Source organism: Bubalus bubalis, chromosome 8 (genome assembly GCF_019923935.1).
Source record: "Bubalus bubalis isolate 160015118507 breed Murrah chromosome 8, NDDB_SH_1, whole genome shotgun sequence".
Lineage (NCBI taxonomy): Eukaryota > Metazoa > Chordata > Mammalia > Artiodactyla > Bovidae > Bubalus > Bubalus bubalis.
In genome coordinates this window covers 112,485,646-112,609,645 of record NC_059164.1, presented here as the reverse complement: position 1 = coordinate 112,609,645, position 124,000 = coordinate 112,485,646, and the positions used below count along the sequence as shown (strand labels likewise).

General features: G+C 42.1%; 2 protein-coding genes and 2 pseudogenes across 13 annotated transcripts; 3 read left to right on the top strand and 1 right to left on the bottom strand.

Moving 5' to 3' along the window:
• Nucleotides 1-12,493: 12,493 nt before the first annotated feature.
• Nucleotides 12,494-45,054, bottom strand: LOC102397283 (GTPase IMAP family member 6). 7 transcript variants are annotated; one of them, XM_025291769.3, is made up of 3 exons: nt 40,136-41,284; nt 27,429-27,478; nt 27,201-27,317 (listed from the first exon to the last, which is right to left on the bottom strand). In XM_025291769.3, the coding sequence occupies exons 1-2, from the start codon at nt 40,699-40,701 to the stop codon at nt 27,463-27,465; spliced, it is 582 nt and encodes a 193-aa protein (XP_025147554.3). In that variant the 5' UTR covers nt 40,702-41,284; the 3' UTR covers nt 27,201-27,317; nt 27,429-27,462. The 7 variants fall into 7 exon arrangements, with proteins under 7 accessions (XP_044802978.2, XP_025147553.3, XP_025147554.3 ...); XM_045166480.1 differs by lacking the exons at nt 27,201-27,317; nt 27,429-27,478 and adding exons at nt 43,239-43,323; nt 44,778-45,054 and having other exon boundaries at nt 35,553-40,392; XM_045166481.1 differs by lacking the exons at nt 27,201-27,317; nt 27,429-27,478 and adding exons at nt 43,239-43,323; nt 44,778-45,054 and having other exon boundaries at nt 35,553-40,374.
• Nucleotides 45,055-47,178: 2,124 nt separating this feature from the next.
• LOC112586414 lies at nt 47,179-47,411 on the top strand (annotated as a pseudogene).
• A 74-nt stretch (nt 47,412-47,485) lies between these two features.
• Nucleotides 47,486-49,424, top strand: LOC102389489 (annotated as a pseudogene).
• A 20,788-nt stretch (nt 49,425-70,212) lies between these two features.
• Nucleotides 70,213-111,628, top strand: LOC102416269 (GTPase IMAP family member 7). 6 transcript variants are annotated; one of them, XM_025291762.3, is made up of 3 exons: nt 70,289-70,310; nt 80,611-80,689; nt 109,305-111,536. In XM_025291762.3, the coding sequence occupies exon 3, from the start codon at nt 109,342-109,344 to the stop codon at nt 110,233-110,235; it is 894 nt and encodes a 297-aa protein (XP_025147547.1). In that variant the 5' UTR covers nt 70,289-70,310; nt 80,611-80,689; nt 109,305-109,341; the 3' UTR covers nt 110,236-111,536. The 6 variants fall into 6 exon arrangements, with proteins under 6 accessions (XP_025147546.1, XP_025147547.1, XP_025147545.1 ...); XM_025291761.3 differs by lacking the exon at nt 80,611-80,689 and having other exon boundaries at nt 70,213-70,310; XM_025291760.3 differs by lacking the exons at nt 70,289-70,310; nt 80,611-80,689 and adding an exon at nt 100,476-100,589.
• The last annotated feature ends 12,372 nt before the right edge of the window (nt 111,629-124,000 follow it).

Genomic DNA, 124,000 nt, shown 5'->3' with positions numbered 1-124,000 from the left:
TTTCTTCATTGGTGTTTCAGTCAAAATTCTTAGGTGTGAATTTAACATGCTATTGTATTACAACTTTCCACAAGCAAATATTCAACCAAAGAACAACACATACCCCTCAAAGAAAATTAAATTCAGGTTTAAGATAAAAAAAAAAAAAGCTAGCTGCAGTGGTAATTTTCAGTATAAATACATTCAATTATTCTTATTCTTGCATCCTAGGTTAATGCTGTAGATGAGACAAAGAAAATTGTTCTGCTATTTATTTCCCATCTCATTCCTTTAAATCATTTCATCAAAATAATCTGAACATGGGTATATGGATACTTGTTTTGTTATAAGAATGTACAGTTTAAAAGTCCCTGAGACACATCCAAGAATGGATTGAAATGTATTCAATGTAATTCCATCTATGGGGTCGCACAGAGTTGGCCACGACTGAAGTGACTTAGCAGCAACAGCAGCAATGTAATTATTTGCCATATTTTGACACTGGCTTTCTTTGGGATTAAAATGAAAACTGACCTTTCCCAATCCTGTGGCGATTGCTTAGTTTTCCTGATTTGCTGGCGCACTGAGTGCAGCACATTAACAGCATCATCTTTCAGGATTTTAAAGAGTTTGGCTAGAATTCCATCACCTCCCGTACCTTTACTAATTACCAAGGACTTGGCTCCCTTCCCTAATACTTAAGGAATGTGACTTTTAAAAAAGATATGCATGATATATATACACATATATAATATATATAAAATAATATTTACAATTTTCCATGCCTGGTTTACAAAAAGCAGAGGAACCAGATATCAAATTGCCAACATCCGTTAGATCACACAGAAAGCAAGGGAATTCAAGAAAAACATCTAATTCTGCTTCATTGACAATGCTAAAGCCTTTGACCGTGTGGATCACAACAAACTGTGATCTTCAAGAGATGGGAATATCAGACCTCCTCACCTGTCTCCTGAGAAATCTGTTTGCGGGTCAAAAAGCAGCAGTTAGAACCTTGCATGGAACAACAGACTGGCTCAAAATTGGGAAACAAGTATGACAAGGCTCAGCCTGTTTACTTAACATATACAGAGAACATCATGAGAAATGCTGGGCTGGATGAAGCACAAGCTGGAATCAAGATTGCCAGGAAAATATCCATCACCTCAGATATGCAGATGATGCCACCCTTATGCCAGAAATTGAAGAGGAACTAAAGAGCCTCTTGATGAAAGTGAAAGAGGAGTGAAAAAGCTGGCTTAAAACTAAACATTCAAAAAACAAAGATCGTGGCATCTGGTTCCATCACTTCATTGCAAGTAGAAAGGGGAAAAAGGAGAAACAGTGACAGATTTTCTTTCCTTGGGCTCCAAAATTACTGTGGATGATGACTGCAGCCATACAATTAGAAGATGCTTGCTCCATGGAAGGAAAGGTATGACAAATCTAGACAGTGTATTAAACAGCAAAGATATCGCTTTGCCAACAAAAGTCTATATAGTGAAAGCTATGAGTTTTCCAGTAGTCATGTGAGAGTTGGACTATAAAGAAGGCTGATTGCTGAAGAATTGATGCTTTTGAACTGTGGTGTTGGAGAAGACTCTTGAGAGACCCTTGAGCTGCACAGAGATCAGTCAAACCTAAATGAATACAGCCTGAATATTCATTGGAAGGACAGATGCTGAAGCTGAAGGTTCAATACTTTAGTCACCTGTTGTGAAGCACTGACTCATTAGAAAAGACCCTGATGCTGGGAAAGATTGAAGGCAGGAGAAGAAGGGAACAACAAGGGATGAGATGGTTTCATGGCATCACCAACTCGATGGACGTGAGTTTGAGTAAACTTCAGAGGTTGGTGATGAATAGGGAAACCTGGCATGCTGCAGTCCATGGGGTGGCAAAAAGTTGGACATGACTAAGTGACTGAACAACCATATATATATATATATATATATATACACACACACACATATATATATATATACATGAACACACGCACACACACACACACGCACACACACACACATATGTGCTTAGTTGTTCAGTCATGTCCAATTCTTTGTGACCCCATGTACTGTAGCCCACCAGGCTCCTCTGTCCATGAGGATTCTCCAGGCAAGAATACTGGAATGAGTGGCCATGCCCCTCTCCAATATGCACAAACACACCTATATAAATATAAATATATATATATATATATATATATATATACACTTTATTAATACTGCATAAGAATCTTCCTCTCTGGTGTCTGGCCTTTTTTTTTTTAACCAATTTACTGATGCTGTGTAGTAAGTCATTTCCAGACTATAAAGAAGGCATTCAGCCTGGTCAGTTCAGTTCAGTTGCTCAGTTGTCTCCAACTCTTTGCAATCCCATGGACTGCAGCATGTCAGGCTTCCCTGTCCATCACCAACTTCTGAAGTTTGCTCAAACTCATGTCCATCGAGTCGATGATGCCATCCAACTATCTCATCCTCTGTCATCTCCTTCTCCTCCTGCTTTAAATCTTTCCCAGCAACAGGGTCTTTTCCAATGAGTCAGTTCTTCACATCAGGTGGCCAAAGCATTGGAGTTTCAGCTTCAACATCAGGCTTTCCAATGAATATTCAGGACTGATTTCTTTTAGGATGGACTGGTTGGATCTCCTTGCAGTTCAAGGGAATCTCAAGAATCTTCTCCAACACCACAGTTCAATAGCATCAATTCTTCAGTGCTCAGCTTTTTTACAGTCCAACTCTCACATCCATACATGACTACAGGGAAAACCATAGCTTTGACTAGATGGACCTAGTCGGCAAAGTACTGTCTCTGCTTTTTAATATGCTGTCCAGGTTGGTCATAGCTTTTCTTCCAAGGAACAAGCATCTCTTAATTTCATGGCTGCAGTCACCATCTGCAGTGATTTTGGAGCCCCCAAAAATAAAGTCTCTCACTGTTTCCACTGTTTCCCCATCTATTTGCCACAAAGTGATGGAACCATACACCATGATATTAGTTTTCTGAATGTTAAGTTTTAGGCCAACTTTTTCACTCCTCTTTCACTTTCATCAAGAGGCTCCTTAGTTCTGCTTCACTTTCTTCCCTAAGGGTGGTGTCATCTGCATATCTGAGGTTATTTATATTTCTCCTGGAAATCTTGATTCCAGCTTGTGCTACTTCCAGCCCAGCGCTTCTCATGATGTACTCTGCATATAAGTTAAATAAGCAGGGTGACAATATACAGCCTTGACGTACTCCTTTTCTTGTTTGGAACCAGTCTGTTGTTCCATGTCCAGTTCTAACTGTTGCTTCCTGATCTGCATACAGATTTCTCAGGAGGCAGATCTGGTGGTCTGGTATTCCCATTTCTTTCTTTTTTTTAAATTTTATTTTATTTTTAAACTTTATATAATTGTATTAGTTTTGCCAAATATCAAAATGAATCCACCACAGGTATACATGTGTTCCCCATCCTGAACCCTCCTCCCTCCTCCCTCCCCATACCATCCCTCTGGGTCGTCCCAGTGCACCAGCCCCAAGCATCCAGTATCGTGCATCGAACCTGGACTGGCAACTCGTTCCATACATGATATTTTACATGTTTCAATGCCATTCTCCCAAATCTTCCCACCCTCTCCCTCTCCCACAGAGTCCATAAGACTGTTCTGTACATCAGTGTCTCTTTTCCTGTCTCGTACACAGGGTTATTGTTACCATCTTTCTAAATTCCATATATATGCATTAGTATACTGTATTGGTGTTTTTCTTTCTGGCTTACTTCACTCTGTATAATAGGCTCCAGTTTCGTCCACCTCATTAGAACTGATTCAAATGTGTTCTTTTTAATGGCTGAGTAATACTCCATTGTGTATATGTACCACTGCTTTCTTATCCATTCATCTGCTGATGGACATCTAGGTTGCTTCCATGTCCTGGCTATTATAAACAGTGCTGCGATGAACATTGGGGTACACATGTCTCTTTCCCTTCTGGTCTCCTCAGTGTGTATGCCCAGCAGTGGGATTGCTGGATCATAAGGCAGTTCTATTTCCAGTTTTTAAAGGAATCTCTACACTGTTCTCCATAGTGGCTGTACTAGTTTGCATTCCTACCAACAGTGTAAGAGGGTTCCCTTTTCTCCACACCCTCTCCAGCATTTATTACTTGTAGACTTTTGGATCTCAGCCATTCTGACTGGTGTGAAATGGTACCTCATAGTGGTTTTGATTTGCATTTCTCTGATAATGAGTGATGTTGAGCATCTTTTCATGTGTTTGTTAGCCATCTGTATGTCTTCTTTGGAGAAATGTCTATTTAGTTCTTTGGCCCATTTTTTGATTGGGTCATTTATTTTTCCGGAGTTGAGCTGTAGGAGTTGCTTGTATATTCTCGAGATTAGTTGTTTGTCAGTTGCTTCATTTGCTATTATCCTCTCCCATTCTGAAGGCTGTCTTTTCACCTTGCTAATAGTTTCCTTTGATGTGCAGAAGCTTTTAAGGTTAATTAGGTCCCATTTGTTTATTTTTGCTTTTATTTCCAATATTCTGGGAGGTGGGTCATAGAGGATCTTGCTGTGATGTATGTCAGAGAGTGTTTTGCCTATGTTCTCCTCTAGGAGTTTTATAGTTTCTGGTCTTACATTAAGATCTTTAATCCATTTTGAGTTTATTTTTGTGTATGGTGTTAGAAAATGTTCTAGTTTCATTCTTTTACAAGTGGTTGACCAGATTTCCCAGCACCACTTGTTAAAGAGATTGTCTTTAATCCATTGTATATTCTTGCCTCCTTTGTCAAAGATAAGGTGTCCATAGGTGCGTGGATTTATCTCTGGGCTTTCTTTTTTGTTCCATTGATCTATATTTCTGTCTTTGTGTCAGTACCATACTGTCTTGATAACTGTGGCTTTGTAGTAGAGCCTGAAGTCAGGTAGGTTGATTCCTCCAGTTCCATTCTTCTTTCTCAAGATCGCTTTGGCTATTTGAGGTTTTTTGTATTTCCGTACAAATTGTGAAATTATTTGTTCTAGCTCCGTGAAGAATACTGTTGGTAGCTTGATAGGGATTGCATTGAATCTATAAATTGCTTTGGGTAGTATACTCATTTTCACTATATTGATTCTTCCAATCCATGAACATGGTATATTTCTCCATCTGTTAGTGTCCTCTTTGATTTCTTTCACCAGTGTTTTATAGTTTTCTATATATAGGTCTTTAGTTTCTTTAGGTAGATATATTCTCAAGTATTTTATTCTTTCTGTTGCAATGGCGAATGGAATTGTTTCCTTAATTTCTCTTTCTGTTTTCTCATTATTAGTGTATAGGAATGCAAGGGATTTCTGTGTGTTGATTTTATATCCTGCAACTTTACTATTGTCATTGATTAGTTCTAGTAATTTTCTGGTGGAGTCTTTAGGGTTTTCTATGTAGAGGATCATGTCATCTGCAAATAGTGAGAGCTTTACTTCTTCTTTTCCAATTTGGATTCCTTTTATTTCTTTTTCTGCTCTGATTGCTGTGGCCAAAACTTCCAAAACTATGTTGATTAGTAGTGGTGAAAGTGGGCACCCTTGTCTTGTTCCTGACTTTAGAGGAAATGCTTTCAGTTTTTCACCATTGAGGATAATGTTTGCAGTGGGTTTGTCATATATAGCTTTTATTATGTTGAGGTATATTCCTTCTATTCCTGCTTTCTGGAGAGTTTTTATCATATTCCCATTTCTTGAAGAATTTCCCACAGTTTGTTGTTATCCACACAATCAAAGACTTTGGCATAGTCAATAGGGTAGAAGTAGATTTTTTTCTAGAACTCTCTTGCTTTTTTGATAATCCAATGGATGTTGGCAATTTGATTTCTGCTTACTCTGCCTTTTCTAAAACCAGCTTGAACATCTGGCAGTCCCCGGTTCACATACCATGGAAGCCTGGCTTGGAGGATTCTGAGCATTATTTTACTAGCATGTGAGATGAGTGCAATTGTGCAGTAGTTTGAACATTCTTTGGCATTGCCTCCCTTATATGCAGAGTACATTATGAGAAACGCTGGGCTGGAAGAAGCACAAGCTGGAATCAAGATTGCCAGGAGAAATATCAATAACCTCAGATATGCAGACAACACCAGCCTTATGGCAGAAAGTGAAGAGGAACTAAAAAGCCTCTTGATGAAAGTGAAAGAGGAGAGTGAAAAAGTTGGCATAAAGCTCAACATTCAGAAAATAAAGGTCATGGCATCTGGTCCCATCACTTCATGGCAGATAGATGGGGAAACTGGAAACAGTATCAGACTTTATTTTTTGGGACTCCAAAATCGCTGCAGATGGTGAATGAAGCCATGAAATTAAAAGACACTTACTCCTTAGAAGGAAAGTTATGACCAACCTAGATAGCATATTCAAAAGCAGAGACATTACTTTGCCAACCAAGGTCCATCTAGTCAAGGCTATGGTTTTTCCAGTGGTCACGTATGGATGTGAGAGTTGGACTGTGAAGAAAGATGAGCACCGAAGAATTGATGCTTTTGAACTGTGGTGTTGGAGAAGACTCTTGAGAGTCCCTTGGGCTGCAAGGATATCCAACCAGTCCATCTTAAAGGAGATCAGTCCTGGGTGTTCATTGGAAGGACTGATGCTTGAAGCTGAAACTCCAATACTTTGGCCATCTGATGCAAAGAGTTGACTCATTGGAAAAGACCCTGATGCTGGGAGGGGTTGGGGGCAGGAGGAGAGGGGACAACAGAGGATGAGATGGCTGGATGGCATCACTGCCTCGATGGACATGGGTTTGAGTGAACTCCGGAGTTGGTGATGGACAGGGAGGCCTGGCGTGCTGCGATTCATGGGGTCACAAAGAGTCGGACACGACTGAGCAACTGAACTGAACTGAAGTGACTTCAGACAAATTAAAAGAAGAAAAAATTTTATTAGAACTATGACACTATAAAAGAAGAAAACACATTATTTTTTCACGTACATGTAAGTGTCCACAAGAAAATGAAGAGTCCTCAAATTGGCAAAACCTAAGTGCTTATATTTTAGGTGAACAAAGAGAAGCAACTGTGAGAAAAGAGTAGAGACAGGAGTTATTTTTACAAGGTTTGTTTGTACAGAACACTCAGTTTCAACCCCTGGCTCCACTGATAAAAATGTTTCCTCTTGGTATGGTATGGAAGGCATTTTTCACTTGAGTAGAGTTTTATCTTCTGCTTTCAGGAAGAATGGGGTGGGGTGGGGCAGGGGGAGGGGGCTGTGGTCAGAGCATTCTTCTTGCACCTGCCATTTTTTTAAGTGCATTTAGCTCAAAATAATCCTTATGCCAAAGTGGTATATTTTGTCATTTCTTCAATAGTATTGGTTCTCACATTGTTCTTACTCTGGATGATCAGCTCACAAAAATCCATAACTTATATATGTAGATTCTTTGCCATGTCTTGAGTGATACATATTTTTAAAATACAAAAAATTTTAGTATAAAAGAATTATATATTAGCTCTATGCCAAAAATATAGTAAATGCCCAAGAAATATTAATTATTTTTATTGTGAGGGTAAAGTATTTAAATAAAAGTATAATAGAATTCAATCATATGTATGCCGCATGGTCTCAATAAAACAGGACTTATTTTTATGGATAAAGAATAACTTGAGGAAATAAATCAAAATGCTCACAATGACTCCTTCTAGAAAATGAGAGGCAGAGTTAATAAATAACTTCTTTCTGGATCTTTATGCTTAATAGCATTTACAAATCTTCTGCATTAAGGATGCTTAAATTAGTAAGAGTGACGGCAGAACCAAATAGAACAGTCAATGAATATAATGTCTGACACACATTATGCAATTAATCTGTAACAAAAATAAATTTAAATATCTCATGTATTCAGTATTATCCAAATACTAAATGGTTTTGCTTTGTCATTTTATTCTAGCAACGTGACGAAACACCAACACAAGATACAGTCTAAAGGTCCCACACAGTTCCACGTGCTACTCTACAAAGCTTATTTAATCCTCACTCAGTATCTCAAAACTTTTCACTTTCATGCATTGGAGAAGGAAATGGCAACCCACTCCAGTGTTCCTGCCTGGAGATGGAGAATCCCAGGGATGGGCGAGCCTGGTGGGCTGCTGTCTGTGGGGTCAAACAGAGTCAGACACGACTGAAGTGACTTGGCAGCAGCAGCAGTATCTCAAAAAGACATTGCAGAAACACAGAAGCAGGGCTAAATACCCACTCCATTCTTCATTTGGTCTTTGTGGGCCTTTATTACTCCCACTGTAAACCCAAACAGTACAGTTATGAAGAATAATGGAGCTTATACCATAAAAGCAATGTGCACTCTATAAAGGGCAAGACAGCTTTGAGGTAACTCTTATCCTCCTACATTTTACATATCTTGGGGCATAATCAGGTCTTTGTAATCCCAGTAACCATCAGAGTTTTTAAAATAAAAAAAAGAGAATCAATAATGGCTTCTTAAATAGAATTTTTAAATGTCTTCCTCTTCCTCCATCCAATAATACTTCTGACACTTCTGTTTTATAGACTATAAATCTTCAGTGATTAAAATGATCTTTGATAAAAACCAAAACTATTCTTAAAATTCAGCTGAGTGAACCGTTCTTCTGCTTTGTGTGTTGTACTTTCCTAGAAAACTGTTAACCTGCAAGGAGAAACTGTGTTACTTGTCTTGGATTCAATATAATACAACGTGTGGCAAGTGGCAAGCATTTAATATATAACCAAAATTCTTTCTTTCTTGTTCCAAAAAGTGAAAGGGCTTTATAAAGCTCGATAGCTTTAAGGAAATGTTGGAGTAATCACCCTAAATATATAAAAATTGCTGATGATCAAATTGCTGTGGGCAATTTGATAATAAGCCGCTCCTTGTGTTATAAAAGAAATAATGAACATAGCAACATGCTTTGTCCAAGATTTCAGCCTGACGTAATCCTAAAATTGGAAAGTGTGATTTGTGACACATGGACCTGAGTCAAGGACAAGTTTTCCTTAATGAATAGGCTTTATTGAATTAGTCATTGAGGGAGTAAATATGCACAATATCAGGGCTTGTCTTCAAGACTTATAAGGGCAGACTTCCCGTGACCACTCTAACGCTCTGCTCTTCAGCCCACACTGTGCTCTCTCCATAGCTGAAACACGGCACAAGTATCAGGTACGTTAAAATTGTTGACAAACTGATAAAATGTCTTGGTTGAAAGCAATTTTAAAAGTTAAAGGTCATTAGTCAATTTTTTTTCCAACAAATATTACACAGATATTTTTTCACAGATACCCTCTATACTAAAATAGCCCTTCATGTTTTTTTCTTCTCCAACACACATAATATATGATATTTACAAGTGCAAATACCCTACCAGGCTATAGAATAAATAAGTACATTCACTATATTTTAACACCACCTCTTTATCCCTTCTCAAGGAAGCAAGAAACAATAAGATTATGTGTAAATCCACCCTAATTAGTATTGTAAAAGTAATTACTCATTTTAATTCAATTCTTTGATGTAACAATTACCTGCTAAATACCTGACAACCAACTACTATTGTGAATTAAAGAGGATAATGGGATTCCCTAGTAGTCCAGCTGATAAAGAATCCGCCTGCAATGCAGAAAACCGCAGTTGGATTCCTGGGTTGGGAAGATCCCGTGGAGGAAGGTATGACAACCCACTTCTGTATTCTTCCCTGGAGAATCCCCATGGACAGAGGAGCCTGGCGGGCTACAGTGCATGGAGTCACAAAGAGTCAGACACGAGTGAGCAACTAAGCACACACACATGCAATGCCACACAGAAGGGGTACACTTTGGGGGTGAAAAGTGCTACTGGTACATAGTTCAAGAGGATTCACAGGAAAAAAAAAATGTTATCAAGGAATCCTATAATGAATTTGAACAAAGTCAAATGTTATAAACATCTGAATAAAATCATTAATGCACTGCTCAACAGATCTCTGAAAATTACTACCTATGAATACTGACTGATTCTAGCTCTTACTCTGGGAATCCTATACTTGCCTATTCATGTACAAAGAAGAAATTTCTAAAAGAAATAAAACATTAGCAGCAAAGGGAACGCTCTCACACTGTTGGTAGGAAGGTAAATGGATACAGCCACTATGGAAGACAGTATGCAGAGTCCTTAAAAAACTAGGAATAAAACCACCGTATGACCCAGCAATCCCACTCCTAGGCATATTATACCCTGAGGAAACCAAAACTGAGAAAGACACATGTATCCCATTGTTCACTGCAGCACTATTTACAATAGCTAGAACATGGAAGCAACCTAGATGTCCATCACAGATGAGTGGATAAAGAAGTTGTGGTACATATACAGAATGGAATATTACTCAGGCATAAAAAGCAATGCATTTGAGTCAGTTCTGATGAGGTGGATGAACCTAGAACCTATTATACAGAGTGAAGTGAGTCAGAAAGAGAAAGATAAATATCATATTCTAACACATATATATAGAATCTAGAAGAAAGGTACTGAAGAACTTATTTACAGGGCAGCAGTGGAGAAACAGACACAGAGAATAGACTTATGGACATGGGGAGAGGGGAGGATAGGGTGAGAAGTATGGAAAGAGTAACATGGAAGCTTACATCACCGTGTGTAAAATACACAGCCAAGGAGAATTTGCTGTATGGCTCAGGAAACTCAAACAGGGGCTCTGTATCAACCTAGAGGGGTGGGATGGGGAGGGAGATGGGAGAGAGGTTCAAAGGGAGGGGATATATGTATACCTATGGCTAATTCATGTTGAGGTTTGACAGAAAACAACAAAATTCTGTAAAGCAATTATCCCTCAATAAAAAACAAGTTAAAAAAAAAACATTAGCAGTGTATCATTTGAAGATGGTATGATTAATATTTACTTTGTTGCTGAATTTTTTAAAACAGAGAGGTTGCTCCTCCATCTACCTAATTAAACTTGATTATTTAAATGACAGATTAAAATTTTGGATCTAATCCTTATTCATTCACTATTGTGGGGAAAACTTAAAACCACTAAAAAGCGATGAGAATACTTTCATGATTATCAAATTCTTGGTAGTAAATTATGTCTGTTTCTTTTTTTTTTTTCTTTTATGATATTATACATGTTTTAATGCCATTCTCCCAAATCATCCCCCCCTCCCTGTCCCACAGAGTCCAAAAGGCTGTTCTATACATCTGTGTCTTTGTTTCTTTCATTAGTAATTCAATCCTAAGTAAGACTTATAACCTAGGAAAATAAGATTTAGACTAAAGAATTATTTGGTTATTTAAAAAACACATATGGTGATAAGCTGTACCCTTTTCCCATGAAAAGTGAAAAACTGCAACCAAATAGTATTGAAAGCTAAGGATAGGAGCTTTATCTACACCCCTCCACATGTTTTACAGGATTTAGGTTATCACTTGTACTCTCATTCAAACTGATTTAAAACATTAATGAATTTTCCTATTTTAAGTACAATGGTGAACTAGGTTTTGCACATCAATCTTCCTGTTACAAATAACTTAATGACCTCTAAAAGTACTTAAAAACATTTTTTTGAAAGCACTGAAAAATAATAAGACAGTAAAAAAATCATCAAGTCAGAAAAGTAAGAAGGGATTTCAAAAAATAGTGCTGGAAAAACTAAATATTTGCATTCGAAGAAAAAAAAATAAAGGTGGACACTTACCTTACAAAAACTAACTCAAAATGGATCAAAGACCTAAATGTAAGAGCTAAAAGTATAAAACTCTTCATAGACAACATAGAAAGTTCCATGATACTGAATTTGACAATGATTTCTTAGATATGACACTAAAAACATAGGCAACAAAAGGAAAAAAAATAGATAAACTGACTAAATCAAAATTTTAAACTTTTGTGGATAAAATAATACTATCAACAGAATAAAAAGGCAACCCACAGAACTGAAAAAATATTTGCAAATTACATACCTGATAAAGAATTCATATCTGGAAGCAACTCCTAATACTAAATTAAAATTGGGCAAATTAAAAAATGGGCTAAGGGACTTCCCTGGTGGTCCAGTGGTTGGGAGTCTGCCTGTGAATGCAGGGGACATGAGCCCAATCCCTGGTCCAGGAAGATTTCACATGCCATGGAGCAACTGAGTCTGTTGCTACTGAAGCCCATGCACCCTAGAGAACATGCTCTGAAATAAGAAAAGCCACTGCAATAAGAAGCCCATGGACTGCAACTAGAGAGAATCCCTGCTCACCACAAGTAGACAAAGCCCATGCAGCAACAAAGACCCCACACAGCCAAAAATAAACAAACAAAAAAAATGTAACAGGCTAAGGACTTGAATAGACACTTGTCCAAAGAAGACACATAACTAGCCAATAAGCATAAGAGAAGATGCTCAACATCACTAATCACTGGGGAAATGCAAATGAAAATCACAGTAAGATACCACTTCACACCTGTTAAAAGTTATTAAAACAAAACAAAACAGGAAACAACAAGTATTGATGAGGATGTGGAGAAACTGGAACCCTTGCGTGCTGCTAATGAAAATGTAAAATGGTGCAGCTGTTGTGGAAAATAGTGCATTGATTCCTCAAAAAATTAAAAATAGAATTACTATATGATCCAGCAATTCCACCCATGGGTATATACCCAAAGGAAATAAGAGCAAGGATTCAAACAGATACTTGTACACCCATGTTCATAGCAACATTATAAACAACAGCCAAAAAGTAGAAACAAGTAAAGTTTCCAATCGGTAGATGAGTTGATAATCAAAATGTGGTATGAGTACACACAAACATACACACAGAGAGAGGAATATTATTCAGCCTTAAAAAGGAGTGAGATTCTGGTACATGTTATAACATGAACCTTAATGACATTATGCTAAGTGAAACAAGCCAGACACAAAAATACAACTACTACATGATTCTACTAATATGAGGTACTTAGAATAATCAAACTCATACAAAGTAGAACAGCAGTTACCAGGGGCTGAGGTGAGTGAGATAAAGAGAATATTGTGTAATGGGTTCACTATGAGATGATGAAAAAGTTGAGGAGACGGATAGTGCTGATGTTTGTACAACAATGGGAATATATTATACTTAATGCCACTGAACTATACACTTAAAAACAGTTAAAATGGTAAATTTTATGTTATATATTTTACATTATGTATATTTTACCACAATTTTCCTTTAAATGAAACAGGAATGAAAATTCAGCATGGAAAGCAAATTCTAAAGCCACATTTCCTCTGAAGTGTTCTTGCTGATCTTGAAAAATTAGAACCTTTGTTTTTATTGATTATCAGGGTGACTGATACAGAAATAAAACTGAGGGCCTAAGCCCCTCTCATAAGAAGCTGGAATTCCAAAGAGATACAACCTTAAGTGAGAATAACCCAAGGCAGATAACAACTTTGGATCAAACTGCTTTTCTCAAACTGTAAACCTGGGTTATAAACTGTATCCTGGATTGCAATACTCCCAAAGTGTCTGTCAAAAGCAAATGTAAATTTCCTAAGTATGTACTCTATGGCGCAAAAAACATTCTTAACTTTTCAAATGTAGTATCCAAGGCCCAGATAAGGATAATGGAATACACAGGAAACTAAAAAGGAATAAGAATTATATGAAACAACAAAAAGGAAAAGGGGTCAGGAAATGACTTAAGAAATTGTAATTATCAGATGTAGACCAAAAAAACAATTTTGTTTTCTGTGATAGGATAAATAAAAGACAACTCTGAACTTTTAGCAGAGAACTGAAAAGTAACAGTGAAAGTCACTCAGTCGTGTCAGACTCTTTGCAATCCCATGGATTGCAGCCTGCCAGGCTCCTCTGTCCATGGAATTCTCCAGGCCAAAATACTGTAGTGGGTAGCGGTTCCCTTTTCCAGGGTAGGCCTCGGCTCTACCTGCTTTCCCTCTCTCTCTCTCTGACTACCTCCGGAATAGGGAACTCTTGCCATTAGACTGCTCTACATGCAACACTCCACTCAAGCCGGCCCCTAGACTAAGGTAAGATCCGGACAGTGTTCTAGAGGCACCCTAGAACTCAGTCCTCTCCGGGTCCCGGGGACCCTTGGCCCAGGGCCACTCTGTAGGCGATGGTGGGGGACTCTCCACCTCGACACAGAGCTCTCATAACTCCTATTGCAACTACGGGTGATGACTCGAGCTCTCAGTAGGAGCCTCTGCTGCCTTTCAATTGTGGGGTCTGGCCAATCTGTCCCAAAAGATTCCCCTCTGACCCGTGTTCTCAAAAATCTCAAACCACTTGCATTCACTGAACTCAAAGCTAAGCGTTTAAAACAACTCTGTACACAGATTTGGCCTCAATACCAATTAGACAATCAAGACCACTGGCCTGAAGCTGGCACATTTAACATTCTTCAAAATCTCACAGACTTCCTTAAACGGAATGGCAAGTGGTCGGAGGTGCCCTATGCCCAAGCCTTTTGGGCCCTTCAGAACAGGCCCTCCCTATGCAAGGCTTGCTCCACCCACGAGGTCCTTCTATGCACCTTGCCTCCCAAGCAAAAGGGCTCTTCTTCCTCAACTAACCGCAGACCGTGACCTTCTGCACCCCCGGAGTTCGACCTGGCGGACGAGCCCCCTCCCTACCCGCTACCCCACCAACCCTCTCCTTCCCCTTCATCCAACTCACCTACTGGCCCGGAAACCTCTCCTGACTCCCCCTTGACCCCACTACCCCATCTCCCCGACTCCCACTCCCCCCTTCCCCCCCTGCCACATGGTCACGTACCCAACACATGTTTCCCCTGAGAGAGGTGGCAGGACCAGAGGGCCCCATCCGAGTCCATGTGCCATTTTCATTGTCAGATATGAGCCAGATAGAGGAAAAGTTAGGATCATTTTCTGAAAATCCTACCAGATACAGAAAAGAATTCCTGAGACTCTCCCAGGCCTATAACCTCACATGGAGTGATGTATATTATATCTTAAATGCCACTCTCACCACTGACGAAAAAGACCATATCTGGCAAGCAGCAAAAGCCCACGGTGATCATTTACATAACCAAGACTGGGATAGCCCAGTGGCTGATGAGGTGGTGCCTCCATTAGATCCCCACTGGACTTACCAGCCCAGTGACCCAGGTATCAGGAGACTCAATCATATGATTACCTGCATTCTAGAAGGAATGTAGAAAAATACTCATATCCATGTCAATTATGATAAAGTCAGAGAAATCACCCAAGGGGCAGATGAAAATCCCGCCCTATTCTTGGCACGCCCCACAGAGGCAGTCCAGAGGTATACCAACCTAGATATTACCACGCCTGCTGGGTTACTCTACCTTCACGTTCAATTCATCAGCCAGTCCGCCCCTGACATGAGACACAAGCTTTGACAACTAGAAAAGGGCCCTGAGACCCTCCAAAGAGACCTTCTAGAAGTAGCCCTCAAGGTGTTCAATAATAGGGAGGAGGAGGCTAAGAGAGAAAAAGAACGTGAGAGAAAAACTAAATATGCCTTTTTGGTGGCAGCAATTAAGGGATGAGATCAGCTTGGCCCAAGTCATCCTAGAACGGGGCTTAAGACCCCCTCCCCCCGACCCTGCTTCCAATGCAACCGGTCAGGACATTGGGCAAAATCATGCCCAACCTGTGGCCAATGGGGACACTGGAAGATGGACTGTCCCCAGGGATGCCCTGGCACCCCTGGGGAGGTCCCACCTCCCAGACCTGGAGAGTGGAATGTCCACAGCGACACCCTGGTGCCCTTGCGGAGATCCCCACTTCTCCCCAGAACCCCAGCCCAACCCTACGAGAGTTGTTGCAATGACAGGGGCTGGGTTCCAGCCCCCCAAGCCCGTGTCCTGAACACGAGCTTGGAACTTAGGGTAGATGGGGTAGTGGCCAGGGAAAAGACCTCTTTTATAGTAGACACTGGAGCCACTTTCTCTCTCTTAACTTCCTACTCTGGCCCAACTCAAGACTCAGAACTCACAATCAAGGGGGTCTCTGGAGTTCCTCTAAGGCAAAAAATCAGCCCTCCATTACTCTGTCAGTTTGGAAAATCGACCCTTATACACTCATTCCTCATAATGCCTCAGTACCCAATGGCACTCCTAGGGAGAGATTTGTTATCCAAATTAGGGGTCTTTATTACCATACCCCACCTTGATACAGTCTATATATTCTGCATGCAGATGACACCTGGATGGTCCCTATCCCTCACCCCTGACCTTCCCTTAGATCTACCCGCCTTAGACCCCCAGGTCTGGGACACTGATCACCCATCCATAGCCAAACATCATCCCCCAGCCCACATTACCCTAAAAGACCCCTGGACTATAATCACCCAACAACAGTACTCTCTCACCCTGGAGGCCCACAAGGGACTTAAGCCTATCATAGACCATCTTCTTCAAGCCTCTAGCCTAATTCCTACCCATTCACCACACAACACCCCTATTCTGGCAGTAAGGGAGGGACCAAACTCTTGGAGACTGGTCCAGCATCTGTGAAAAGTCAATGAGGCCATCACATCGACATTCCCAGTGGTCCCTAACCCTTACACCCTTCTGTCTACCATACCCCTGACTGCACCCACTTCACGGTATTAGATCTCAAAGATGTCTTTTTCACCATCCCCCTCCACCCCCACTCCCAACCCCTTTTCGTCTTCACCTGGAAAGACCCCGAGACTCACGTTTCCCAACAACTAACATGGACAGTTCTCCCCCACGGGTTCAGAGACAGTCCCCACTTTTTTGGACAGGCTTTACAAAAAGACCAACAGACACTCGACCTAGCCCCGAGTCATCTCCTCCAATATGTAGATGACCTCCTCCTTTGTAGCCCAACCCAAAAACTCTGCCTCCAACATACTGCCAAACTCCTTGGGGCCCTGGGATCCTGGGGTTATCGGGTATCCCAGTCTAAGGCCCAAATAGCCCAGACAAACGTCACCTACCTGGGGCTCTCCATATCCCATCAACAAAGAACTATTCCCCCAGATAGAATCCAGGCCTTAATTAACTGTCCACTTCCAAAAACGAAAAGGGAGCTCCTGTCAATCCTCGGCCTCCTAAACTTTTTCCATATCTGGATCCCTAACTTCTCCCTCATTGCAAAGCCGCTCTATAAGGCAACTAAAGGATGTCTGGATGAGCCCCTCTTTAACCCCTCCTCACTGGCCAATCCTCTTCATCAGCTCACCCAGAGCCTCCTCTGAGTGCCAACTCTCCACCTGCCAGATCACACCAGACCATTCTTTCTCTTTGCACATTCCAACCAAGAACAGGCCCTGGGACTTCTGTGTCAGCGGACCGGAGACACCTGGGCTCCCATAACCTATCTATCAAAACAGCTTGACATAGTGACCAAGGAGTGGCCTCCCTGTATACAGGCCATGGCTGCTATCGCAGCCCTCGTACCTGAAGCAAACAAACTCTTTAGACATGCCCCTTTAACAGTCTGTTCTCCACACACCTTCCGAGACTTACTATCACATCGGGCTTTCCTCTCCCTTCCCCCTTCCAGGGTACAGGTCCTACTTGCCTTTCTCCTAGACCCTCGGCTCTCATTCTCCCCCTGCTCTCCCCTTAACCCCGACAGCTTATTACCCATGTCCTCTGCAACAGACTCCCTCCTACATAGCTGCAGCCTAACAGTAGATCTTACCCAAACCCCTTCCAACATTTAACAGGTCAACCCATCCTAGACCCAGACACCCCACACTGGTTTATTGATGGCAGTTCTCAAAAATCCCCACCTTTTGCAGCAGGATATGCCATCATCCAGGGGGACCTTTGTCACAATCACAGAACCCAGACAATTGAAGCTTCACCTCTGCCACCTCACACCACTTCCCAACAAGCAGAACTGATAGCTCTCACCAGAGCTTTAACTCTGGCTAAAAATCTAAAGGTTAACATCCACACAGACTCCAAATATGCCTATAACGTACTTCACTCAAACATCCTAATATGGAAAGAGGTTTCCTAACCCAAAAGAGATCCCCCATTATTAATTCAGACCTTATCTACAAACTTCTAGAGGCAGCACTCTTACCAAACAAAGCCGCCATCCTCCACTGTAGGGGGCATCAAAAGGGAAGTCTCATATCAGCCTACAACAATGATGCAGACTAGAAGGCAAAGGAGATAGCCCTGTCCCATCCTTCCCTCCAGTCCCCTGTCATCTTAGCTCTGACTCCTCCCAACACTCCCACCACCAGAGAAATCCTTTCTTGTCTACACTCACTTTTTCATCCCTCATCCAAGACATTCCAACAGTTCCTCCATAACCACGTCCCCATATCCAATGCTGACCAACAATATTTAGATAATCTTACCTGCTCCTATCAAACATGTCAACGTACTAACCCCAATTCCAACCTTAAACTGACATCCTTTCCAACCCATCAAATGCGAGGCAGCCTCCCAGCACAGGATTGGCAGATAGGCTTTACTCATATGTGCCTGGTCCGGAGAGTCAGATACCTCCTGGTTCTTGTGGACACCTTTTTGGGATGGGTAGAAGCATTTCCCACTACAAACAAAAGAGCCCATACCGTGGCCCAAATCCTCCTCACAGAAATTATCCCAGGTTTGGCCTGCCTTCATCCCTACAGTCTGATAATGGCCTGGAATTTACATCCAAGGTCACCCAACAACTTGTCCAATTCTTACAGATACCCTGGAAATTTCACATTCCATACCATCCCCAGTCCTCAGGAAAGGTAGAAAGGATGAATAGAATAATCAAAGAAACCCTTACCAAACTAACCCTTGAAGTACATCTGGATTGGACTAAACTTTTGCCAATTGTTCTCTTCAGAATACGGGCTTTGCCCAGAAAGCCCCTGGGCCGAGCCCCTTTGAGGTGATGTATGGAAGGCCCATGCTCCCTCCTGGACGCCCCCCTGAAGCTCCTCCCATACCAAGCTTCTTACACTCCCCTCTGCTGGCGGAACTCCGCAATGCCCTCTGGAAATATGTCAACCACAACTTGCCTGCCACTGACCCCCAAGCCTCCCTGCCCCCTTTACAAATTGGGGACATGGTCTATCTGTCTGATAATCCCCAGGGTGACCTAACCCCAAAGTAGCAGGGACCATTCAAAATCATCCTCCTTACTCCAACTGCAGCAAAACTCGAGAAGGTCACCTCCTGGGTACACCTGTCTTGCCTGAAACAGGTCACCTCTGATCCTGTGCTGCCCTCCTTAACTGACCCCTATCAGGTCTCCCTCACAGGACCCACCTCCTTAAAATTCACCCAGGGACAACCTCTGTCAACCATCCAAGAGGACACTGAATGACCTGGTCTCTCTTCAACCTACAACTGTTCCTGACCCAACTACTACAAGACCTCTGGACCAGTGCCCTGACAGACCCTCCTTCAAAGATTTGACTACACTGGTGTCTCAACTGTGGCTCCAGGGAACCTCCTACAACCTGACTCTAGACGAAATTGATTTCTTTACTCTCATTCTCTACATCATTCTACATCCTAATGAACACTGTTCTCCCTCAGATTCAAACAACCACCAACTTGGGGCCTTTTTCCCCTCGCCCTGACTAGCCTCTCCCTGTTTCTCTAACTATAATAGCACTCTTAATCTTAATCCTTGCTATAGGCCTAGTAACTGTCTCCCCTCAGGACTGGCCACCTATCCTTCGTCTTTCCTTGGGTATTGCCTACATTGCTAGCTGTGTTCTACTCCTAGGGTGCTATTTCTTCTGCACTGCCTAACTAAAAGCCCCATGACTCCTCTGTTCCTTATCGTTGCTGCACTCCCCAGCCTTCTGGCTACTCCCTGCCCCTGCTGTGACATTTATTCCTATGTACATTCCTTATGTTATAATACAGCTCCAAAACCATGCACCTTGAACCTCGGGGGTGGGAAGTCCAAATCCCTACTCACTGTTAAAGTACAAAAGAAAGGGAGTTACATGAGTATCTGCCATAAGCCAAATGGAAGAAACATATGTTTCTATCCAATTACCCACTGGGGGTACTCAGACAGGGGCAGGGTACTAGATCAAAATCGGGAAAAGAAACAAGAACAAGTCAAAAAGAACATAATTTCCTGGTTACAGGCTACCCCTGAGACATATAAATACCTAGACCTTCTTTCCCAATTATGGCCTCTCCTAAAACCTCCCTCTGGCAACCAACACCTTACCCGCCTTCTAAACTCTTCCTTCCAATTCTTCCAATACACACAACACACATCCCAGTGTTGGATATGCATGTCACTGTCTCCCTCACCACACATAGCAATTCCTTTACCTTCAACCTGGCTGTTACAGGGCAAGTATAATTCCCCTTCCCAACAAAAAACTACACAACTCATTGGGCCAGTCTCTGACAATGTCCTACTCTCAACCTCTTCAAACCTAACCTGTATTAACTACTCTAGTTCCAACTACACTGATCTTACAAACTCTGCTCCCTCCTTCTGTTCCACTTGGGTCCTCTGGAACAGCACAAATAATTGCACCAATCTGGGAATCTTCATTCTCTGCGGGACCTATGCATATTCATGTCTCCCCTTGGACCCCTCTGGACCTTGCATCTTGGTCTTCCTGACCCCGGTCTAACATTCCTCAAAGAAGAAGAGGTAGAACAAATAGTCTACCCCTAAGGGGAACTTTCCCACAGGAAAAGACGAGCTGTTATAGCCCCCATCCTGATCGGGACTGGCATAGCAGCAGCCCTAGGCACCGGGCTTGGAGGCCTCTCGACCTCTGCCTATTTTTACTACAAGCTGTCCCAAGAACTTAATGAAGACACGGAGCAGGTAGTGGAGTCCTTTGTTTCAATCCAAAGACAAATTAACTCATTAGCCTCTGTGGCCCTACAAAATAGGCGAGCCCTGGACCTTCTCACCACAGAAAAGGGAGGGACCTGCCTTTTCCTAGGAGAGGACTGCTGCTATTTTGTTAATAAAATGGGCATAGTCCAGGGCAGAGTCAAAGAACTTAGAGACAGAATTGAATGCAGCAGAAAAGAGTTACAAAACCTTTACAGTCCCTAAAACCTATTCCAATAGGTCCTCCCTTGGTTGCTCCCTTTCCTGGGACCACTGGTACTTATCATTCTATTCCTTTTATTTGGACCCTGTCTCTTCAATCTCTTTCAAAGGTTTCTCCAAGAACGGATTCGGATCATCTCTCAATTTCAGGTAAAGACCATTCTTCTTGAGAGCCTCACCCCAAGCTCAGAAAAACCCTGGGCCCTAAGACAATCCTCCATTCCAGACACCAAATCGTTGCCCCTATCCAGCAGGAAGTAGCCAGAGAGATACGGTGCCCTTTTCCCCATTTTTTTTTTTTTTTTTTTTTTATGATTTCAGCGTCTGGAATGAAGGCGTCTTTTGGGCCTAGAAAAGAAAACAACAGTTTCAAAGGCCCTTGCTGAATCATCGTACTCCGGAGAAAATAAAACAGAATTTAGGTCCCACCCTGATGCTCCAGGCCGGTTGCATCTATCTGGGACTTTTTACCCCCTGTCCAGAAACCTTCCACCCCTTACACCTGCCCAGAAGACTTATCACCCCCTGTCCAGAAACCTTCCACTCCCTACACCTGCCCAGAAGACTTATCACCCCCTGCCCAAGTACAAATGCCATCTCAACTAAAGAATATCCAAAACATCCTGTCTGATTAATGTTTTCCTTATTGCTTCCACAAACCTCCCTATAAATATGGAGCCTCCCTGATCCCTTTCCGCGCTCAGCCTGGTCGTTAGGCCGACTCTCGCCCCTCCTTGCCTGAATAAAGCTAACCTACTTCTGTTGAGGTCATCTTTCCTCTTTCTGCCTCAGCCCGAACTATACCTTACATGTATCCCAGCTTCTCACTTCTCCTTCACTTAGGATGCAGAAGGTGCCATGGTCTGGGCGCAGGTTGGAAAAGAATTTCCAGACATGAGACAGAATGAGAGGGAAATAAAGTTTGTTAGACTGGGAGACGCTGTTAGAACAGTGGGCCAGCTCGAGGGAGAACTGATGTTAAACAGGGGTTCTTAGTCTGCTTTTATACCCGGAGTGCAAGGGGTTGGATAGGGGTCTTGCGGGTGATTTGCTGACTGGATGAGTAACGTACATATACTAGGTGGGGGGAAAGAGTAAGGCAAATGCCTTCTCTCTATGGGGTAGGAGGGGAGACAGGTTATACTGCTCAGGAGGACCTGAAATCCATTAATAGCTACAACATGGGAGAAGGAAGGATGATAAGGGTCTTGTTTTTCTGTTCCTGCATTCCAAGACCCGCCTTGGTTTTATCTGCTCTGTTGTCCTTGGGTCACCACAGAAGGCTCAGCTTCTCTGTCCACCAATGCTGAGTCAAATCTTGGAGACAGAGTTTTGGGTAGAAAAGGAGAGTTTCATTGCTTTGCCAAGCAAAAGGGGACACAGTGAGCTCATGCCCTCAAAGTCCTCTATCCCCACTTGGGGAAGACAGTGAGAAGTTTTATTGTCCAAAGAGGGCGTGATCAGCTCTTGGACAATCTTCTGATGGGTTGGTGGTGAGGCAAGAGTCAGCGTCATCGTCCTTCAGGTCCAACTGGTCTAGGGTCTACACGCTGTGGGGAGCATACCATGGTTAATCGTTAACTTCTGCCACCAGGAGGGGTTTCAGTACCTGTAAACAAGCGTAAAGGCTTATTGTGTGTATCCTTTGATGGGGAAGCAAGACCTTACCCCAATGCTCCTCTTGACTATTTCTCTGGTTTCCCAATTCCTGCCTTCCCTAATTGACAACTGCTTGAATCTGCCCACTGGAGCTCAGGGAAGGTCATGGAGGCTGAGTGAAGGCTGTTTCCTGTGATCAGAGAAAGAGGGGACACAAAGGCCTTGGGCCCAGGAGCCCCACAGGGCCATGCATGCCTCCATGTATTCTTATGCCCCTAATTGATTGCTCTTTGTTTGCTAAAACCTCCATTATAGCGTTGAATAGTAGTGGGTGGGAACGCTTGCTTTCTTCCTGGAAATGTCTTCATTTGTGCATGCATGCGTGTCTGCTCAGTTGTGTCAGACTCTTGAAACCCTATGGACTGCAGCCCGCCAGGCTCCTCTGTCCATGGAATTTTCCAGGCAAGCACACTTGGGTGGGTTTTCATTTCCTACTCCAAAGGATCTTCCAGACCCAGGGATTGAACCCACTTTGAGTGTTTACCAATTAAGCAAGTGAGATAGCGGCTGAACTACAACAGGGTATTGCAAGTATTTGTGTGTGTGTGTGTGTGTGTGTATGTGTGTGTGTGTTTGTGTGTAATCAAATTAAGCAAGTATTCCCCAATCACTATTTTCTTGGGTTTTTTTTTTTTTTTATCATGAATGGCTATTGAATTTTATTAAAGACTTTTAAAAAATTATCTGTGAAAATAATTGAATGAATGACATTAACAGATTTCCCAATATTCAACCAGCCTCTGTTTTCTATCCTTTTTGGTCATGAGGTATCACATTCTTAATGGTGGTGTTGGCACCTATTTGCTATTTCTTTAAGTTTTGTCTTTTGTACTTCTACTTACTTTTAATGTACCTTACTTCACTTTTTCCAGTTTTTTTTTAAGTGAGAATTTATTTTCTTTCTTTTTAAAGTGAAAGTAAAAGTAGCTCACTTGTGTCCAACTCTTTGCAACCCCATGGACTGTATAGTCCATGGAATTGTTCAGGCCAGAATACTGAAGTGGGTAGCCTTTTCCTTCTCCAGGGCATCTTCCCAACCCAGGTATTGAACCCAGGTCTCTCACATCACAGGCAGATTCTTTACTAACTGAGCCAACAGGGAAGCCCTTTCTTTCTTCTATATTTTATTGAAAAAGTTTTTAGTGCAATGCATTTTACTCTGATCACTTCTTCCAGTGAAGCCTACAGCTTCTGATATTTAGTGTTTTCATTAGTGTGATCTTTAAGAAATTCTAAAGGCTTAGTTTGTATTTTTGTTTTCAACAAGAGTTGTTTAATACAATGTGTTTCAGTTTCCAGATGGAAGCACGTTTTCCCAGAAGTAATTTCTGGTTTTATCTCATTATGATCAGAAAATATTGTTTATCATATTTTTACTTTATGCAACTCACTGATGTTTGCTGATATTTATTAATATATGATGAATGTTTGTGAATGTTCTATGTGCATCTATCTCCAAAAGATGTATTCTCCACTACTATGCAAAAAAGAATGTATTCTCTGTAAATTCAAGAGAGCTACTTTCTTCATTATATTTCTTCCGTCTCCTTACTTTATTTTTTGTATACTTGATTTGTCTTTTCTGACAATGGTATATTAAAGTCTTATATTTTTTAGGACCATTAATCCATATCCCCTTACCTTTTTGTAGATTTTCCTTCATAAACACAATGCTATGTTATGCGGTACATACACTTTCTTGATTTCTGGGAGAAATATCAATAACCTCAGATATGCAGATGACACCACCCTTATGGCAGAAAGCAAAGAGGAACTAAATAGCTTCTTGATGAAAGTGAAAGAAGAGAGTGAAAAACTTGGCTTAAAACTTAACAGAGTATGTGGAGAAATGGGAACCCTCTTACACTGTTGGTGGGAATGCAAACTAGTACAGCCACTATGGAGAACAGTGTGGAGATTCCTTAAAATACTGGAAATAGAACTGCCATATGACCCAGCAGTCCCACTGCTAGGCATACACACCAAGGAAAGCAGAATTGAAAGAGACACATGTACCCCAATGTTCATCACAGCACTGTTTATAATAGCCAGGACATGGAAGCAACCTAGATGTCCACTGGCAGACGAATGGATAAGAAAGCAGTGGTACATATACACAATGAAATATTACTCAGCCATTAAAAAGAATACATTTGAATCAGTTCTAATGAGGTGGATGAAACTGGAGCCTATTATACAGAGTGAAGTAAGTCAGAAAGAAAAACACCAATACAGTATACTAACGCATTTATATGGAATTTAGAAAGATGGTAACGATAACCCTGTATGTGAGACAGCAAAAGAGACACAAATGTATAGAACAATCTTTTGGACTCTGTGGGAGAAGGCAAGGTTGGGATGATTTGAGAGAATAGCATTGAAACATGTATATTATCATATGTGAAACAGATCACCAGTCCAGGTGTGATGCATGAGACAGGGTGCCCAGGGCTGGTGCACTGGGATGACCCTGAGGGAATGGATGGGGAGGGAGGTGGGAGGGGGGTTCAGGATGGGGAACATATGTACACCCATGGCTGATTCATGTCAATGTATGGCAAAAACCACTACAATATTGTAAAGTAATTAGCCTCCAATTAAAATAAATAAATTAAAAAAAATAAAAAGAATATGAGGACCAAAAAAAATAATAATAATAATAGGAAAACTGAGCTCATGGCATGTGGTCCCATCACTTCATGGCAAATAGATGAGGAAACAATGGAAACAGTGATAGACATTATTTTGGGGGGCTTCAAAATCACTGCAGGTGGTGACTGCAGCCATGAAATTAAAAGATGCTGGCTCCTTGGAAGAAAAGCTATGACCAAACTAGACAGCATATTAAAAAGCAGAGGCATTATTTTGCCAACAAAGGTCCATCTAGTCAAAGCTATGGTTTTTCCAGTAGTCATACAAAGATGTGAGATCTGGACTTTAAAGAAAGCTGAGTGCCAAAGAATTGATGCTATTGAACTGTGGTGTTGGAGAACACTCTTGAGAGTCCCTTGGATGGAAAGGATATCAAACCAGTCAATCCTAAAGGAAATCAGTCCTGAATATTCATTCGAAGGACTGATGCTGAAGCTGAAATTTCAATACTTTGGCCACTTGATGCGAAGAACTGACTCATTGGTACAGACGCTGTTGCTGGGAAAGATTGAAGGCAGGAGGAGAAGGAGGTGACAGAGGGTGAGATGGTTGGATGGCATCACCAACTTGATGGACACGAGTTTGAGCAAACTTCAAGGGTTGGTGATGGACAGGGAAGCCTGGTGTGCTACAGTCCATGGGATCACAAAGAATCAGACATGACTGAGCAACTGAATTGAACTGAACTTTCCTTAAGCTTTATATTGTAGATATAGGATTTGGAAGAAAGGATAATGAGATGGGAAAATGTTGTTTATATTTAATTCTTCTTGAGGTAATAGTTACCTTTACAGACCTAAAGTTTTGAACAAGTATACAGAAAGGAGTCCTCTGAGACTATAAGTCAGTCACTCCCTGTGGAACAATTTCGAATCCACTGGAAACGGCCTCTGTGGCAAAATTAAACATATACTATGCTTAGGGAATACAGAGAAAAGTTACATGTTCACATTGTCTATAATCTCATTGTCTTTCCTAGGTCCTATCCATTATTTCCAGAGAAAACACATAATTAAATGTCTGCTCTCGTGTAAAAACCAGTCCAATCTGCTGTGTTGAAGAACCCCTTTAGGGAATTCCCTGGTAGTCCAGTGGTTAAGACTTTGCCTTCCAATGCAGGTGGTGTGGGTTTGATCCCTGCCTGGGGAGCTAAATATCCCACATGCCTTGCAGCCAAAAAACCAAAACATAAAACAGAAACAATACTGTAACAAATTCAGTAAAGACTTATGGGGGAAAAAAAAGAAATGGCCCCTTTAGATAGTGTTCACTCTCCATGTAGGTGACTCAGACACTTTCTGCAACCATTGTATTTATTTCCTCCAATGGACTTTGGATGCATTATGGGACACTGGTTTGTGAAGAAAGATGGAGCTCTCCAGGCTTCCCAGGTGGTGCCAGTGGTAAAGAATCTGCCTGTCAATGCAGGAGATACAGATTCGATCCCTGGGTTGGGAAGATCCCCTGGAGAAGAAAGTGGAAACCCACTTCAGTATTCTTGCCTGGAAAGTTCCATGGACAGAGGGCTACTGTCCATAGAGTCACAAAGAGTCAGACACAACTGAACACATACACATGCACGTACATATGGGGTCTCCAGCCTCAGCCTCTGTCTCCCCTACTCGCTGGACGATGTCTCATGTCTGTCAAGCCTCTGAAGGCCTGCTGGTCCTGAACAAGAAAGTTCACAGGCTGGTGTAAAGGCACCAAGTGAGTTGATTTCCCACTCCAGGGGCTCCTCAACTGACTTGATCACAGCTCCAGATGGTCTATGTTCTCTGTGGCTGATCAGGCAGTGGCTCTCATTCAGCCCTGGAATATCAGCTAGAGGGTGATATTTCATGTGGTTGCAGGAAATACAACTTCACCAAAGTAGCTTAACAAAGGGTTCAATTTTAATACAAGGAGTTTACAGCTGGTACTTCTGGGCTGATGTAACTATCCAAAGAACTTGGTTTTTTTCTTCCACCCATTCTGGTATCTTTTGTCCTCAGAGTGCCAAGATGGCTGCTTCAGCTTCAGCCTCATGTCGGAACTGCAGGCAGAAAGAACACAGACACAAGAAGGAAGATAGGATGGCATTTCTATTGCAACAGCAAAGCCAACCCACAGGGCTTCTTCTACCACCTCTTGGTCATATGCTTACCCCAGCTATGAGAAACACAGTACACCTCAGCATTTCACGTGGGTACATTGCTGTGACAAGAAAAATTGTAGTTTTGTTAGTAATGAGGAGGGGACAAATGCTAGTGAGCTGATGACTAGAAGCAACTGCCATATGAGCTGGGGTGAATTTGCCGTACACATCTCGCCCTAGAGAGACCTCATTCTCAATGGTATGGTGAATTATTTTGACGATTCCCAACCAAACTTTCCTACAGTCCTAAACTCTTGCTCATTCTACACATGAACCAAGGAAAGAACAAGAAAATAGAACCTCAGTGCCCAAGTCTGGTTCCAAAAAACACAGTCTTGTAACATATTAAATATCCTACAGATAAATTTTGGAATAAACTACATCTCACATGCTAGTAAAGTAAGGCTCAAAATTCTCCAAGCCAGGCTTCAGCAATACATGAACTGTGAAATTCCAGATGTTCAGGCTGGTTTTAGAAAAGGCAGAGGAACCAGGGATCAAATTGCCAACATCTGCTGGATCATGGAAAAAGAAGAGAGTTCCAGAAAAACATCTATTTCTGCTTTATTGACTATGCCAAAGCCTTTGACTGTGTGGATCACAATAAACTATGGAAAATTCTGAAAGAGATGGGAATACCAGACCATCTGACCTGCCACTTGAGAAATATGTATGCAGGTCAGGAAGCAATAATTAGAACTGGACATGGAACAACAGACTGGTTCCAAATAGGAAAAGGAGTACGTCAAAGCTGTATATTGTCACCCTGCTTATTTAACTTATATGCAGTGTACATCATGAGAAATGCTGGGCTGGATGAAGCACAAGCTGGAAACAAGTTTGCTGGGAGAAATATCAATAACCTCAGATATGCAGATGACAACACCCTTATGGCAGAAAGTGAAGAAGAACTAAAGAGCCTCTTGATGAAAGTGATAGAGGAGAGTGTAAAAGTTGGCTTAAAGCTCAACATTCAGAAAATGAAGATCATGGCATCCGGTCCCATCACTTCATGGCAAATAAATGGGGAAACAGTGGAAACAGTGTCAGACTTTATTTTTCTGGGCTCCAAAATTACTGCAGATGATTACTGCAGCCATGAAATTAAAAGACACTTGCTCTTTGGAAGGAAAGTTATGACCAACCTCGACAGCATATTAAAAAGCAGAGACATTGCTTTGCCGACAAAGCTCCATCTAGTCAAGGCTTTGGTTTTTCCAGTACTCATGCACTGATGTGAGAGTTGGACTGTAAAGAAAGCTGAGCGCCAAACAATTGATGCTTTTGAACTGTGGTGTTGGAGAAGACTCTTGAGAGTCCCTTGGACTGCAAGGAAATCAAACCAGTCCATCCTAAAGGAGATCAGTCCTGGGTGTTCACTAGAAAGACTGATGTTGAAGCTGAAACTCCAATACTTTGGCCGTCTGAAGTGAAGGGCTGACTCATTTGAAAAGACCCTGATGCTGGAAAAGATTGAGGGCAGGAGGAGAAGGGGAGGACAGAGAATGAGATGGTTGGATGGCATCACCAACTCAGTGGACATGAGTTTGGGTAAACTCTGGGAGTTGGTGATGGACACGGAGGCCTGGCATGCTGCAGTGGTGGGGTCACAAAGAGTTGGACACAACTGAGCGACTGAACTGAACTCAACTGAAGTGAACAAAGAACAAATACTAGAAATTACTGAAGAGTCACCAAAGTAAATAGAAAGGGAAAGTATTTCCATCCTTGAAACAAGGACCACATAAGGGAAATCCATGTTTGAAAAGTTTTTTCCAGACGGCACTCCCCAGACCACAATGCAAGAAGTGACCAGAACTTTGCTATCTAATATATATACCTCTTGTTTCCTGAAGCTGGAGAGAAAAGTTTAGGACCACATGCGATTGCTTATTCCTCTGCCTTCCTGTTTCCTTTCCCCTAGAAGAGGAGTGACTGTTCTCAACTCTAGCTGGACTTCTACCCTTGGACTGCAAGGAGATCCAACCAGTCCATTCTGAAGGAGATCAGCCCTGGGATTTCTTTGGAAGGAATGATGCTAAAGCTGAAACTCCAGTACTTTGGCCACCTCATGCGAAGAGTTGACTCATTGGAAAAGACTCTGATGCTGGGAGGGATTGGGGGCAGGAGGAGAAGGGGACGACAGAGGATGAAATGGCTTGATGGCATCACTGACTCGATGGACATGAGTCTGGGTGAACTCTGGGAGTTAGTGATGGACAGGGAGGCCTGGTGTGCTGCGATTCATGGGGTCACAAAGAGTCGGGCACGACTGAGTGACTGAACTGAACTACTGTGTAAAATGTTAGTGTCTAGTGACTAAACCTTTTTTGGAAAATTGGAGACGTGATAGGATATGGACAATCCATTGGTTGACAAGGCTGTCATCTTTTGAAAAAAAAATCGATTAATATTTTTAAAAATGTTGCAATCTGATCAGATTTTTCCATATTTTGGGAAGCATTAGCATGCATCCGAGTCACCTGGAAGACTTGTTAACATACAAAGTTACTGAGTGAGTAGACCTGAGAATTTGCACTCCTAACATTTACTTGACATTACCAATGCAGCTGGTTCTCAACAGTGATTTGGAAGTGATTACACTGGAGCAAATATCCTGTTTTTGACAAAGAAAGGGACAGTGGCTTCAAAATTTTTCAAAGCATTTCCTCTGCTCCAAGTATTACCAGCTAGATCCAGGGTGCCAAAGACCCTTCTCCTCTTCAGGATTCTGAAGGAAAAGTATACACACAAAGAATTGAATCTAATAAAGCAAAACACCATATTGTTAGCAATATCCCAGGACTCCCTAGTAAAGATGAAGTGGAGACATAACAGAAACCACAGTTAGGAGTCCTCCTTCTCCTGGAAATGGAAGAGAGCCCAGTCCAATTCTGTTCATTCTCTCAGTTGTGTCCAACTCTTTGCAACCCCATGGACTGTAGCACACCAAGCATCCCTGTCCATCACTAACACCCAGAGCTTGCTCAAACTCATGTCCATTGAGTCAGTGATGCCATCCAACCATCTCATCCTCTGTCATCCACTTCTCCTCCGGCTTTCAACCTTTCCCAGTACCAGGGTCTTTTCCAATGAGTCGGTTCTTCACATCAGGTGGCCAGAGTATCAGAGTGTCTGCTTCAGCATCAGTCCTTCCAATGAATATTCAAGACTGAGTTCCTTTAGGATTAACTGGATCTCCTTGCAGTCCAAGTGACTCTCAAGAGTTTTCTCCACACAGTCATCAAGACAGTATGGTACTGGCACAAAGACAGAAATATAGATCAGTGGAACAAAATAGAAAACCCAGAGATAAACCCATGCACCTATGGACATCTTATCTTTGACAAAGGAGGCAAGAATATACAATGGAGAAAAGACAATCTCTTTAACAAGTGGTGCTGGGAAAACTGGTCAACCACTTGTAAAAGAATGAAACTAGAACACTTTCTAACACCATACACAAAAATAAACTCAAAATGGATTAAAGATCTAAACATAAGACCAGAAACTATAAAAATCTTAGAGGAGAACATAGGCAAAACACTCTCTGACATACATCACAGCAGGATCCTCTATGATTCACTTCCCAGAATATTGGAAATAAAAGCAAAAATAAACAAATGGATCTAATTAAAATTAAAAGCTTCTGCACAACAAAAGAAACTATAAGCAAAGTGAAAAGACAGCCTTCAGAATGGGAGAAAATAATAGCAAATGAAGCAACTGACAAAGAACGAATCTCAAAAATATACAAGCAACCCCTGCAGCTCAATTCCAGAAAAATAAAAAACCCAATCAAAAAATAGGCCAAAGAACTAAACAGACATTTCTCCAAAGAAGACATACAGATGGCTAACAAACACATGAAAAGATGCTCAACATTACTCATTATCAGAGAAATGCAAATTAAAACCACTATGAGGTACCATTTCACGCCAGTCAGAATGGCTGCGATACAAAAGTCTACAGGCAATAAATGCTGGAGAGGATGTGGAGAAAAGGGAACCCTCTTACACTGTTGGTGGGAATGCAAACTAGTACAGCCACTATGGAGAACAGTGTGGAGATTCCTTTAAAAACTGGAAATAGAACTGCCATACGACCCAGCAATCCCACTGCTGGGCATACACACCGAGGAAACCAGAATCGAAGGAGACATGTGTACCCCAATGTTCATCGCAACACTGTTTATAATATCCAGGACATGGAAGCAACCTAGATGTCCATCAGCAGATGAATGGATAAGAAAGCTGTGGTACATATACACAATGGAGTATTACTCAGCCATTAAAAAGAATACATTTGAATCAGTTCTACTGAGGTGGATGAAACTGGAGCCAATTATACAGAGTGAAGTAAGCCAGAAAGAAAAACACCAATACAGTATACTAATGCATATATATGGAATTTAGAAAGATGGTAATGATAACCCTGTATGTGAGACAGCAAAAGAGACACAGATGTATAGAACAGTGTTTTGAACTCTGTGGGAGTGGGCGGGATGATTTGGGAGAATGGCATTGAAACATGTATAATACCATATATGAAATGAATTGCCAGTCCAGGTTGGATGCAGGATACAGGAAGCTTGGGGCTGGTGCACTGGGATGACCCAGAAGGATGCTTTGGGGAGGGAGGTGGGAGGGAGGTTCAGGATTGGGAACACGTGTACACCTGTGGCGGACTCATATTGATGTATGGCTAAACCAACACAATATTGTAAAATAATTAGCCTCTAATTAAAATAAATAAATTTAAATTTAAAAAAAAAAAGAGTTTTCTCCAACACCACAGTTCAAAAGTATCAATTCTTTGGCACTCAGCTTTCTTTATAGTCCAACTCTCACATCCATACATGACTATTGGAAAAACCATAGCTTTGACTAGACAGACCTTTGTCAGCAAAGTAATGTCTCTGCTTTTTAATAAGCTGTCTAGGTTGGTTATAGCTTTTCTTCCAAGGAGCAAGTGTCTTTTAATTTCATGGCTTCAGGCACCATCTGCAGTAATTTTGGAGCCCAGGAAAATAAAGTCTGTCACTGTTTCCATTGTTTCCCCATCTATTTGCCATGAAGTGATGGGACTGGAGAAAAGGAAAGATATAAGCATCTGAATGCAGAGTTCCAAAGAACAGCGAGAAGAGATCAGAAAGCCTTCCTCAGCGATCAATGCAAAGAAATAGAGGAAAAGAACAAAATGGGAAAGACTAGAGATCTCTTCAAGAAAATCAGAGATACCAAGGGAACATTTCATACAAAGATGGGCTCGATAAAGGAAAGAAATGGTATGGACCTAACAGAAGTAGAAGATATTAAGAAGAGGTGGCAAGAATACACAGAAGAACTGTACAAAAAATATCTTCACGACCCTGATAATCACGATGATGTGATCACTGACCTAGAGCCAGACATCCTGGAATATGAAGTCAAGTGGGCCTTAGAAAGCATCACTATGAACAAAGCTAGTGGAGGTGATGGAATTCCAGTTGAGCTATTTCAAATCCTGAAAGATGATGCTGTGAAAGTGCTGCACTCAATATGTCAGCAAATTTGGAAAACTCAGCAGTGGCCACAGGACTGTAAAAGGTCAGTTTTCATTGCAATTCCAAAGAAAGGCAATGCCAAAGAATGCTCAAACTACTGCACAATTACACTCATCTCACATGCTAGTAGAGTAAGGCTCAAAATTCTCCAAGCCAGGCTTCAACAATACGTGAACCGTGAACTTCCTGATGTTCAAGCTGGTTTTAGAAAAGTCAGAGGAACCAGAGATCAAATTGCCAACATCTGTTGGATCATGGAAAAAGCAAGAGAGTTCCAGAAATACATCTATTTCTGCTTTATTGACTACGCCAAAGCCTTTGACTGTGTGGATCACAATCAACTGTGGAAAATTCTGAAAGAGATGGGAATACCAGACCACCTGACCTGCCTCTTGAGAAATACGTATGCAGGTCAGGAAGCAACAGTTAGAACTGGACATGGAACAACAGACTGGTTCCAAATAGGAAAAGGAGTACGTCAAAGCTGTATATTGTCACCCTGCTTATTTAACTTATATGCAGAGTACATCATGAGAAACACTGGACGGGAAGAAACACAAGCTGGAATCAAGACTGCCAGGAGAAATATCAATAACCTCAGATATGCAGATGACATCACCCTTATGGAAGAAAGTGAAGAGGAACTAAAAAGCCTCTTGATGAAAATGAAAGTGGAGAGTGAAAAAGTTGGCTTAAAGGTCAACATTCAGAAAATGAAGATCATGGCATCTGGTCCCATCACTTCATGGGAAATAGATGGGGAAACAGTGGAAACAGTGCTAGACTTTATTTTTTTCGGCTCCAAAATCACTGCAGATGGTGACTTCAGCCATGAAACTAAGAGACGCTTACTCCTTGGAAGGAAAGTTATGACCAACCTAGATCGCATATTCAAAAGCAGAGACATTACTTTGCCAACAAAGGTCCATCTAGTCAAGGCTATGGTTTTTCCTGTGGTCATGCATGTATGTGAGAGTTGGACTGTGAAGAAGGCTGAGCGCCAAAGAATTGATGCTTTTGAACTGTGATGTTGGAGAAGACTCTTGAGAGTCCCTTGGACTGCAAGGAGATCCAACCAGTCCATTCTGAAGGAGATCAGCCCTGGGATTTCTTTGGAAGGAATGATGCTGAAGCTGAAACTCCAGTACTTTGGCCACCTCATGTGAAGAGTTGACTCATTGGGAAAGACTCTGATGCTGGGAGGGATTGCGGGCAGGAGGAGAAGGGGACAACAGGATGAGATGGCTGGATGACATCACTGACTCGATGGACGTGAGTCTGAGTGAACTCTGGGTGTTAGTGATGGACAGGGAGGCCTGGAGTGCTGCGATTCATGGGGTCGAAAAGAGTCAGACACCACTGAGCAATTGAACTGAACTGAACTGATGGAACTGGATACCATGATCTTCGTTTTTTGAATGTTGAGTTTTAAACCAGTTTTTTCACTCCACTCTTTCACTTTCATCAAGAGTCTCTTTAGTTCCTCTTCACTTTCTGCTATAAGGGTGGAGTCATCTGTATATCTGAGGTTATTGATATTTCTCCTGGCAATCTTGAAGCAACAGTTAGAACTGGACATGGAACAACAGAGTGGTTCCAAATTTGGAAAGGAGTACATCAAGGCTGTGTATTGTCACCCTGCTTATTTAACTTATATGCAGGGTACATCATGCGAAATGCTGGGCGACTAAGCACAGCTAAAAGAAGAGCTCATTGACGCCATCAGGCAAGAACTGAGCAAGTCAAATACTGCACAGAGAAGCAAACTAAGGAGAGATAGGACTTTCCTCTGGGGAGAGAAGAAAAAAAAAACCTACAAGGAATGACTGATAACAACAATAAGACCCTTACATTTTGTGAGCTGTAAGAAGAAAATGGAGACATGCAGTTGGAAGGAGGGGAAAACCAACATATTTTGAAAGCCTTCAAACATTACTACTCTGGGGATAAGCTATTTCCCTCCCAGTTTGCTTTTTTTTTTTTTTTAATTTAATTTAATTTAATTTAATTTTTTTTGTATTAGTTTTGCCAAATATCAAAATGAATCCACCACAGGTATACCTGTGTTCCCCATTCTGAACCGTCCTCCCTCCTCCCTCCCCATACCATCCCTCTGGGTCGTCCCAGTGCACCAGCCCCAAGCATCCAGTATCATGCATTGAACCTGGACTGGTGACTCGTTTCATACATGATATTATACATGTTTCAATGCCCTTTTCCCAAATCTTCCCACACTCTCCCTCTCAAACAGAGTCCATAAGACTGTTCTATACATCAGTGTCTCTTTTGCTAAACTTAAAAGCTTCTGCACATCAAAGGAAACTATTAGCAAGGTGAAAAGGCAGCCTTCAGAATGGGAGAAATAATAGCAAATGAAGCAACTGACAAAGGACTAATCTCAAAAATATACAAGCAACTCCTACAGCTCAACTCCAGAAAAATAAATGACCCAATCAAAAAATGGGCCAAAGAACTAAATGGACATTTCTCCAAAGAAGACATACAGATGGCTAACAAACACATGAAAAGATGCTCAACATCACTCATTATCAGAGAAATGCAAATCAAAACCACAATGAGGTACCACTTCATGCCAGTCAGAATGGCTGCGATCCAAAAGTCTACAAGCAATAATGCTGCTTTTTTTTTCTGACTTTTAAAGCAGGATGGAGGAGAGTTGTATAGGAGTTCCTGTATCACTTATGCAGAAAATACTAAGCCCATCAGGCAAGATCACTGTGCATTGAAAATATTTTCATGTCAACAGAAAATCACACATTTCCATCCATTGCTAAAATAAAGAGGAGAAAGGCTTTAAAAAATCAAGACATACACAAAGTGTTACATCGATCTTGTCTAAAGTCACACTTCTCATGTAGCTCTAAAGAAAAAGACTTGCAATTTTTAAAACTTTAAGTCCATTAATCTTTGATATTATTGTAAAGGTCTTCTCTGGGCAATTATTCGGTAAAAGGTCTTTCATGTTTTGTATACATTAGAATGTTTAGTTTTTTCTTTAAAAATTTGCAAGAAAACTTTTCATAACCAAAGTAATAATATTTTTCATCATCTCTCTGATTGAAATTCTTTTTTTCACCCAATAATCCAAGCTGTTTTATATCTGGCCCAAGTTCCAAGTGCTGAGTCTATTAAAAGCGGTCCAGAGTGTTTTTTGTTGGCCATTCAATTCTGGCTTCCGTTACTAGTTTTGTCAAGTCTGTTTTTGATGGCTAAGAGGAAACCTTTTATCAAACCCTGTATGTATTTACTGAAAAGATCTCTAACATCTTCTTTTGGTTTCTTTTTTCTTGGATTCACTGCACTGCAGCACACTGCAATTACCATTCATTGTGAATGTTGTAAAACATCTTCCTGGCTCTTTTTCTCTCTCCTGTTCCAGTTTAGTACCTGCTCATCTCCATTCATTCTGCATCAATATCATGCCTTCATTTTGAAGCTTAAATTTTCTCCATGCTTACTTTTAACTAAAACTTAATCTGAATCTATTATAAGTAAAATAATCATCAAGATTTAAATTTAATAACCAAATAAATGTAGCTCTGTATCACTGTAACCCATGTTGTCTACACAAAATATTCATAAAATACCACAACACTCATTAGGAAGATTGTTCAAAGGGAAACAGTCTTCAGACATCGACTAAATCGGTGATGATGTGCTTATTATGTTCTGACACTAGAAACGGTAAACGTGCCCAAGGTTTACATTGCAATACAACAATAATATGTGATACAACAGTTAGAGTGAAATGTATTTCTACCCAAACAACAGAACTGTGTTGAATAGTAAAATATTTTACAGTGTAAATTTAAATTAAAGCAAATTATCATGAAATAAAAGTTCAGTTTCCCAGGTATAGCTATATTTCAAATTCCCAATAACCACATATGGCTAGTGTCTACCATACTGGATACTGCAATTTCTAGAAAATACTCAAATATTTGGAAATTAAATACGTTCTCCTTAATAATCCACGAGTAACAAAAGATATCACAAAGAATATGCAAAATATCATAAACTGAGTGATAGTGAAAAGAGAACACACAAAACATAATGAGATGCAGATCAGCATGTGTAGGGGGAAGTTTTATAACTTTCTACCTTCGTGTTAGAAAATAATAACTTTTAATAGTTTACAGGATATTGTCCATAGCATGTTGTAGAGACTGGGGATATGATTATGCTCTTCTGAAGGATCCTGGGTTTGCTCCAGCAGGCACTTAAATTACTGGTCGATGGCTTTGTGTCAAGTTCCCTATAGCCTCTCCCTGTACTTGGTCACCTCTCAGGGTCTTCCAACAATTGTTTAAAAACTCTCATTATTTTGAATTTTCTACAGAGTGTATGAAAGTTATTACAGGATAATTCAAAGCTGGAAAGCTTCCCTGAGATTTTTAGCCACTGCTTTGACCACCAAGGAGGAAGCAGCCCGTGGACTCACTGGTCATTTCGGACTCTCCAGATCTCTCTCTTTCGTGCTTTGCTCCAGTGTAGGGTTTTTTTTGAGAATAATGAATTCCAAAGGTCACTATTTTCACAGCTTTGGCCAAGACAACCCCGTCTCCTCCCCCTACCCATGACCTCATCCTCAACACCTCTTTCTTTCTGGTACACAGACCATGGGATTTCCATGCTTTCCCTGTTCTCTGATGCTCAGGGAGTGATGGTGTGAAGCAACAGCTCCCCTTCCTTCTGAAATGTCATGGGAGGGATTTTCCTTGATTTTTAGTAATAAAGGAGAGAAAACCCCATATTCCGAAAAATTTTAAGCAATTCCTTTAGAATTTTTAATGAATGACGTGTTTTGAGTGACTTGCCATTTGCCATTTAGTGACTTGACATTTTGTGAGTGACGGTGCCTGTCATTTGGTCAATACTTGTATTTTCTAGGATGAGATCAATTAAGCCAACAGGGTTAAAACAAAAGTACCTAAGTTAAAGATATTTATCTTCTTATCTTAAAGGAAATGCGAATGACTTTAGCTGTTAGTTTAGTGGCTATGAAGTAATGGGTCTATTCACTTAGAAACAAAATGACTTTATTTCACTTATCCTTGAAGAATTTACAGATTCTCCCAGTTTTTTTTTTTTTTAATGTTTCAGATTTTTAATGTGACTTTAAATTTTTTCTTTTCTCATTGTGTAAATTTAAGGTGTGCTCTGTCTTACTTTGGTAGACTGGTGTATTGTAGTTGGTTTTCATTTTAACAATCTTTAGCACATCACATACTTATACTACAATATTATTGTCTACATTCAATCTACTGTATTATAGACCTCTATGGCTTTTTATTGCTTGTGACAAGTTTGTGCCTGGAACACCATCAGTCTTTTCCCCTATGCCCCCACTTCTTGGTAACCACCATTCTCTTCCTTTTTAAAACAGGTTTGACTTTTTAAATTCCACATATTACACAGTACTTGTCCTTCTCTGACTTATCTTGCTTCCAATTCTCCCAAATTCAATACATAAACATAAGACAACTCTAACTGGAATACCAAAAATGTACTTTTTAGAAAATTCAACAAGTAATTTTAATTTTCACACAGAAGAAATGCCTGAAAATAACAAAAGAAATACAAAAATGGTGACTGGGGAGGAAATCGGAAGTGGAGGGGGAGAGTTCACATTACAATCAAAGCCACAAGAATCAAGTCAATATTTTATTCACATAGGAGTTGAGAAGATGGAAGACAAGAAGAGAGGCAAAAATTCTCACAGAAATCATAGGGAATATGAAAATTTACCATATGATAACTCCTGTTTCAGTTCAGCAGGAGATGATCACTGACTTAGTAAATGGTCTGGCACAAAGGCTATCTTAAGCATACTCCGATGTGTCTCTGTTCTGACTCCAGACCCTTTTAGCTAAAGACCTGCTCCAGCTTTCTCATGGGTCCTCTGGGTGAGGACGAGATGACACCCCAAGTTGCAGGACTCTCGGAGGCCCGTAGGCTGCTCCCAAGGAGGTTCACATGGTCTCCTGCTTCTTTCTTTGCAGCTTCCCTTTCTTCCTTCCTCCCTCCATTCTACACCCCCAAACACCTGGCTGGGGAAACTGGGTACACACCCATACACCCCTTGCTTTCTCCCCTCTCTCAGGGGAGAAGGGACGGGGTTGCAGGTCAGGCAAAGGCTGGGCTGGAAGTCTCCTCTGCTCTCCATGTGGGAGGGTGGACATCAGAGGGGTGGTATCAGGTATGTGACCTCCCTTGTCCAAGCCTCCCTGGGAAGAGCTCCTCCGCTGCCCAAGTCCACTTGGATCTCCAGGGGGGTGCATGTCCTGCAGCCAGGTCTAGGCCCCATTTCCTGAGCAGACCTGGCCCCTGGATACCCCTGCCCTGCTTTGCTCCTTCCTATGGGGTCCCTTTGCTGCAGGTGGTGGCCTCTTTCAAGAGCAAATCAAGAGCAGCTCCTTGTGGCTCTCCCCCATTTCTAGTTGCCTTCTCCTCCCCAGCCCAGAGTCTGTCCTGCCCCACTGGCACAGGGCTTTAAAAACCATCGTGCCTCCCTCTTAACAGGCAAGGACACAGCCCAAGAGATGCAGAGTTGCCCGGTCCACAACCATGCTGATCTGCTGCATTGAGTTTTAAGCCAAGACTCCAATGGCCGGGATGCTGCCGGGGTTCTACGACAGAAGGGAACACAGGCCTGCCTCAGGAGGCTTGGCTTCTCTCAGAGTTCTGTTGCAGAGAGGGAACCCTAGAGATACATGAGGAATGGCTGGGGGTGCAGAGCAGGAGGGCCCCTGTGTTCTGGAAGGTGTGATGAAGGACCTGAGAACTCAGGAGCCCACTCACCTCCTCTCGCCTGACCAGAGGCTGCCCTGGAGACAGGAGGGGCCAGGGACCCCTGGGATGGAGCGGGCAAGTGAGGGGCCTGGGAGCCAGACTCGGGCCCAGGGAGGCAGGCAGGAACCTGCGGAGGCCTGCGCCTCAGATGGGCACGCTCTGCGGGAGCTGGCATCCAGCTTGTTCGGGCTCCTTCAGTATGCGGTGCAGGCCCCACAGCCAGGCCTGGTCCCTGTGCCCCTCCTTGGCGCCCAGCCACCAGAGGCCCCAGCTCTCACGGGGCGTGGCGTGGGGCTGAGGAGCGGCCGGGGGGCTGTAGGCACGGCCCTCGTGCTCCCACAGGACCCCTTCGACGTACCGCATGAGCTCCCTCAGCTGGGCCTCCTGCTCGGCTCCGTCCCCCTTGTTGTTGAAGCCACAGTGTCGCCTTGAGCAGACCTCCTCCATCTTGGCCAGCGCCCGGTTGTCGGTCTCCCGCAGATACGTCCCCAGCGAGCAGCCGTCTATGTCTTCGTTCCGCGTGAACACCAGGACGGTGTGGGCCAGGATGCCCGCCCCGAACACCTCCTGAAGGCTCCCAGCCATCCACTGGTCCTCCTTGGTGAACCGGCAGAGCTGAGTCACCAGGAGCACCGCGTGAGGGCCAGGTGGGAAGTGGGCCCCGGCCTCGCCTATGCCCTGAGTGGTCCCCCGTGGCGCCGCCCAGCGGGACAGGATTTCAGGTGTGTAGATGACCTGCAGCTCCCTCCCCGCCCATGCGTGGAGCCCCTGCTGGAAGGCCTGGGTCACCGGGCGAGCACTGAGCTTGGACTCTAACATCCTCCTCCAGAGGATGGTGGCGCTTTTCCCGCTCCCGGATTTTCCCACCAGGATGAGCCTCAGCATCTGCGGGGTCCCTTCATCCCCCCGCAGCCCTGGAAGCATCAAGAGAAGATGGAGGGCCACTGTTCGAGCCCGTCCCCCGCTTTAGCCTCCCTGGGGCAGACGTCTGGGTGCGGGCAGGACAAAGGAAGACCAGCGTCTGCATCTGAGATGTGCCCTAGGTTCACATGCTTTCCTTCCTTTTCTCTTTTCTGAATTTTTTGGGTGAAAATAAGGTAGAAAATACATAATATAAAATGTACTGTTTGAACCACATTTAGGTGTAGCCTTCGGTACATTCACATTGCTGGGCAGTCATCACTTGAGCATCTCAAGAACTTTCTGTCTTCCCGAATGACACCCTGTCCCCATTAAACACTCACTCCCCATCCTTCCTCCCCACCACCTGACGTCCACTGCTCTTTCTGTCTCATGTGTTTGACTGTTCTAAGGACCTCACATTACTGTAATCAGGCAATTTTTGCCCTACTGTGTCTGGCTTATTCACTTTGCATAATGTGTGCAAGCTTCATTCATGTTGGAGCAAGTGTCAGAATTGCCTTCCTTTTTAAGGCTGAATAATATTCCACTGTAGGTGGAGGTGTAGGCTTCCCTGGTGGCTCAGATGGTAAAGCGTCTGTCTACTATGCGGGAGACCCGGGTTCGATTCCTGGGTGGGGAAGATCTCCTGGAGAAGGAAATGGCAACCCACTCCACTATTCTTGCCTGGAAAATCCCATGGATAGAGGAGCCTGATAGGCTACAGTCCACGGGTCGCAAAGAATTGGACACAACTGAACGACTTCACTTACTTAGGTGTAGGTGTATATATGAATGTAGGTGTATATATGAATGCATATTCATATATATATAGAGTTAGGGGGTTGTTTCCACTTTTTGCTATTGTGAATAATGCTGCTGTGCACCTCAGCACACATATATTCAGTATCTGTTTCAACTCTATGGGGTATATTCCCCAGAAGTGGAATTGTGGGATCATATGGTAGAATGCCACATTTTATGCTTCTGTTTTGAAACTTCTTCTTGAGCCACCTATTCCCACCAGGTGGGATCATCCCCTCTTGAACTGGGAGCCTGGGCTTCCTCAAGCACCTCTGGTTGGAGACCCTTCCCAGGAAGAGGGTGAAGTTGGAAGCACACACCCTCTGTTTCCATCCTCTCCCTGCCATAATTGAACACGCCACATTACCTTCACTTTTCCCATCAAGGAGTGTTGTGAGGGTGGGGTCCTTTCCGCCAGACCTCCAGCTCCACAGCACAGCTCACACTGGGGTCACAGTCCTAAGCCCCACCGTTGAAGTTTGGGCTGGACACCGTCACCCAGGAGAATATCAGAACCATCAGCTGCAAGTGTGTTTCATGCCCATCTAATACTGAGGGCTCTACATCCAGATTTTAGAAATGACCGCAGCTGGAGGGCACGAAGGGAATTCCCTTATCCTGGCCTTGCAGGTATCAGGACCCACAACACATAGAGAAGCACCAAACCCTAGCTGATTTCCAACCTGTTCCCAGGGAAAACACTGCTGTGTCTCAGTGCAGAGCCCTCAGCCTCTTGAGGCCAAGACTGGCACTGTTTTCTTCCAGCTCTCCCCAGCAGGGGTGTGGTTTCTCCTGCCTTTCTGCCTTGGTGGGCTGACCCACCCACCAACTCTGACTGGAAGATCTGGGCTCCCTCCAGCTTCTGCAGGTGACCTGAATGACTGGGAGTTCCACAGAAGCAGGAAAGGGCAATGTCCGTCTGTACTCTCAGATGCAAAGCTTGAGGAAGACAGTGGTCTACTGCCTGGGCAAGCCTGGAGACACTGATGCCACGCCTTTGGACTTAAAAGCCAAATACATTGAGCATGGAAGAGGAATTTTAAAGTAATACTTAACCCTGATTGCTGCAAAAAGGGTAAATCAGGTGTGAACAAGGGATTGTCACTTTCTATGCAGCTTAATATTATGGGTTTTTCCCAATGGCTCAGGCCACTGAAGTTCGTCTAATAAAAACATAGGTGCATGGAACTGCATAATAAATTGCCAATCAATTCCCTTATCCAGGAAAGTGATGAATTTCCAGCATTCCTAAATTCCTAAGTTCTGTCTCTCCAGGTTAGATGGAAAGTTGAGCCCATGAAAGTGAAGCCCCTGACCCTGATGAAACAGCTTTTGGGGGGAGGGAGCCCCTTGGGAAGACAGAGCCCAGACCTGTGGGCCCTTGACTGCATCCTATGTGTTCACTAGTGCTTTGCAGCCCCCGTGGTCCTGAGAGTCTCACAGTAGAGCCAGCGCAACACCCACCAGGGGCCTGGGCCTAGCCGTCTGTCACACCCATGAACACATCCTTCTTGACACTCAGTGAAGGGGCAGTGGCTGTGGTCTGTTGCCCCCTTTGACCCACGGCACCATCAGGGGCCCTTCCCTTCTGCCTGGCTGGGGTGAAGGGAGGCCCAAGCCAAACGCCCAGTGATGGCCACCCCGGTGAGCGAATCTCTGACGGGGAGGACTCCTGCTGCCCCTCCCAGCACACCACCTGCCCCTCGGGCCCCAGCCCTGCCTCTCTCAAGTTCATGTCTGCTAGAAAGTTGTTTTACCTCCTGACCCATCTGGAGAAGGATCCTGAGATGCACCTTCTTCAGGTTACTCCAGGAAAAGGATTTAGAATTCTTCTTCCTCAATCTAGAAAAAAAACCATAATGTGTCTTACTGATGTTTCCTCCGAGCTTTCAGGGGCTCCTGACTTTTGTCATTCTCTTGCCCATGGAAGCTGTTTGCATTGGTTTGTTGGCATGGGACTGGGTGAGGGGGTATCTGAGATACCCGCTACCTCCTTTATGGACCTTGTTTCCCCCTTCCTTCCCCTGCACTTGTTCTCCACTTGGGGAGTGAGGGGGATTCTGTGATGGGGAGAAATGACCAGAGATGCATCCTGACAGACATTGTCCTGGGAGCAGTGGCCAGGGTGCTGGGTGGACATGAGCAGGATGTTGCTGGAGGGGCTGGTGAGGGGCTCATGGGGCCAGAACAATCTGTGGGGGGAGCCTGGCAGTGAGGGCCACAGAGGCCAAGCACTGGGCGATGAGGAGGGTGTCAGACACGCACAGGCTCCCTCTCCACGTGGGGTCCAGTCCTGCCGGGAGCCCCGGGTCCTCAGCGCTCAGCTCCAGGGCACCAACTCGGGTGGTCATGCTGCTGAGGCCTCCGTGTCCCCGGAGATGTGGATGCTGAGTCCAAACTACATATTCCTAAGATCTTGTCCCCTTGGAAGATTCGAGGCCATTTTATGATGTTTTCTAGAGCAATTCCCAGTCCTCTTTGCCAAGGAGGGAATTGTCGCCCACCAGGAACTCCTGTCATCCACTCTCAAGCCCAGAGAGCCATCTGCCCAGCCCCTGGCCGCCTCACCCCAGACCCTGCCCTACAGGGCATCACCACACATGCACCATGCGCCATTGTTTGTCTCCAACATGGAGCAGATCTGTCACCTTGTGAGGTTTCTCAGGAGAAAAGTGAGACTCACAGAGCATCCTGCCCAAGGGTAAGCGGGGAGCACCAGGCAGAGCCCAAAGGCTGCAAGGTCCTCCTGATTCCCCTGGCTCCTCCCATTGCTCCTGAAACAGGCACACACACACAGACACTCTCGCAAACACACACTCACAAACATACAAACAAAAGATATACACAAACACAACACATACACTACACACATGCACTTACAGAAGTAGAAACATAGCACACATGTATGACACACGTGAACACACATTTACTCACAAACATATGAACATACATACACAGCACACAAGCATAAGACACAGAGACCACTCACACACATATATTCAAACAACCAATAGGTAGTAACAACATACACCATTCATGCATACACTCACAAACATACAAACACATGTATAAACGTACATACAACACAAACATAACACACACAGAAAACACACATATATTCATCTATGTACAAATAGACACACACAACACTCACATACACACATAACACACACACTTATTCATACACATATACACACAAAATCACTATGCACAGCATCCCCACAACACACTCTCAAGCACAATACACACACACAGACTCTCACACACAGGCACGGTCACCACGGCCTTGGACTTACCGCCCTGCTGTCCGTGGGACAGGAGGAATGCCCGTGTCTTGTGTCTCCTGGGGCTGTGTACTCTCCTGAACATTCTGTTTCTCCTTTGAGAGCTAACACACTGCAGGCCGAATGGAGGAGATCAGTGACAGTGCCCCAGACGTACACACACATAGAGGACATGGCGGATATTTTTTCAGTAATACGTGATCCGGATGCTCAGCTCAAGAACTGCCCTTGAGAGCGCAGCCATCAGCCGTGAGAAGAGGGAAGAGGAAGTGGGCAGAGCTCCCCAGCAAGGCCCCCCAGACAGAAAGCTCTGCAGGCTGCACTTGTTTGCAGCCCTGGTGGCAACCCCCTCAAGTATACTCACCTGGAAAACCCCATGGACAGAGGAACCTGGCAGGCTGCAGTTCATGGGGTCACAGAGAGTGGGACACGATTGAGTGACTTCACTGGTAACATCAGCAGGGGAAACAGGAACACGAGTGTTGTCATTACTTTTATCCTGAATTAGGACAAGTGGAACTCAGAGGCTTAAACCAAAGCAGCAGATCTTTCAGAAAACGTGCTGCCAGCAGAGTGATTTTTTACTGATTTCCTCCCTTTTTGAGAATTCCCCTTCCTGCAGACATCCTCTGTCTTCTCTATCATGACACATACTCCCTGACTCTCTTCCTCCCCCAGCTCCTCCTTCAGCCACTCCATTGGCTCCAGGGTCGCCAGTTTGCTGACCCTAGATCTTGAGATTCATCACCTCCATCATCCCATGAGCCTCACTGGCCAATTCTTTACAATAAGTGTCTCTCTATACTTGTGTATATCCACACACATTCTGTGCCTGAACATTCCAAGATCTGTGTCACAGCAGAGTCTGGGTCTAAGGTTTTCTTTCTGTGTTTTCTCCTGCCTTTAGCACATCCTGTAATGTTGTGGAAAGTCGGACATGATAATATCAGATATGAGGAATTAAGGTGAATAGGCCTGTGATGTGAGATTTTATGTTGACCTGGCTGGGAGCTGGGCTGTGTTTAACGTTTGCTGGAGCTTCATTCTCCTCTGGTGCCCTTGTTTGTCTCCCCAGTTGTCTGTGGGTTTCCCTAAAACCCCTTCTTAAATAGAACTTGTATCTTGCTGTTCACTCCTCTTTATTCACTGTTTTCATCCTGTGTCCTGTGTTGTAGGGAGGAGTGAGGAGGGAAGCTTTACTTGGGGATTGAATCTCACTCTTTCAGTGGGTCTGTGCTCCTGGGCTGTGGGCATCACAGTGTTTTTTGTTGTTGTTGTTTGTTTGTTTTTTCTTTTCCTCCTCTTTTCCCCCTTTAAGTGTTACTGGCCATGTCTGGTCACTTCTGACCTTTTCCACCTTATTTTATCCTAAGATTTTCTTTTCTTTGATGCTCTGGCCTTCAGGAACATCTTTGGTTACTTGAATGCTTCATTTCCACCTTTATTCTCTGGAACTGCTGCAAAGAGCTGGTACTAAAAGGTTTGTCAGGGAGTGTATTCTATTAATAAAAAGATTTCAATAAAGATTTTGGAGGTTTAGTGATGCTTTGAAGGATTCAAATGTTCACTATTAACACTATTTTAAACTTTTTTCTAGAGGAAATATATACTGAAACCATAAAAGACAAAGAAGCTGCATGTATAAAAATGTAAAGAAGGATGTGAAATTATCATTATTTGTAGGTGCTTTGATTATATATCTGGGAAAGATTAAGAGAATAAATTAATAAACTATGCAAACAATAGAATTTAGTAAACTGATGGATGCAAAATTAAAAAAAAAACATAAAATTTGTCTTACAAACAATAGCCAAGTACACATAACTTGTGATTTGTAAAACAACTGCAATACAAAATAAAATTAAAAGCCCAAGAATAATTGAAAAATTGTGTTAAAAATATAATAGAGAAAACCCTGAGAAACTTCTGAGACTATGAAGCAAACTGAATTCTCCCATGTTTAGTGAAAATATACATTAACTAGAGAACTTTCAGATGTTCAAACTGGATTTGGAAAAGGCAGAGGAACCAGAGATCAAATTGCCAACATCTGTTGTATCACAGAAAAAGCAAGAGAATTCCAGAAAAACATCTACTTCTGCTTCATTGACTACATTAAAGCCTTTGACTGCTGTGTGGATCACAACAAACTGTGGAAAATTCTTAAACAGATAGGGATACCAGACCACCTTACCTGCCGCCTGAGAAATTAGTATGCAGGTCAAGAAGCAACAGTTAGAACCAGACACAAAACAACGGACTGGTTTGAAATTGGGAAAGGAGTATGTCAAGGCTGTATATTGTCACCTTGCTTATTTAACTTATTTTCAGAGTACATCATGTGAAATGCCAGGCTGGATGTAGCACAAGCTGGAATCAAGATTGCTGGGAGAGTATTTGGTTCTCCTCGGAGATGCCCAGCCGGGGTGAGTGACCTGAGGACCGCATTGGGCTGGTCCCTGCTGAGAGCTCGACCCTGCACAAGGAAGAGCTCAACAAAGATTAAAGAACAAGAAGTTGTTGTGGATGAACTTTCTAACCTGAAGAACAGGAAAGTATATAGGCAGCAACAGAATAGCAACATATTCTTTCTTGCAGACCGAACAGAAATGCTTTTTGAAAGCAAAAATATATTGGATGAGCTAAGGAAAGAATATCAAGAAATAGAAAACTCAGAGAAGACCAAAATCAAGAAATAGTCAACTTGATTTTACATAGCAATGTGTGGCATTTGTTGTGCAGTAAGCTTTTCTGTTGAGCATTTTGCAAAGATTTGAAAGAGGATTTACTGTGTAATCTTAAACGACGGGGGCCCAATAGTAGTAAACAGTTGTTAAGGTCCAATGTTAACTACCAGTGTTTATTCTCTGGCTGTGTCCTTCACTTAAGAAGTGTGTTGACTGCCCAGCCTGTGGAAGATGAAAGAGGCAATGTATTCCTGTGGAATGGAGAAGTCTTTAGTGGGATCAAGGTCCAAGCCGAAGAGAATGATACTCAAATCATGTTTCATTATCTTTCCTCTTGTAAGAATGAATCTGATATTTTGTCACTCTTCTCAAAAGTCCAAGGTCCTTGGTCTTTTATATATTATCAAGCATCTAGCCATTCTTTATGGTTTTGTAGGAACTTTTTTGGTCGTCGTAGCTTGCTTTGGCATTTTAGTAACTTGGGCAAGAGTTTCTGCCTCTCTTCAGTTGGCGCCCAAGCATCTGGAGTGGCTGGTCAGTGGCAGGATGTTCCAGCATCTGGAATTTTCAGAATTGATCTCAAGTCTGTTTCCATTTCCAAATCTGTAGTTTAAAAGTTGTATCCTTGGAAGTACAATTCTGGGTGGGGGGGGCGGGGGGGGGGTTGGGGAGGGAATGATATCAGAGAATGTGTTAATAGCCTGACTGAGATTTCAGCAGACTTGCCAACATTTGTCTTGGTGGCAGCAAATAAAGCCAAACTGTATCTTAAAGAACCTGTTGTCCCTTTAAGTATGGCATTGCCACAAGCTGCATTTGAGACCCATTGCAGCAGCATTTCCAGGAGGCCACTGACAAGAGACACTTCAGGTCTTTCTTACTGATGGACACATGAAGGAAGTAGTTCAGCAGTTCATTGGTGTCCTGAGTATCGCAGTCAAGAGACGTGTCTTGTGTTTACCTAGGGATGAAAACCTGACACCAAGCGAAGTTTTGAAAACTAGTAATAGGAAAGCAAATGTTGCAATTCTGTTTTCTGGAAGGATTGATTCCATGGTCATCACAGCCCTTGCTGACCATCATATTCCTTTAGATGAACCAATTGATCTTCTCAATGTGGCTTTCATGACTAAAGAAATGACCATACCAGTTAATTTTAACAAAAAAGAAAGAAAACAGAAAAATCATTGTGAAATACCCTCTGAAGAATTCTCCAAAAGTGTTGCTGCTGCTGCTAGCCCTGGTGAACAGTTCAATGTACCAGATCGAGTCACAGGAAGAGCAGGACTGAAGGAACTGCAAGCTGCCAACCCTTAACAGATTTGAAATTTTGTTGAAATTAATGTTTCTCTAGAAGAACTGCAAAGATTAAGAATAACTCGAATATCGCACTTAATCCAGCCCTTGGATACAGTCCTGGATGATAGCATTGGCTGTGCAGTCTGGTTTGCTTCCAGAGGAGCTGGTTGGTTAGTGACCTAAGATGGAGCAAAACCATATCAGAGCAGTGCAAAGGTAGTTCTTACTGGAATTGTTGCAGATGAGCAGCTTGCAGGTTATTCTTGTCATCATGTCTGCTTCCTGACACATGGGCTGGAAGGACTGAATAAGGAAATTGAAATGAAACTGGGTTGAATTTCTTCTAGAAATCTTGGTCATGATGATAGAGGTATCAGTGATCACAGAAAAGAAGCAAGATTTGCTTTCCTGGATGAAAATGTTGTCTCCTTTCTAAATTCCCTACCAGTCTGGGAAAAGGCAAACTTGACTTTACCCTGTGGGATTGGTGAAAAACTAATTTTGCGTCTTGCAGCAGTGGAACTTGGTCAAACAGCCTCTGTTCTTCTGCCAAAGTGGGCCATGCAATTTGGATCCAGAATTGCAAAAATGGAAAACAATAATGAAAAGGCATATGATAAATGTGGAAGGCTCCAAATAATCTCCTTAGAAAACCTTTCGGTTGAAAACTAGATGTTTTATAGTGTAACAACATTTACTGAATGATGGTTTTTTAAAAAATAAAATAAAATACTCTGCTGCTTTCAGTTAAAAAAATTGCTGGTAGAAATATTAGTAACCTCAGATATACAGATGACACCACACTTATGGCAGAAAGCAAAGAGGAGCTAAAGAGCCTCTTGATGAAAGTGAAAGAGGAGAGTGAAAAAGCTGACTTAAAACTCAGCATTCAAAAAATGAAGATCATGACATCTGGTCCCATCACTTCATGGCAAATAGATGGGGAAACCATGGAAACAGTGACAGACTTTCTTTTCTTGGGCTCCAAAATCACTCCAGATGATGACTGCAGCCATGAAATTAAAAGATGCCTGGGTACTCTTTCTGCCTCCTTCTGATGCCTATGTCAGAAGCTTTCTCTATCTCCTTTATACTTTAATAAAACTTTATTACACAAAAGCTCTGAGTGATCAAGCTTCATCTCTGGCCCCGGATTGAATTTTTCTCCTCTGGAGGCCAAGAATCCTGGCATCTGTGCATGGTTCAGCAACAACCCTTCATCTTGGGGGCTTGTCCAGGATCCTTCTGGACAAGGTAAGGATGTCTGGAGCTCTAGTTCTTTGTTCTCCTAGTGAACACGTTTTCTGCTGTACTTTACTAACTCTATGGTGTGCTTGTGTGAATGAATGAAACACCCTGCATGAAGCAAGTGAGGAGCCCTGCTCTGCAGTTCTGCGGTGACCTCATACGGCTTATGGCAGAAACCTGTTGGGGGTTTATACCGACTTGCCAATGCCAAGAGGCACCCAATGTCTCCTTTGGCCCGAGCAGAAATGGACAAAGTATGTGGACTGAACTCTCCTTTCTCGGTCAAACTTTTCAGTCTCTTTGACTATTTCATAACTCCTTGGAAATTAGAAGTACTAACCTAATCTATCGGATCATAGACTTTCAAGGGACTGGTGATATGTGCTGTTACTGTGTCCTGTGACTTAGGTCCCAAACTTGGATTGGTAGTCAGGAAGCGCCTAGCCTCTCTAGGAACCGAACGTTCAGAATTTAGATGGAGCTTTAGCTACAAGAGCATCTTTGAGGTTAAAGGTTACCTAGATGGAACTACAATGGGTCCCTCCCCCCCACCACTTTGGTAACACTGGCTCTTACTAGACCAGAGGAGGCTCTTATACTGGTGTGGTGACGCTTGGAAGAAACATCTCAGTTTTATGTTCCTATCTGTCTTATTGTGGTCAGAAATATACTCAGGGTCATGCACAGGCACTCAGGTGACAAATATTTCCCCCAGCGGCTTAGCCTGGGAGGCATTCCGGAAGGTTACTCTGATTGCACCCCGGGTGGCATGAGAGGTAAGCAAGGTTTTAATGGTGAGGAGCTGGACAGCAGTCAGGGATGCCATCAGGTCTACCCCTGGTGCATCTCCACCCCATCTCGATTGTAGAACCTGGAGGGATGAGTAGGTCGCCTGTGTCACTAAGGGACAGACTAAGTCCAACCAGGGAAGGAAATCTTTGGTGTAAAGTCTGTCTACACCCCCATCTAGAGCAGGGAGGGATGCCCCCGATAGAAAGATGGCACTGGTCGCTTTTTTTTTTTTCTCTTACAGGTGGAAGCTAACAATTCCACCCTCACTCCTTTGAACTGTATCCTGAAAAACTGGGATAGATTTGATCCCCAGGGTTTAAAGAAGACACACCTGGTCTTCCTATGTGATACTGCATGGCCACAGTTATCCATTGGAGGATGGTGAGCAGTGGCCGGGTGGAGGGTCTCTTAAGTATAATACTGTTTTACAATTAGACTGGTTCTGTAGAAAACAAGGGAAATGGGTAGAAGTAGCATATGTGTTGCCCTTTTTCTCTCTGCGAAATATGCCAGACCTATGTCCTAAGGGTATAGATTTGGGTGTGATTCCTTCGGCTCCCTCCTGTCCTCCTACTTTGTGAGATGAGATGGAGGACAGGAGACAAAGAGATAAAGAAAAGCAGATTTCTCCAATCTACCCCTGGGATTATATATGCAGAGCAGCCAGAGAGACTGAGCAACAGCCACACAAGCTGTTGCCTCTTCATGAAGCACCCACCGGGAGAAATAATCAGTCTATGAGAGTTAATAAGTCTTTTTCTTATTAAGAAATACAAAGAATCAAGGAGGATCTGGGAGACTATTTAGAGGACCCAGAAAAAATATATTAGAGCTTTTAAAGGTGTTGCTCTGCTTTATGACCTTACTTGGAAGGATGTGATATATATCTTGGGACAAACGCTGACTTCTGACTCAAAAACTCGACTTTTGGGAAAAGCGGTTGCTTATGGAGATGAATGGTTTGGTAATGAATCAGTAGTGAAGAATGAGGAGGGGATAACCGCCCTCCCCACTGGGAATCAGGCGGTCCCAATTACAGAAGCAGACTGGGACTAAAACACAGCTAAAGGAAGATGGGATCAGAGTCATTTTGTCAGATGTATTCTTCCCCCTCCCCCATCCTGAACCCAACTCCCACTTCCCTCCCAATACCATCCCTCTGGGTCATTCCAGTGCACCAGCCCTGAGCATCCTGTATCATGCATTGAACCTGGACTGGAGATTCGTTTCACATATGATAATATACATGTTTCAATGCCATTCTCGCAAATCACCCTACCCTTGCCCTCTCCCACAGAGTCCAAAAGACTGTTCTATACATCTGTGTCTCTTTTGCTGTCTTGCATACAGGGTTATCATTACCATCTTTCTAAATTCCATATATATGTGTTATTATACTGTATTGGTGTTTTTCTTTCTGACTTACTTCACTCTGTATAATAGGCTCCAGTTTCATCCATCTCATTAGAACTGATTCAAATGTATTCTTTTTAATGGCTGAATAATACTCCATTGGCAGAAGGCAATGGCACCCCACTCCAGTACTCTTGCCTGGAAAATCCCATGGACAGAGGAGCCTGGAAGGCTGCAGTCCATGGGGTTGCTAAGAGTCAGGCATGACAGAGCGACTTCACTTTCACTTTCATGCATTGGAGAAAGAAATGGCAACCCACTCCAGTGTTCTTGCCTGGAGAATGCCAGGGACGGGGGAGCCTGGTGGGTTGCCGTCTATGGGGTTGCACAGAGTCGGACATGACTGAAGCGACTTAGCAGCAGCAGCAGCAATACTCCATTGTGTATATGTACCACAGCTTTTTTGTCCATTCATCTGCTGATGGACATCTAGGTTGCTTCCACATCAGATGTATTCTTGAAGGACTCATACAGGCACGTGCTAAGCCTGTAAACTATGGCAAATTGGCAAACATAGAACAGGAGGAGATGGAAGCTCCTGGTAAATTCCTAGATAGATTGAAAGAAGCCCTTCACAGATTCACCGAGATTGATCCTGAAAGTGAAGAGGGAAAATTGATCTTAAAGGATAGATTTCTCACTCAGTTGGCTCCAGATAACCACCATAACTATTAAAACGGGCGTATGGACCAAATCAGTCTTTAGATACTCTGTTACAACTGGCTCAGACAGTCTATTATGGTAGGGAATGTGGGGAAAAGAAGAAAAGGCAGAAAAAGATAAAGGAACAGGCGGAAGCCCTCGCAATGGTTATGAGAACCAATCTTAAACAGCCTGAGAAAAATGCCTACAGGGACCCACGTGAAAAGGGATGGGCTTGCTACTACTGTGGAAAGAAGGGGCATCTCAAGTGGAATTGCCCTCAGGCATCTAAGCCATCCCCGGTTCCACGTCCGGTCTGCAAAGGACCACACTGGAAGAGAGACTGCCCCTAGAGGCATAGGTTTCAGGGGTCGGACTCTCAAGACAACCAGGACTGAAGGTGCCTGGGGGGCCCCACGCAAGCTCCTGTCCTAATTACACCTGAAGAACCCCAGGTATCAATAACTGTGGGGGGGGGGCATCCATTGATTTCCTTTTAGATACTGGGGCAACTTACTCCATGCTTAATGAAGCCCCTGGCCCATTTTCTTCCCGATCCTCTTCCATAATGGGACTGTCTGGACGAGCCAATCTGCTTTATTGACTATGCCAAAGCCTTTGACTGTGTGGATGACAATAAACTGTGGAAAATTCTTCAAGAGATGGGAATACCAAACCACCTGACCTGCCTCTTGAGAAACCTGTATGCAGGTCAGGAAGCAATAATTAGAACTGGACCTGTAACAACAGACTGGTTCCAAATAGGAAACCGAGTATATCAAGGCTGTATATTGTCACCCTGCTTATTTAACTTATATGCAGAGTACATCATGAGAAACGCTGGGCTGGAAGAAGCACAAGCTGGAATCAAGATTGCCGGGAGAAGTATCAATAACCTCAGATATGCAGATGACACCATCCTTATGGCAGAAAGTGAAGAGGAACTAAAAAGCCTCTTGATGAAAGTGAAAGAGGAGAGTGAAAAAGTTGGCTTAAAGCTCAACACTCAGAAAATGAAGATCATGGCATCCGGTCCCATCACTTCATGGGAAATAGATGGGGAAACAGTGGAAACAGTGTCAGACTTTATTTTTTGGGGCTCCAAAATCACTGCATTGGCGACTGAAGCCATGAAATTAAAAGACACTTACTACTTGGAAGGAAAGTTATGACCAACCGAGATAGCATATTGAAAAGCAAAGACATTACTCTGCCAACAAAGGTCCGTCTAGTCAAGGCTATGGTTTTTCCAGTGGTCATGTATGGATGTCATAGTTGGACTGTAAAGAAAGCTGAGCGCCGAAGAATTGATGCTTTTGAACTGTGGTGTTGGAGAAGACTCTTGAGAGTCCCTTGGACTGCAATGAGATCCAACCAGTCCATTCTGAAGGAGATCAGCCCTGGGATTTCTTTGGAAGGAATGATGCTGAAGCTGAAACTCCAATACTTTGGCCACCTCATGCAAAGGGTTGACTCATTGGAAAAGACTCTGATGCTGGGAGGGATTGGGGGCAGGAGGAGAAGGGGATGACAGAGGATGAGATGTCTGGATGGCATCACCAACTTGATGGATGTGGGTCTGAGTGAACTCCGGGAATTGGTGATGGACAGGGAAGGCTGGTGTGCTGCGATTCGTGGGGTCGCAGAGTCGGACGCGACTGAGCGACTGAACTGAACTGAACTGGATGAGCCAAAAGATGTGCCTGATAATCTACGAGAGCCTACTTCTGCTGACTCCAAAAATCCTGAGTCTGCCGTTTGATATTCAAAACAATGCCCTCCTGTCCTGGGCTCACTCCTAAGCTGAATTCCACAATCAGTCTAACTGCTGGGTCTGTGGAGTGCTCCCCTCTTCGTCAGTGGAAGGCTTCCTGTGGTGGACATCTCTACTTCAAGGAAAAGACTTTCTGCAAGTCTGCAAATACCTTCAACAACAATCGCATGTGATGCCTCTTCTTGAACTGATGGCATCTAACAACCTTAAGATGGACTGATGTAACTACGGACATAATGTGACTTTTCATTTTGATTTTAACTTGGTTTAATGACTATTTTGCCTTACGTCTGTAACTGTATAATGGGGTTTTCTAACTATCTAAAAGCTTTTAAGTTACAAATGGTTGTCTAAGCTCCTATGAGTGCCACAGCCTCCTCCAACTATTACTTGGGCCCCCTGGATCAGAGACCCTCAATATGAGTGTTAGGAGAATATGTTGCCTCAACAATTTAGGGACTACACCCCTAAACAACAGGAAGTAGTTATGGGATGAAAACGATGCCCCTTTCCCTTGGCAACATAATTTCCCTAAAAGAAAAGGGGGGAATGAGAGAGTCATTACCTAGGCATGTTGATAAGAAGTCTAGGGGTCCCCAAGGAGAGAGGGGTCTGGAATTCTCAAGGAGGAAGAAAGGACAACCTTTTTTTCCCTCTACATCCCTTAGGATTATATAACAATAAAATATCCTGCTTGAGGACAGTCTCTGGATTAAGCCTTCTGGCTAATTCTGTTATCTTAAAATGTAAATTATGGGAGTAGGTCTGGTGAGGTCTTTACAACCTCCAGACATTCTTTGGATTCATTGGAGAGTATATAACTCCACTGCTAACACTAGCAAGCAGGTACTCTTTCTGCCCCTTTCTGATGACTGTGTCAGAAGCTTTCTTTATCTCCTTTATACTTTAATAAAACTTTATTACACACAAAAATAAATAAATAAAAGATGCCTGCTCCTTGGAAGAAAAGCTTTGACAAACCTAGACAGTGTATTAAAAAGCAGAGATATTACTTTGCCAACAAAGGTCTTTCTAGTGAAAGCTATGGTTTTTCCAGTAGTCGTTTATGGATGTGAGAGTTGGACCATACAGAAGGCTAAGCACTGAAGAGTTGCTGCTTTTGAACTGTGGTTTTGGATAAGATTCTTGAGAGTCCCCTGGACTGCAAAGAGATCAAATCAGCCCATCCTAAAGGAAATCAACCCTGAATATTCATTAGAAGGACTGATGTTGAAGCTGAAGCTTTAATACTTTGGCCACCTGATGAATAGAACTGACTCATTGGAAAAGACCCTGATACTGGGAAAGATTGAAGGCAGCAGGAGAAGGGGACAACAGAAAATGAGGTGGTTGGATGGCATCACTGACTCAATGGGCATGAGTCTGAGCAAGCTCTGGGATTTGGTGATTGACAGGGAAGCTTTGTGTGCTGCAGTCCATGGGTCGCAAAGAGTCAGACACAACCAAGGGACTGAATAACAATAAATATTAATAGAACCACTTTGGAAAACACTGTGGAGTATCTCAGAAACCTGAATATTACACACAGTCCACCTTCACCATTCTACCACAAGGTGCATAGCCAACAGAAATGTGTGCTTGTCAACCAAAGGTAATGTCCACAGTATTTATAGCAGGATACCCAGAATAGCAAACCACTGGACATAGTGTCAATGCTCTCATCACAAGAAAAGAAAGGAAGGAAGGAAAATGTTAACTATGTGAGGTGATGGATATGTCAATTAGCTTGTGGTGACTATTTCACAATATACATATCAAACCATCAAGTTGTATATATGTTAAAGATATACAATTATAATTTGCCAATTTTACCCCAATAAAACCTGAGAAGTAAAACATCTGGGGGGAAAAAAGCTGATTTTTAAAATGAAAAAACAAAACAGTATGGTCCAAATTAATGGGGCTAACTATATAAATATCTTCATATTACAAATTAAATATGTTGGGTTATAGTCATACAATGAAGTAGTATGGGGGGGAGGAGCCAAGATGGCGGAAGAGTAGGACGGGGAGAACACTTTCTCCCCCACAAATTCATCAAAAGAGCATTTAAACGTCGAGTAAATTCCACAAAACAACTTCTGAATGCCAGTAGAGGACATCAGGCACCCAGAAAAGCAACCCAACTCTTCGAAAGGAGGTAGGAAAAAATATAAAAGACAAAAAAAGAGACAAAAGAGGAAGGGACGGAGTTCCATCCCAGGAAGGGAGTCTTAAAAAGAGAGAAGTTTCCAAACACCAGGAAACCTTCTCACTGCCGAATCTGTGCCGAGCTTTGGAAGCACAGAGGGCAACATAACAGGGAGAAAAAATAAATAAACAATTAAAACTCGCAGATTGCGAGCCCTACGGTAACTCCCCCAGCGGAGAAGCAGCGCAGACGCCTGCACACGCCATTAGCAAGCGGGGGCTGGGCAGGGAGGTGCGGCGTGGGCTGTATCGCTGAGAGTAAGAATCTGGCCCGAATACCCTAAACGCTATCAGAGCGAAATAATTTGGGCTAGCAAACCAGACTGTGGGATATCTACCACACGAAAAGCCAGCCCTAACCTAAGACACCGCCAGGCCTGCGCACAGAACAAAGGACTGAACAGAGATAGCCGGCTGCAAACCTTCCCCCTCCGGTGACAGGCAGCCAGAGCCGGAAGGGGGCAATCGCAGCCCCAGAGAGACATTATCTATAAAACTGTAAGCAGGCTTCTTTGCTAACTAAAACTTCTTGGGGGTCTGGATGGTCAACATCTGCTTGAGAAGGTGCGCCAGTTTTACACCCAGATAACTGAGTGGCAGGGAGGCGATAAGTCGCAGCATTGGTGCTCGCCAAACACCTCATCACCTGAGCTGCTTGGACCTGGGAAGAGCACAAAACGCAGGCCCAACTGAGTCTACGCCTCTGAGGATTACCCGAGTGCCTGAACCTGAGCGGCTTGGACCTGAGAGGTGCATGCAGCCCAGGCCCGGCCTCGGAGTGTTCCCGGCAGAACAACCTAGAGCCCGAGCAGTGTGGGCAAGGAGGCTACACGCACCATGAGCAGGGGCAGACCCAGTGTGGCTGAGGCACTGCGAGCGCACGCCAGTGTTATTTGTTTGCAGCATCCCTCCCTCCCTCCCCACAGCACAACTGAACAAGTGAGCCTAAAAAAAAAAAAAAGTGTCCTCCACCGTCCCCTTTGTGTCAGGGCGGAAACCAGACACTGAAGAGACCAGCAAACAGAAGAAGCTATAACAGAGGGATCCGCCTTGGAAGCTACAGGCAATAGATTACAACCCTGTGGTTACTACGGACTACATAGGAAGGGGCCTATAGATCTTGAGAAATATAAGTCGGACCAAGGAACTAGCCAAAAATGAACTGAACCCACAATACTCACAACAAAACCAGAGAAAGTCCTAGATATATTTTTACTATTTTTATGATCATTCTTTCTTTTTTTTTCTAATTTTATTTTTAAAATTTTAAGCCCTCTATTGTTCCTTTAATTTTCACTTTTATAACCTATTACTTTGCAAAAAAAAAAAATACCCTATTTTTTCTTCTTCAGCAAACTTCATATATATATATTTTATAATTCTTTGCCTTTTTTTTTTCTTCTTTTCTTTAACATTGTATTCTTGAAATTCCAAACTCTACTCTAGATTTTTAATTTTTGCTTTTTGGTATTAGTTATCAATTTTGTACCTGTATTTTCTTTATAATTTTCCCGACCTTGTTTGTTTTTCCCTGTTCGTTTTTTCTCTCTTTCTTTTCCTTCTTCTTTTCTTTAACATCGTATTTTTGAAATTTCAAACTCTAATCTAGATTTTTATTTTTGCTTTTATGTATTTGTTACCAATTTTGTACCTTTAAGAACCCAATCTTCAGGACCCATTTTTCACTAGGGAGCAAGATTACTGGCTTGACTGCTCTCTCTCCCTTTGGACTCTCCTTTTTCTCCACCAGGTCGCCTGTGTCTCCTCCCTAACCCCTCTCTACTCTACCCAACTCTGTGAATTTCTGTGTGATCCAGACGGTGGAGAACACTTAGGGAACTGATTACTGGCTGGATCTGTCTCCCTCCTTTTCATTTCCCCCTTTTATCCTTCTGGCCACCTCTGTCATCTCCCTCCTTCTTCTCTTCTCTGTATAACTCCGTGAACATCTCTGAGTGGTCCAGTTGTGGAGTGCACATAAGGAAGTGACTACTGGCTAGCCCACTCTCTCCACTATTGATTCCACCTCATCTCATTTGGGTCACCTCTAACTCCCTCCTCCCTCTTCTCTTCTCCATGTAACGCTGTGAACCCCTCTGAGTGACCCTCACAGTAGAGAAACTTTTCATCTTTAACCTAGATGTTTTATCAATGGTGCTGTATAGAAGGAGAAGTTTTGAAACTACTGTATAAATAAGACCAATAACTGGAAGCAGGAGGCTTAAGTCCAAACCCTGACTCCAGGGAACTCCTGACTCCAAGGAACATTAATTGACAGGAGCTCATCAAACGCCTCCATACCGACACTGAAACCAAGCACCACACAAGGGCCAACAAGTTCCAGGGCAAGACATACCAAGCAAATTCTCAGCAACAAAGGAACACAGCCCTGAGCTTCAAGATACAGGCTGCCCAAAGTCACCCCAAAACCATAGACATCTCATAACTCATTACTGGACATTTCATTGCACTCCAGAGAGAAGAAATACAGCTCCACCCACCAGAACACCGACACAAGCTTCCCTAACCAGAAAACCTTGAAAAGCCACCTGTACAAACCCACACACAGAGAGGAAACGCCACAATAAAGAGAACTCCACAAACTGCCAGAATACAGAAAGGACACCCCAAAATCAGCAATTTAAACAAGATGAAGAGACAGAGGAATACCCAGCAGATAAAGGAACAGGATAAATGCCCACCAAACCAAACAAAAGAGGAAGAGATAGGGAATCTACCTGATAAAGAATTCCAAATAATGATAGTGATATTGATCCAAAATCTTGAAATTAAAATGGAATCTCAGATAAATAGCCTGGAGACAAGGATTGATAAGATGCAAGAAAGGCTTAACAAGGACCTAGAAGAAATAAAAGAGTCAATATATAATGAATAATGCAATAAATGAAATCAAAAACACTCTGGAGGCAACAAATAGTAGAATAACAGAGGCAGAAGATAGGATTAGTGAATTAGAAGATAGAATGGTAGAAATAAATGAATCAGAGAGGAAAAAAGAAAAACGAATTAAAAGAAATGAGGACAATCTCAGAGACCTCCAGGACAATATTAAATGCTACAACATTCGAATCATAGGGGTCCCAGAAGAAGAAGGCAAAAAGAAAGACCATGAGAAAATACTTGAGGAGATAATAGTTGAAAATTTCCCTAAAATGGGGAAGGAAATAATCACCCAAGTCCAAGAAACCCAGAGAGTCCCAAACAGGATAAACCCAAGGCGAAACACCCCAAGACACATATTAATCAAATTAACAAAGATCAAACACAAAGAACAAATATTAAAAGCAGCAAGGGAAAAACAACAAATAACACACAAAGGAATTCCCATAAGAATAACAGCTGATCTTTCAATAGAAACTCTTCAAGCCAGGAGGGAATGGCAAGATATACTTAAAATGATGAAAGAAAATAACCTACAGCCCAGATTATTGTACCCAGCAAGGATCTCATTCAAGTATGAAGGAGAAATCAAAAGCTTTTCAGACAAGCAAAAGCTGAGAGAATTCTGCACCAACAAACCAGCTCTCCAACAAATACTAAAGGATATTCTCTAGACAGGAAACACAAAAATGGTGTATAAATTCAAACCCAAAACAATAAAGTAAATGGCAATGGGATCATATTATCAGTAATTACCTTAAACGTAAATGGGTTGAATGCCCCAACCAAAAGACAAAGACTGGCTGAATGGATACAAAAACAAGACCCCTACATATGTTGTCTACAAGAGACCCACCTCAAAACAGGGGACACATACAGACTGAAAATGAAGGGCGGAAAAAGATTTTCCATGCAAATAGGGACCAAAAGAAAGCAGGAGTAGCAATACTCATATCAGATAAAATAGACTTTAAAACAAAGGCTGTGAAAAGAGACAAAGAAGGACACTACATAATGATCAAAGGATCAATCCAAGAAGAAGATATAACAATTATAAATATATATGCACCCAACACGGGAGCACCATAGTATGTAAGACAAATGCTAACAAGTATGAAAGGAGAAATGAACAATAACACAATAATAGTGGGAGACTTTAATACTCCACTCACACCTATGGATAGATCAACTAAACAGAAAATTAACAAGGAAACAAACTTTAAATGATACAATAGACCAGTTAGACCTAATTGATATCTATAGGACATTTCATCCCAAAACAATGAATTTCACCTTTTTCTCAAGCGCACATGGAACCTTTTCCAGGATAGATCACATACTGGGCTATAAAGCTAGCCTTGGTAAATTCAAAAAAATAGAAATCATTCCAAGCATCTTCTCTGACCACACTGCAGCAAGATTAGATCTCAATTACAGGAGAAAAACTATTAAAAATTCCAACATATGGAGGCTGAACAACACGCTGCTGAATAACCAACAAATCACAGAAGAAATCAAAAAAGAAATCAAAATTTGCATAGAAACGAATAAAAATGAAAACACAACAACCCAAAACCTGTGGGACACGGTAAAAGCAGTGCTAAGGGGAAAGTTCATAGCAATACAGGCATACCTCAAGAAACAAGAAAAAAGTCAAATAAATAACCTAACTCTACACCTAAAGCAACTAGAAAAGGAAGAAATGAAGAACCCCAGGGTTAGTAGAAGGAAAGAAATCTTAAAAATTAGAGCAGAAATAAATGCAAAAGAAACAAAAGAGACCATAGCAAAAATCAACAAAGCCAAAAGCTGGTTCTTTGAAAGGATAAATAAAATTGACAAACCATTAGCCAGACTCATCAAGAAACAAAGGGAGAAAAATCAAATCAATAAAATTAGAAACGAAAATGGAGAGATCACAACAGACAACAAAGAAATACAAAGGATCATAAGAGACTACTATCAACAATTATATGCCAATAAAATGGACAACGTGGAAGAAATGGACAGATTCTTAGAAAAGTACAACTTTCCAAAACTCGACCAGGAAGAAATAGAAAATCTTAACAGACCCATCACAAGCACGGAAATTGAAACTGTAATCAAAAATCTTCCAGCAAACAAAAGCCCAGGTTCAGATGGCTTCACAGCTGAATTCTACCAAAATTTAGAGAAGAGCTAACACCTATCCTGCTCAAACTCTTCCAGAAAATTGCAGAGGAAGGTAAACTTCCAAACTCATTCTATGAGGCCACCATCACCCTAATACCAAAACCTGACAAAGATGCCACAAAAAAAGAAAACTACAGGCCAATATCACTGATGAACATAGATGCAAAAATCCTTAACAAAATTCTAGCAATCAGAATCCAACAACACATTAAAAAGGTCATACACCATGACCAAGTGGGCTTTATCCCAGGGATGCAAGAATTCTTCAATATCCACAAATCAATCAATGTAATACACCACATTAACAAATTGAAAAATAAAAACCATATGATTATCTCAATAGATGCAGAGAAAGCCTTTGACAAAATTCAACATCCATTTATGATAAAAACTCTCCAGAAAGCAGGAATAGAAGGAACATACCTCAACATAATAAAAGCTATATATGACAAACCCACAGCAAACATTATCCTCAATGGTGAAAAATGAAAGCATTTCCTCTAAAGTCAGGAACAAGACAAGGGTGCCCACTTTCACCATTACTATTCAACATAGTTTTGGAAGTTTTGGCCACAGCAATCAGAGCAGAAAAAGAAATAAAAGGAATCCAAATTGGAAAAGAAGAAGTAAAACTCTCACTATTTGCAGATGACATGATCCTCTACATAGAAAACCCTAAAGACTCCACCAGAAAATTACTAGAACTAATCAATGACTATAGTAAAGTTGCAGGATATAAAATCAACACACAGAAATCCCTTGCATTCCTATACACTAATAATGAGAAAACAGAAAGAGAAATTAAGGAAACAATTCCATTCACCATTGCTACGGAAAGAATAAAATACTTAGTAATATATCTACCTAAAGAAACTAAAGACCTATATATAGAAAACTATAAAACACTGGTGAAAGAAATCAAAGAGGACACTAACAGATGGAGAAACATACCATGTTCATGGATTGGAAGAATCAATATAGTGAAAATGAGTATACTACCCAAAGCAATTTATAGATTCAATGCAATCCCTATCAAGCTACCAACAGTATTCTTCACAGAGCTAGAACAAATAATTTCACAATTTGTCTGGAAATACAAAAAACCTCGAATAGCCAAAGCGATCGTGAGAAAGAAGAATGGAACTGGAGGAATCAACCTACCTGACTTCAGGCTCTACTACAAAGCCACAGTCATCAAGACAGTATGGTACCAGCACAAAGACAGAAATATAGATCAATGGAACAAAATAGAAAGCCCAGAGATAAATCCACGCACCTATGGACACCTTATCTTTGACAAAGGAGGCAAGAATATACAATGGATTAAAGACAATCTCTTTAACAAGTGGTGCTGGGAAATCTGGTCAACCACTTGTAAAGAATGAAACTAGAACACTTTCTAACACCATACACAAAAATAAACTCAAAATGGATTAAAGATCTAAATGTAAGACCAGAAACTATAAAACTCCTAGAGGAGAACATAGGCAAAACACTCTCTGACATACATCACAGCAGGATCCTCTATGACCCACCTCCCAGAATATTGGAAATAAAAACAAAAATAAACAAATGGGACCTAATTAACCTTAAAAGCTTCTGCACATCAAAGGAAACTATAAGCAAGGTGAAAAGACAGCCTTCAGAATGGGAGAAAATAATAGCAAATGAAGCAACTGACAAACAACTAATCTCGAGAATATACAAGCAACTCCTACAGCTCAACTCCAGAAAAATAAATGACCCAATCAAAAAATGGGCCAAAGAACTAAATAGACATTTCTCCAAAGAAGACATACAGATGGCTAACAAACACATGAAAAGATGCTCAACATCACTCATTATCAGAGAAATGCAAATCAAAACCACTATGAGGTACCATTTCACGCCAGTCAGAATGGCTGAAATCCAAAATTCTACAAATAATAAATGCTGGAGAGGGTGTGGAGAAAAGGGAACCCTCTTACACTGTTGGTGGGAATGCAAACTAGTACAGCCACTATGGAGAACAGTGTGGAGATTCCTTAAAAAACTGGAAATAGAACTACCTTATGATCCAGCAATCCCACTGCTGGGTATACACACTGAGGAAACCAGAAGGGAAAGAGACATGTGTACCCCAATGTTCATTGCAGCACTGTTTATAATAGCCAGGACAAGGAAGCAACCTAGATGTCCATCAGCAGATGAATGGATAAGAAAGCAGTGGTACATATACACAATGGAGTATTACTCAGCCATTAAAAAGAATACATTTGAATCAGTTCTAATGAGGTGGATGAAACTGGAGCCTATTATACAGAGTGAAGTAAGCCAGAAAGAAAAACACCAATACAGTATACTAACGCATATATATGGAATTTAGAAAGATGGTAACAATAACCCTGTGTACGAGACAGCAAAAGAGACACTGATGTATAGAACAGTCTTATGGATTCTGTGGGAGAGGGAGAGGGTGGGAAGATTTGGGAGAATGGCATTGAAACATGTAAAATATCATGTAAGAAACGAGTTGCCAGTCCAGGTTTGATGCACGATACTGGATGCTTGGGGCTAGTGCACTGGGACGACCCAGAGGGGTGGTATGGGGAGGGAGGAGGGAGGAGGGCTCAGGATGGGGAACACATGTATACCTGTGGCGGATTCATTTTGATATTTGGCAAAACTAATACAATTTTGTAAAGTTTAAAAATAAAATTAAATTAAATAAAAAAATAAAAAGAAATAGTATACAGCAGTGAAAATACACAAGTTATTGCTACATGTAACAATATGGATACATCTCAAAATACAATGGTAAGCAGAAAAAGCCAGATACAACACAATACCTCATGCATGATTTCATTGTTATAAAGTAGAAAAACAGCTAATGTTAATCTATGCTATCACAAGTTCAGTGAGAGGTCACCCATAGAGGGCATAAGGGGTTTTGGTCTGCCAACAACATTCTGTGTCTTGAGTTGAGTGCTCGTTTGGGGAGTGTTCAGTTTGTGACAACTGAAAATTTAGTGTGCTGTAAATTTATATGCTCAAAATTCTCCAAGCCAGGCTTCAGCAATATGTGAACCGTGAACTTCCTGGTGTTCAAGCTGGTTTTAGAAAAGGCAGAGGAACCAGAGATCAAATTGCCAACATCCGCTGGATCATGGAAAAAGAAGAGAGTTCCAGAAAAACATCTATTTCTGCTTTATTGACTATGCCAAAGCGTTTGACTGTGTGGATCTCAATAAACTGTGGAAAAGTCTGAAAGAGATGGGAATACCAGACCACCTGATCTGCCTCTTGAGAAAACTGCATGCGGGTCAGGAAGCAACAGTTAGAACTGGACATGGAACAACAGACTGGTTCCAAATAGGAAAAGGAGTATGTCAAGGCTGTATATTGTCACCCTGCTTATTTAACTTATATGCAGTGTACATCATGAGAAATGCTGGATGGGAAGAAACACAAGCTGGAATCAAGATTTCTGGGAGAAATATCAATAACCTCAGATATGCAGATGACACCACCCTTATGGCAGAAAGTAAAGAGGAACTAAAAAGCCTCTTGATGAAAGTGAAAATGGAGAGTGAAAAAGTTGGCTTAAAGCTTAACATTCAGAAAATGAAGTTCATGGCATCCGGTCCCATCACTTCATGGGAAATAGACGGGGATATAGTGGAAACACTGTCAGACTTTATTTTGGGGGGCTCCAAAATCACTGCAGATGGTGATTGCAGCCATGAAATTAAAAGACGCTTACTCCTTGGAAGGAAAGTTGTGACCAACCTAGATAGCATATTGAAAAGCAGAGACATTACTTTGCCAACAAAGGTCCGTCTAGTCAAGGCTATGGTTTTTCCTGTGGTCATGTATGGATGTGAGAGTTGGACTGTGAAGAAGGCTGAGCGCCAAAGAATTGATGCTTTTGAACTGTGGTGTTGGAGAAGACTCTTGAGAGTCCCTTGGACTGCAAGGAGATCCAACCAGTCCATTCTGAAGGAGATCAGCCCTGGGATTTCTTTGGAAGGAATGATGCTAAACCTGAAACTCCAGTACTTTGGCCACCTCATGCGAAGAGTTGACTCACTGGAAAAGACCCTGATGCTGGGAGGGATTGGGGGCAGGAGGAGAAGGGGATGACAGAGGATGAGATGTCTGGATGGCATCACTGACTCGATGGACGTGAGTCTGAGTGAACTCTGGGAGTTGGTGATGGACAGGGAGGCCTGGTGTGCTGCGATTCATTGGGTCGCAAAGAGTTGGACACGACTGAGAGACTGAACTGAACTAAAATTTATATGAGCCATTTCCTCTATTAATACTATATTTCACAAACAACTTAAGATTAAAAACAAAAAGAAGAAAGTGACTGATGAACACACATGAGCGCAGAATTTAAAAAAAAAAAAAAAAAAGCAACCTGCCTGGAAAGAAAACTATCATGAAACTGTCGGTACACCTTCCTAGGTATACGAATGCATTTAATTCAATTCTGATTTTTTTTTAAGTCCTCTGTAACTTTGGTTTTGTATACTAGATAGAGACATTGCTTCTGAAGTATGAAAGTACACTTGTAAGGATAGCCAGCTTTCAGAAGGACTAAAATAATCTCAAAGGATGCAGTCACCAGAAAATGCCCCAAGCCCTACGTTCCACCAGAGTCCACAACAGGGTCCGCAGGATGCTAAGCCAGGCCCCACCTCCCCAGGTCTTCCCCGCTTTCTGCTCAACTGGGGGAGAAAGATCACACCGTGTGCTTGGACGGGTGTCACTGGCTAAGTTCACCAGGAGCAGATTCTGAGATAAAAATGCTGCAGGAGTGGACTTTCTTTAGGAGAGCTCTTGGGATGGAAACCTGTGTGGTCCTGAAGGATGTAGGACAGGGCGGAAGGAGACGCTGAGCTGTGATGAGTCACAAGAGGCTGCATCAGCATCACCTGGTTCTGGAGCTTGGAGGGTGGGGCAGACTGGTCCCAAACTGGGATCCTTGTGCCTCTGCAGGGACCAGTCCTAAAATGTGAGTGCTGTGGGAGTAGGGGGCACCATCTCGGAAGAGAGGAATCTCTTCAACTGAGAATAACCCTGAGGGGATGCCATAAGGCTGTGGGAGGGCGCCGGCTAGCCCATAAGAAAAAGACCCAGATTGCCCCAGAGTCAGTCTCTCCCATCAGGGAGCTTCCACAAGCCTCTTAGCTGTCTCCATCAGAGGGCAGACAGAATGAAAACCACAATCACAGAAAACTAACCAAGCTCATCACATGAATCGCAGCCTTGTCTAACTCAATGAAACTATAAGCCACGCTGTGTAGGGCCACCCAAGAAGGACTGGTCATATTGGAGAGTTCTGAGAAAACATGGTCCACTGGAGAAGGGAATGGCAAACTGCCGAGGTCCAGCCCCGGCTGATCCAGGGTATTTGAAGGAGAGACGACTTCGGCGACCTATTCAAATGTTAATTAGAGATATAAAGAGTAATAGAATGAGGATAGCTCAGTAGGAAAATTCAGTGGAGAAAAGAAGCTGAGTAGCTTGGTTTATGCGGAAAATCAATATAACCTGTGACACCAGGTTAGCTCTGACCATGAAGGCCACAGGCGCCCTCTCGAATAGCGGAAGGTGCCCCACCTTAGACACCTTCTCGAGTGGGTCTTAGAAGCCCAGGCAAATAAATGGTCACAGAGGATTTCCGTGCTCCAGAGTGAGACTCAGCTGGAAATTGAGGGGAAGAATGACATGGGGAGACCAAGCTTTGGCTAGCAAGGCCTGTAGCTTTTGTTTTCAACAGGGGCTTATATACCCTAAGTTACACATAGAGGATAATAGGGGATGCAAAGTCAGCAGTCTTTGATCCTTATCAAAAACCAGGGTTTCTTTCCTGCAAATTTATCGTATACAAATTGTTTAGGTGATTTACATCATCTTCTGGCCAGAAGGCCTATTAACATTTTATGACTCTTGACAAAGACTTATTTTCTCTAAGAGTAATTATTTTAAGGTTTGGCGCCATCTTCTGAAGGTGTTAGATAAAATTGCATTCCTATAGGCGGATGTGTAATGGGTTTACAACAAAGGAAAGAATTTATTACCTTAAGGGTCTAAAGTTGCTAACACCAAGGCCACTACTTATATTTTTTCTACATACCAACTGTATTAATTAATACACATTCAAGGATACAATACAGGGGATGTGAAAACTTGGCAGCAAGCATTGGCTCATCAATGAAATCTTTTACTAGTTTTATTCTGACAGTTTCTAACTCTCTGAGAGGCTCTAAGCTATTTGAATATCTCAAGCTTCCCGTGCCTCTCGAGGCTGGGAGACTGTAAACAATCGTATGCATAGCTGTAGGAGTCCGGGTAAACTTGTCAGGCGAGTTAGAGAGCTATCTGAGGGGTTTGGATTTAAACACTCCTAGTTGCCCAGGAACTTTATTAATTGGAGCTGTAAGTTAACTCTTTGACAGAGAGAGCGAGATGGTGGTGGGGGACAGCCCCCAGTAAAGTCAGAGGTGAGAGCACAAAGCAATAAAGTAGGCAGACTCTGGTTTTTTGGGGGTAGATGCTCGAGAATATCCAGGGGGACTCCTGAGGCTCGATCCCGCCTTTGCGTATGCCGAGCCTCCTTCCTCATGACCTTTGTCATGAGTGGAATGTCTCTCGCTGGCTCCTGGCAGCAAACCACTTCAGTATTCTTGCCTTGAGAATCCCATGAACAGTATGAAAAGGCGAAGAGCGACTGAACTGAACACTCCTGTCAGCAGGGAGACTGGAGGCTTCAGTCCTGAAACTGTGGTGGGGGTGGATCTCAGTGGCAGACCACAGCAGATACTATACTGAGCAGAATTTGGGCCATTTCACCATCTTCAAAAAGTCTACAAATGACAAATGCTGGAGAGGGTGTGGAGCAAAGGGAACCCTACACTGTTGTTGGGAATGTAAATTGGTACAGCCTGAATGGAAAAGAGTATGGAGGTTCCTCAGAAAACTAAAAATAGATGTGTCATGTGAACCAGCAATCCCACTCCTGGGCATATATCTGGAAAAGATAAAAAATGTTAAATCAAAAAGATATGTGCATCCCTATGTTCATAGAAGCATTATTTATAATAGGCAAGACATGGAAACAACCTAAATGTTCATCAACAGATGAATGGTTTAAGAAAATGTGATATATATATGCACACACACACACAATAGAATATTACTCAGCAGTAGAAAAGAATAAAGCCATTTGCAGAAACATGGATGGAGCTAAAAATTATCGTATGAAGTGAAGTAAGTCAGAGAAAAATGAATATTAACCAATATCACTTATATGTGAAATCTAAAATACAAACGAACTTACTTACAAAACATAAATAGACTCACAGACATAGAAAACAAACTAATGGTTACTAAAGGGGAGAGGAAGTGGGGAGGGATAAAATATGACTTTGGGATTAACAGATACAATCTACTGTATATGAAATAGATAAACAGCAAGGACCTACTGCATAGTACAGTAAACTACATTCAATATTTTATGATAACCTATAATGGAAAAGAATCTGAATATATATATATATATATATATATATACATATATATACTGTTGTTTATTTGCTAAGTCATATTCAACTCTGTGCAACCCTATGGACTGTAGCCCACCAGACTCCACTGTCCATGGAATTCTCCAGGCAAGAATACTGGAGTGGGTTGCAGTGACCTCCTCCAGTGGATCTTTCCAATGCAGGGATCAAACCCACATCTCTTACATCTCCTGCACTGGCAGGCAGTTTCTTTACCACTGGAGTGGGTTTTTATTTCTTCTCCAGAGGATCTTTCCAACCCAGGGATTGAATCCATGTCTCCTGCATTGGCAGGTGGATTCTTTATCCCTGAGTCACCAGTTCAGTTCAGTTGCTCAATCGTGTCCGACTCTGCGACTCCATGCGTACAGCACACCATGGCTTTCTTGTCCATCACCAACTCCTAGAGCTTGCTGAAACTCATGTCCATCGAGTCAGTGATGACATCCAACCATCTTCAAAGATATATATATAAATTTGCTGTACACCTGAAAGTAACAAAAATTATAAATCAATGCTAATTGTGATTTAAAAAAAATTGGGACCATTTCACAGGGCTTTCTGGAGCCAGGGCTATAATCCAAAGCAATGGCTAAGATTTTGGAATCTTAGTGGTTCAGCAGGTGCATGGGGATAAAGGTTTCAGAGAGCAACACTGAAGCACCAAGCAAATTCGTGGGAAATGCTTTCTGCTTCTATTTAACCACAAAATGTAGTCTTCACTCCACCCAGCCTCACCTTCCTGTGGTCAGAGACTGCAGGAGTAGAAAACACAATTTTTTTCAAATAAAGCAAATACCAGATCGGGTAGCTTTCCTGGAGAGGAGCTGAGATCTCACCAGTTCTGCAAGAGAAGGTGAGACTGGCCAAGACAAGGGCAATGGAGCTTATGAGAAGGCTACGGGAAGGGGCAGAGGGAAGAGGAATAGACGGGGGTGCCCGCATGGGAGTGGAAAGGTTGTAGGAGGGGAAGCTGAGGGATTTATTCATGTGATGCCTATACATCTTGTATTTAACAGGGCAGGCCTTTTTCATGCTTATAAAAGTTTTAGTTGTTCTCAATATTCTCTATGATATAATGTTATGTATAAGAGTCAAGATATAAAATCATTAATATGTTACCACTAGAAAAACAAGACACACAAAAAGAAGGAAAGATTTTCATGTAAAATAGCCTCTAATTTAGGGGTGGGACTATATATAATTTTTATTCTAGTCACAAACTTGTCTCTATGTTACTTTCAACAGTGTGCCCCTATTTTAGTGATGAACAATTTATCACAAAAGGTAGACAAAAGTTTGTGTTTTTAGAACATTCAACACTTAAAAAAATGTTTTTGATGGCACAATACACACAAGATTCTCCTCTGGAGCAAGAGTGCACAAACTACCTACCTTCCATGGGTCATATACAGCCTGCCACCTGTTTCAGTGTAACACAGTTATCTAATCCATTTACTAGTTTACTGTGATCTGAGGTTGCTTTTGTGTTCCAACCAGGGCTGAGAGGCTGTGACTGCAAAAGTCTAACTGCTGGCCCTTTTCAAATTTGCCAACTCCTGTTTAAGAGTAATAAATGCAACTCTAATAAATGATTTATACTAAGTGATAATCAACTTCTTTTTCTTGAAAATATGTCCAGTTTCACATGCATATTCTGGAAGCAAATATAACTCAAAAGTAACAGGGCAAGCTACAGCTCATCACTAGTTTGTACCACACACACATTTATATTCAGAGCCAGACCTTGGTCCTTGGTAAGTTGATGATTTATTTATTCCAGACAGAAGTTTCAAGGATTAAGAATTTATGCAAAACACTAAGTGGTTTCCGTTTAGACATCATACAAAGAAAAAGCTGCAGATATTTTTCCATCTCCTCTCTCCAACCTCCCACTTTTTGCTATGTATTATTTTTACTTTTCGCAGGTGTGGAATATTAACATTCTATTGTGAAACCACCAGTGCTACTGTTTATGTGTTGATTATAGAAAATTGTGAAGCTAGCCTGACCCCCTTCCACAGTTCCTCATTTGCATTTTTCTTGGATAACTTAAGAATTTCTTCTTTGTGCTTGGAATGTGATATGTTATATCAGATGAAAATTCAATATTGAATATTCTGTATCAAGTTTCCCAGGAATGAAATGTGCTCGTTTTTCCTAGAGAGTTAGATTTTAGTTTGGGATATTTTCCCCATTTCAGAGAAGTTATTAGATTATGCTTCCTCGGTTGTATTTATTGATTTGTTTACTCCAGCAACACCAGTCCTTTTAAAGTAGAATTTATGGTCGGTTCTACTCATGTTTTAGTTTTTCTCTAACTGTTGTATCTTCTAGTCTTTCAGATTTGTATCTGTTGTGTTTCTTATTAAGCTTTTCCTATTAATAAGACATCTATTTTTGACTTATATGTTTTCTTACCCCTTTGCTTCTAACTCTTTGATGGATCCTGTAATGATAATACCTTTTGTCTTCACTTTGTTTCTTCAAGTTTCTAGTTTCTTTTCATTCTTTGTTCTACCATCTCCTCTGGAACTTTGTGTTTTTGAGTTTGTGTTCTTATTATAATGTTTCTGAGTCTAAAACACTTATGGAAGTATTCTCTACTTTTGGTTATGGCCTCTGTAATTTGGTTCCATTTTATGTATCATATACATGTATGTGTAGAGAGATGCATGTGTACATGTGTGTAGGTGTACACACACATTTTGCTTAACTTCTTCCTTTTTCATATTTTGAGTGGTGTTTGCCCAGTTGATGCATTGGGATTTTTTTTTTTTCATCATGATAACTTTCTGTTTTCTATTAGCCAAAAAGTTCATTGGAGGATTTCCATACTTACGAAAAACCCAAACAAACTTCTTTGCCAACCCAATATTACATAGTGTTGTGATCTGTTTGTCTCACAGACCTATGGTTTTATAGTCATTCCTATAACTACTACATAAACCATCATAGTTTTCAAATTTTTAAATTTTATTTTATTATGGTAAGAATACTTAAGATGATATCTAACCACAAAACAGTCTGGAGGTGCCTCAAAAACTTAAAGTTAGAAGTACTATATGATACAATTCCACTCCTGGGCATTTATCCAAAAAAATTGAAAACTGGATCTTGAAGAAATATTAGCACTTCCATGTTCATTGCAGCACTATTCCAAGTGGCAGCTTGCAATACTAGCCAAGAACTAGCCAATACTAGCTAAGAGGTGGAAACAACCTGAATGTCCATTGACAGATGAGTGGATTAAAGTGTGGTATTGACAGGCAGTGGAATATTATTCAGCCTTAAAAAAGAAGGAAATCATGCCATTATGAGACAATATGGATGAAATGTGAGAACATTATTCTTTAGTTGAATAAACCAGTCACAGAAATACAAATACTGTATGAATCCACTTATATACAAATTAGGCAAAGTCACAGAATCAGTGAGTGGAATGGTGGTTGGCAGAGGCTGTGGGATGGGTAATGTACTGTACACTTACTCTTTTGTTAGGAGGGGCTGACCTTGTCTTAACAGTGAACTTTCTAGACAGTGTCTGTTGTGATAACGTTACCTAGAAACCTGTGGCTTTCCTTCAAGACATGTTAGTGACCCAAAGCAGACCTGCAGAACTGGAAGACAATTTAAACAACATTCCATTAAACCTATTCTAACTCCCTTTACACTGAAAAATAACCAAATTCCAGAGAACAACTGACTCTCCAAGGCTCGTAGAGGTTGACAAGAAAGGATTAGAACCTTCCCTACTGACTTCCTGTTTTGATTCACCCAACACTTCACAAGAAACGCTGTATCCCTCAAGGCACATGGTATGGGGTGAAGGAGGGGTGGCTATAGGGAGTAGATGAGCTACTCTGAAGAAAGAATATAACCTGTAACTGCAGCTGGATTGTTAAACTACAATGTGTTCTAATCTATCGCTGTTAGGTTTCCACAGTTTTCCATATCAGTATTTCAATGCATTTAGCAGCACTGCCTGCTTATTGAGTGGCTGCCATTCCCTAGAGATCTTTGTAGAAATCATTCTACAAAAGCTTTCCACAGTTTTCTTATATCAGTATTTCAATGCATTTAGCAGCACTGCCTGCTTATTGAGTGGCTGCCATTCCCTAGAGATCTTTGTAGAAATCATTCTACAAAAGCTTCATGACAAGCCTGAAAGATTGGTTTTATTGTCCCTTTTCATTGAAAAGGAAACTGAACCTTGGGGAGCTGAAGGAATTTTCTAGAAGTGGTGGATCTGGGCTCACGGCGTAAGTCACTTCTTTTCTGAAGCACTGGGTTTTTTCACTTTACAGCCTTTCTTTCAGCTGGGGGTGCTTGACATCTTAAAACCACTGGAGAAACTTTTTTTAATGATTTTTTTCCCCGACTATGTCTCCCATGTTTGGCTTCTCAATATTGGACAGAGACTAAATAAGATCCATGAAGTCTGAAACCATCCTCCTTGCCTTCCCTAATTGCAGGCTTGCTACTCATTCACCATGTGGGAAACAGAGTGAACTATTTTCCCCTCATCTACCTTTGACCTGGTATAAGCTACAGAATGGATGGAGCTGAGAAGGAACCTAGGAGAGGCTGTAGTGTGTAGTGGTTAAGAATGAGCATGGTAGTCAGACGTACTTTGAATTGCATCACTGTTTGGCCCAATACGATGACCTTGGGCATGTTTCTCAGTATTTGAACCACAGTTTCCTTGCTTTTAACATCAGAATAATAGTACCTTCATTCTAGAGTGTTTATAAGGAATAAATATTCCTGTAAAAAATGCATATCGGAGTGTCTGGAATATAATATATATTAATAGTAATTACAAAGGCATACATACATGTGAAATCTTTTACTGAAGAACATTTCAGACATTTGCAAAGGAGTAATATAAAAACCTCCATATATCCATCATCAAGCTTTGACAGTTATCAACTCCTGACCATTCATGTTTCATGTGTATTCAACATACTTCCCATCCTAACCCTGGGTTATTTTGAGGCAAATAATAGATATTGTATCATTTTACCTGTAAATATTTTAGGATGCATATTTAAAACAAAAAGATTAAAAAATATAACTACAAATTCAAAGGTAGTATAAATTTTTTATATTGTCAACTATCCTTTCATTAGATTTCATGGATTATCTCATGATTTATTTACAGTTTAGTTTGTTTGCATCAAGATGCAAACATAAGTTGAATAAGATGGCCCCAGGTCACTTTATGTATTTCCTGACTCAGACTATGAATCACTCATTTCTCCAGCCAGTCATTTTGGCTTGGTTTTTTTAGCAGTAACTGGTCCTGAAGACTATAATCTGGACTGGTCTAACTAGAACATCAAAGGTATTCTTCTTTCCTGTTATATTACTTTTAATTGAAAGCATTTATTTTTGTTTTTTTTCTTAGGATTTCTTGTCTCTGCCTATATGGCCCATTTGTTCTTACATTAGAGCCCTAGAATATTCATCTTAGTTGTTTTAAATTCCTGGTCTAATCATTCCAAGATCCCTCTGTGGACAAAGAAAGCTTGCCTGCCATCTCAATAAGCAATGAATGTTGCCCACCATCAGGTCATCAGCATTGCAGCCTCTGATAGTGTGCCCTAAGGGGAATTTAGAAAGGAAAGAAAGAGGATACTGGCCCTAGATAGCTAACATGCATATCAAAGGAGTGGTTTCAATGAGCCCAGACTCTTACATCTTCCCATATATACAAAAGCTCTACAATCATTAACTTGAGTGTCTGTTTTTTTTTTTTTGTGATGAGAAGTGATCTTCTGATGTTTGACCATGCATTTTATTTTCTTTTGTTTTGTTTTCAAAAAGACTCCTATATATCCTGTCTCCTCCACTACTTCTTTGGAACAGTTCCTCAGAGTCATCTGAGAGAGTGTCTCCCAAGCTATAGTCCTCAGTAATTCCTCAAATACAATATTTTTCTCAACTTTTAGGTTGTACATTTTTGTTCAGTCGATGCCTGCCATGTCTGGTTCTAATGCTTGCTCTGTCTTCTCAAATTATTATTATTATTATTTTTTGATCTTTAGTATGTCTGTTCATTTTTCTCATCAGCTGGACCTGAGGTACTGGGTAAACAGAACTGCTGCTATAAAGAAGACTTTAGTAATGTGGTGACAGGGTTGGGGAGGGGACATAGTCTATTGTACTACGAGCACATTTCTGTTCTAGTGAGCCTTTGCCTCTGGACTGTGAGCTTCACAAGTGTTTTTCTCCCCCACCCCAGGTGGGACAGGAGAGTTCAAGTAGACTGGAAGTGGATATTTCCCTTTTCCTGTGTGAACGGCTTAGAGCTGACTGTAGTTGTATATTTTTCTTCCTCCAAGTGAATTCAATTCAGTTCAGTTCAGTCACTCATTGGTGTCCGACTCTTTGAGAACCCATGGACTGTAGCACGCCAGGCTTCCCTGTCCATCACCAACTCCCAGAGATATGCAAACTCATGTCCATTGAGTTGGTGATGCCATCCAACCATCTCATCCTCTGTCATCCCCTTCCCTCCCGCCTTCAATCTTTCCCAGCATCAGGGTCTTTACAAATGAGTCAGCTCTTTGAATCAGGTGGCCAACATATTGGAGTTTCAGCTTCAACATCAGTCCTTCCAATGAATAATCAGGACTGGTTTCTTTTAGGATGGACTGGTTGGATCTCCTTGCAGTCCAAGGGACTCCCAAGAGTCTTCTCCAACACCACAGTTCAAAAGTATTAATTCTTCGGTGCTCAGCCTTCATTATGGTTCAGCTCTCACATACACACATGACTACTGGAAAAACCATAGCCTTGACTAGACAGAACATTTTTGGCAAAGTAATGTTTCTGCTTTTTAATATGCTGTCTAGGTTGGTCATAACTTTTCTTCCAAGGAGCTAGTGTCTTTTAATTTCATGACTGCAATCACCATTTGCAGTAATTTTGGAGCCCCCCAAAATAAGTCTCTCACTGTTTCCACTGTTTCCCCATCTATTTCCCATGAAGTGATGGGACCAAATGCCATGATCTTCATTTTCTTAATGTTGAGTTTTAAGTCAACTTTTTCACTCTTCTCTTTCACTTTAATCAAGAGGCTCTTTAGTTCTTCTTTGCTTTCTACCATAGGGTAGTGTCATCTCCATACCTGAGGTTATTGATATTTCTCCCAGCAACCTTTATTCCAGCCTGTGTTCTATCCAGCCCAGCGTTTCTCATGATGTATTCTGCATAGAAGTTAAATGAGAAGAGTGACAATATACAGCCCTGACATACTCCTTTCCCAATTTGGAAAGAGTCTGTTACTTCATGTCCAGTTCTAATTGCTGCTTCCTGACCTGCATACAGATTTCTCAAGAGGCAGGTCTGGTGGTCTGGTATTCCCATCTTTTTCAGAATTTTCCACAGTTTGGTGTGATCCACACAGTCAAAACCTTTGGAATAGTCAATCAAGCAGAAATAGATGTTTTTCTGGAACTCTCTTGCTTTATCTGTGATACAATGAATATTGGCAATTTGATCTTTGGTTCCTCTGCCTTTTCTAAATCCAACTTGAACATCTGGAATTCATGGTTCACATGCTGTTGAAGCCTGCTTGGAGAATTTTGAGCATTACTTTACTAGCATGTGAGATGAGTGCAATTATGTGGTAGTTTGAACATTCTTTGGCACTGCCTTTCTTTGGGATTGGAATGAAAACTGACCTTTTCCAGTCCTGTGGCCACTGCTGAGTTTTCCAAATTTGCTGGCATATTGAGTGCAGCACTTTCACAGCATCATCTTTTAGGATTTGAAATAGCTCAACTGGAACTCCATCAACTCCACTAACTTCGCTCATAGTGATGTTTTCTAAGGCCCACTTGACTTTGCATTCCAGGATGTGTGGCTCTAGGTGAGTGATTACACCATCGTGATTATCTGGGTCATGAAGATCTTTTTTGTACAGTTCTTCTGTGTATTCTTGCCATCTCTTCTTAATATCTTCTGCTTCTGTTGGGTCCATACCATTTATGTCCTTTATTGAGCCCGTTTTTGCATGAAATGTTCCCTTGGCATCTCTAATTTTCTTGAAGAGATCTCTAGTCTTTCCCATTCTATTGTTTTCCTCTACTTCTTTGCACTGATCACTGAAGAAGGCTTTTTTTATCTCTCCTTGCTATTCTTTGGAACTCTGCATTCAAATGCGTATATCTTCCCTTTCCTCCTTTGCTTTTCACTTCTCTTCTTTTAACAACTATTTGTAAGGCCTCCTCAGACAGCCATTTTGCTTTTTTGAATTTCTTTTTCTTGGGGATAGTCTTGATACCTCTCTCCTATACAATGTCACAAACCTCCGTCCATAGTTCTTCAGGCACTCTGTCTATCAGATCTAATTCCTTGAATCTATTTGTCACTTCCACTGTATAATCACAAGGGATTTGATTTAGGTCATACCTGAATGGTCTAATGGTTTTCTCCACTTTCTTCAATTTAAATCTGAATTTGGCAATAAGGAGCTCACGATCTGAGCCACAGTCAGCTCCCGTCTTGTTTTTGCTGACTGTATAGAGCTTCTCCATCTTTGGCTGCAAAGAATATAAGCAATCTGATTTTGGTATTGATCATCTGGTGATGTAGAGTCTTCTCTTGTGTTATTGGAAGAGGATGTTTGCTATGACCAGTGTGTTCTTTTGGCAAAACTTTACTAGCCTTTGCCCTGCTTCATACTGTACTCCAAAGCCAAATTTGCCTGTTACTCCAGGTGTTTCTTGACTTCCTACTTTTGCATTCCAGTCCACTATAATGAAAAGGACATCTTTTTTGGGTGGTACTTCTAGAAGTTCTTGTAGGTCTTCATAGAACCATTCAACTTCAGCTTCTTCAGCATTACTGGTTGGGGCATAGACTTGGATTACCATGATATTGAATGGTTTGCCTTGGAAATGAACAGAGATCATTCTGTCATTTTTGAGATTGCACCCAAGCACTGCATTTTGGACTCTTGTTGAATATAAGGGCTATTCCATTTCTTCTAAGGGATTCTTGCCCATAGTAGTAGATATAATGGTCATCTGAGTTAAATCCACCTATTCTGGTGGCTCAGATGTTAAAGCATCTGCCCACAATGTGGGAGACCTGGGTTCAATTCCTGTGTCGGGGAGATCTCCTGGAGAAGGAAATGGAAATCCACTCCAGTATTCTTGCCTGGAAAATCCCATGGATGGAAGAGCCTCGTAGGCTATGGTCTACAGGGTTGCAAAGAGTCAGACATGACTGAGCGACTTCACTTTCACTGTCTTTCAGTCCATTTTATTTCGCTGATTCCTAAAATGTCGATGTTCACTCTTGCTATCGCCTGTTTGGCCACTTCCAATTTGCCTTGATTCATGGACATAACATTCCATGTTCCTATGGAATATTGCTCTTTACAGCATCAGACCTTGCTTATATCACCAGTAACATCCACAACTGGGTGTTGTTTTTGCTTTGGCTCCATCTCTTCATTCTTTCTGGAGTTATTTCTCCACTGATCTCCAGTAGCATATTGGGAACCTACTGACCTGGGAGGTCATCTTTCAGTGTCCTATCTTTTTGCCTTTTCATACTGTTAATGGGGTTCTCAAGGCAAGAATACTGAAGTGGTTTGCCATTCCCTTCTTCAGTGGACCACATTTTGTCAGAACTCTCCACCATGACCAGTCCATCTTGAGTGGCCCTACATGGCATGGTTCGTAGTTTCATTGAATTAGAGGAGGCTGTGGTCCATGTGATCAGATTGGTTAGTTTTCATTCTGTCTGCCCTCTGATGGAGGAGGATAAGAGGCTTATGGAAGCTTCCTGATGGGATAGACTGACTATTGGGGTGGGAACTGGGTCTTGTTCTGAAGGGCAGGGCCATGCTCAGTAAATCTTTAATCCAATTTTCTGTTGATGGGTGGAGCTGTGTTCCCTCCCTGCTATTTACCTGGAGCCAAACTATGGTGGAGGTAACGAAGATAATGGCGACCTCCTTTAAAAGATCCTATGCATGCACATGCAGTACACTGCCCCCAACCCTGCAGCAGGCCACCACTGACCCATGACTCAGCTGGAGACTCCTAGACACTCCTGGGCAAGTCTTAATCAGTTTCTTGTGGGGTCACTGCTCCTTTCTCCTGCGTCCTGATGTATACAAGTTTCTGTTTGTACCTTCCAAGAGTTTATCTCTCAGTCCTGTGTAAGTTCTGGCAGCTCTGTGTTGTGGTTAATGGTGAGTTAGGCTCTGATAAAACTGCAGAAGGTCAAAGTCTGGTTAACTGCTTTCCTCTGAAGGCAGGCCTTTTGAGAAGAACAAGATACCCTGTCCTGTATCAAACTGGTTTCTTTTCCCCTCCCCTGCAGGAAGCACCAGGGAATTTTTTGGATATGTACTATCAGAACCTAGTGGGGCTTCCAGGATTAAAACACACAAAAGTGTGGGGTCACTCTATGAATGGGCCATCCTGACTGTCAAGCAATTGGTCAATCACAGCCTAGGTTTTCCTGCCCCAGCACAGTGTCCATGGTGAGTCAGTCTCTGCTCAACTAAGCCATGACTCCCTGTATTTGCCTGTCTGTTCTCCAGTCTAGGGGGCGGCACTTTGCCCTGTGTCCTTAAAGGAATCTGTTAAGGATTTAAGAGTTGATATTTCAGTCTGTTCAGCTTTTGACTAATTCTTTGAATGGAGTAGTGACTTCCAAGCTCTGGACCTGTAACTAGAAATTTGAGGTCAACTTTGTCAATTGGATTCCACATTCCATCTGTGCTTTCAGTAAGTTAAAAAGTTTTCCTCACTCTCAGGTTTTGAAAGAATTTATCTGTTTTCTTCCAAAAGTACATAGTTTAATTTTTTAACAAATATCTGATGCATTTGGTATATTTCTTTGGTTGACACAAGGGATGAATCCACTTTTATATGCTTTAAAATGATTATTTAATTACAATGTCCATCTTCTCTCCACTGATATAGGATATTGCTTTTATTATATACTAAATTTTCCTAGGCAAATGAGTGTTTTTCTAGATTTTCTGTTTTCTTCCACTGATTTTTCTATTTGCGTGCCAGAACTCTAAGGGGCTTTTCCATATTATTTATATTCTGGCTTCCCTCTTTGTTCTTTTTTTTAATTCTCATTCCTATAGTTACTTCTTCTTCTCTTTGCATTGACAGATTTCTCAAATACCATGGGAAAGTGAGGTGGAGATGGTTTTAGTTTTAGTAACGAAGTATTTCCCCATTAAGTAAGTAGGTGAGTAGAGAAATAGATAAGAAAGTACATGTCAATTCACATTTTGTAGAATGTTTTTACCATGAATTACTATTGGTAGATTATATTAATGATTTTCCTCTTATTGAAACTTCTCCCTCACTCTAGTTTTCCAGAATAAATCCCACTTGGTAAAGATTGAACCCTTTTAAAAATGTCAGATTCTGTTAATATTTTATTAGGATTTTTGAACTGACATTCATAAATGATATATGTAACTAGATTTTTTTTTATACAGACTTTGTCAGCTTTGCAGCTCAAAGTTACATTTACTTTTTAGAATTTGAAGGTTTCCCTTATTTCCTTATATTCTGGGATAACTTAGGTAAAAGTGGGATTCTTTGCTGAGGGTTTAGCAGAATTCTCCTGTGAAACCATATGAGACTGATGCTGTTTCATGGGGGGCTCTTCAACCACAAGACCCTTTGACTCTGGGTCACAAAAAAGTGTCAAAAATTCTTTAAAAGATGGGAGTACTAGATCACCTTACCTGTCTCCTGAGAAACCTGTATGCAGCTCAAGAAGCAACAGAACTGGACATGGAACAACTGACTGGTTCAAAATTGGGAAAGGAGTACAAGGCTAAATATTGTCACCCTTTTTGTTTAACTTGCACACAGAGTGCATCATGAGAAATGCTGGGTTGGATGAATCACAAGCTGGAATCAAGATTTCTGGGAGAAATATCAATAACCTCAGATATGCAGATGACACCACCCTTATGGCAGAAAGTGAAGAGGAACTAAAGAGCCTCTTGATGAGGGTGAAAGAGGAGAGTGAAAAAGTTGGTTTGAAACTCAGCATTCAAAATACTAAGATCATGGCATCAGGTCCCATTACATCCTGGAAAATAGAAGGGGAAAAAGTGGAAGCACTGACAGATTTTCTTTTCTTGGGCGCCAAAATCACTGCATTGACTGCAGTCATGAAATTAAAAGACACTAGCTCCTTAGAAGGAAATCTATGACAAACCTAGACAGCCTATTAAAAAATAGAGGCATCACTTGCCAACATAGGTCCATATAGTCAAAGCTACGGTTTTTCCAATAGTCAGTACGAATGTGAGAGTTGGGCCATAAAGAAGGCTGAGCACTGAAGAACTGATGCTTTCAAATTATGGTGCTGGAAAAGACTCTTGAGAGTCCCTTGGACAACAAGGAGATCAAACCAGTCAGTCCTAAAGAAAATCAACCCTGAATATTCATTGGAAGGACTGATGCTGAAGCTGAAACTCCAATACTTTGGCCACCTGATGCAAAGAACTGACTCATTGGAAAAGACCCTGATGCTGGGAAAGATTGATGGTGGGAGAAGGGGACGACAGAGGAAGAGATGGTTGTGTGGCATCACCAACTCAATGGACATGAGTTCGAGCAAGCTTTGGGAGCTGGTGATGGACAGGGAGGCCTGGCGTGCTGCAGTCCATGGGGTCGCAAAGAGTCAGACATGAGTGAGCGACTGAAATGAACTGACTGAACACTAATACTTCTCAAACAAAAAGTAAGAGAGGAGAAAGTACTTCACTTTTGTATGAGCTCAGTATTATCCAGACAAAGATATTACAAGAAAAGGAAACTACAAACTAATAACCTTATGAATATAGACATAAAACCCTCAAAAAAATACTAATAGAGTACAGCAACTTATAAGAGCAAGTATATTCCTGGATTTACCCCAGGAAAGCCAGATTGATTCAATATATGAATGTCAGTCAATGTGTTCCACCATATCAGTAGAATGAAGGGCAAAAATCACATGATCATCTCAATAGATACAGAAATAAGTTTGACAAAATCCAAGACCCATTTAATGATAAAAACACTCTATAAACTAGGAAGAAATAGAGTCATGATATCCTTTCACTTATTATCCTTGTATGCTTCTCAACTGTTTTACAAATTCTAGACTCCTTGGTATTTTAAGCAAAGCTCTTCATGGTGGGGCGTCCATTCAGATCTCCACTATTCTTAGTCCTGCAGTCATACCCGAGTCTTCTGCCCTTCTGCCTGCATTGCTTCCTGCAGCAGCTCTCACACTTCTCCCAGTCCCCCACCTTCCCAGACATACACACACATGCTGTGGATGACTTTGACCCCAGTTCATCATGGAATATTCATTTTAAATCTCACTTTTTGGGGGGGGGGTCCTTGCCATGTGTCACATGAGATCGTAGTTCCCCTACCAGGGATTGAACCCATGCTCCCTGCAATGGAAGCATGGAGTCTTAACTCCTGGACCACCAGGGAAGTCCTTTAAATCTCATATTCTAAAGGAAAGTTTTCTGACTCACCCAAGACTGACTGAAGTGCCTCTATTTGATTCTATCACGTTTATTGCACACCCAGATCAGGCTTGCTATGCATATTTCTTGTCTGTATCTCCAAGTATATTGTAAAATCCTTGGTGACAGAAGACTCCATTTTGAATTATATCCTGATATTTAATATGTCCAAGACCCTCAATTTATGATTTGTCACTCAGATGTCACTTGAGATCCCCTACTCCTTGATGAATTGGTGAAATTTGGTCCAGGCTGAAATTACCACAAATGTAAGAGTTCAAAGTCCTTCCCACAATTTCTGAGTTCTTCTTACTTCTTCCTCAGCTTTTTCTGTTTCCTCATTCCTATGAAATTAAGCATTGTTTCTATTTCAGCCTATGACTCTAATGCAGAGTTTTCACTGTTTTTAAAAATCCAGCATTAACACACATTTATTCATATTCAGCCTTTTTTTTCTTTTTTCAGTTTTAGACAATTTACCAGAGACTCTGCAGGGTACAAGAGTCAGCACACAGGATTCCTCTCCCTTTTTGGTCACTCACTTTTCTTTGCTCTCCTCTCTTAAAAAACACACACACACAAACACACAAAACAAATAAAGGGACTTCCTTGGTGGTCCAGTGGTTAGGAAGCCTCCTTCCAGTGCAGGGGATGCAGTTTCCATCCTTGGTCAGGGAACAATGATCCCATGTATCGTGAGGCAATTAAGCCCATGAGCCACAGCAAAGATCCTGTGTGCCACAGCTAAGACTTGACACAGCTAAATAAGCAAATATTTACAAAATCTTCTTAAGATGTTTTAACTCATGTATGAGATCCTGTCCCTGAGTACATAGTAATATCTCTCTTTTAGTTCAACAAGCTTTGGTTGAAAAAACAACACATCTTACTCCTCATCCTAGCCACATTGCAAACAAATCAATTGAACAAACATTAGAACCTTTCCTGTGTATTCAGAATATTAAATAAATAACAGGTGAACAACAAATGTGGGCCAAAGAATATTCAGAACATTCCATCAGGTTTAACAAGAAGATATATTTGTACTGATTTCTGGTATGCAACTTATTTTCTATGAATATTTAAAAGACTCAATTCTAAATCTTTTAGCTGCTGAAGAAGATCTGTCTCTTTTAAAATTTTCTCCATTTTTCCTCCTCCAGCTGTTTGCTGTCTGTTATTTCAGGCTGTTTGAGTGCTGAAAGCACTGAAAGTGTCTTCTCTAGGTTCCTGATTTCCCCCTCCGTCTCAGGATCTCCTGCTGTTGACTGAGCGAAGATACTTGATGATGCACTTCCTGTTTCACAGATTTTGGCCTCCTTTGCCCTTTATTTTGTAGGGGCTGTTTATGATAATGGCTTACTATTTCTCCCTTGTGGTTTCATATTCTGGGGTGGTTTCTCATACAGCTTGAGAACAGTACTTGTTTGTTTCTTACCGCTGGATTTCTTAAAGTCTTTCCAATGTTGGCTCCTCACTGGGTACTTCACTTAGAACTGCTTTGTAAATCACTAATTTCGCTGGAAATACTATGCCCCCAAATTTCTACCAATACTGTGGCCATATTTCTCTATTTGATGGCAGGTTGTGTCTGTGAAGAACAAAGCTGGTAGAATCCAATTGTGTAGTCATTGACACATAACCTGGCAGCACACGTAGCCGTTTACACTGTGCTCCTCTGCATTTGGGTACCAAGGAAAGTCTGTATAAGTAGAGGCCACTGGTTTGGAAATACCTCTTTTTAACACCCCTTGCCTCCCTTAGTCTCCTTGATTTCCAAACCCAAACAGTACTAATATGGCTGTATGAAAGTTTCAACAGACTGCATTTCAAGAACCAGGTCCAAAGTGAAATTTACAACCACATAACAAGTGGCAACAAGCAGATTTTTGCTTTGACAAGAGTTTGGCTAGAAGGCCAAGCTCATCATCAATGGTGTCTTTTGTTGTTGTTGTTGTTGCAGAGTTTATTTTTTAAGTTAGAGAACCTTGGGTATACTGAGAAGCTCATGGAGTTTTAACAGCCAGGGCCTATTTCAAAGGTGTAATCTGATAGGAAGGAAGAAGTAGGCAGAGAGCTCTTTGCTTGCCTCTGGAGTTGATGACAAGTGGCCCCACCAGTGTTGCTCAAAATATTCTGGAACCTGTGCTTCCAGTTTGACCAAGACAGTCCATTTGCCAGATTTGCTCATGGTTGTGTTGGCAAGTATTGGTCTGAGCAAAGAACTGATGGGAAAGTAGACACAAAGGCTGAAAAAGCAGAAAGAACAAAGGTTGGGACCTCAACAAACCCAGGCAGCCCTCACTGCACCAAGACAGTCGGACAGTAAAGCCATTGGCATTTCTTTTTTTTTTTTTTTTTGGATTTATTTATTTCTTTTACATTACAATATTGTATTGGTTTTGCCGTACATCAACATGAATCCACCACGGGTGTGCACGTGTTCCCCATCCTGAACCCACCTTCCACCTCCCTCCCCATACCATCCCTCTGGGTCATCCCAGTGCACCAGCCCCAAGCATCCTGTATCCTGCATCGAAGCTGGACTGGCGATTCATTTCATATATGATATTATACACGTTTCAATGCCATTCTCCCAAATCATCCCACCCTTTCCCTCTCCCACAGAGTCCAAAAGACTGTTCTATACATCTGTGTCTGTTTTGCTGTCTTGCATACAGGGTTATGGTTACCATCTTTCTAAATTCCATATATATGCGTTAGTATACTGTATTGATGTTTTTCTTTCTGGCTTACTTCACTCTGTATAATTGGCTCCAGTTTCATCCATCTCATTAGAACTGATTCAAATGTATTCTTTTTAATGGCTGAGTAATACTCCATTGTGTATATGTACCACTGCTTTCTTATCCATTCATCTGCTGATGGACATCTAGGTTGCTTCCATGTCCTGGATATTATAAACAGTGCTGCGATGAACATTGGGGTACACGTGTCTCTTTCAATTCTGATTTCCTTGGTGTGTATGCCCAGCAGTGGGATTGCTGGGTCATAAGGCAGTTCTACTTCCAGTTTCTTAAGGAACCTCCACACTGTTCTCCATAGTGGCTGTGCTAGTTTGCCTTCCCACCAACAGTGTAAGAGGGTTCCCTTTTCTCCACACCCTCTCCAGCATTTATTACTTGTAGACTTTTGGATAGCAGCCACTCTGACTGGCATGAAATGGCACCTCATTGTGGTTTTGATTTGCATTTCTCTGATAATGAGTGATGTTGAGCATCTTTTCATGTGTTTGTTAGCCATCTGTATGTCTTCTTTGGAGAAATGTCTATTTAGTTCTTTGGCCCATTTTTGATTGGGTCGTTTATTTTTCTGGAATTGAGCTGCAGGAGTTGCTTGTATATTTTTGAGATTAGTTCTTTGTCAGTTGCTTCATTTGCTATTATTTCCCCCCATTCTGAAGGCTGTCTTTTCACCTTGCTTAGAGTTTCCTTTGTTGTGCAGAAGCTTTTAATTTTAATTAGGTCCTATTGGTTTATTTTTTATTTTATTTCCAATATTATGGGAGGTGGGTCATAGAGAATCCTGCTGTGATTTATGTCAGAGAGTGTTTTGCCTATGTTTTCCTCTAGGAGCTTTATAGTCTCTGGTCTTATGTTTAGATCCTTATTCCATTTTGAGTTTATTTTTTTGTGTGGTGTTAGAAAGTGTTCTAGTTTCATTCTTTCACAAGTGGTTGACTAGATTTCCCAGCACCACTTGTTAAAGAGATTGTCTTTTCTCCATTGTATATTCTTGCCTCCTTTGTCAAAGATAAGTTGACCATAGGTGCGTGGATTTATCTCTGGGCTCTCTATTTTGCTCCATTGATCTATATTTCTGTCTTTGTGCCAGTACCATACTGTCTTGATGACTGTGGCTTTGTAGTAAAGCTAGAAGTCAGGCAGGTTGATTCCTCCAGTTCCATTCTTCTTTCTCAAGATTGCTTTGGCTATTCGAGGTTTTTTGTATTTCCATACAAATTGTGAAATCATTTGTTCTAGCACTGTGAAAAATACCATTTGTAGCTTGATAGGGATTGCATTGAATCTATAGATTCCTTTGGGTAGTATACTCATTTCCACTATACTGATTCTTCTGATTCATGAACATGGTATATTTCTCCATTTATTAGTGTCCTCTTTGATTTCTTTCACCAGTGTTTTATAGTTTTCTATATATAGGTCTTTAGTTTCTTTAGGTAGATATATTCCTAAGTATTTTATTCTTTTCGTTGCAATGATGAATGGAGTTGTTTCCTTAATTTCTCTATTTTCTCATTATTAGTGTATAGGAATGCAAGGGATTTCTGTGTGTTGATTTTATATCCTGCAACTTTACCATATTCATTGATTAGCTCTAGTAGTTATCTGGTGGAGTCTTTAGGGTTTTCTATGTAGAGGATCATGTCATCTGCAAACAGTGAGAATTTTACTTCTTCTTTTCCTATTTGGATTCCTTTTATTTCCTTTTCTGCTCTGATTGCTGTGGCCAAAACTTCCAAAACTATGTTGAATAGTAGTGGTGAAATTGGGCACCCTTGTCTTGTTCCTGCATTTAGGGGAAATGCTTTCAATTTTTCACCATTGAGGAGAAAATCCTTTAGCATTTGTTGGAGAGCTGGTTTGGTGGTGCTGAATTCTCTCAGCTTTTGCTTGTCTGTAAAGCTTTTGATTTCTCCTTCATATTTGAATGAGATCCTTGCTGGGTACAGTAATCTGAGCTGTAGGTTATTTTCTTTCATCCCTTTAAGTATGTCCTGCCATTCCCTCCTGGCCTGAGGAGTTTCTATTGAAAGATCAGCTGTATCCTTATGGGAATCCCCTTGTGTGTTATTTGTTGTTTTGCCTTGCTGCTTTTAATATTTGTTCTTTGTGTTTGATCTTTGTTAATTTGATTAGTATGTGTCTTGGTGTGTTTTGCCTTGGGTTTATCCTGTTTGGGATTCTCTGGGTTTCTTGGACTTGGGTGATTATTTCCTTCCCCATTTTAGGGAAGTTTTCAACTATTATCTCCTCAAGTATTTTCTCATGGTCTTTCTTTTTGTCTTCTTCTTCTGGGACTCCTATGATTCAAATGTTGGGGCATTTACCATTGTCCTGGAGGTCTCTGGGATTGTCCTCATTTCTTTTAATTCGTTTTTCTTTTTTCCTCTCTGATTCATTTATTTCTACCAATCTATCTTCCACTTCACTAATCCTATCTTCTGCCTCCATTATTCTACTATTTGTTCCCTCCAGAGTGTTTTGATCTCATTTATTGCATTCTTCATTATATATTGACTCTATTTTATTTCTTCTAGGTTCTTGGTAAATCTTTCTTGCATCTTCTCAATCCTTGTCTCCAGGCTATTTATCTGTGATTCCATTTTGATTTCAAGATTTTGGATCATTTTCACTATCATTATTTGGAATTCTTTATCAGGTAGATTCCCTACCTCTTCCTCTTTTGTTTGGTTTGGTGGGCATTTATCCTGTTCCTTTACCTGCTGGGTATTCCTCTGTCTCTTCGCCTTGTTTATATTGCTGTGTTTGGGGTGTCCTTTCTGTACTCTGCCCGTTTGTGGAGTTCTCTTTATTGTGGAGTTTCCTCGCTGTGGGTGGGGTTGTACGGGTGGCTTGTCAAGGTTTCCTGGTTAGGGAAGCTTGTGTTGATGTTCTGGTGGGTGGAGCTGGATTTCTTCTCTGGAGTGCAATGAAGTGTCCAGTAATGAGTTATGAGATGTCAATGGGTTTGGAGTGACTTTGGGCAGCCTGTATATTGAAGATCAGAGCTGTGTTCCTGTGTTGCTGGAGAATTTGCATGGTATGTCTTGCTCTGGAACTTGTTGGCTCTTTGGTGGTGCTTGGTTTCAGTGTAGGTATGGAGGCGTTTGGTGAGCTCCTGTCAATTAATGTTCCCTGGAGCCAGGAGTTCTCTGGTGTTCTCAGGATTTGGACTTAAGCCTCCTGCTTCTGGTTTTCAGTCTTATTTTTACAGTAGACTCAAGACTTCTCCATCTATACAGCACCGTTGATAAAACATCTAGGTTAAAGATGAAAAGTTTCTTCACAGTGAGGGACACCCAGAGAGATTCACAGAGTTACATGGAGAAGAGAAGAGGGAGGAGGGAGTTAGACGTGACCTGAATGAGATGAGGTGGAATCAAAAGAGAAGAGAGCAAGCTAGCCAGTAATCACTTCCTTATGTGCTCTCCACAGGCTGGACTGCTCAGAGATGCTCACAGAGTTATACAGAGAGGAGAAGAGGGAGGAAGGAGACAGAGGTGGCCAGCAGGATAAAGGGGGGGAATCAAAAGAAGAGAGACAGATCCAGCCAGTAATCAGTTCCCTAAGTGTTCTCCACCATCTGGATCACACAAAGACAATGACAGAGTTGGGTAGAGAAGATAAGGGGGAGGGAGGAGATAGAGGTGACCTGGTGGAGAAAAAGGAGAGTCCAAAGGGGGAGAGAGCAGTCAAGCCAATAATCTCACTCCCAGGTAAAAATGGGTACTGAAGATTGGGTTCTTAAAGGTACAAAATTGATAATAAATACCAAAAAGCAAAGATTAAAAATCTAGAGTAGAGGTTGGATTTTCAAAAATACAATATTAAAGAAAAGAAAGGAAAAACAAAAGTCAGAAAAATTTTAAACAAAAAATATATATGAAGTTTGCTTTAAAAATAGTGCCTCTTTTTTTTTTTTTTTTGCAAAGTAATAGTAGGTTATAAAAATTACAGTTAAAGAAGTAATAGAGGACTTAAAAATTAAAAAAAAATTTAATCATAATAGTAAAAATATATCGAGGAATTTCTCTGGAGTTGTTGTGGGCAGTGTGGGGTCAGTTCATTTTCGGATAGTTCCTTGGTCCGGCTTATATTTCTCAAGATCTATAGGCCCCTTCCTATTCGGTACTAACTACAGGGTTTTAATCTATTGCATCTGTCACTTCCAAAGTGGTTCCCTCTGTTTGAGCTTCTTCTGTTTTCTGGTCTCTTCAGTGTCTGATTTCTGCCCTGACACAAGGGGGCGGTGGTGGACACTTTTTTAGGCTCACCTGTTCAGTTGCACTGTGGGGAGGGAGAGATGCTGCAAACAAATAACACTGGCATGTGCTCGCAGGTTCTCAGCCACAGTGGGCCTGCCCCCGCTCACGGAGTGTTTGCCCTCTCTGCCCACACTGCTCAGGTTCTAGGTTGCTTTGCTGGGAACCATCTGAGGCTGGCCCTGGTCTGAGTGCCCCTTCCAGGTCTAAGCCGCTCAGGTTCAGGCACTCAGATAGTCCTCAGAGGCACAGACTCGGTTGGGCCTGTATTTTGTGCCCTCCCCAGGTCCAAGCAGCTCAGGTGATGAAGTGTTTGGCAAACACCATCGCTGTGACTTATCGCCTCCCCCTTCCCTGACGCTTGGTTTTCTGGGTGTACAACTGGCGTACCTTCTCAGACGGATGTTGACTGTCCAGAAGCCCAAGAAGTCTTAGTTAGCAAAGAAGCCTGCTTGTAGTTTGGTAGATAATGCCTCTCTGCAGCTGTGATTGCCCACTTCTGGTTCTGGCTGCCTATCACTGGAGGGGGATGGTCTGCAGCCAGTTAGCTCTGTTCAGTCCTTTGTTCTGTGAGCGGGCCTGGCAGTGTCTTAGGTTAGGGCTTTTCGTGTGGTAGCTATCCCACAGTCTGGTTTGATAGCCCAAGTTAGTTCCCTCAGATTGCCCTAGGGGCATTCAGGCCCGGTCCTTACTCCAAGCAATGCAGCCCCTGCTTGCTAGTTGCAGGTGCAGGTGTCTGTGCTGCTTCTCCGCTGGGGGAGTTACCATTGGGCACGTAATCTGTGGGTTTTAATTATTTATTTATTTTTCCTCCCAATTATGTTGCCCTCTGTGGTTCCAAGGCTCACCACAAACTCGGCAGTGAGAGTGTTTCCTAGTGTTTGGAAACTTCTCTCTTTTTAAGACTCCCTTTCAGGGACAGAACTCCATCCCTACCTCTTTTGTCTCTCTTTTTGTCTTTTATATTTTTTCCTACCTCCTTTCGAAGACAATGGGCTGCATTTCTGGGTGCCTGATGTCCTCTGCTGGCATTCAGAAGTTGTTTTGTGGAATTTACTCAGTGTTTAAATGTTCTTTTGATGAATTTATGTGGGAGAAAGTGGTCTCCCCGTCCTATTCCTCCACCATCTTAGGACCGCCAATGGTGTCATTTTTGGTAGTTGCCCCAAGGCACTTTCTTCATTTATTCCAATGTAGAAGGATGTTTCTTGTCCACAGTTGGAAACTATTGTTTTGCTGACATCTGTACTAGGTATTACTTGGTAGCTTTACATTCTATATGTCTGAATTTTTATTGTCTATAGACAGATTTGTGGCTAAAGTTTCATGATACCTATCATAGTAAGGTACAGATTTACTCTAATAAAATAAGGTGCACCCTTATTTTTAGGAACATACACATTTGACTGTATGGTTGAAGTCCTGGGGATAATACAAAAGTATTGATCTTTTTGCTGTTTAATTTTATGTGTAAAATATAATCTAATATGTCTTCCCAGATAGTGTTAGCGGTAAAGAATCCTCCTGCCATTGCAGGAGACCCAAGAGTCACAGGTTCAATCCCTAGGTTGGGAAGATTCCCTGGAGAAGGAAATGGCAACCAATTCCAGTTTTCTTGCCTGGAAAATTCCATGGACGGAGGAGCCTGGTGGACTACAGTCCATGGGGCCACAAAGAGTCAGACATAACTGAGCAACTGAAAAGTGAAAGTGAAGTCATTCAGTCGGGTCTGACTCTTTGTGACCTTATAGACTGTAGCCTGCCAGGTTCCTCTGCCGATGGGATTTTCCAGGCAAGAATACTGAAGTGGGTTGCTACTTCCTTCTCCAGGTGATCTTCCCACCCCAGGGATCGAACTCGGGTCTCCCACATTTCGGGCAGACTCTTTACCGTCTGAGCCACCAGGGAATCCGTTTCTGTTAAGGGAGGCTTGGAAAATGCCATTTTTACCTTTGATTCCTGCTGCATTTCTTCACCCCAGCATTAGGGAGCTCTGTGCTTTGGATGAAAATTTGCAAATTTGTGCCTTTTTTTTTTTAATTGAAACTTTGCAAATTGGTCTGTTCTTTTTTTTTTTTTCCCCCTCTCATCCAAAATGTACTCATTTAAATTATTCATCACAAGGGCTCAACCAGAGACTAAAACTAAAAAATAGAAACAAAACAAAGATGACACAATTACCGACTCAGGTCCTTGGACACTTTAATTAATAGAAACTGGTAAGAATTCAGATGAGAAATTCAGGTACAGATTTACTGGGACCTGTGCTATAGCAGGGGGGAGTGATAACAGAAAACAGGTGCCCTGGCTCACTCTCTGAGGAGGACAGTCTGGTTCCTAAAAGGAGTGAGGGTGGGGGCAGATCAGCAGGTTGACGATAGGGGCAGCTTAGGTGGTCTGCCCACCTTCTTGGTGGTGCTGAGCACAGTGATCATGAGCAGTACTTTATTCAGAAGTATATCTTATTTGTTCATAATTGCCCAACTTTGACTGTACATGCATGCAGTTATTTTTATTTTATTTATTTATTTGGCTGCATCGGGTCTTAGTTGCACAATGTAATGTAATATGTTAGTTGCTCAGTTGTGTCCAACTCTTTGCAACCCCATGGAGTGTAATCTGCCAGGCTCCGCTGTCCATGGAATTCTCCAGGCAAGAATTTTGAATGGGGTGGGTCGCCATTTCCCTCTCCAGGAGATCTTCCTGACCCAGGGATTGAACCCAGGTCTCCTGCATTGTAGGCGGATTCTTTACTGTCTGAGCCACCAGGGAAACCTCTAAGCATGTGGGCTTCTAATTGCAGTGGGTGGGCTTAGTTGCCCTGAGGCATGTGGGATCTTAGTTCCCCAACCAGCAATTGAACCCATGCCCCCTGCATTTCAAGGTAGATTCTTAGACAGTGGACCACCAGGGTAGTCTCTGTCCTTTCATTCTTTTTTTTTGTTTTCCAAAACAAGTGTTTTATTTGCTCACAATCCTGTGGGTCAGAAATTTGAACAGGGCTTGACTGGATGGTTCTTCTGCTTCATGTTGGCATCAGCTGAAATCTCTTATGAGGTTGAAGTAAGATGGTGACTGAGATTTGAGTATCCCTGATGGTCTCTGTCCTTTCATTCTTGAAGGATGTTTTCTCTGGTTATAGAATTCTGGGTTGACAGTTCTTTTCTTTCAACACTTGGAAAATATTGTGTCACTTCCTTCTGGCCCCCATGATTTCTGATGAACAGTCTGGAAATGGTTCTGAACCACCACAGAGGCAGAGCACGACATGTCTCTTAAGCATCTGCCATTTCTGTCTCCCTGCCTAAAGAACAGTAGGATCCAGGCACTACTCCCCATCCCACTATGTAAGTAGGGTTGGGGGTAAAAGTCTCCTGTTGTTTCTGAGTTTGGCCTTGCACATTAGCTACTTCATGATCACGGTTTACTTGAATGTCACTCTGCTCTGGAGTGAGTCTCAGCTTGATTTGGTTTTGGTCAGCAGCTGACCTCCAGGATCCATGTCCTCCCTAGGTGATTGCTGCCATCACCATGCTATTCTCAGGGGAGACTAATGTGGAGGCAGCCTGCATTCCCCTTTAGTGCCCTGCTGACCCACACCTATGTAAGACCTGCCATTTCATCTCCCTGAACGGCAACAAGATGTAATTGTTGTGTGTTGACCGGGGGTAACTAGAGAAAATCACCAGAGAGGGACATGTTCATTTCCCAGGGCTGTCATAACAAAGTAGCACAAATGAAGTGGCTTATAATAACAGATAATAAATCATTTTTATAATAATTTATTCTCTCACAAGTCTGGAGGCCAGAAGTCCAAAATAAAGGTGTTGGCAGGGCCATGCTCCTCCTGAACGCTGTCAGGGAGGATCCTTCTGAGAGGGTAACAGGCAGGAAGCCTAGGGGTCCTCCCAAGGGGAGGAAATAGACTGCAAGTGTCAGACGGTTTATCCCTCTCTATTAAGAGGCAGGAGGAAACAAACCACAAGTGTCAGATTTTTATTCCTTTTCTATTAATTAAATGGACTTTTAATTTTAACATAATTAAAAGGAGTTTTCTTTTAAAATTCTATGTTGCCCTGATGACACCTGGTTCCCCCTAACTTTTCTCAAACCTTGAGCTAACCAATGCATTTTTCTTTTGGAAATGTTTTTCTTAAGCTGTGTTAATGAACTGTGTATTTACCGTAGAATCTGCCTTTCTTCAAGATTCATGTCAGTTGTTGCATGGCCTGGGATGACTCACCTGGTGCCAATGCTATCTCAAAATGCTTGTTATGGATGAGGGGCCTGGTGCAACTCTCTCAGTTTTGAGGCATTTCCTTTCTCTAATTAGCATCTTGCTAATAGGTATATAACCCCTTACTATAAACTAGCAAGGGGGCACTCTTTCTGCCCCCTTCTGATGTCTATGTCAGAAGCTCTCTCTAACTCCTTTATACTTTAATAAAATTTTATCACACAAATGTTCTGAGTGACCAAGCCTCGTCACTGGCCCTGGATCGAATTCCTCTCCTCCAGAGGTCAAGAATCCCGGTGTCATTCACGGCGCATGGTGACAAACTTCCTTGCCTCTTCTAGCTTCTAGCGGCCTCAGGGAGCCTTACTTCAACCTCTGCTTCTGCCTTCATATGACTGTCTTCCCAATGCATGTGTCTGTGTCCAATATCTCCCTTCTAATAAGGATACCAATTGTATGGATTAAGGTTCATCTCAGCAGCTTTGCCTTAACAATCAAATCTACAGAGACCTTATTTCCAGGCAAGTCACATTTGTAGGGTTAGGGCTTCAGTCTCTTTTCGAGGGGAAAAAATTCAAGCCATAAGAGAGAAGAAAGGCTTAAAAAGTGAAGCTGAATGTAAATGTTAATAGAGTAGAAGAAACTAAAGCTAAAACCTTCCTAAGGACACTCTTATGAGCTCATTGTCATTTTTGGACATTCATATAAATTAATCATATCTTTATGTATCTTTTTCCTGGTTTCCTTCACTTAGTATAGTGCTGTCAAGGTTCATTCACATTGTAGCATGTAGCCAGACTCCATTTCTTTTTATGGTTAAACAGTACTCCATTGTATGCATATATCTATTCATCTGTTGATGTGCATTTGGGTTTCTTCCACTTGTTTTGGACTATTATGAATAATGCTGCTTAACCATTCATGTAGAATTTTTGGTATGAACACGTCTTGGCACTCCTCTTGGATGGACACTTAGGGAGTGGAATCACTACATCATGAGGTAATCTATGTTTTAAATTTTTAAGGAAACACCAAAGTGTTTTCCGCAGCAGCTGTGTCATGTTATATCCTCCTCAACAGGATATAAAGATTAAATTTATCCACATACTTATCATTATTTGTTATTTTTTCTTTTTGAAAGATTATAACCGTCCCAGTGAGTATGAAGTGGTATCTTATTTGATGTAGATTTTTATTTCCCTGATGACTGATTAGAAAGCATCACTATGAACAAAGCTAGTGGAGGTGATGGAATTGCAGTTGAGCTATTTCAAATCCTGAAAGATGATGCTGTGAAAGTGCTGCACTGAATATGCCAACAAATTTGGAAAACTCAGCAGTGGCCACAGGACTGGAAAAGGTCAGTTTTCATTCCAATCCCAAAGAAAGGCAATGCCAAAGAATGCGCAAACTACTGCACAATTGCACTCATCTCACACGATAGTAAAGTAATGATCAAAATTCTCCAAGCAAGGCTTCAGCAATACATGAACTGTGAACTTCCTGATGCTCAAGCTGGTTTTAGAAAAGGCAGAGGAACCAGGCATCAAATTGCCAACATCTGCTGGATCATGGAAAAAGCAAGAGAGTTCCAGAAAAACATCTATTTCTGCTTGATTGACTATGCCAAAGCCTTTGACTGTGTGGATCACAATAAACTGTGGAAACTTCTGAAAGAGATGGGAATACCAGACCACCTGACCCACCTCTTGAGAAAACTGTATGCGGGTCAGGAAGCAACAGTTAGAACTGGACATGGAACAACAGACTGGTTCCAAATAGGAAAAAGAGTATGCCAAGGCTGTATATAGTCACCCTGCTTATTTAACTTAAATGCAGAGTACATCATGAGAAACCCTGGACTGGAAGAAGCACAAGCTGGAGTCAAAATTGCCGGAAGAAATATCAATAACCTCAGATATGCAGATGACACCACCCTTATTGCAGAAAGTAAAGAGGAACTAAAAGCCTCTTGATGAAAGTGATAGTGGAGAGTGAGAAAGTTGGCTTAAAGCTCAACATTCAGAAAACGAAGATCATGGCATCCGGTCCCATCACTTCATGGGAAATAGATGGGGAAACAGTGGAAACAGTGTCAGACTTTATTTTGGGGGGCTCCAAAATCACTGCAGATGGTGATTGCAGCCATGAAATTAAAAGACGCTTACTCCTTGGAAGGAAAGTTATGACCAACCTAGATAGCATATTCAAAAGCAGAGACATTACTTTGCCAACAAAGGTTCATCTAGTCAAGGCTATGGTTTTTCCTGTGCTCATGTATGGATGTCAGAGTTGGACTGTGAAGAAGGCTGAGTGCCGAAGAATTGATGCTTTTGAACTGTGGTGTTGGAGAAGACTCTTGAGAGTCCCTTGGACTTCAAGGAGATCCAACCAGTCCATTCTGAAGGAGATCAGCCTTGGGGTTTCTTTGGAGGGAATGATGCTAAAGCTGAAACTGCAGTACTTTGACCACCTCACACGAAGAGTTGACTCATTGCAAAAGACTCTGATGCTGGGAGGGATTGGGGGCAGGAGGTGAAGGGGACGACAGAGGATGAGATGGCTGGATGGCATCACTGACTCGATGGACATGAGTCTGAGTGACCTCCGGGAGTTGGTGATGGACAGGGAGGCCTGGCATGCTGCGATTCATGGGGTTGCAAAGAGTCAGACATGACTGAGCGACTGAACTGAACTGAACTGAACTGAATGACTGATGATGTTTATCTTCTTTTCTTATGTTTATTGGTCATTTGTGTATCTTTTTTGAAGAAATTCTTATTCAAATCTTTTGCTCATTTAAAAATTAAGCAATTTGTCTTTTTATTGTGGAGTTTTTAGAGTTACAGCTTCCTTGGCTGCTCAGTCGGTGAAGAATCTGCTTGCAATACAGGAAACCTGGGTTTGATCCCTGGACTGGAAAGATCTCCTGGAGGAGGGCATGGCAGCCCTCTCCAGTATTTTTGCCTGGCGAATCCCCACAGATAGAGGAGCTTTGTGGGCTGCAGTCTATGTGGTCGCAAAGAGTCAGACACGACTGAGCAACTAAGCACAGCACAAGAGTTCATTATATATTCTGGATATTAGATCTTTACCAGATATATGGTTGGCAAATATTTTCTCTCATTCTGCAGGTTGTCTTTTCACTTTTTGAATAGTGCTCTTTGATGGGAAAGTTTTAAATTTTGATTAAATATAAATTATCTGTTTTTCCTTGGTGCTTTTGGTGTCATATATTAGAGTGGGACACAACTTAGTGACTAAACCACCACCACCATTAGAAACTATTGCCTAATCTTACTTATCAGACATTTAGTCTCTGCAGATCAGAAATGCTACCCCTATTGGTAAGATACTATACTCTCGATGATTAACTGTGGGGAGAGGGAGCCTCATCTTCTTGGCCACCCCTGCCAAGAATGGAGTTTCTGTCAAACTGAGGCTGGGCTGGGGAGGGAGGAAGTAGCTCATGGTTCAAGTATGATGCAGATGCTCACTGTTCTTTCTAAGAGTCAGTATATTTTTTTTCTGAATAAATGTTTCTTCATTTGTTATGTGAACATAGGACAATGTTTAGAGACTTTTTAATTTTTTTCTTTAAATAATGTTTGTCAGTTATGGATGTTCATCAGTGTAAGTTTGCAGGGCTCCTCTCAATGTTTTGGAGGAGACCCTGTCAGAAGCTGAAATTAAACATTGGCCATGTTGCTAGCTCCCCTCCTCTTCCTTCCTGCAGTGTGCCTGGGCTTTGGACAGCTTAAATTCCCCTTCTTGCTGTCCTTCATTGTAGTTGAATGAAACAGAGCTAATGGGGACCTACGTGGCACTGTCTTCCAGATTGCTATTTTATTGGGAATCTTTGACTCTCCACTAAACACAAATATGTTATACTTGCAGAGGATAAGAGAAATGCTAGTGTCACTTTTCATTTCCAAATAGTCATCTGTGACCTCTCAAAGGTTAATGTCACTTACGTACCATTCTAGAGGTGGTTTTTTTTTTTTTTTTTCCATGATAAACAACAGTCAAAAGCCACGAGGCTGCTCAACTATTTATTATCCATCTCATTTATTTATTTATTATTTATCTTAGGCTTTGAGAACTTCATTGTTAGGATCTTGAAAGATGGAAATATCCACACACTATTCCAGTTTACAACAGAGTTTATTTCATTTCATTCATGTGGAACTCAGAAGTGCTGCCTGCTGGGCCTGCTTTGAATGAGTCCTGATGTGGGTTTGGAGACTCCCAGGAAAACCCTTTTACTTCATCCTCAGGCCAGGTCTGCCTGAGGAGGGGTCTGAAAAGGATTCTAAGGACAGTTCAGTGCAATTTCCATGATGAGATTTCTCCCTGGCCCAGCCTTTCTCCTCTTATCCCTTGTGAACACTTCAGCAGGTATAACCAGGGGGACCCAGGCCTGTAACCTAGGCTGTCTAGCCTGTGCTATGACCTCGTGGTGACGAAGGTGTGCTGTGACCTTCAAGTGTCAAATAAGACAGCGTAGTTTCTGAGGCAGGATGTGTATTTTTCTCTGCACAAGTGAATTTACAATAAATCACCCAGTTGCCCATTTCTTGAAAATATAGGGGTTTACAAGAAACAGAAAGAAGTCTGTGCTGTGATATACTGTGGTCTACATTGCAGTTGTTCCTTTGAAAGTGAAAGTGGCTCAGTCGTGTCTGACTCTTTGCAACCCCATGGACTGTCCATGGAATTCTCTATGCAAGAACACTGGAGTGGATAGCCTTTCCCTTCTCCAGGGGATCTTCCCGACCCAGGAATTGAACCAGAGTCTCCTGCATTGCAGGTGGATTCTTTACCAACTGAGCTATCAGGGAAGCCCAGTTGTTCCTTTACTACTTGTTAAAGTTTTACTTTTAGCATCTGTCTTTACTAAGAAAGCACTGAAGAACATTCTCTTTAGGGAAGGATTGAAACAAAGCAACAAAAGTTGTCAAATTGAAACCAAAAGAAAGAAATGAAAATAATAGCAGAAATTGTGCAAACCAAATGACAAACCCCAGAAAGAAGGCAAGTTATGGGATGCTGTCTGATGGTTATGGCAGCCTCCACATTCTTTCCTCAATTCCTGTTCTCCTAATCAACCTCTTCCACCATTAGGATCACGGAATGGCTAAGAATTCAGGGGATAGCTAAGCAAACACTGTGGATTTTTGATGTGTGGGGCTAGAAACCTAGGTAGGCAAATAAGGAAGGGAACTGTGGATTTCCTGAAAGAAATAGAAAACTGTGGGAGAAAAACCCATTTCCTTGCTTCTTGATTTCTTAGCTATTGGAGCCAAGTGGCAAATAAAGCTTATATCTGTAACTGTCTGTAACCATCCATGGCTCTGATGACCCCTGGGACTCAGGAACACTGGGAGGAGTGAGCCTGGACTAACAGTGATTCCTCATGCCAGACTCCTGGAGCCAAGGGCCCTACGAACGCTCCCTTTGATGTAGTCTCCCTTTTAGTACCACTGCTCTCTGTTCCACTGCTGGAGGTTTATAACTATAACCACCTACATCTGAGAACCTGTGTGAGTAAGCACACCAGGTTCATTGGTGCGAACTGGTTCCTGCCAGTGGGAGTCTGGGGATTTGTTCTCATTGGGTGAGGCTTAAATATTAGAGTTGATACCATTCCATGGGCTTCCCTGATAGATCAGTTGGTAAAGAATCTGCCTGCAATGCAAGAGACCCCGGTTCGATCCCTGGGTTTGGAAGATCCCCTGGAGAAGGGGAAAAGGGTACCCACCCCAGTATTCTGGCCTGGAGAATTCCATGGGCTGTATAGACCATGGGGTCACAGAATCAGACATGACTGAGTGACTTTCACTTTCACTTCACTTTAATAACCCCAAACAACAAGTAAAATTTTGAAAATTCTGGTGTCATAGCAGGCACATGGAGAATAAGCTTGCAACTTGGCAAAACTGAAGTGAAGTCACTCACTTCAAAGGTATCCGACCCTTTGCGACCCCATGGACTGTAGCCTACCATGCTCCTCCATCCATGGGATTTTCCAGGCAAGAGTACTGGAGTGGGTTGCCATTTCCTTCTCCAGAGGAGCTTTCTGACGCAGGAATCGAACTTGGGTCTCCCGCATTGTAGGCAGACGCTTCACCGTCTGAACCACCAGGCAAAACTGAACCACCCATCAAATTATGGGGCAACACTTCTGTCTTTTTAAAAACAAAACACTTTTTTCACTGGCCCCACCCAATCTGCTTCCTGGCTCCGAGGTCTCAGAGATGCAGCAGTTAGAGCAAACGCAGGGGCTCAAACAGCTTCTCTGGAGGAAACCAGACAGCTCATCAAGTCCTTAAATCAGGTGAGCTTGGTTGAGAACAGATCCCAGGGAGACAGAGCTGCAGGGACAGTAGGGTAGGGGAGTATGGGGAGGGTGTGGATTCTGGCCTGAGAAGGACCTGATGCTGTGCAAACAAGTCAGGAGGATGCTGCCAGAGCAGAGGAGGTGGCAGTAGGGAGGGGACCAAGAATGTCTGTTAACACATTGTCCATGCGTCTCATTTTAACAAGACAACTTTTGCTGAATATTGCACCTTCCATCCAGTTGTTGTTGGGATAGACATTGAGTACACTTGATAACCCAGACATTTCTTTTAGTAGGAAATGTGTCCCCAAGGTCTTTAGATTTGGAAGGCTATTTAGAAACCACTCAGTCTAAATCTTTTTTTTTTTTTTAATTTAATTGTTATTTTATATTGCACTGGCATCCAGTCCCACCACTTCATGGGAAATAGATGGGAAAACAGTGGAAACAGTGTCAGACTTTATTTTTCTGGGCTCCAAAATCACTACAGATGGTGATTGCAGCCATGAAATTAAAAGACGCTTACTCCTTGGAAGGAAAGTTATGACCAACCTAGATAGCATATTCAAAAGCAGAGAGATTACTTTGCCAACAAAGGTTCGTCTAGTCAAGGCTATGGTTTTTCCTGTGGTCATGTATGCATGTGAGAGTTGGACTGTGAAGAAGGCTGAGAGCCGAAGAATTGATGCTTTTGAACTGTGGTGCTGGAGAAGACTCTTGAGAGTCCCTTGGACTGCAAGGAGATCCAACCAGTCCATTCTGAAGGAGATCAGCCCTGGGATTTCTTTGGAGGGAATGATGCTAAAGCTGAAACTCCAGTACTTTGGCCACCTCATGCGAAGAGTTGACTCATTGCAAAAGACTCTGATGCTGGGAGGGATTGGGGGCAGGAGAAGGGGACGACAGAGGATGAGATGGCAGGATGGCATCGCTGACTCAATGGATGTGAGTCTCATTGAACTCGAGGAGTTGGTGATGGACAGGGAGGCCTGGCATGCTGCGATTCATGGGGTTGCAAAGAGTCGGATACAATTGAGCGACTGATCTGATCTGACAGCTGTTGTTTAGTCACTAAGTTGTGTCTAACTCTTTACGACCCCATGGACCATAGCCCGCCAGGGATTTCCCAGGCAAGAATACTGGAGTGGGTTGCTGATTTCTCCAGGGGATCTTCCTGACCCAGGGATCAAACCAGGGTCTCCAGCATTGTAGGCAGATTCTTTACTGTTAAGCCACCAGGGAAGCTCATATTGCAGTATGTGTAAATCAACTAATTTTTTGGCAGGAAATGGGCATTTGAAGACTGCGGTCTGGCACTAAGGGTATTTGAAGACTGCAGTCTGGCACTCATTTCTAATGGGCTTATCATTGTTTTGATGTCTTTCCAATGGACCTCAAAACTATACAAACACACACACATACACATACACACAATGAAGAATAAGATTCTTGAAAATTCTTTGCAGATATTTTGGGGCAAGTTTTCGGGGGACTTAAAGTACATCCCTCTGGAGATGGACAGAGAAATGACTGCGTTATCAAGTCTCTTGGAACAATTTTTTGTATGGTTCATTCATCACACAGAATACAATTAGGACTGTTTGTTACATTTGCTTTTGATTTTTACTAGGATTTTAAATATAATTTTTGCTGTATGATTATGTAACTATTTATATGATTTTAAGATCAAATCAATGAAATATAAGTATATCCAAACAAGTCTGATTCCCAGTTTCTGTCCCTGTCCTCTCCCTCCTCTTTGTCCCATAGCCATATAAGTAACTTTTTTGTTTGTTTAGCTTTCAGATTATTCAGCCATTGTTTTTACTGATGAATGAAAAATATATGTATTACACATTTTATATATGTAGATCATATTCCTCCTGGTTAGAGAAATGCTAGTAAACTGTACATTATTTTCTTCTTTACTTTTTCTTCTTAATGCTATATCCTGGAGATGTCTCCATACTAGGATATAAAGATATACCTCATTTTTTCTACAGCTGACTGGTACTTCACTGTGTGAATATACCTTGTTAATTCAACTGGGTCCCTACCCTAATGATGGGCATTTGATAGGTTTTTGGTGTTCTGAGATTCAAATAGTGGCACAGTTAACAGACTTCTGTGGGCTTCCCAGGTGGCCCAATGGTAAAGAATTTGCCTGCCAATGCAGGAGAAGATAGGAGACGTGGGTTCAATCCCTGGGTCATGAAGATCCCTTGGAAATGGCAACCCACTCCAGTATTCTTGCTGGGAAAATCCCAAGGACAGAGGAGCCTGGAAGGCTACAGTCCATAGGGTCACAAAGAGTTGAACATGACTGAGTACACACGTGTGCATACACACACACAGAGCTTTCTGCATAATTTTCTTCCATATTCTTATTGGGTACCTTTGGAATAAATCCTAAAATTGAGATTGATAATAAAAGGGTAAATGTGTATGTAAATACACATATACAAGACCTTGCTAACTTTCCTCCAGTTGTTTTAGACTGTTCTTTTATTCCCAACAGCCATGCAGGAGAAGATCTGTTTCCCCTATATCTTTTATTTATTAAAAAACATGTATTTATCTATTTGGCTGCATTGCATCTTAGCTGCAGCATGCGGGATCGTCTTTGCGTCATGTGGGATCTTTCACTGTGATACACGGACTCTCCAGTTGTGGAGGGATTAGTTGCTCCGTGGCATGTAGTATCTTAGTTCCCTGACCAGGGATTGAACGCACATCCCCTGCATTGCAAGGTGGATTCTTAAGCACTGGGCCATCAGGGAGTCCCTCCCCTATACCTTTTATCAACAGATTATGCCAACTAATTTCTGGTTTTTTTCAAACTTGTAGGTGAGAAATAGTATCCTAGTGCAATATTGAATAATTAACTTTAGTTTTTCTATGTTTTGATATGTTTTTCTCTAATACTAGTGGATGTTGATATCTTTTTACATATTCAAGGGATATTTACATTTTTATTTGGACTGTTTATTCTTATCTCTTACTCCATTTTCTATCAAGTTGTTGGTCTTTTCTTTCTCTACTTTTAGATATTGTTTGTTTGCTAAAATATTTTTACTGTAATATAATTGATTTATTATAATTATAGCCAAGCCATTCAGTTTTATACATACACGTGTCCATGTGTGTGTGCATGCTCAGTCGCTTCAGTCATATCCAACTCTCTGTGACCCCATGAACTGTGACCTTCCCGTCTCCTCTGTCCATGGAATTCTCCAGGCAAGAATACTGGAGTGGGTCGCCATGCCTTCCTCAAGGTGATCTTCCTAACCCAGGGATCAAACCTGCATCTCCTGTGTCTCCTGCATTGCAGGCAGATTCTTTACTGCTAAGTCACTGGTGAAGCCTATATATATATATATATATATATATATATATATATATATATATAATATATATAATGTGTGTATATATATATTTTGATTTTTTTCCATTATAGGTTAATACAAGATATTGAATATAGTTCCTTTCCACTATACAGTAAATTCTTGTTGCTTATGTTATGTTATATATAGTGGTATGTATATGTAATTTATATGTATATATAACATACCACTATATATAACAAAAGGTCAGCTTTCATTCCAATACCAAATAAGGGTAATGGCAAAGAATGTTCAAACTTCTACACAGTTGCATGCATTCACATGCTAGCAAGGTAATGCTCTAAATTCTCCAAGCAAGGCTTCATCAGTACATCAACCAAAAACGTCCAGATGTACAAGCTGAATTCAGAAAAGGCAGAGGAACCAGAGATCAAATTGCCAATATCCATTGGATCAAAGAAAAAGCAAGAGGATTCCAGAAAAACATCTACTTCTGCTTCATTGACTATGCTAAAGCTTTTGATGGTGTGGATCACAACAAACTGTGGAAAATTCTTCAAGAGATGGGAATACCAGACTAGCTTACCTACCTCCTTAGAAACCTGTATGCAGGTCAAGAAGCAACAGTTAGACCCGGACATGTAAACAGACCGGTTCAAAATTGAGAAAGGAGTATGTCAAGGCTAATATTGTCACCCTGCTTATTTAACTTATATGCAGAGTACATCAAGCAAAATGCCGGGCTGGGTGAAGCACAAGCTGGAATCAAGATTGCTGGGAGAAATATCAATAACAGATATGCAGATGACACCACCCTTATGGCAGAAAGTGAAGAGGAACTCTAGAGCCTCTTGATGAAGGTGAAAGAGGACAGTGAAAAAGCTGGATTAAAACTCAACATTCAAAAAATGAAGATAATGGCATCCAGTCCCATCACTTCATGGCAAATAGATGGGGAAACAATGGAAACAGTGACAGACATTATTTTCTTGGGCTCCAAAATCACTGCAGATGGTGACTGCAGTCATGAAATTAAAAGATGCTTGCTCCTTGGAAGAAGAGCTATGAGCAACCTAGATAGCATATTAAAAAGCAGAGATATTACTTTGCTGACAAAGGTCTGTATAGTCAAAGCTATGATTTTTTCCAGTAATCATGTATGGATGTGAGAATTGGACCATAAAGAAGGGTGAGCACCAAAGAATTGATGCTTTTGAACTGTGGTGTTGGAGAAAAGTCTTGAGAGTCCCTTGGACTGCAAGGAAGTCAAACCAGTCAATCCCGAAGGAAATCAACCCTGAATATTCACTGGAAGGACTGATGCTGAAGCTGAAGCTCCAATACTTTGGCCATCTGATGGGAAGAGCTGACTCATTGGAAAAGACCCTGATGCTGGAAAAGATAGAAGGCAAGAGGAGAAGGGGACAACAGAGGTCGAGATAGCTGAATGACATCACGGACTCAATGGACATGAGTTTGAGCAAGCTTTGGGAGATGGTGAAGGACAGGGAAGCCTGGCATGCTGCAGGCCCTGGGGCCAGAAAGAATCTGACAGGACTGAAGGACTGAACAGCTACTATGTATCCATAAGCCCCATACACCTAATTTATCCCTCTTTCCTGATTTTCCCCTTTGGTAGTCATAAGTTTATTTTCTGTGTCAGTTAGTCTGTTTCTGTTTTGTAAGTAAGTTTACTTGATTTATTTTTGATTCCACATACAAATGATATCATGTAATATTTGTTTTTCTCTAACTTCCCTCAATATGATAACACCTCAGTTCATACATGTAGTTGCAAATGGCATTATTTCATTCTCTTTTACGGCTGAGTAATATCCCATTGCCTATATGAACAGCATCTTCTTTATGCATTCATCTGTCAATGGACATTTAGTTTGTTTCTGTGTCTTGGCAATTATAACAGAACTGCTATAAAGCTGAAACTCCAATACTTTGGCCACCTCATGCAAAGAGTTGACTCATTGGAAAAGACTCTGATGCTGGGAGGGATTGGGGGCAGGAGGAGAAGGGGACGACAGAGGATGAGCTGGCTGGATGGCATCACCGACTCAATGGACGTTAGTTTGAGTGAACTCTGGGAGTTGGTGATGGACAGGGAGGCCTGGCATGCTGCAATTCATGGGGTCTCGAAGAGTCGGACACGACTGAGCGACTGAACTGAACTGAACTGAACTGATGTACATAGAGGAGGAGGAAATGGCAACCCACTCCAGTATTCTTGCCTAGAGAATCCTGTGGACAGAGGAGCCTGGTGGGCTGCTGTCCATAGGGTCGCACAGAGTTGGACACGACTGAAGCGACTTAGCATGCATGCACACATTGGAGAAGGAAATGGCAACCCACTCTGGTATTCTTGCCTGGAGAATGCCAGGGACAGAGGAGCCTGGTGGACTGCTGTCCATGGGTGCTGGGGTCCAGCCCCGGTGGATCCAGGGAATTCGAAGCGGGGACGGCGTCGGCGAGGATCAGGAAACAACTGCTTAATTAAACGTTAATTAAGGATATAAAGAGTGGTGAAATAAGGATAGCTCAGTAGGAAAATTCAGTTAAGAAAAGAGGCTGAATAGAAGGTAAAAGAAAGAACGACATGGGGAGACCAAATTTCGGTGAACAAGGCCCGCACTTTATTTTCCAAAGTAGTTTTTATACCTTAAGTTATGCATAGAGGATAATGGGGGAAGGGGTAGAGTCATGCAGCAAGCCAGGCTTTCTTCCTGCAAACTTATCATATGCAAAAGCTTAGGTGATTTGCATCATCTTCTTGCCTGGAGGCCTGTTAACATTTTAAGACCCTTTCTTCAGAAAACTTATTTTTCTCTAAAGGTGGTAAGTCAAGCGCCACCCTCCAAAAGCATTAGATAAAGTTGCATTCCTACAGAGCAAAGGTGTGGTGGGCTATAACAAGAAAAAGAATTAATTCAAGGGTCCCAGGTTACAAACATTAAAGCTACTACTTACACCAATTATATTAATCAATACACTGCCAGGGACACAGCAGGTAAGGGATATGGAGACTTAGCAGCAAACATTGGCCCAACAAGTGAAAATCCCTTCACCAATACAATTTCTAATCAATCTTTTGACTGCTCAAAGGAATCTGTATTTAGACAGTTTAGAACATCTCATGCCTCTCACAGTTGGGAGGCTCTGAGCAATCACATGTGGCCGGAAAAACCTATTCAGACAGGCTAGAGGATTTCCAAAGGAGCTTGTAGGTTGAAACACTGTCACACCCAGGAATTATTAACTGGAGCTGTAAGCTAACTCTTTTTTCAGAGAGAGGTAGTGGGGGACAGCCCCCCGTAAAGTCTGAGATGTAGGTGAAAGTACAAAGCAGAAAGTAGGCAGACTCTGGTTTTGGGGGTAGATGCTCGAGAATTTCCAGGGGAACTCCTGAGGCTCAATCCCGCCTTTGCGTATGCCAAGCCTCCTTCCTCATGACCTTTGCCATGGGCAGAGCTCGCTCCCAGCACATGGGGTCACACAGAGTCAGACACGACTGAAGCGACTTAGCAGCAGCAGCAGCTATGAACATAGAGGTGCATGCATCTTTTCAAATTAGAATTTTGTCTGGATATATGCCCAGGAGTGGGATTGTTGGATCATATGGCAACTCTATTTTTAATTTTTTGAGGATCTTCCAGAGTATCCTCCATAGAGGCTCTACCAATTCACGTTCCCACAAACAGTGTAGGAGGGTTCCCTTTTCTCCACACTCTCTCCAGCATTTATTGTAGATTTTTTGATCAAATCATCACTGTGAGTTGATACATCATTATAGTTTTCATTTGCATTTCTTGAATAGTTAGTGATACTGAGCATCTTTTCATGTGCTTATTGGCCATCTGTACAGCTATTCTTTGTATAAAAGTGAAATGACCCCTCTTTTATATAACCAGGAAAAAATTTCCCCTAGTTTGACAATTGTGTTTTAATTTGTGGATGGTGGCATTATTCTCCCACATTATCTTTTTGATTTTTATATAACCAAATTTAGGAGTCTCTTTCCTTGTGGCGGTTTAGTAGCTAAGTTGTCTGACTCTTTTGTGACCTCATGGACTGTAGTCCACAAGGCTCCACTCTCCATTGGGTTTCTCAGGCAAGAATACTGAAGTGGGTTGCCATTTCCTTCTCCGGGGGATATTCCTGACTCAGGGATTGAACCCCAGGTCTCTTGCATTGCTGGCAGATTCTTCACCGACTGAATCACCAGGGAAGCCTGTCTCTTTCCTTACTCTATTTCAAATTTTAGAAATATTTTCCTGACCTCTAAGTTACAAAGATTTATCCATGTTTCTTCTATTATTTATACGGAATTTTCAACATTGGAAATTCTACCCTATTTGGAGTTTGAAAGGCATCAGGAAATGGATACAGTTTTATCTTTTTGTATATGATTGTCTCCATTTTGCTTATTAGTCTATCTTTCTTCCTCTTGATGTGAGATGCTACCTTATTGAATATAAATGTTGCATAATGTAAATGAATTGAATATGAATAAATACAATGTGGTTAATTTGGTCTGTTTCCAAATTTTCTGTTTTTGCTTTGCTGTTCTCTCTATTCAGGGACCAACATCATACTGCTTTAATTATAGAAACTGTGATGGTAAGTCATAAGGGGCTTTCCCTCCCTGGCTCCCCATGCACACTTCATTCAGACAGACACCAGCTATAACAGGTCTATTCAGCCATTGGTCAGGCATCCGAGTGGGCCCCTCCTCCCAAGCACGTGAGCAACTGGTAACCAGCGACCAGTTAACAACCTCCTTCTGCCATTGGTGAGGCCACTGAGAGTCCCTTCCCCCTCTCTATTGTATATAAAAGGACCCTGAATGCTGAGTAGGTGAGAGGGTTTTTAGAGACGCTAGACTGCCATCCCCTCGGTCTACTGGCCTTCTGATTAAAGTCATCATTCCTTGCCCCAACAACTCGTATCCGGATTTATTGGCCTGTTGTGCGGTGAGCAGAACAGCTTGGGCTTGGCAACAGACCTGACACTCCTTTGTGGGGATACTGGAACTACTTTGCTGTTTTATCCACAGCAATTAAACTGTTTAATTTTTCTGTTTCTTTTGCGAACAATGTGGATAATAGAATATTACAAATTTCAGGGAGGCTGCTGCTGCTGCTGCTGCTAAGTCGCTTCAGTCGTGTCCGACTCTGTGTGACCCCATAGACGCCAGCCCACCAGGCTCCCCCATCCCTGGGATTCTCCAGGCAAGAGTACTGGAGTGGGATGCCATTGCCTTCTCCGTTCAGGGAGGCAAAGGAAGTTAAAAAAAGACTTGAGAATGGTTCCTACTTGCCTAAATTCACTCTTTTCCCCTCTCCTTCCTTTTCTTAAGGTGGAGTCTGGGTACCCCAGAGCCTCTTGATGTTAACATGGCTGCCACCCCTAACAACGCTCTGAGGATAGTGCTGGTAGGGAAGACCGGAAGTGGGAAAAGTGCGACTGCAAACACCATCCTTGGGGAAAAAGTATTCGAGTCTAAGATTGCTGCCGAAGCTGTTACCAAAACTTGTCAGAAAGCGTCCCGGGAATGGAAGGGGAGAGAGCTTCTTGTTGTTGACACCCCAGGGCTCTTCGACACCAAAAAGAGCCTGAACACCACCTGCAGGGAAATCAGCCAATGTGTCCTCGCCTCCTGTCCTGGGCCTCATGCCATCGTCTTGGTTCTGAGGTTGGGCCGCTACACACAGGAAGAGCAGCAAACCGTGGCGTTGATCAAGGCTTTGTTTGGGGAAGCAGCCATTGATTATATGATCATCTTATTCACCCGCAAGGAGGAGCTGGAGGACCAGAGCCTGAGCGACTTTTTGGACAACGCGGATGTAAACCTACAAAGCCTCCTCCAGGAGTGTGGAGAGCGCTGCTGTGCCATCAGTAACAGCAAACACACAAACCAGGCTGAGAAGGAAGCTCAGATACAGGAGCTGGTAGAGCTGATAGAGAACATGGTGCAGAACAACCAAGGGGCTTACTTTTTTGATGCCATATACAAGGACACAGTGGAAAGACTGAGGAGGCGGGAAGAAGTCTTGAAGAAAATCTATGGTGATCAATTAAAAGGAGATATCCAAAAAGTGGAAATGGAGTATGCTCAGGAGTACAAGAATAGGATACAGGAAAAAGAGAGAAAAATTAAGTTATTAAAGATGGAATATGGAGAAAAACTAAGATATGTTAGGGAGGAGGCCCGAAACAGTATCCTCAGAGATAAACATGATGGACCTATGAATTTTCTTTCAAGAATAAGTAATTGGTTTAAGAATTAACTATTTTCTCTCAGTTTACTATGGTTAGCAAAGCATCTTTCCAGCTCACTCCCTACCCTCTCCATGTTTGCCTCCCCACCAACAGACATCAGCTAATTTAAGAAATTACAAAATTGCCAAGTTTGAGTGCTAGCTCATTACACATGGTAAAGACTCAAATTAAAGGAATTTCAAGGCTGAAATGCATCCTGCATTGAGCCTTACCACTGCCTGTGAAACACATTACACAGGCCCCTTGTGAACATTGTGTGACTGTCAGCAAAGCTTCCAGTCCCCCCAGCAGCATTGTTCTCGGTTCATGAGAGATGAGATAATAAACGTTTGTTGTTTTTAGCCACTAAACTTTGTGGTAATTTGTTACACAGCAGTAGATAACTAGTACAAGATGTATGTTAATACATATATATAAAATATTTCTTTAAATACTGGCCACTTGCTGCTGGGGAAGGGAACTTTCAGTTTCTGGGAATCAGGGGTGGAAGGAAACTTACTTTTCACTATAAACTCTTTGATCTATTTCAGCATATTGTTTATTCAACAAATGAACAAAGAGATAAATAATAACATTTGTAATATTCTCCAACAAACAATAATTCCAAAGGGCCATTTCAAAAACAATTGTCTTATTTGTCTTCACTTTCCTTTTCTAGGTGCTGGCTTAAAGTTCTTCTGCCTATAAATTCAGATAGCTCTGTGCCAGAATGTTCCATTTCCCCCTGCAGATCCACTGTCTTCCCTTTTATGTCCTTTGGCCCTGCCAGGTACCACATTCTGGGGTGCAATGTTCTCTGACTCTCTCTCAGACACCACCAGTGAGAAGGCCAACAGAGGATCTATGGGAGCCAGAGAATTAGATGAGGACATTTGTCTTCTGGATGCCTCTCTGCTCAGTCCTATCTGACCAGCTGTCACCTTCAACCAAAGGTCCAGCCACAGGCACTGGGGGCTCTCAGATCTGACCAGTAGAATACACCTGTATAGGAGTCCTGTTGTACCTGTAGTGTGTCTAAAACAAAACTTTTGACTGTTTCCAGATATCACAGCTTGATCCAAGAATGAATTTTAATTTTCAAAAATGCCCAATCTGGTGATTAGGGTAAATGGTAAAGTTGTAAGGGATAGTCATAAAATAGGATCCTTAAGTCTAAAGTCAATGCTTCTGGAAAGGTTTCAGTTGTGTTGTGAAATGTGGAAAGAGGCTTAGAATACGTGCCTTAGCTCAAAGGGGGGAGAATTTGAATGATGGCAATAATTTAACAAAACAAAACAAAGCTTTGTTAAAATAAAGTAATTGTTGAGAATGTTTGCCTATTTTCCTGTATGTTTCTTTTTTTTTTATTTTGTTTTTTTAATGTGGACCATTTTTAAAGTCTTTATTAAATTCGTTACAGTATTGCTTCTGTTTCATGTTTTGGCCTTTTGGCCAGGAGGTATGTGGAGGCTTAGCTCCCCAATCAGAGATCAAACCCACATCCCCTGCATTAGAAGGCAAAGTCCTAACCACTGGACCACCAGAGAAGTTCCTCTGGTATGTTTCTTAGCACAATGGTCTTGTTTGCAATAGGTCTGTCTAGATTTCTAGAAAAACATAAAGGAGTCAGATATTTAAAGGATAAAATTTGGGAAATAGTGAGAAAGTATTTTTTCTTATGGGATTAATAATGTTATTGGTTTCCTTGTTACCTAAAATTGTATAGTTTATTTTTTAAAATTATCTACTATCTGTATTTTCAAATTTATTGACATAAATTTATTCATTAAGTTCTTTAAAAAATTTTAAATCTCCTTTGAATATATAGTTATAATCTTTTTATAATGTTTAGTATTTTCATTATACACTCTTTTTTTATTTCAATTGAATCATACTGATTCATTCCAAAGACTCAGCTTTAGTTTTTAAATTTTGATATGCTTATTTGTGCTGTCTTATAGTTCATTAATTTCTGTTCCTTTATTGTTTCCTTTTTTTTTTTTTTGAGTTCTTTAGTTTTATTCAGCTCTTCTTTTTTTAATTGGCTTCTTATATTTGAGTATACATACTTAAGATTATTAAGTTCCCTCTAAATACTGCTGTAGCTTAATCCAAAAGTTTTATTTCATTGTTATTCAGTTCTCCATGTAGTTGTATTCATTAAGGGAGTTACAAACCACTCTGCTCTGATTTCTAATAAAACATGAATTCCCTCTACTCCATTTTCACTTATATCTTTGAAATTTCAGTGAGAAGTGTATCAGTGAGCAGGAGATATAAAGGTAGTTTAAGGACATACACAGGGGGTGAAGGGGGGCAGGCACAAAATGGGGTGGGAGCCCTGGTTTATCCACACATGGCACTGACTTGGACTTCACACCTGTTCTAACTGGGTGGTCTTCCTTCAGCCTTCCCTGCAGGGCCAGGGCAGGGTGATGTGCAGAGAAGCAGAAAAGGGGGGGTGGGGTGAATCTCAAGTTTGCAGTAGGTCTGAGAATCTCAAGTCTGAGATTCTCAGAACCCCCAGCAGGGCCCTACTCCCTGAAGAACTATCAGCTGCCTTTTCACCTCGCCGGTCCCCGTAATACAGGCCGGCTTCCTGCTGTTCTCCTCCCCTAGCCCCTGACTTCTGTTTCATGCATTTTGGGTCCCACACAAATTGCTACTTTATTTTACCCTCTATGTCCTGTGCTGAGACTCTCCCCCCGACTAGGCTGAGATCTCCTCTTATAAACACCACTGCCCAGAGCTGAACACATAGAAGGTGTGCAGTGCTGAACACATAGAAGGTGTGCAGTGAATATGGGTGTGAAGGAATGAGATAAAATAGAACAAAATGGAAAGAGGAGGAAACGGTGGGATGGACAGAGCCTGTCCAGTCCATGAGCAGAGGCGGGAATTTCCACCGACTCTTGCAGGGAGCCCCTTGCTCATGAGGACTCTGGTGCGGACACCATGCCCTCCATGTCCCTTATGAGATATAAACTTGCTGACAAAGAGTAGCCACGGGCAAAAAAAATGTTAGAATTATGGGTCTTGAGCATGGATCCTGTTCTTTGGGCTGCCCCCACTGCACCCACACCCCATCCCTCCTTACAATCTAACAAGGACCCCTTCCCTGACAGACATCCCCCGGGCCTCCTCTCCTCTCACTGCTTCAGGTCCCTGGGGCTTCTTGAGCTGAGGTTTGAGTGATGCATTGGGGTCCCTTCTTGTCCTCAGCATCCAGGTTTTTCTGGCCAAAGCCTCAGCACCTCCTGACCAGGCTCCCTCTGTCTTCCAGAGCCAGATCATCTAGAGGGCTACCTGAGGTGTGCCAAGAGACACCAACAATGGTTTCCACGCCCTCTCTCTTTGGGAACGAAAACACCAAAAGGGAGCTTGTGAGCTCCGGGTTTCCAGGGGTGAAGATTGGGAGATGAGGCATTGCCCTCGGGAATAGAATCTCACACAGGAGGATGAGAAGATAAGCCAGATGTTCTAGAGAGTTCACCCATGGCTTTTCCTGGTCACAGATCAAGATATGGGTATTCTCATCACAGAGTGATAACATGCAGTTTGCAATGCCATATCCCGAAAGCTAGTGCCTCTGCTCGACTCTTTGGGACCCTCAGACTCATCAGTTCTAGAATCTGTTGGGACCCAAAACCAGAACCGAAGGAAACAGTATTCTCATAGGGTTGGGTATTTCAGACTCCCTGACGTAGTGAGGCAAGGACATGGAGTCAAGAGTGTTAAAAAAGACATTGTGTGAACCTAAATGTCCATCAACATGTGAATGGATAAATCTGTCAATTCCAACCAAGAAGTATGATCTGTGACATATAGAGGGAGTCTCTTGAGCAACAGACATGGGATAAAGCTGAGCTGCATAATCTTGATTTGGTAAGCGGTGATTAAAGAAGCAAAACAGGGACAAGAGGGAAATTACCATCTATCCACACAAACTCCTGTTTTTCTCTCACTTTCCCATTATTTTTCCTTACTCTGTCCACTCTGCTTCCCTTGTTCAGTAAAGATGTACTAAGAAAGGCCCTGCCCATCAGAACAAGACCCAGTTTCCCCTAAAGTCAGTCTCTCCCATTAGGAAGCTTCCATAAGCTCTTATCCTTATCCTTCAGAGGGCAGACAGAACAAAAACCACAATCACAGAAAACTAATCAAACTGATCACATGGACCACAGCCTTGTCTAACTCAATGAAACTATGAGCCATGCAGTGTAGGGCCACCCAAGAAGGACAGGCCATGGTGGAGAGTTCTGACAAAACGTAATCCACTGGAGAAGGGAATGGCAAACCACATCAGGATTCTTGCTTTGAGAACCACAGGAACAGTATGAAAAGGCAAAATATATGACATTGAAAGATAAAATCCCCAGGTCTATAGATGCCCAATATGCTACTGGAGAAGAGTAGAGAAATAACTCCAGAAAGAATAAAGAGATGGAGCCAAAGTGAAAACAATGCCCAGTTGTGGATGTGATTGGTAGTGGAAGTAAAATCCGATGCTGTAAAAAACAATATTGCATAGGAACTTGGAATGTTAGGCCCATGAATCAAAGCAAATTGGAAGTGGTCAAAAAGGAGATGGCATGAGTGAGCATCAACATGTTAGGAATCAGTGAACTAAAATGGACTGGAATGGGTGAATTTAACTCAGATTACCATTATATCTACTACTGTGGGCAAGAATCCCTTAGAAGAAATGGAGTAGCCCTCATAGTCAACAAGAGTCTGAAATGCAGTATTTAGGTGCAATCTCAAAAATGACAGAATGATCTCTGTTCGTTTCCAAGGCAAACCATTCAATATCACAGTAATCCAAGAAAAGCTATGACCAACATAGACAGTATATTAAAAAGCAGAGACATTACTTTGCCAACAAAAGTCCATCTAGTCAAAGCTATGGCTTTCCACTAGTCATGTATGGATGTGAGAGTTGGACTATAAAGAAAGCTGAGTGCCAAAGAATTCATGCTTTTGAACTATGGTGTTGGAGAAGATCTCTTGAGTGTCCCTTGGACTGCAAGGAGATCCAACCAGTCCATCCTAAAGGAAATCAATCCTGAATATTCATTGGAAGGACTGATGCTGAAGCTGAAACTCCAATACTTTGGCCACCTGATGTGAAGAACTGACTCATTTGAAAAGACCCTGATGCTGGGAAAGATTGAAGGTGGGAGGAAAAGGGGACGACAGAGGATGAGATGGTTGGATGGCATCACTGATGTGATGGACATGAGTTGGAGTAGGCTCCAGGAGTCGGTGATGGACAGGAAGGCCTGGCACGCTGCAGTCCATGGGGTTGCAAAGAGTCCAACACAACTGAGCAACTGAACTGAACCAAAAGCTTACTCATTGGCATGGAATGTTATCATCTCCCATCTGCTTTTTGCATTTGGAGAACCAAAGAAGACAAAGTCGAGCTCACCAGGTGTTCTCATAGCATCATCCCAAATCAGATAAGGCTACTCCAATGCGTTCCCTAAATTCCAATGCTCAGGGGAGAGGAGAAACTATGAGTGGGGTCACCAGCTCTTTGGATTTGGCCAGATACATTGTAGGCAGTTATACCTATTTGATGAATGAATGAATGAACAGTGTCTGGGACTCTTTCAGTTAATCATGGGAAGACAGAAGGTGGCAAGAGATGAAGAAAATGCCTATGGTAAGAACACATCTCACAATGCATGTTTGCCCCCAGGTATGAGCTCTGGGTAGTAGGGGGAAGGGCTCACTCAAGACTGAACAGAGAGAAGCCAAGAGGTGACTCGATGCTGGGGTGAAGCAGCAAGAGGCCTAGGGCTGGCACTTCACCTGGATCTTTACTCCTGCCCTACTGTAAGATATTAACTTTTTTGACTAACCTACAGCTCTGTTCCCAAAGTAAAATGAATAAACAGCAAGGGATGTAGAGGGCATCAGATCATGTATTAGAGGGAACATGATGCACCAGGTAGAAGGTGTTAGGGAACACGGATGGAGGTTATTAGGCAGCAGGTTTGAGAGAGGAGAGGAAGAGGGAGGGAGGGAGGGAGGGAGGGAAGGGAGATGGTCTCCTCTTATTTTTCTGATAGCCAACGAGGACAGTACTTACAGTACTGATCTCACTTGTGCAGAAGAGATTTAACAATTTGATTAAACAGCTTCCCAGGATTACAGAGCTGACAGGGAGTGGGGCTATGAACCAGGGGTGTGGTACCTCAGGCAGCCCTCACGGCCACACCGATTGCCACGCCCCCCCCTCCCCCCCCCCCCAACTTTCTTTGGTAGAAGAATATCTGGGGGAAAAGGCAGAGGCTCCTTAAGTTGTCAAATAGGGACCAGTTCTGGATGACAGATTTATTGGTTAATATTTTATGATGAAAGCTACCTGATGAGGTTGAAGGATAATTATCACTAACAGCCTTTTATTTGAAGAGGAAAATAATCTACTGAGAGCCTAGTGACTCTCTAAGGGGAAAAGGCGGCAAATCAGAACCTGAACCTATTTTTTATTTACTGAACTGGACATGGAACAACAGACTGGTTCCAAATAGGAAAAGGAGTACGTCAAGGCTGTATATTGTCACCCTGCTTATTTAACTTATATGCAGAGTACATCATGAGAAACGCTGGACTGGAAGAAACACAAGCTGGAATTAAGATTGCCGGGAGAAATATCAATATCAGATATGCAGATGACACCACCCTTATGGCAGAAAGTGAAGAAGAACTCAAAAGCCTCTTGATGAAAGTGAAAGTGGAGAGTGAAAAAGTTGGCTTAGAGCTCAACATTCAGAAAACGAAGATCATGGCATCTGGTCCCATCACTTCATGGGAAATAGATGGGGAAACAGTGGAAACAGTGTCAGACTTTATTTTTCTGGACTCCAAAATCACTGCAGATGGCGACTGCAGCCATGAAATTTAAAGACGCTTACTCCTTGGAAGGAAAGTTGTGACCAACCTAGATAGCATATTCAAAAGCAGAGACATTACTTTGCCAACAAAGGTCCGTCTAGTCAAGGCTATGGTTTTTCCTGTGGTCATGTATGCATGTGAGAGTTGGACTGTGAAGAAGGCTGAGCGCCAAAGAATTGATGCTTTTGAACTGTGGTGTTGGAGAAGACTCTTGAGAGTCCCTTGGACTGCAAGGAGATCCAACCAGTCCATTCTGAAGGAGATCAGCCCTGGGATTTCTTTGGAGGGAATGATGCTAAAGCTGAAACTCCAGTACTTTGGCCACCTCATGCGAAGAGTTGACTCATTGGAAAAGATTCTGATGCTGGGAGGGATTGGGGGCAGGAGGAGAAGGGGACAACAGAGGATGAGATGGCTGGATGGCGTCACTGACTCATTGGCTGTGAGTCTGAGTGAACTCCAGGAGTTGGTGATGGACAGGGAGGCCTGGCGTGCTGCGATTCATGGAGTCGCAAAGAGTCGGACACGACTGAATGACTGAACTGAACTCAACTGATAGGAAGAGTTTCCTTAAGGAGTTGTGGTTGTTTAGTTGCTCAGTCATGTCTGACTCTTTGCAACCCTATGGACTGTAGCCCACGAGGCTCCTCTGTCCATGGGATTTCCCAGGCAAGAATGCAGGAGTGGGTTGACATTTCCTCCTCCAGGGGCTCCTCCCAACCCAGGAACGAAATCCACATCTCCTGCACTGGCAGGCGGATTCTCTACCACTGAGTCACCAGACACAGGGTCAAAATATTATAACTTCTCAAAAGCTGTCTATTTAAGTGAATCTATAAATTCATACCAACTAGGTATGTCTTCTCTCACCTTTTCTTTTCTCTCCTCTTTGTGAACATTCTTTGATTGTGTGTTGATGAAGTTTATTTCATATTTTCGTGTCCTGCTGCCTGGATCAGCTGTTATTTTACCCAAAGAGGTTCATCTTTGGCTTACTTCTGAGAGTTGTTTTTGGCCATGATCAGATTTCTGAGCAGATTTCAAGCAAACCATACCCTCTTATATAGTATTGTACCATATTCAGTATTGTACAATGTACAATATTCATCTGCCTGGCTGGACAGAAGCCACTACTCATTCCAGTGAATACCATGTGGGTTGAATTCCCTAGAAGAGGAATACCTGTAAATTCGTGGGGAATCCAGAGCTAGACTATGATCTAAGACTCACTTATTTTTTTTAATTTTTTGAATTTATTTTTAAAAATTTTTATTGGAGTATAGTTGCTTTACAATGTTATGTTGTTAGTTCCTGCTGTGCAGCAAAGTGAATCACTTGTATGTATGTTGTACATGCGTTCCGGGAAACAAACTCACTCAGAAGGACAATGCAGATAGTGGAGTGCAGTTTATTACACCGGTGGGTCCAAGGCAGAGTCTCCTCCTAGCCAAGGACCCTGACCAGTTTTTGTGAAAAGCTTATATACCCTAAGTGTATAAGGTTCCCTGAAACTAGTCTGAACAAAAGAAAAAGAAAGATACAATCAAAGTTAACCCGTGATCATATGCCTTAAGCCTAGGTAGTTAACAGTGGGCAATTATCAATAGGCCTGTGGTCATACCCCAATAAGCATAACTGAATGTATGATTCTATTGGGTTACACAGATAATTAGGGTATTCTTTTAGGCGATAGAGAGCCCTGGGGCTCTTCCTGCCAGGGGCCTGGTTTTCCAGTTGGTATGTCATTTCCATAGATACTGGGCATATAGCTCAAAGTTCACAGTCCGGCCCAAGATGGAGTCCCGCCCTCAAGAGAGAGTCTGTTCTGTTTTCTCCTTCACTTATACATACACCCCATCTATTATAGATTTCCTTCCTATTTAGGTCAACAGAGAGCATTAAGTAGAGTCCCTGTGCTATACTGTAGATTCTCATTAGTTGTCTATTTCATACATACTAGTGTGTATATTTCAATCCCAATTTCCCAATTCATCCTACTCCCCTATCCCCCCTTGGTATCCATAAGTTTGTTCTGTATATCTGTGTCCCTATTTCTGCTTTGCTAATAAATTCATCTGCATGACTTTTCTAGATTCCATATATTGATATTATACAATATTTGTTTTTCTGACTTGCTTCAGTCTATGTGACAGTCTCTAGGTCTATCCACGTCTATGCAAATGGTACTATTTCATTTCTTTCTATGGCTGAGTAACATCCCATTGTGTATATGTACCACATCTTCTTTATCCATTCCTTTGCTGATGAACATGTAGGTTGCTTCCCTGTCCTGCTTATTGTAAACAGTGCTGCAGTGAACATTGGAGTGTATGTATCTTTTTGAATTACAGCTTTGTTCAAATCAGGCACAGGGGTGGGATTTCTGGGTCATATGATAGTTTTATTTTTAGTTTTGTGAGGCACCTCCATACTCTTCTCCATAGTGACTGTACCAGTTTACATTCCCACCAACAGTGTAGGAAGGTTCCCTTTTCTCCACACCTTCTTCAGCACTCATTGTTTGTAGATTTTTTTGATGATGGCCATTCTGTTCAGTGTGAGGTGATACCTGATTTTAGTTTTGACTTGCATTTCTTGAATAATTAGTGATGCTGAACATGTTTCCTGGCCATCTGTATGTTTTCTTTGCAGAAATGTCTGTTTAGGTCTTCTGCCCATTTTTTTGATTGAGTTACTTGGTTTTCTGATATGAAGTTGCATGAGCTGTTTGTATATCTTGGAGTTTAATCTTTTGTCAGTTGCTTCATTTGCAAATACTTTCTTCCATTCTGAGGGTTGCCCTTTCATTTCATTTATGGATTCCTTTGCTATGCAAAAGCTTTTGCATATAATTAGGTCCCATTTGCTTATCTTTGTTTTTATTTTCATTACTCTAGGAGGTGTGTCAAAAAAGATCTTGCTGCGATTTATGTCAAAGAGTGTTCTGCCTATGTTTTCCTCTAAAAGTTTTATACTTCTGGGCCTTACAGTTAGGTCTTTTATTGTTGTGTAATGACGTTAGGTCATTTTTTTTTTTTTTTTTTTTTGCTCTGGGAGCCTTAATATGATAGTGACAATGTTGCCTTTTCTATACAAGTGAATAAGTATTGCTTATTCCAGCAATAAAATATTTTGAGATTTTTTTTTCTAAATTTGTCTTTTACCGCCTTTAAATATCTTCCCAAATGATGTAGTGTTTTGTTTTTATTATTTTGGGTCATAATTATTTTTATACCTTACATTCAGTCTCATTCTTGGCCCAATTCTTATTTTGTATTTCCCTTCACACTTTATCCCATGAAGTTTAGGCACTCCTTTTTACTTCAAAAATAGACTTAAATCGTGTATATCCCTTGACTTACTACGTCTGAAAACACCTAAGATCTGATCTTCCACGCACTGGTGAAATAGCTCAAGGATACACCAAAGAGAACGGCGTATCACTCCTCAGAAATCATACACATACACGCCTCCTAAGAACAGACACCTCAACCCCAAGAGACAAAAGGCAAAGAACAGTGGCTCTCTGACTCCCAGCTCTGCGGAGTTTCTGGAAAGGAGGAGGGCTCCACTCTAACCTGCTCCACACCTGGCTCCAGCTTTGCACGAAGGTAGAGAAGTCCTCCGTGAAAAGTCTGTGATTCTTTCTTGCGCCAAAGGAAATAACTAGCTTTCTAAGTTGATCTCTTTGGAGGTGCTTTAAGGGAGAAGGCAATGGCAACTCACTCCAGTACTCTTGCCTGGAAAATTCCATGGCTGGAGGAGCCTGGTAGGCTGCAGTCCATGTCGCTAAGAGTCGGACACGACTGGGCGACTTCACTTTCACTTTTCACTTTCATGAGTTGGAGAAGGAAATGACAACTCCCATTATTCTTGCCTGGAGAATCCCAGGGACGGGGGAGCCTGGTGGGCTGCCGTCTATGGGGTCGCACAGCGTCGGACACGACTGAAGTGACTTAGCAGCAGCAGCAGAGGTGCTTTCACGGGGAGACTGGGATCAGAGTGGTCTCTTTTCACCCTTCTTAAAGAGGAAATGGGAGGGGGCGAGGCGCTCGTGGTCTCAGAGGTCAAACATCCCTTGGGGGTGCGCACTCTGCGAACTCGCCGCTCTCCGGTTTCCGCGGCAGCAGTTTCGCCCTGCCCGGAGGGGTGTCCCCAGCTGCGGGGACAGGAGGCGCGCGCGCTCGGTCAGTGCCGCTTTCCTTCTAGCGCAGCAGTCGTGCCCTGCAGCCTTCGACCGCGCGCTCCCGCCGATCCGCCGGCATCCAGCCCGCAGAGCCGAGCCTGGTAAGGGGACCCCTGCAGGGGTCCCTGCGTCCTGGAGGATTGGGAGCCGGGCGAAGAGGGAGGGTTCTGGAGGCCGCGGTTGAGTCAGGGCTACTGATTTCTGGTGGGACCTCGAACCGGTTCCATGCTTCTGGGGTCTCCTGTCAGTGAAACCGGGAGCCGGTGGAAAGCGTTATGGACAACAGCAGGTTCCCAGTGCGAACCAGGCGGATTTGGGGACCGCTTACCCCGCGTTCCCGCCCATCGCTTTCCACAGTGCTGCAGTCTTCTATGTCTAGTTGCCTACTTCTGAGCTCTTTTGATTTTCATTAAGCTTCACAGCATTTCATAAAGCTTCGCAAATATTCTCAGATGCTGGGAAAAATTGAAGGCAAAAGAAGATGGGGGCTGCAGGAGATGAGATGGTTAGATAGTATCACGGACTCACTGGTCATGAACAAACTTCGGGAGATAGTGGAGGACAGGAAAGCCTGGCGTGCTGCAGCCCGTGGGGTGGCAAAGAACTGGACAGGACTGAGCGACTGAACAACAATTTGACAGATGAGAAAACAAACTCACAAGTAAGCCCTAACTAAGTAGAGCGAACATCTTAAGTTTTACCTTCGTAACTTCACCCATACCACCCCCGCCCGGGCCCTGACCAGCACCACCTCCCAGAGAAGCCTGGTGCAGGAATCCACTCCTAGGGCTCCACACGACGAGAACCCTCACTGAGCCACGTTCACAACGAAACCTCTCAGTGGACCTTGTTCCACAGACCTTGATCTTCTGAAAGCCACCCCATTCTTCCCCAGATAGCCACGTTTCCTACCACACGATGTAGAATTCGACACTATGGCAGAGAGACCCCAGCGTGTACAGGAACCATCCCTTGGTCTGTTGTCAACCCCCTGTGAAAGCCGTGTTATGAAGTCCTGAGACTAAACTGTGAAACCAAGTGATGCCGGGAAACAGAGGGACTCAAGCAAACGGGGAAGGAGAGATTCATGAATAAGGCAGACAAAAAACAGTTTTACCTTTCCTAAAACAGCAGGAAAGAACCTACTTTCTACTGATTTGATAAAATGAGATAGGATCAAGATAACATTAGGTTCATCCAATTTAAAGATCAAAAGGTATATGACGTTCATTTGCTTCAACCTCCTCCCTAAGCTAGATCCCCCTGCTGTTCCTGTCAGATACCCGTATAATCTCTGCTCCCACACCAGCTCTCTCATGATTCCTGACCCCATGTGGGGAAGATTCGGATTTTCCTTGTGGAGAAGAAATCTGCCTCCACTCTTCATTCCCCCACTTTTGTCTGTTCTGCAATTGACACGTGTCACATTGCTTCAGGTTTACAGTGCTTCCAGATGTCTTCCTAGGCTTGATTCAGTCCTTTTAATATCCTGTCATTTCAGCATTTTCATCAATATCCTTTCTGACTAGCCTCTGCACACTTTAGTATTTGTTAATATCCACCCCCAAAAATCTATTCCTCGGTGAGACATGTCTCCCCCAGGCAACCTGACCCACTCAGAAGATGCTTCAGGAGGACGGTGCTGCACCTCTGCTCCCCAATTCGGGATTTTGATGGTGTTTTGTGGCAGCCACAGAGCCCCATTTGGGTCACACTGATCATCAAGTCATGTAAAAACATCAGATTATTTAAACTGAAATCTTTTCATTCTGAGCAACTTCTGTCCCCTATGATATTATGTTTGAATAGTCTTTAAAAAAAAAAAAAAGGCACCCAAGATTTCAAGATTTCGCAATACAGTTCTCTTTGTTGGTTTTAGGGCAAGCTTCCAGCCTAACTGCTTCAGTTTATGTCCTGACCATGGATGGCAACATGGTATGTGGTATTCCAAGAGGCTCAATGACTTTATCTTCACTTCTCTTCCCCAATGAACCTAGGAGAATATGCAGGCAAAATGAGCCAGTTTTTGTTCTTAGCTCCATGACAGTTGTGTGAACATGGGCATGTTAGTTGAGACTCGGTTTCTTAATATTTTAACAGAAATTTTAATACCTATCTCGATCACATCATAGGGAATTAGGGCAAACAATTAAAATAATGGATATGAAAGCAAAATAGAAAATTACAAATGGCTACACAGAGGGTTATTATGATGGTAAAGTTCATCATCAACATTGTCACGACTGTCATCATTGTCTTTACTACTTCAATATACTGATTCCAATAGAAAATGTCATCTGAGATAGAAAAGATGTCAGAGAATTTGAGCAATTTTAGCAGAGGCTGGAGTATAATTTACCAGAGGCAAGTACACCAAGTGGGAGAAGGTGGTAAGGAAAATGCTCTTCTCAAGGGTTAAGGAAAGGAAAGAAGTTATTTTAGTATATTCTGATAGTGTGACAGGGGATGGTTTCCTTAATGAGGACCATTTCTATGCATCTTGACTGAGTGAATAGAAAAATGTGTAAAGGTAGAAATAAGAAATTTGCTGAATTGCAAATCAACTATGAAAATCATTTTTAACTCAATGTTAATCAATAAAATGCAAGTTTAAACCAATTAAGACATTCTACTGTATGCCCAACAGGGTGACCAGAAAATTAAAAATATAGTATTACCAAGTGTAGGAGAAGATTTGCAGGATG

Coding starts and splice junctions, on each gene's coding strand:
- LOC102397283 (XM_045166479.1), bottom strand. CDS start 40,701: ATGCTTCCAGGGCTGCGGGGGGATGAAGGGACCCCGCAGATGCTGAGG.
- LOC102416269 (XM_025291758.3), top strand. CDS start 108,601: ATGCACACTTCATTCAGACAGACACCAGCTATAACAGGTCTATTCAGC. Junction 108,738..109,304: donor ACAACCTCCTTCTGCCATTG/GTGAGGCCACTG, acceptor CCTTTTCTTAAG/GTGGAGTCTGGGTACCCCAG.